Below are 127,654 nucleotides of genomic sequence, written 5' to 3'. Positions count from 1 at the left end.
ATTACAGGCGTGAGCCACGGCGCCCGGCCGCGACTCTTTACAAGGACTCCTCGGGAGGCTTCCAGAGCCCAAATGTTGTTTGATGTAAGAATTCCTCCCTTTTGGTCAGCCTCTCAATTTTGAGATATTGATCAAAACTTTGGGCATTGGTGTCACTCTTTGTTGTCGTTGTAAATTGAGTTATTAGGACTTATTTGCTTTCAGTGTGGCATTTTCAAGTTTTATTTGGTCTCAGTGCCCTCTGGGCAATAGCAGAACACTGTGTTGTGTAAGGCGGAAATAGAGCAATAGAAAATAACAACTGATTTGTTAATATCAGATTACTTCAAGTTACTTGTTTTGGTAAGAATTAAAGCAGAGGGGACTTCTTTATGCTGACTCAGGTAGACTGGAATCTCTTCAGGGAAAAAGGGAGCTCTTTTGGGATCTATCTACTTCCTTAGAGTTTCAGCTTCGTTGTGTGTCATTCAGCGTGAGTGTCTCCATTCTGATTTTGCCTGCTCAGTGTGGCCTAGTGCGGGAGTGGTGACCGAAACAATGACCTCCCGTAGTTTGTTCCACAGTTCTCCCCTTTTGGTTGGGTTCCTGCCTAGGTGAGGGTGTGACTAAAACCTTAGGGCATTAGCGGTATTCTCAGTAACTATCATTTTAGGTTTCCGGTCTTAGGGCATTAGCACTATTCTCAGTAACTATCATTTTAGGGTTCCGGTCTTAGGGCATTAGCACTATTCTCAGTGACTATCATTTTAGGGTTCCGGTCTTAGGACATTAGCGGTATTCTCAGTAACTATCATTTTAGGGTTCCGGTCTTAGGGCATTAGCGGTATTCTCAGTAACTATCATTTTAGGGTTCCGGTCTTAGGGCATTAGCGGTATTCTCAGTAACTATCATTTTAGGGTTCCGGTCTTAGGGCATTAGCACTATTCTCAGTAACTATCATTTTAGGGTTCCGGTCTTAGGGCATTAGCGGTATTCTCAGTAACTATCATTTTAGGGTTCCGGTCTTAGGGCATTAGCGGTATTCTCAGTAACTATCATTTTAGGGTTCCAGTCTTAGGGCATTAGCAGTATTCTCAGTGACTATCATTTTAGGGTTCCGGTCTTAGGGCATTAGCACTATTCTCAGTAACTATCATTTTAGGGTTCTGGTCTTAGGGCATTAGCAGTATTCTCAGTGACTATCATTTTAGGTTTCCGGTCTTACGGCATTAGCGGTATTCTCAGTAACTATCATTTTAGGGTTCCGGTGTTAGGGCATTAGCACTATTCTCAGTAACTATCATTTTAGGGTTCCGGTCTTAGGGCATTAGCAGTATTCTCAGTAACTACCATTTTAGGGTTCCGGTCTTAGGGCATTAGCACTATTCTCAGTAACTATCATTTTAGGGTTCCGGTCTTAGGGCATTAGCAGTATTCTCAGTAACTATCATTTTAGGTTTCCGGTCTCAACACATCATTTAAGAAGTCAGTAAAGCTTTCTTCTACTGTGACAGCATATTTAATACTGAGAAAGAAAAGAAAATTTTTATCTTGCGAATGTGAGCTTCCTCTAAATTATCAGGTCCAGAGAGGCGTGGGAATGAGGCAGCAGTCACGTCCCATTTCCCTCTTAGCTAAGTAATCATATCTTGAAGCTGCTTGCTATGTAGACTAGACTGACTGTCATCAGCTATAGATTAACCTAAGAGTGTCTTTGAATATTTTTTCCAGTGGCAAATATTTGCTTCTGTTGTATCGTAGCTGAAAGGAATGCTGGGAAACAAAATAAAGACAAGCATTCATTAGAATAAGTGATCCAGTCACAATGAATCAATTTGAACTTTTTTTTTTTTCACAAAGTCATACTTTGAAAACTTCCAGCCGTAAATTGAAATAGTCTCCAAAATGTGAATTTTTTTCCCTGGTTCTAAGATGACCAGCTTTCTTAGAGAGTGAACTACACCATAAGAAAAATGATATGACCATGTTTACACATATATGTTATCTTAACATAAAACATGTAAAAGGGGCATTTCTTTGAAAGTATATATTAGTCTGTATAATTTACTTTGCAGTATCATGAATGCTCTTATTTTTAAAAGTAGGAGTAGTTACTGTCAATTACTAATTTTTAGTACAAATAATTTAGCAGATATCTGAAAAAATTACAATTTTTAAATAGAGGTTTTATTTTAAATTAGTTTTAGATTCATACAGAAATTGGGAAGAAAATGCAGATTTCCCATGTAGACGCAACCTAGTTTCCCCTCTTTTTAACATATCAACATGTATCAGATAGGTTTAACATCTTTTTTTTTTTTTTTTTCCAGACCAGGTTTTTTTTTTTTTCAACCAGGCTGGAGTGCAGTGGCGTGATCTCGGCTCACTGCAACCTCCGCCTCCCAGGTTCAAGCGATTCTCCTGCCTCAGCCTCCTGAGTAGCTGGTATTACAGGCGCCTGCCATCATGCCCGGCTAATTTTTGTATTTTTAGTAGAGATGAGGTTTCACCACGTTGGCCAGGCTGGTCTCGAACTCCTGATCTCAGGTGATCTGCCCGCCTCAGCCTCCCAAAGTGCTGGGATTACAGGCATGAGCCACCACTCCTGACCAACATCTTACATCATTTCTTGTCATACTTAATGACTGGATATTACTATATTATTAAATAAGCTCACATCTTATTTGGTTTCCCTTAGTTCTGCCTTTTTCTCTCCCAGGATCCTATCTAGGATCCCATAGGACATTTAGTCATCATGTCAGGCTCTTCTTGGCTGTGACAGTCTCTCAGACTTTACTTCTGAGGACCTGGAACAGTGTTAGGAGGATTGGTCAGGTATTGTGTAGAATGTCCTCCATTGTGGTTTACTTGGGGTTTTTCTCATAATCAGCCTGGGTTTAGGGGTTTGGGGGAAGCAGAGCAGATGTGTAGTGTGTCCACAAAAAGAGTCAAAGACTGTAAAATATTTGAAGAGATGTATTCTGAGCCAAATATGAGTGACCATGGCCCTTGACACAGCCCTCAGGAGACCCTGAGAACATGTGCCCAAAGTCGTTGGGGTGCAGGTTGGTTCTATACATTTTAGGGAGATAGGAGACATCAATCAAGTGTATTTAAGATATATATTGGTTCGGTCCAGAAAGGTGGGACAACCCAATGGATTAGGGTTGGGGGGTGGGGCTTCCAGGTTATAGGTACATTTAAAATTTTTCTGATTGGCAGTTTGTTGAAAGACTTACTATCAATAGAAAGGAGTGTCTGGGTTATGATAAGGGGTTATGGAGGCCAAGGTTTTATCATGGAGATGAAGCTTCCAGGTAGCAGGCTTCAGAGAGAATAGATTGTAAATGTTTCTTATCAGATTTAAGGTTGTGTTGATGTTAAATGCTGATTGGCTTTTCCTGAATTCCAAAAGGGAGGAGGGCATAATGAGGCATGTCTGACCACCTCTTTCCCATCATAGCCTGAACCAGTCTTCCAGGTTAACTTTGGTGTCCCCTGGTGGAGAGGTGGTTGTGGGAAAGATCTTTGAATTTTATTTTTGGTTTGCAAGTGCTAGTCTAGTCACTTCATGCTCTCAAGATGTGTTATCACCATTAATGTTAACTTTTATCACTTGGTTGAGGCAGTGTTTTCAGGTTTTTCACTGTGAAGTTACTTTTTTCCCATGTCTATATTGTATGTATGCTTTTGGAGGAAGTCATCATGCAGAGCTCATACTTAAAGGAGTGGGGAGTTAGCCCCACCTCCTTGATGGCTGTCTATATCAGGTATTTGGAATTCTTCTGTGTAAGAGATTTCTATTCAGTCCATTTGCATATCTGTTTAATCATTTATTTATACCAGTATGGGTCCACAGATAGTTACTTTAATCTTTTGGTTGTTATCTAATTGTACAGTATTTTGTTGCTCTTTGTTCATACCTGTGGCCATTGGTAGCTCTTTCCACTGGCTCCTTTTACATAATTTCATGTTTTTTTTTTATAATTTATTTCTGTTACTTCAAAAGTACCCTGGCTCATATATTTTCTGTCCCAGTCCTAGTTTCAGCTATTTCTTCTAATAGCCCTGATTTCTTTTGTTAGAGAATGGTATGAAAAACTTACATCTGGCCACTAAATGTGGTCATTGCATCATGACACTTAGAGCTGACAGTGCAAAGAAATATATGTGTGTCTTCTAACTTATATGTACCCACTTAATTATAAAGGTTTCTATGTGGAACCATCTATGTATATGTTAAGCTAAATGTGAGTTTATACTTACGTTGTATATATATATTCTGACTCATTATGACAGAGATCATTCTAGGCTTCCCTATTTTTTATCTGTAACTTCTCGCTGTAATAGTGAGGAACCTGGCTCCTACTATCTGCCATTTATTTCATCCCCTGTACCATTGGGAACAAGGAATTCATTCTTGATCAAGATTCCAGGTTGGGACTTAATAAGAAATATATGTTTGGTCTGTGTCTGCAGTTCCTGGTACAGAGCTTCTAAAACTATTATAATTTCCTGAACAGTAGGGGTGCTAGGAGCATCTTGTGTTCTAATATTTGGTCTTTGGCCCTGGTTCCTGACGCAGAGTTCCTAAATCTCTTGGAATCTCCTGTATAATAGGAATGGCTTCTGTTCTAATAAGGACACTCTGTGGGTTCCTGGATGGTTTCAGGATGGGGATGGTCACCAGAAAGACCAAGCCATGATAAGAAGGTTCTGACTTTTAGCTTAACATGCAATCCTTTGAGGGTGTGAAGGGACTGGAAATTGAGTTAATAATCCGTCATGTCTACATGATGAAGCTTCCATAAAAATTCCTAAAATATGGAATTTGGTAAGTTCCAGATCAAGGCTGACAGATTTGATGTCTAGTGAGGGCTCATCTATCATAGATAGTGCCTTCTAGCATGTCGTGACATGGCAGAATGGGGAAACGGGCTCCTAGATGCTTTTATAAGGGCACTGGTTTCATTCATGAGGACAGCACTCTCATGATCCGATCACCTCTCGGTTACCTCTGAATACCATCCCTTTGGGGATTACATTTCAAAATAGGAATTTGGGGTGGGGGTGTACACACATTGAGACCATAATAACTAGTAAACATAAGTAAGTATTTCCTAGTTCCATAAGCCATCATAGCAAATTGTCAAACCTGAAGAGGGGGTGTAGGAATGCCTAGTTTCTAGCCAAGTCATATAGAAGTTTGGGTAAACTGGGGATTCACAACTTGTGATTGGCATCTGAGGTTGTGGACAGTCTGGTGTTACTAAGCCCTTAACCTGTAGGGTGTATACTAACTCCAGGTAATCAGTGTCACAGTTGAATTACAGGATACCCAATTGTTTTCCAGAGAGTTGGAATATTGGTTGGTATGGGAAACACCCCCCACCCCCCACAATTTGCTGTTAAAAGTGGAGTGTTGATAGTATAGAGGAAAATCATGGTTATTTTTCTTTTTACAGATATAGTAGTTTCAAAATTAACTATTATCCCTATGGGAAATAACTTTATAAAATAGAGTCCACTGTTCGTGTATATAGTACGTTTTGTTTTTAGTCTATGGATTCTACTCATTTCCAGCTCAGCACCTTTGGCCCACCACTTGCAACATACATTGGTAATACAGTTAGATTCTTGGTTGCACTCTGTATTTTGTCCTTATATACTTCCACATCCTAAATAATTTAATTTGTGTAGCTTGTGATTTGTTCTTTGTGCATTAAAATTCTGTGGGTTTTATCAAATGCATAGTGTCAGATATCCACTACTGAAGTAGCATACAGAATACTTCAAATCCCCACCCCAGACAGTCACTGATCTGACTATCATCTCTTTGGTTGTGCTTTTTCCAGAATGTTATATGAATGGAGTCATATAATGTATAGCATCTTCATACTGCCACCGTTTACTTAGCAACATAGATGCAAGATTCATTCATTTGTTTTCATGGATTGACAGTTCATTCCTTTCTGTTGGTGAATGGTATTCCATTGCATGGTTGTACTTCAAATTGATTATGCATTCAGCTATTGAAGAACGTTCTGATTACTTCAAGTTTTGGCCATGATGAGTAGAGTGGCTCGTATATAATTACATGCTAGTTTTTGTTTGAACATAATTTTTCAAAGCAGCTGTCTAAACATACACAATTTAGGGGTGCATTTGTTGGATTGTAAGGTAAGACTTGTTTATCTTTGGGAAAAACTGTCAAACTATTTCCCAAAGTGGCTGTACCCATTCATGCATTCTGCCATTAATGAATGGCCGTACCTATTGTTCTTCAACCTCCAATTGTTACTGTTGAGCTTTTTTAAGAGTCCCACAGTTGTACTAGGTGTGCAGTGATATCTCAGCATTATTTTAATTTGCAGTCTCCTAATGAGATATATTGAGCATCCTTTTGTGTGATTATGTGCTATCTGTATATTTTCTTTTTTTTCTTTTTTCTTTTTTTTTTATTGAGATAGAGTCTCATTCTGTCACTCAGGCTGGAGTGCAGTGGTGTGATCCTGGGTCACTGCAACCTCCACCTCCGATGTTCAAGCAATTCTCTTGCATCAGCCTCCCAAGTAGCTGGGATTACAGGCACTCACCACCATGCCTGGCTAATTTTTTTGTATTTTTAGTAGAGAGGGGGTATCACTATGTTGGCCAGGCTGATCTCAAATTCCTGACCTCAGGTGACTCACCCACCTCAGCCTCCCAAAGTGCTGGGGTTATAGGCATGAGCCACCACACCTGGCCTGCTATCTATATATTTTATTTGGCTGGATGTCTGTTCAGATATTTACCCAGTTTTATGTGGGTTTTTAGTTTTCTTAGTGTTCGTTTGAAGAGTTCTTTGTGTATTTTCAATACAGTTTTTAAAATCATGTTTGTATTTTGTAAATATCTTCTCACAGTGTGTCTTGTCTTTTTGTTCTCTGAATAGGGTTTTTCATAGTAGAAAATTTAGTTTTATAAAGTCTGTTCTCAGTATTTTCGCGAATTGGCACTTGATGCTGTGTGTTAAAACTCAACACCAGATCGAATGTCTCTTAGGTTTTCTTTTAGATTATTTATAGTTTTGCATTTGAAGTTGTAGTCTCTGGACTATTTTGAGTACGTTTTTGTGTTTTAATTTGTGTATAGAGTCATTTCATTCTATATGGCTTCCAAATAATTCTTCCATCACCATTTATGGGAAGGTTATGGATATACTGGCCTTTATTTCGGTTTGAATTTCCAAAATTATGACACTGAATAAACTGAATATTGAATTTTATAGGTATTTCAGGACAGCCAGGAGGGGGCGCACATCCGCCGAGAAACTGTGAGCAAGAGCGTCTGTGCTGAACCATGGCGCCACCAGAGGGCGCGCGATCCCGCCCCAACCAACTTCCCGCTGAAGTGCCAGAAGCAGCGAGGAGCTTCAACTTCCTCAGGGCAGCACGGGGGTCGTGTTAATTTGGTGTTCTTCATTGGTGAGTAAAAAGCTCCTGTCCACGGCCCTGAGTGCCAAGGAGTGAGTCTTTAGAGTAGTCAGCAGAGGAAGAAATTCATCTAGAAAAATAAAGCCCCCAAATCTCACTGTTTGGACTACACCCTAATATCATTGTCAACGTCCAAGACACAGTGGCTGCTAATATATATTCTTACAGTGGCCTCTAATATAATAATCACACTGTGCCCTACATTACTATGATATCCACACCGTGTCCTAACACCTATATAATATTCACACCATGCGCTAACACTGATGTAATCCACAACATCGCTTCCAATACTAATGTAATAAAATCCACACCATGCCCTATCACTGATCTACTCCACACCATCGCTTCTAATACTAATATAATAATATCCACACCATGCCCTAAGACTAATGTAATATCTGCACCATTCCCCAACACCAATACAATATCCACACCATTCCCTAACACTAATCTAAACATCCATACCATGCCCTAACACTAATATATTGACACAATGGCCTCTAATACTAATAAATATAATAATATCTACTACGTGGACTCTGTTGACATTGAGACTTTTTTAAGGGTTTTACAGCTTTGGCTGAACTATAGCCTCTGTAATGGATTTTGATGATGTGTCTGCTTTCCTGGCATGGTACTGACATGGTTGTTTTAAAAAGTAACTTATTTTCCAATAATGTCATATTTCTAGGCAACTTCCAGTAGTAGTACAAAGTACAACTTGTTTCTTCCCTTAGATTCCCCAACAGTTATTGCTGTACCAGATTTGCAGTGTCCCACAAAATACTCCGGTATATTGTACTGAAAGCATGGACACTCTCCCAGGTAACTACCACATAACCCCTAGATCAGGAAATCAGCATTGTTCCTACATGATAATTCGGTCCACAAACTCACTTCACTTTTACCTCATGCCACACTTGGGAGTATAATGTGTTTTTTTTTTTTTTCATTACGATCCAGTTTTCTTTTCCTGGAACTGTTCCCCAGACTTTCCTGCATATTTATGACCTGGACACATTTAAAGAGCATACAGGTTTTTGTTTGAACAGTTGTTTTCAGGTCTTTGGGGTATATACCTAGGAATGGAATCATTGACTCATATGGTAAATCTATTTGTAACTTCATGAGGAAACATCAAATTATTTTACACGTAGGCTGCACCATTTCATATTGTCACAAGCAGTGTTTAAGAGTTCAAGTTTCTGCACATCTTTGTCAACACTTGTTATTTTTTAGTATAACTATTCTTGTGTGAGTTAAGGGTTATCTCTTTATGGTTTTAATTATGGTAATGATGTTAAGCATCTTTTCATGTGCTTGTTGGTGAAGTGTGTATTAAAGTCTTTTGTCAATTTTTAGATTGGGTTGTCTTTGCTATGGAGTTGTAAAAGTTCTTTATACATTCTGGATAACAGACACTGATGAAGTATCTAATGTGCAGACATTTTCTTCCATTTTATAGGTTGTTGGAACGTAATAAGAGTTAATGTGTGGTCTCTGCTGCAGTGTCCTGAAACAGAGCGCTAAGCCTTGGGAATGTACGAAGTAATGTGTGTTTCGTATGCTAATGAAATGATTGATGGCTGGGGGCACCTGGACAGCCTCAGTGGGGCTGGCTGCCAAGGGAAGCAACCTTGTCATGAGAGAATTTGAAATTTCTTCCCCCGTCCCGTCTCTGTGAAGGGGAGAGGTGCTGATGGTTGAGTTGATCACCTATGGCCACAGACGTAACCAATCTGCCTGTGTAATAAAGGACAGGGTTGGGAGAGCATCTGTGTTGCTCTCCCAACACAGGAGATACTGGGAGGATCATATCTGGCGAGGGCATGGGAGGCCTGCATTCCTTCCATATACCTCACCTTGTGCATCTCTTCATCTGGCTTTTCATTTGTAGTGTTTAAAAGATCCTTGGTAATGAGTCAGGAATAGTAAGTACACTGCTTTCATGGGTTGTGTAATGTGATGTAGCAAATTGCTGAACCCAATAAGGGTGTTGTGGGAGCCTCCAATCTGTAGCAAAGTCAGACAGAAGGTAACCTGGGAACCTACTGTTTGTGGTTGGCATCTTAAGTGGTTACAGTCTTGTAACTGAGTACCCATATTTTCTTAAAGAAGAAATGAATTAGTTTTACCATTTTGCTGTTCCTGCATTTAGCTCTTTAGGAATGCAATTATAAGCTTTACTGTCTCTCCACCAGACACTTCCTATACTGCAAACTTTTCCAACTGTGTGATTACTTGTAAGTTCCAGGGACCAAACCTTGAAACAAACTGGCACTTCCATATCTCTCCCCCACCAGGAGATTGGCAGCAGACAACAGTCAATTTACAACCTGGCTCTGCCCGTGGTGGTGCTAGCAAGACCACCTAATGGAGAAAACATCAGAGCATGTCCCATAGACCCCGCACCTCCTCACCTCATCCCCTGCATGCCATTCTGGCAAGTCCGAAGGCCCCGCTTTCTGCCCAGAAAGTGGAAGCGCTTCCCTTAAGGCAAGAGCCTGTATGTTCCCTTCAGCTAAGCTCTGGCATAAAGTCACTTTCTTTTTACCATCCTTGTGTTTGTCATTTAAATTTGCAAGCGACAAGGGGCATGGCGTGTATTCCTAGGACTGAGCCCTTAGCCTGTGGGGTCTGATGCTTTCTCCATTTACTGTCACAATTGGATTGCACTGTAGGACACGCAGCTGGTACCCAAGATTTGGTCTGTGTGGGGAAAAAACCCATGTATCTGGTAACAGAAGTGTTCTGTGTTGAGTGTTGAGAGTATACTATAAGACAGTTGTTTTTCCTATTATAACATTTTGTCTTTCAACTTTTTTCTTCATGTCTTCTGAGACATAAAAGTTGTGAATTTTGAGGAAATAAATTGATTTATTTTTCCTTTTGTGGTCTGTGCTTTTGGTGTCAGATGTAGGAAACTATTGCTGCGTGTAAGGTCATGAATGCTTAACTGTACGTTTTCTTCCAGAGTTTTTAGTTTTCACCTGTTTTGGTCTTTGATCCATTGTAAGTTAATTTTTTATGTGGTATGAGGTAAGGATACAATTTCATTTCCCTTTATGTGGATAGCAAGTTGCCTTACATCACTTGTTGAGGACAGGATTCTTTCCCCAATTTACTGGTAATGGACCTTGTCTAAAATCAGTTGAGCATAGAGGTATTGTTTTCTGTCTGGACTCCCAATTCAATTCAGTTGATCTTTCTGTTTATTCCTGTGCAAGGATCCCACTGTTTTTATTACTGTTCCTTTGTAATAAAATTTGAAATTGGGATGTGATCAGGATCAGCTTATCCACTTCTGTCCCAAGGCCTTTGGGATTTTTGTAGGAATAACATCGAATCCACGGATTGCTTTGTGTACTTTGGGAAACTTAACAATGTGGTCTACAAATCCACAAATAAGATACATTTTTACATTTACTGGAAGTTTAATTTCCTTAAGTAATGTCTTATAATTTCCCTCATCTAAGTCTTGTCGTTTCATTCCATTTATTCCTAAGTATAATATTGCTATTGGTATTGTTTAAGGTAGAATTTTCATAATTTGGTGTAGAGATTATTCATTCCTAGCATATACATATAAAATGGAATGTTTGGCCAGGCACCCAGGCTCATACCTATAACCCAAGCAGGTTGAGAGGCTGAGGAAGGGTTAGGGTTAGGGTTAGGGTTGGGGTTGGGGTTGGGGTTAGGCTTAGGGCTTAGGGCTTAGGGCTAGGGCTAGGGCTAGAGTTAGGGTTGGGTTAGGGTTGGGTTAGGGTAGGGTTAGGGTTAGGGGTTAGGGGTTAGGGTTTGGGTTCGGGTTATGGTTAGGGTTCGGGTTCGGGTTCGGGTTTAGGGTTCAGGTTTATGGTTCGGGTTAGGGTTCAGGTTAGGGTTCTGGTTGGGTTTAGTGTTAGGGTTTAGGGTTTGGGTTTGGGTTAGGGCTTAGGGGTTAGGGTTAGGGGTGAGGGTGAGGGTGAGGATGAAGGTTAAGGGTTAGGGTTAGTGGTTAGGGTTAGGGTTAAGGGTTAAGGGTCAGGGTTAGGGGTTTGGGTCAAGGGTTAGGGTCAAGGGTTAGGGTTAGGGGTTAAGAGTTAGGGGTTAGGGATTATGGTTTGGGTGAGGGGTGAGGGGTGAGGGTGAGGGTTAGGGTTAGCGTTTTAGGGTTATGGTTCGGGTTAAGGGTTAGGGTTAGGGGTTAGGGGTTAAGGGTTAGGGTTAGGGTTAGGGTCAGGGTAAGGGTAAGGGTAAGGATTAGGGTTAGGATTAGGGTAAGGGTTAGGGTTAGGGTTTTAGGGTTAGGGTTTTAGGGTTAGGATTAGGGGTTAGGGTTAGGGTTAGGGTTAGGGTTAGCGTTAGCGTTAGGGTTAGGGTTAGTGTTAGGGGTTAGGGGTTAGGGTTAGGATTAGGGGCTAGGGTTAGGGTTGGGTTAGGGTTAGGGTTAGGGTTAGGGTTAGGGTTAGCGTTAGGGTTAGGGTTAGTGTTAGGGGTTAGGGGTTAGGGTTAGGATTAGGGGCTAGGGTTAGGGTTGGGTTAGGGTTAGGGTTGGGTTAGGGTTAGGGTTTGGGTTAGGATTAGGGGTTAGGGGTTAGGGTTAGGATTAGGGGCTAGGGTTAGGGTTAGGGTTAGGGTTAGGGTTAGGATTAGGGTTAGGGTTAGGGTTAGCGTTAGCGTTAGGGTTAGGGTTAGTGTTAGGGGTTAGGGTTAGGATTAGGGGCTAGGGTTAGGGTTGGGTTAGGGTTAGGGTTGGGTTAGGGTTAGGGTTTGGGTTAGGATTAGGGGTTAGGGGTTAGGGTTAGGAGTAGGGTTAGGGTTAGGGTTAGGGTAGGGTTAGGTTTAGGGTTAGGGTTAGGGTTGGGTTAGGGTTAGGGTTTGGGTTAGGATTAGGGGTTAGGGGTTAGGGTTAGGATTAGGGGTTAGGGTTAGGGTACTGTAAATAATTTCACATTATTACTAATAATAAATTAGTATTTGTATTACACTATTACATAATGTAAAGGCTATTAAGACATGTTTGTCTTCAAAGAATGGCCTTGGTTTCTGTGGGCAGTGCCTCCTCATGGAAGGGTAATGCATTCCTGCTAAATCATGGACTAAACCGGCTTCCAGGAGCTACAGGCTGCAGCAGCAGCTTCTCCTCTACGTCCTTCACTGCCTCAAACTGTTGTTGACTTTGAAAGCGTCTTTCAGTCTAGTTTTATCAACAGAGCTAGTATTTCATGAGGTTCTACTACATACCAGGTTCCAGAAAGCTAAATGCCTTTTGTTTGTTATTATTCTCTAAATACAAATCACAACTCCTCATTACTCACACAACAAAATTTAGCTGCGGGAGATTGAGTGACTTTCCCAGGGTCACATAGCTACTAAGAGCAGAGTCGTGTTTAGATTCATGTGGGAATATTGAACACAGAAATGAACCAGTGGAAACATCCTGTGTTCCAAAAGCCTACTCAAGCCATTTGTTCTTATTTTAAGGAAAATCTTTATGCTAATTTTAAACTCCAAATACTTACGAATGGCAGAGATCTACAGATTTGATTCTGATGTAAGAAATGATGGTCACCAGCTGGTTACTGCTACCACCCCACAACCCCGAGCATACTGGACGAATGTCTAAGCCTTGTGGTTAGTGGGGACAATGCTGGTGGAGTCTGAAGTTGTCATGCAGTGACTCATGCAAGCTTAGGCAGATTTGGTGATATATGACACAGAGATGCAAAGAAATGTTGTAGCTGACACACACAGGCTGGCTCTGGGAGATGCAGAAGGAGCACGTCACCCAAAATAGAGCCAGACAGACATCCTTAAGGAAGGAGCAAAGGGGCTGCATCTTAAAGAATGTAGAAAGGATTTGTCATGAGAGATGGGGCAGGAAGTTCTTGAGAGGCAGAGGGAGAGCATGAGAATGTTGGGAAGGGAGGAGAGATTCTTGCACATCTGGGAAGCTGACAATCCATCAGCATGGCCAGAAGGAAAATAAGGAGGAGGAGCAGAAATAGATGAGGCTGGATATAGAAGCAGGGCTGAAGCTGTGTCAATTGTGGTAAAGAGTTGTGATTCTATCCAGAACGCAATAGGTAGCATTCTAAACAGAGATCTTTTAAAACAAGAGTCAGCAAGTATTTTCTGCAAGGGGCTAAATGTTAAATATTTTAAGTTTTCCAAGCCATATGGTCTCTCTCTCAATGACTCAGCTCTTCCATTATACCATGAAAGTAGCCAGAGACATTATGTAACACATGTATTGGCTGTGTCCCATTACAACTTTACTTACAAACGCAGACTGTGTCAGACATGGTCCATGCATGGTAGTTTGCCACACTCTGTTTTAGAAAGCTCAGGTTTATGATGTGATGGAGAATGCCCACAAGAGCTCTTGTTTTAAACGGTAGAGTGAACATACACTGGAATTCTATCCTGCTTGACACAAGCTCTTGATAGCGAAAGGTAGAAAAGATAGATGGTAAATAGATAGATAGATGATAGATAAAGAAAATACATAGCTGTTCCAGAAAACAGAAATGGATAACTTCATGAACCAAAAGCAGAGTAATATACTTTAGAAAGGAAGCAGGCCGGAAAACCCACAGTTGCAAAACAAATAGAATTTCCAACTGCCTCTTGTAGCCCCTTCCTGGAAGTAGTCACAGCCCGGGGTGTTCAACTTCTTCCTCTGTTTTTTGTTTGTTTGTTGTTTGCTTTTCTGTGGGGTTTTTGTTGTTGTTGTTTGCTTTTAAAAAAAAAATTCCCTTTCCCTGCTTTTTTGTCACAGCAGCCTTTGTCACTTCAAACACCGCAAGTGTTCTTTAAAAAAAATTATATCAACCTTTCAATTAAAATGCAACATGTCTGAAAGTTGGTATCTGGAGAGGTGAGTTGGACAAAGGAGCCCTTGTTACTGCACGTTTTCATTCTTCAAATTTCACCTTGCACGCAGTAACAGACAGTGCACAAAGCCACTTCCTTATGGACGGAAATTCTGAAATCCTTTTATGCCTGGCCTTTCCATCCTTCAACTTCCCCTCTCCCACGCTGTGAATGATTGTATTGGACATTTTTGTTTTAATGTCAGTGACAGGGGAACACAGGTAGCTCTAATATAGCTGTGACCCAGATGCTTCTGTTTCTAGCATGTATTTATTTTGTAGCAAACATTTACATCCATGATGTTTCACTGTCTTTTGAAAATAATTAGGCAATATCTCATCTGAGGTAGGATGTTTCTAGGGGTTGTGTTCTGAGGGAGGAAAACTAATCTGTTCTCTTTCCACTGCATTCTAGGAACAGTAAGAGGACCTTGTGCATGAATAATTTGTTTCCACACTACAGAGTGGGTAATAAGCAGATTAGTAAAAACAATTCTGCTTCACTTCAATAACAGCCTCCTCCAACTCATTTTTTCTCAACAAACTTATTTTTCCAGCAGAAGAATCCCAGACTTCTTAGAGAACCCAGTGACTTTTTGCACCTTAAATCTGTGAAATCCTTATGTTTTCTTCTGCCGTATCCATAGTTCAAACAAAGATGAGGCAAAGCTAGACGCATTCCTGAAGGAACCCAAGAAATTCCTCTCTTTCTTTCTCTGGAATGAAATGAATTCTCTAGACCACCAGTTCTAACCTTCAAAAACCAAACCTGTTTGTGAGATCTCCTTCAAATACTACTGTAGACCCCAGTGTTTATTCATTAAATTTTTTAAATATTTGTTTTATTTGGAATCCATGTATTTGTAATTTTAGTGTTTGTATTAATATCAGGGAGAAATGTTTAAATCTGTCTTATGCCATATGTGCCTCTGGCTTATTGCCCAATTAATTGTAGTCTCAGGCTAAACTTTGGTTTCTGTCTTTAATTTTTGTCAGAAGAAATATAACTGATCTCAAAACATCTGCTTTTATTGTAGGGGCTTGTGCTGCCGTCTCCATTCTTCTCTCTTTTCTTGCAATCTGGGTGGAAGTTCTTTAATATGAACATTTCAACCACCTTCATTCTACCATGTCCACTATCAGCACATTCAAACTGATCCAGCCAAGGCTGTCATCTTAGGCCAGGGATTTTTTAGGAATCTATTTTGCTGTGATGCGGCTGGCACCCCTTTGACTCACTGTATCACCCCAGGGTTCTTTTCATTTCAGAAGCCCAAGAGGGCAGAAAAAGAAGTAGGTGAGCAATTAAACACTCTGAGTCAGGAGCGTCTCCCCTTGCGTTAAGCAATGTTGTAGAACATCGATGTTCTACATCGATGTTGGCGACCTTGGTACCATTTTGTCCACTTGATTGGAAAAGCCAGTCAATAATTTCAGGTCACTGTTGGCCTTAGAAGAAGAGCCCAAAGGCAACAAGCAAAGGCGCTGGTGTCCAGTCGCCTTCTAGAAGCATTTTCACTTTCCCTTAAGGTTTCCCTTGATGAACATAGAAGTACTGTATGTAGAATTGACCCAGTGCTGCCCTGGCAACTTTGTATATTAGGCCAAATTTACATTTCTTACCTTTATGAGAGGCACCCTGGTAGGCTAGTGGAGTTACACACAAAGTCTGATCTCAGCTGCACTGTCCAGAAATGCAACACGGTCCAATCAAATAACATTCTCTGAGCCTGTTTCTTTAGCTGTGAAAGAAGAATAACATACCCATCTAAAAAGGCAGCTTATTGTATTTGATTGGTCTTTTATTTTCTATGAAACTGTGTTTAACACAGTAATTATTTTCATTTGTGTACTACATTTGTGTTGTGTTTTTGGTTTTAGTTTTGTTTTTGAAATGGAGTCTTTTTTTTAGTGGTTTTTTGTTTTGTTTTGTTTTGTTTTGTTTTTGAGATGGAGTCTTTCTATTGTCACCCAGGCTAGAGTGCAGTGGCGTGATCTCCGCTCACTGCAACCTCCACCTCCCAGGTTCAAGTGGTTCTCCTGCCTCAGCCTCCTGAGAAGCTGGGATTACAGGTGCCCACCACCATGCCCAGCTAATTTTTAAAATATATTTTTAGTAGAGATGGGGTTACAACATGTTGCCCGGGCTGGTCTCAAACTACTGACGTCAAGTGATCCACCTGCCTTGGCTTCCCAAAGTGCTGGGATTATAGGCATGAGCCACCACGCCTGGCTTGTTTTAAAATAAGGGTTTCTTGGCTAGGCATGGTGGCTCACACCTGTAATCCCAGCACTTTGGGAGGCCAAGGTCAGTGGATCACCTGAGGTCAGGAGTTCGAGACCAGCCTGACCAATATGGAGAAACCCTGTCTCAACTGAAAATACAAAATTAGCCAGGCGTGGTGGTGCATGCCTGTAATCCCAGCTACTCAGGAGGCTGAGGAAGGAGAATTGCTTGAACCCAGGGGGCAGAGATTGCAGTGAGCTGAGATCGCACCATTGCACTCCAGCCTGGGCAACGAGCAAAACTCTGTCTCAAAATAAAAAAAAGATTTCTTAAAATGATATTTTCAGTATTTTATAGATGATGTGTAAGCAGCAAGCTTAATAGGATGTTACCCGACACTTTGCGAGACTGGCAGCTGATTTGATCCAGATGCCTCTAATTCTTTTTTCTTTTTCTTTTTCTGTTTTTTTTTTTTTTTTGACAGAGCCTTGCTCCGTCCCCCATGCTGGAGTGCAGTGGCACGATCTCGGCTCACTGCAACCTCCACCTCCCGGGTTCAAGCGATTCTCCTGCCTCAGGCTCCCGAGTAGCTGGGATTACAGGCGCGCGCCACCATGCCCAGCTAATTTTTTGTATTTTTGGTAGAGACGGCATTTCACCATGTTGGCCAGGCTGGTCTCGAACTCCTGACCTTAGGTGATCTGCCTGCCTCGGCTTCCCAAAGTGTTAGGATTACAGGCGTCAGCCACTGTGCCTGGCCCAGATGTCTCTAATTCTAACATGAGATGTATTGCAGGATCATAGCAGAGTGAGTTGCTGATGTATCCAGAAGGAAACGAGCATGGAACACTCACGACAGCTGTCCTGAGAAGTGTGTGTGTGCTGTGCTTGAATATCTCACTGCTCATTTATACACAGGCTTTCTGGTGACTGAGTTAACAGTATCTGTTTCATAAATAATGTAGCCCTCTTTCTTTCTTTCTCTCTCTCTCTCTCTTTTTTTTTTTTTTTTTTTTTTTTGAGACAGGGTCTTGCTCTGCTACCCAGGCTGGAGTGCAATGGTGCAGTCTCAGCTCACTGCAACTTCACCATGCCTGGCTAATTTTTTCTTTTTTTTTTTTTTGAGACGGAGTTTCGCTGTTTTTGCCCAGGCTGGAGTGCAATGGCACAATCTCGGCTCACCACAATCTTTGCCTTTTGGGTTCAAGGGATTCTCCTGCCTCAGCCTCCCGAGTAGCTGGGATTACAGGCATGTGCCACCACACCCGGCTAATGTTGTAGTTTTAGTAGAGACGGGGTTTCCCTATGTTGGTTAGGCTGGTCTCAAACTCCTGACCTCAGGTGATCTACCCGCCTCGGCCTCTCAAAGTGCTGGGATCACAGGCATGAGCCATCACTCCTGGCCTAATTTTTGTATTTTTAGTAGAGAGAGGGTTTCACTCTGTTGGCCAGGCTGGTCTCGAATTCCTGACCTCAAGTTATCTGCCTGCCTCGGCCTCCCAAACTGTTGGAGTTACAGGCGTGAACCACCATGCCTGGCCAGCTCTATTTCTTTAAGCCTACATGTTTTGCACTTGTTAAAAGTATTTGAACATACAATTACTCAGCTTCCCTTGTTTACGCGTGAATTTTGTAGAATCTTAAATATTTTTTCCAATCTAAGCTTTATTTTATCCCGTTTCTTCTATATTTGTATAACTTTAGGCGGCTATCTTCATTGAAAGTTTTTTCTCAAAAGCCTTAAGATAGAACATAGTTCTTGGCAGCAATTTGAAAGTTATTTGAGGAGAAGGGGAGACTTACAATGATGATTCAAATGAAGGAAACTAAAAAGTAATGAAGCAAGGCAGAGGAAAAAGCAGTACTCACTTGAGCACATCCCAAAAGAATAACATTTCAAATGTAACTAGAAAAAAGTATGCTGAAGTTCGCAATACAGAAATAATTATTAATAAGATAGCTTTAAAGCCCTGCTCAGCTTTTGAATGTTGGGAATTGACCCAGAGGTGGCTGTAACCTAAGATGGTTCCTTCAGTAATGACCATTTTTTCTTTTTCAAGATGATGATTATTCCCCACCTTCTAAGAGACAAAGACCAACGAGCCACCACAGCCACCAGTCCCAGAACCCGCCAATGCTGGGGAACGGAAAATGAGGGAGTTCAACTCTGGTAAGTTCTCAGCGAAATCCATGACCTTTTCCTTTATCTTCTGGACTCTCAGTGTGATTGATGAAAGTTACCACATGCTCTGCAGGGGGAAATGGTTTAGCATGTGTTACTACATCTTAATCACATCTTTGTAAAGCCAGGAGCATTTTACAAGTCACGTTACAGACATTGTTTAAACATAGTCTGTATTTACCAAAGTATAGGACATTGTATCATCTCATATTAATTAGTTAGTTGGCTCAAAATTAGTGCTAATGACTTAGTAATTCAGTGATTTCTGTTAGCTTTAAAACCTTTATTTCAGAACTATTTCACCTCTTGGTTTTCATTTTTGCGGTGTGTCACTGCCTGCCGGCTGCTAATTTATTAACTCCCAGTGAATCATGTCCTGTGAAGGGACTGAATATTAGTGGCAATTTATGTTGATGATTTGTATTTTGAATAGTTTGAATACATAGAACATTAAGCTTGTATACATTTTGAAAATAGTATTTTAATATTCTACTGTGTCATAGTTACAATGATTGGATATATGTTGAATTTATATGTACTTTGAGTTGTTCTATGTTTATGGTCTTTAGCATTCTAACGTGCAATTGTATATCTGTTAAGTCTTTTTTTTTTCGAGATTAGACTGATTTATTGAGGCGTCTGTTTGATGCCACATTAAGTGGCCCAGGCTTTGTGTAGGGTTGAGGTTAAAGCAGGAAGAAGGGTGGTGAGAGGCGGGGCACCAGGGTTAGGTTGGAATACCTGGGGGTGCTCTGAGGCTCCCCAAGTTTCCCTGGTCTTGGCCGGCTGTGCTGCTGGCCTGGGCATCTGATGGGCTTGCAAGGGTGGTCCAGGGGCTAGGGCAGGGACTTTGGAGTGACGCCGTTGGCTTTGAATCCAGACTCCTACACTTGGTAGCTGTGAACTCTCCATGCCTCAGGGACCTGCAGAACTGAGCTCTGTCTGAGCCAGGTTCCATCCAGGCACTGCGCATCCATCCAGAGGGGCACTGCCTCAGGCTGCTCGCTGTTCACTGCCTTCTCAAGCAGACCCTTGTCTCCTTCTAGGCCCTCACAATCCAGTGGAGGAGACGAAACTCATCTGCCTCTGTCCCTCTGGGCACGCCTCGTGCCAGGTGCATCTGTGGACAGGGGCCATGCTCCTGGGCTTCCAAAGTTGGAGAAAGCTGCCAGGCTCAGGTGGGTACATCACAGCAGCTGCTGCCCTCTGAACACAGTGACAAAAGAACACTCTGGGCCTGGAGCCCTGGTCTGGGGCATTGGGCAAGGCTGTTGCACTTCTCTGATCCCATTTCCCCATCTGGAAAGTGCGCTGATTGTATCTCCCTGTGGGCACTGAGGGCTCAGTGTTAGTTTGAGAGCCAGCATCTGGGGTTTGGGCTGTAATTCCCCATCAGCCCCATAGCTGCGGGGAACCAGGGACTTTGTTGGGATTACCCTAGGCATCAGTTTAGCTTCCTGCCCCTGGCTTGGGCTCAGCACCTGAAGTAGTCTAGGGGGTAGGTGGTGCTGGTGGGGGCTGGGGCTTTTACCCAGACTGAGGTCACACCCAGAGCCAGAAGTCTTGGTGCCTGCTCTGGGCAAAGGTGCCAGCCTGTGTGACAAGAGCGAAACTCCGTCTCCAAAACAAAAACAAAAAACCTTGCATCATTTCAAGGGGCTCACACCTCCCTAAGGGCCTGGTAATTGGCTGGCTCTGGCCTGCATCTGGCCCCGAGGGTGTAGGTAACACCCCACCTTACCTGGTTTCTTCCTGCCAGGGCCAATCTTCAGACCTCAGGACTTTACAGCCTATCCCACCTCCCCTCTGGCCAGCCTTGAGCCCTTGTGGGTCCAGCACTTTTTCCAGGCTGTCTCCTGGTTGTCCTTCTGCCTCGAGGCCTGGCTCATGCTGCTCCCCCTCCCACTCTCCAAGACCCACAAGGACCACTCCACACCCAGCTCAGCCCCATCCCCTCAGATAGTCCTTTCTCTTTCCTCAGGTGGCCAGGTGCATATCTTGGTGTGAGGACCTTTGCTGTATCTGGGAATGCCTACTGGTTACCTTGGTAACAGAGAACAAGGCATTTACCTGATATGAGTGTCTTGGTTCACTGTCTACATGGCTAGAGAGGGAATCAATAATAGGCTTTTCACTTGCTGCAAGGGCCGGTTCTCCTGGCCCTATGGCTCTAGGGATGGAGGACGCTGCAGGAGATGCAGCGCTCACTTCCTAGCTGAGGACTGTGGGTCATCTCAGGGCGATTTCACAGTCCCCACATGCCCCACCCCCTCAGCTCTGCAAATACCAAGCAGTGCAGCCTGCCTAGGGGATGATGGGCTCGAGAGTGCCCAGGTAGTGCCCAGAGTGCCCTTGGCAGGCCCCTCACCTGGCTGCTTCCACAGCTCTGTAGCAAGAGTTCTAACCTTTTTTCACCGTGAAGCCTGCTGAGAATAAGAGCTGTGGACTGTTTTCCCAGAAAGGCATGTACATGCTCTCCACACAAAACCTTTCATCGTGGCCAAGCACAGTGGCTGATGTGATCCCAGAACTTTGGGAGGCGGAGCCAGTCGGATCACCTGAGGTCAGGAGTTCAAGACCAGCCTGCCCAACATGGCGAAACCCTGTCTCTACTAAAAATACAAAAAATTAGCCAGGCGTGGTGGCAGCCACCTGTAATCCCAGCTACTCCAGAGGCTGAGGCAGGAGAATCACTTGAACCTGGGAGGCGCAGGTTGTAGTGTGGTGAGATCACGCCACTGCACTCCAGCCTGGGCGACAGGAGCGAAACTCTGTCTCAAAAAACAAAACAAAACAAAACCTTGCATCCTTTCAGGGGGCTCACACCTCCCTAAGGGCCCAGTAATTAAACCCTTTGGGCCTGAGGGTGAGAAACTTTGTCTCAGTTCTTCCCCAAGTGATCAGCCCAGGGGTAAGGAAGGAGAAGCCAGAAAGCAGGACCCATGAGAAGGGCCCCCTCCTGGAGTTTGAGGCCCACTCCCTCCTGCCCCTTCCTCTCCTCTGTCCAGGACTCCTCCCTGCTCTGCCCCACTCCTGGGGCCATAACCATGGGGAGCTGTGGTTTTCTACAGGCCCCTGGGCACAAAGTGGGCAGGCTCACCTGGAGGCGATCAGAGTAACATGGCAGGAAGTGAGGGGGAAAGCCGCCCTGGAACTGCGCCTCTCTGCCCCCTGACGTCACTGGCGTGCACTCCTCCCTCCCCTCAGGCAGTGGCATGAGTTCCATGTGAGCGCTGTCCTGCTCCCTCTGCTGCCTCTTTTTTTTCTTGGGGCTGCCATAACACTTTCCCTTCCCCAGCCCTGCCAACCTGGTGGGACATTGGGCTTCCCTCTCACAGGGTCCTGGGGACAGGCCCATCCTTTATCATACCCACAGAGAGACCGTTTTTTTCTTCAGAACCTGGGGAGCAGCCAGGTTCCATGAGTTAAATGCAGATCTGAACCAAGCTGGGATTGGGGTACACACTCTCCTCTACTGAAAAGTAGCTAGGGATTCCAACTAGGTGAGAAGGAGAGTGGGGCAGAGCCAGACCAGACAAGGACTGATCACCTGGAAAAAGCCTGCCATCAAAGGTCTTGGCAAATGCTGGGTGCAGTGGCTCACTCCTGTAATACCAGCACTTTGCGGGGCTGAGACAGGTGGACTACTTGAGGCAAGGAGTTCGAGTCCAGCCTGGGCAACATGGCAAAACCGCATCTCTACTAGAAATACAAAAATTAGCTAGGCATGCTACACTCCTGTCATCCCAGCTACTCAGGAGACTGAGGCAGGAGAATCACTTGAACTGGGGAGGCAGAGGTCGAAGTGAGCCGAGATTGTGCCCCTGCACTCCAGTCTGGGAGACAGAGTGAAACTGGCCTCAAAAAAAAAAAAAGAATATGGCCTTGGCAGAGAGGGGCCAGCCCAGTAGTGCCTTCCCTTGGGTTTCTCCTGGGTAGGCCTCTGCCATGAGGAGGTGCTTCCTTCTGCCTGTCCATGGCCCACAGCAATGGAATGTCTGTTTCTGGGGGTTGGGTGGGAGAGTGCTGGCAGAACTGGAAACCTTCAGGTGGGGTTTTTTTGTTTTGTTTTGTTTTCGAGATGGAGCGTCGCTCTGTCACCCAGGCTGGAGTGCAGTGGTGGAATCTCAGTTCACTGCAACCTCTGCCCCCCTGGGTTCAAACAATTCTCCTGTCTCAGCCTCCTGAGTAGCTGAGATTACAGGCATGTGCCACCATGCCCGGCTAGTTTTTGTATTTTTTGTATAGATGGCATTTCACCATGTTGGCTGGGCTGGTCTCGAACTCCTGACCTCAAGTGATCCACCCATCTCGGCCTCCCAAAGTGCTGGGATTACAGGCATGAGCCACTGAGCCCAGCCCCTTCAGGGGGGTTTTGAGGCTTCACTACAATACTAGTTTCCTGTGGCTGCTGCAACAAATTACCACACACTTAGTGACTTAAAACAACCAAAATGTATTCCCTTACAGGTCTGAAGGCCAGAATTCTACAGTAAGTCCTACTGAGTCAAGGTGGGAGCAGGGTCGGTAGCTTCCGAGGCTCTGCGGGAGAATCCGTTTCCTGGCCGTAGAGGTGGCCTGCACTCCTCAGCTTGTGCTGTCCGTCTCGAATGACTGGAGTTTCCTGCTTCTGTCACTACACCTCCCACCCTCTCCATCACCTGCTCTGCTCTTACAAGGATCCGAGTGAGTACATCAACCCCAAAAGCCAAAGACCCTTAACTTCATTATATCTGCAAAGCTCCTTTTGCCATATAAGGTCATGTTCACCAGTTCCCGGGATTAGGATATGGGCATCTTGGGGGCATCAGCCTGCTACAGCTAGGCTGCAAAACTGTTACACCCTCCTGGTGTTTCAATGATTGGGAGAAAAAGGGTTGGCATTTTTTGCTTAGGGGTCCCTCTTAAACTTGTATCTGTAAGGTCGGGGGTCCCTCTTAACCTTGTGTTTTTGTTTTTGTTTTTTTTGAGGTGGAGTCTTGCTCTGTCATCCAGGCTGGCAGTGGCGTGATCTTGGCTCACTGCAATGTCTGCCTCCTGGGTTCAGGTGATTCTCCTGCCTCAGCCTCCTGAGTAGCTGGGACTACAGGCGCCCGCCACCATGCCCTGCTGTTTTGTATTTTTGGTAGGGACGGGGTGGGGGTGGGGCTAGGGAGGGGGGTTTTGGCTATGTTGCCCTGAGCTCAAAGTGATCCGCCTGCCTCTGCTGCCAAAGTGCTGGGATTACAGGCCTGCACCACTGCACCCGGCTGCTGTAAAGTCTTATTTCACACAGCTGAGACATGTTTTAGGAAGTTTGCTAAAAGACCCCTGGAGACCGCCTCATTGTGACCTCCCTGTTATTGTGTTTAATTTGATTGAACTTTTCTGCCCTCCTGCTTTTCAGCTTCTCTAATAGTCTCCCATTAAACCAATTCTAAGAACCACCAAGAAGGGGAAATTTTTTCTTGAAAGCAGTAAAATGATATGGACTGTTAGAATGTAAAATATATGAAATCAGTCATTATACGTTAGTGCTGCTCTGACATAGGGATGTGTTATTGAGAAGCAACTTTTGCTTGGTTTTCAGAGAAATGGAATCATCGTATCGCTGATCTACGTAAACAAACTGAAGAATTGTCTGAAAGAAAATATGGTATGTCTAAACTGGAAAAGTCTTGTAATCTTATGTTCATGGGCGTTTACACAGTGGAGTTACTGTTCATCATGGGGGTACCGTGGACAAGCCCAGGGCTGCCGGCGAGTCATGCCATCCTTACATGTTTCTCCTTGTAAGGTGCTTTGTAGTGTCTACACACTTTGTTTCTAGATTGCTGCAAAGCTGAGGAAAAGTTGTATTTCTTTAGTTATTAGTTAGCATTTCTTTTAAACTTTCAGTATGGAGATTGGAAATTTATTTACATATTTATTGCAAAGCCCTGGATCTTAGGAATTTCATTGAATTATTTATTTATTTTTTTTGAGACGGAGCCTCACTCTGTCGCCCAGGCTGGAGTGCAGTGGCACGATCTCGGCTCACTGCAACCTCCGCCTCCCGGGTTCAAGCAGTTCTCTGCCTCAGCCTCCCGAGCAGCTAGGATTACAGGCACCAGCCACCATGCCTGGCTGATTTTTGTATTTTTAGTAGAGACGGGGTTTCATGATCTTGGCTAGGCTGGTCTTGAACTGCTGACCTCCTCATCCACTCACCTCAGCCTCCCAAAGTGCTGGGATTATAGGTGTGAGCCACCATGCCTGGCCAAATATTATTTTTTTAAATGAATTGTTTCTCTTAGTCTGCTTTGTTAAATTTGGAATTCATCTGGGCGCGGTGGCTCACACCTGTAATCCCAGCACTTTGGGAGGCCAAGGCAGGCAGATATCTAGGTCGGGAGTTCGAGACCAGCCTGACCAACATGGAGAAACCCCGTCTCTACTAAAAATACAAAATTAGACAGGTGTGGTGGCGCATGTCTGTAATCCCAGCTATTCGGGAGGCCAAGGCAGGAGAATCGCTTGAACCCAGGAGGCAGAGGTTGCAGTGAGGTGAGGTTGGCACCATTGCACTGTAGCCTGGGCAAAAAGAGCAAAACTCCATCTCAAAATAAATAAATAAATAAAATGTTCAGTACTCACCAAGGTGCCCCTGTTGTCTCTACTTTTATCTTGATGCATCACTGAATTGATGTTAGATTTCAAATTCATCATTGCCCTGATACTATTCTATCCTGAAGCCACCTTTATATAGTGATGAAAGAAATTAGCGATTTGTTATTATCCTCTCTCTGTTGGTATACATCAAATACTCACCTAAAAAAGAGCAACAACCAGTGGAAAACATGATGTTTTTATTTGGGTGACTATTTACTTGTAACCTACTAGCAAACTATAAAATTGTATGATATGCAGAATTTTAACTGAATTGCTTTAAGTGAACATTTAAACATGATAAACAATATTGATGGTATTTATGTTAATATACTTAAAATGAACATTTTTCTTCATCATGAGTAATATAACCTACTCCTCAATGAAAACCTAGCACTAAATTTGCTAATGAATTCAATAACATTTCCATAATATTTTTAGTTACATGCTTAAGGTTCTCTTAGTGTTTCTCCCACTTTTTAATAGCTTATGCCTTTTTCACCTTTGGTTTTTTTTTGGTTCATTTTAAAGCAAAAATCTCACAACATGTGATATCTGGAAACACTGTAACCTAGTGGTAAGACCATAGGCCCTGGGGACACAGGCTGGCCACGTCTCTTCTCCTGTCTGAGCTTTAATATCCTCTTTTGTGGTCATGAGAACTGAAGATCTGTCCCGAAGATTTGATAAGATAGTAAAGTGCTTCACATAATACCAGACATATAAATACACAGTAAATGCTTCCTCCTTATATTTTTATTGATTGATTGATGGAGACAGAATCTTGCTCTCTTGCCCAGGCTGGAATGCAGTGGCATGATAATGGTTTCTGCAACCTCCACCTCCTGGGTTCAGGCAATTCTCCTGCCTCAGCCTCCCGAGTAGCTGGGATTACAGGTGCCTGCCACCATGCCCAGCTAATTATTGTACTTTTAGTACAGACGGGGTTTTACCATGTTGGCCAGGCTGGTCTCGAACTCCTGACCTCATGATCTGCCTGCCTCGGCCTCCCAAACTGCTGGGATTACAGGTGTGAGCCACTGTGCCCAGCCTGTCTTTTCTCTTCACACCCGCAGTTCATGATGAAATATTAAATATGTACTAGTGGATATTACTTTGCTGAATATTGCCTAATGAATATTAAGTATTTATTCTCACCTTTCAGACATGAACTTATGAATTCAACAGGTGAAGATTTACAACTTGATAAATCAACTTTGTCAGGTACGTCTTCAGTCAAGTCAGATTAGAAGATTATGTGAGGTAATTAACACTTAACATTGATTTAATGGTAGCTTCCACATGAAATAGTATGCCTCTAAGTATTAATTATGTCCTAGGACAGGAGAATTCATGTTGTCAAAATTCTCATACTCTCTAGAACAATAAACTCATTTTCTTTTTATTAGTAAATATTGCATTTATGGGTAGACAAAACTGAAAGAACAATATTTGTTCTACTTTTGAGATGCAAGATTCATCTGGCATAATGCATTGAACAGGTTATTACTGAAGTCTACACCAGTCAACTGAATAAGCATTCATCAAATGTCCATGATATGCAGGACATAAGTTTTCTTTTAGAGTATGGAACCATGCATATTATCTTTTAATTAGATGATTTAGTTAGATATGTTTTTAAAGAACTAGAAATATAATTGATTTTCTTGTTTTGGCTCTGGAGTGGAGTGGGGACGAAACAGAATGGATTCACACTGTTTAGATTTACTAAAATGGAAAGATTGCAGCAAGATCATATCCCTAGTCTCCCTACTCCCTATAGCAAATGTCACCTGCTAGCTGTTTTTTTTTTTTTTTTTTTTTTTTGGAGGTTGAAGTTTTGTTCTGTCACCCACGCTGGAGTGCAGTGGTATGATCTCAGCTCATGGCAAGCTCACCTCCTGGGTTCAAGCAATTCTCCCTGCCTCAGCCTCCTAAGTAGCTGGGATTACAGGCGTCTGCCACCACGCCTGCCTAATTTTTGTATTTGTAGTAGAGTTGGGGTTTCATCATGTTGGCCAGGCTGGCCTTGAACTCCTGACTTCAGGAGATTCACCCGCCTCAGCCTCCCAAAGTGCTTGGGATTATGGGTGTGTCACTGCACTTGGATTTAATGGGATATTTCACTACAGACTTCGGTAAACAGAATATTAGCATTTTTGGTGTTCTTTTTATTTTACTCATACTGTTTTTCTTTGGACTCAATCACAATAACAGAATTAAAGATCAAAGTGTAAAAGTTAAAGACCAGTACAGATTCAATAATTATTCTTTTCTACATACCGTGTTTAAATGATATCCCTTTTTCTTTTTGTTCTTATAGCTCGAGCTGTAAAAGCCAAAGGTCCGGTGATGATCCCATACCCTTTTTTCCAGTCTCATGTTGAAGATTTTTATGTAGAAGGCCTTCCCAAAGGAATTTTTTTTTTTTTTTTTTTGAGATGGAGTTTTCACTCTTATCGCCCAGGCTGGGGTGCAATGGCGCAACCTTGCTGGTCACTGCAACCTCTGCCTCCTGGGTTCAAGAAATTCTCCTGCCTTAGCCTCCCAAGTCACTGGGATTACAGGTGCCCACCACCATACCAGGCTAATTTTTGTATTTTTAGTGGAGATGCGGTTTCACCATGTTGGCCGGGCCAGTCTCGAACTCCTGACGTCAAGTGATCTTCCCGCCTCGACTCCTGATATCAAGTGATCTTCCCGCCTCGGCCTCCCAGAGTGCTGAGATTACAGACGTGAACCCATGCCTGGCCAGGAATTTTGTTTTTTAGGAAGGCTTTCTACTAATGGAATTCCTGGCCTTGAGAGGATGTTACTTTAGAAGGAAAGGATTTTTTTGTTATTAAAAGGTAAGATTCCTGGATTCTTATTGGACTGTTGTCTCTGTTATGAGTAATCCATCTTTAGTCATTCACCACTAGGGTTGTATTTAAGTCTGAGTTATTTTATGGTGGTTTTGTTTTGTTTTTACCGAATTTTGTTCTCATTGCCGTGGCTTGAGGGCAATGACGTGATCTCAGGTCACCACATTCTCTGCCTTCCAGGTTCAAGCAATTCTCCTGCCTCAGCCTCCTTAGTAGCTGGATTTACAGGCATGCGCCACCATGCCTGGCTAATTTTTTGTATTTTTAGTAGAGATGGTGTTTCACCATGTTGACCAGGCTGGTCTAGAACTCCTGACCTTGGGTGATCCACCCGCCTCGGCCTCCCAAAGTGCTGGGATTACAGGCATGAGCCACTGCGCCCAGCCTGGGCCTGCTTCTTTCTCTTTTTCTTTTTTTTTCATTAGCAGCTTAAAATTGGTGCCTTATTCAGACACAAGCAAAAGGACATTAGCCCAGCTTTGGAAATAGGTGAGAGCCCATATATGATTTTCCTAGTTTCTCCTCCCCTTTTGCTTTTTGCTCTCTTGTTAGTATATTAATTGTTTTCACTCTCTGAATCTTTTTTCCCCATTTCTTTGGCAGACATTTTTACTTGTCTTGGAAGAGTAGGTGAAGAGCTGTTTTTAGGACTCTTTGAAAGGGTACAGTATGGGTGACAGTCTTGGCTAATGGTAACATCCAGGGAGCTGGGGTCAGCGTGAGCTGGAATCAGTTCAAATTAGCAAAGCACTGGCACTCAGTAGCAGGAATACAAGTGACTGCAAAGTGTTAAACACATCTGGAGAGGGATACTGACATCATCCTCAGAATCTGTGGGGAGTTCACATAGCCAGTTAAGACCCATTCTTCTTTGACCCTGTAAAGATTCTTTAAAGAATAAATACCCTTAGTGGTTTTCTAGCCAGCTTGCCTGCTCATTTATCTTTGAGGACGATATGCCTTGTGGAGCTCCACAGGCCCCAGAGGGGTATGGATTCTGCATTTAAAAGTGCTGAAGCTGAGAGACTGGGTCTTGGTGGACCCCGAGAGGTCTGTTTCTCCTCTACTCATTGTTCCTTTTTTTCCCAACAGCTGGCATTGCTGTTTAAATGGGTTGTTCTTTGCTGTTTTAAGTTGTTTCATAGTGGTGTGTCAGGATTTGGGTTTTCTTAATACTTTCCAAGCTGGTGACTTGAGTGGTGGTTAGGGAGGAAATGTTTTAGGGCTGTTCTGGAGCTATTGAGGTCGGGTGTCTAGATACTCCCAGCTTGTCTGTTGAGGAGAATGCTGTTCTCATTGTGCTGCCTTTGGTGGTGCTGTGTGTGGCTCTTTAGATGTGCGTGGAGGTGAGCTGGGGGAGTTAATGAGATCTTTTTTAGGTGCTTTTGATAAAGTAGCCTGCACTACAGGATTCACTGTGACTTTTTTCCTTAACCTATGCATTTCTCTCTGCTAGCTTTTGCTGTCTTTCTCATGCCTTTGATTTTCCCAGCTCCTCTTAGTTGAATTAACCTAAGTGCTCTGCTATGGTTTAAATGTGTCCCCCAAAGTTTATGTGCTGGAAACTCAATCCTCAATGCAACAGTTGGGATGTGGGGCCTAATAAAATAGCCTTCATGAATGAGTTAATGTTGTTATTGTGGTAATAGATTAGTAATCACAGAGTGGGCTTATTATAAAACAGAGTTCAGCCCCTTTTGCCCTCTTGCTTTCTTGCACTCTCTTTTCCTTCTGCCTTCTGTAGTGGGATGATGCAGCAAGAAGACCCTTACCAGATGCAGGCCCCTCAACCTTGGACTTCCTAACATCCAGAACTGTTAAGAAATAAAATTTATTCCTTTCCTTTCCTTTTCTTCCTCCTTTCCCTTCTCTTCCCTTTTCTTCCCTTCCCCTCCCTCCCTCTCTCTCTCCCTCCCTCCCTCCTTCCCTCCCTTCCTCCTTCCCTCTTTCTCTCTTTCCCTTCCTTCCTTTCCTTCCCTCCTTCCCTTTTTCCCTCCTTCCCTCCTCCCTTCCTTTTTTCTTTCCTTCCTTTTTTCCTTTTTATAAATTATGCAGTCTGTGGTATTCTTTTATAGAAGCATGAAATGGACAAAGACTCCATTTTCAAGAGCAAGCACTTTTGTAGTTTCTGAGCGAACTATGACTGCAAAGGAAGTTCTATAGGTAGCCTCAGATCCACTACCTAGGAAGCATGCTACCAAGCAGACCTAGGATCTAGGATTTGATCAAGTGCTGGGCAACATGATACCTCTGCAATTTAGCACTTCCCTATATACCTCCAGTTGGCTCAGCCCATTAGGGCTAAAACTACCCCTCATATCCTAGTGTCTCTTGTAGGCAGAAGCCTTGCCTAAACCCTAAGCTGCTTGGCTCACATTCTGTCTTGTGCTTTTTTTGTAGGGGGTTCAAATATACACAAAAGAAATATGTTGCACCTCCATGCACCCAACCCGCAGATTAAGCAGTTACCTCCATTTTTCCAGATTTGTTTCATCTGCTTCAATCTCCCTAAAAATTTATGTTTGTACAGGAAAGACTGAATAAATAGCTAATTCTCCACCCTACCTCTCATCTTAAGTCACTTTTCAGAGTAGTAAGTTAGTGACCTAGTAACCTTCCCTCTAATGACCAGTAGTTTTTTTTTCTGAATACCATTATGAACTCATAGATTATTGTTTGCATTTGATGTATTTCAGGCCATTGCAGTCTTTATTGTTTTGGATGCTTACATTGTCTCATCTAGGTTAATAATTATCTCTTCAAGTTGACTTTCATGTCTTTTTGACGTGATCCTGTTGGACTTTGATGGCTTCCTTGCTTTCTGGCAAAACAGATGTTCCAGGATCAATATACTGCACCATACATGGAGTCAGCCATTTCTCTAGGGAACCTTGATTCCTTTTAGTAGAGAACACAGTTTGAGGTCTTGGACTGAATGACTTTTGTGAACCTCCTCTCCTGAGACTACAGCCTGCATCCCTGCATATAGCCCGTTTGGAGCTCTTGCTGGGCACCAACAGATCTCCTAAAACTGCTATATAGTTCTGCCTCACTCTTACAAAGATTCATCTCTTGAGAGTTTTGTGCTCTACCCCCAGATGTGGTCTTTCTGGTTATGAAGCTTTTGCTTCAGTCACCCTGAATTTTGCCAGCCCTATGCATGCTATACCTTGGATTGCCAACTTGCCCTCACTGAAGCCAGTTTCTCTGGTTAGAATAGTTGCCCAAACCCATGCCTAATACTCTAGTAAACAAGGTTCTACCTGGGCTTAGGTTAACTTTTGCTCCTTTGGGCCCTGTGTTCTACCAGCATTCCATTTATCTGAAACTCTCCCTCACCTTAAGAACTTATCTGTTCTTTAATGATTTACTGCTGCTTCCTGGGCTCGAAAGAACCCAGTTCAGGAGTTTCTGTTTTAGTTTGAGATCTTATAGGCCTGTCTCATCAGGTTGGTGTCAGCCCAGCTAGGATTAGGCAGAATTGGGTGGGGGCTGTAGTGCATTTTTGGCACAGCATGTACCTGTCTGACTAATTCTCTGTCTTTTCTTTCCTGTTGCAATTCATGGGTCTTAGCATCTTCTGAATGGTGTTTAGTAGGTCATCCTGTTGATTTCCTGCTAGGGAGTAGCATACTCTGGCCCTGTACCATTGGCCAAGGGACTTAAGGATAGATGAAGGGCTGCAGTTTTGTTAAATGGAACAATATGAAGAGATGGCATTGCTAAAAAAAAAAAAAAAGGCTTGGCAGCAGGGCCCATTTGAATGGTTGGTCCTTGGCTCCTTTGTTGATATAGGCAGATCCTTGATGGGAATTTGGAATGATCCCAAATATTGTAGATCACTGGTACATCAAGTCATCCTCAAGGTTGTCTGTGTAACAGTCTTGAATGATATTTTGTCAGTCTTTGGAGATTCTCTGTATAGGGTTTAATCATTTAGTTATTTCAGTTGAGCCTGTTTAGTTTCTTTGCAAGGAGATAAGAAATGTGAAAGAGATGCAGACATTAGGGAAAAAAAGTCAGGAGCCTTGTTTCCCCATCCTCTACTTGGGTTCTGGAACTAGACTCATAGGTGAGTAGTGAGGAGCTGGGCCCAAGCACATTAATCCTAGATCTAGCTCTGCTTTGCCCTCGCTCCAGTTCTTGTATCAAATTCACTTCAAGCCACCCAGAGTAGTATGTAGAGGAGTCATTCAGGACCATGCTCATACTTCATTGTATCAAATGGGAGATCCAGTAATTTATAGCCTATTGTTTCTAGAGCCTGGAGATGGCTCTGCATAAGATTTGCCGAAGCAAATTTTATTACATTAGAAGAGAACCTAGCTGGCTGCATCCTACACTGGAAGCTTTTAGATGCTAATAAGGAGGTCATGTAAAGGTCACAGAATGACTCTGGAATCCATTCCCCGCCAAGAAAGAATAATGACATTCTATGTTGGCCTCTTTTCATTTCCCTTTGGTTTTGAGTAATAAATTCTCTCCTCACTTCCCAGTCGAACTGTTTGGGAGTCTCTATTCCCTAGAAAGACTCTGGTCACATACCCATCAGATTAAATTAGGTGAAAACTCTTTGGCCTTCATGAATGTTGAAGGATTTCAAAGGGCTAATGGAAATTCTTCTAGAAGTAACTGCAACCTCCGCCTTCCGGGTTCAAGCGATTTTCCTGCCTCAGCCTCCCAAGTAGCTGGGATTACAGGTGTCCACCACCATGCCCAACTAATTTTTGTATTTTTAGTAGAGACGGGGTTTCACCATGTTGGCCAGGCTGATCTAGAACTTTTGACCTCAGGTGATCCGCCCGCCTCAGCCTCCCAAAGTGCTGGGATTACAGGCGTGATCCACCGCGCCCAGTTAAACTTCAGTTTTTCATGTTCCATGCATTGGTCAGGGTCTTAGGGAGTGATTCATTCTAGCAGAACTCCCTGGATTTTAAGGCAGATGTTCCATTTATTAATTGACAAAGGAGGCATATTTCTCCCCTGGTAACCCAAAGATTTAGGTCATTTTCCCAGAGACTCCATTTCCACTGTGAGGGTTCTTGGAAAACTAAGCAGAGGATGAGGAAAAGTCTGTGAACAAGCTTGCTGGTCTCTCCCTGTCCTACAAAAGAGCATACCTCTTCTGTAACCAGAAGGCCCTTTTGATTAGTCAAGGCTGGACAGAGTGAGATTGGGTGTGTGTGTGTGTGTGTGTGTGTGTGTGTGTGTGTGTGTTTGTGTGTGTCTTGAGACAGGGTCTCACTCTGTCACCAAGGCTAGAGTGCAGTGGTGAGATCAGAGCTCACTGCAGCTTCCACTTCCTGGGCTCAAGCGATCCTCCTATTTCAGCCTCCAGAGTAGCTGGGACTATACGAATGTTTTACCGCACCCAGTTCATTTTCTAATTTTTTGTAGAGATGAGGTTTCACTGTGTTGCTCAGGCTGGTCTTGAACTCCTGGCCTCACGGAATCCTCCTGCCTTAGTCTCCCAGTGGGCTGGGATTATAGGTATGAGCCACCTCACCTGACCTGCGACGATTTTTCAATGATGTAATTTCTCTTTTACAGAGCCACCTAAGCTGAAGATTCCCTTGAGAACAAGTACTGTCCCTAGTTTCCCAGTGCTGGAATATAGAAAATGGATGGACAAGTAAATCCCACTCAGCACCCATAGTCCAGGCATGGGGACCTCAACACACCTGAGCCCCAGACATCACCTTTCATTGTGAGTAGCTCTGAGATGACATTTCTGCTGTTCCCAATTCCAGCATTAATTGGATTAGATAGTTATTTTATGAAGAATTTTCATATGCCACAATCCTGACCATATCTTCAAGTGAACAGAAAAATTCTATTAAAAAGTCAACCTTCTGTCTCACTCTGTTGCCCAGACTGGAGTGCAGTGGTGCAATTATGGCTCACTGCAGCCTCAACCTCCTGGGCTCAAGCAATCCTCCTGCCTCAGCCTCACAAGTAGCTGGGACTACAGGTGCTTGTCACCACATCTCACTAATTTTCCCATTTGTGTTATATGTGGATTCCACAGGACTGACTTCGAAAACTTGAGTATGCGTGGATTTTGGTATACACAGAAATGGGAGAGCTGGAACTAATCCCCCCATATACCAAGGGACAAATTGTATCTGTTTCTACAATTATACAGTAGGAGACATTATGTTCCATGACAATGGTAATTTTTAACGACAGTTTTTAATTGAGTGAAATTACCATAAAAATAATAATAGTAGCAGCTAATATTTACTGAGCTGTTACTAGGTGCCTATAAATAGCATAGATTTTTAAATTCTCCATAATTCTTCCTTATTTCACTTAACCACTCTATCTTAAATTGCTCATGCTTGCCTCAGTAGCACACATACTTAAGTTGGAACAATAGAGAGATTGGCACGGCCTCTGTGAAAGAATGACATGCAAATTTGTGAAGCATTCCATATTTTTTTAAAAAAAGAGAAAAAAATTACTCCCAGATTTTCACTGTGTTTGTGCATATGACCTTTTGTTTAGGTTGAATTATATCCAAAGGTGAAATTTCCAGAAGTGAGATTACTGTGAGTCACAGGGCATGAGCATTCTTATTACCCTCGATGTAAATTGCAAAGCTTTCAGGCATGGTGGCTGTCAGCCTGTAATTCCAGCACTTTGGGAGGCTGAGGTGGGAGGATTGCTTGAGGCCAGGAGTTGGAGGAGGCAGTATAATGAGTCACTGTCTGTATGATTTAAAAAAAATTTCCAAGCTTTATGCTGGAAGGCTTATATACATTTTAAACACCACTAATACTACAAGAAAATGGCCATTTCACTGCACCTTCGCCCACACAGGTATTATAATTTAACAAGTTATTTTCTGTGTGATAAATGAAAGACCTCCTATTATTACTTTGTCACCCATTCTTTTTTCTTTTTTGAGACACAGTCTCGCTCTGTCGACCAGGCTGGAGTGCAGTGGTGTGATCTCGGCTCACTGCAACCTGTGCCTCCCAGGTTCAAGCGATTCTCCTGCCTCAGCCTCCTGAGTAGCTGGGATTACAGGCATATGCCACCATGCCTGGTTAATTTTTGTATTTTTAGTAGAAACGTGGTTTCACCATGTTGATCAGGCTGGTCTCGAACTCCTGATCTCGTGATCTACCCGCCTTGGCCTCCCAAAGTGCTTGATTACAGCTGTGAGCCATGTGCCCAGCCTATTTGTCACATATTTTATCTTTCCTTATGTTAGCTTATTAGCTTTATTTCTTTATTGTCCTTTTTTTTTTTTTGAGATGAAGTCTCGCTCTGTCTCCTAGGCTTCAGTGTAGTGGCACAGTCTCAACTCACTGCAGCCTTGACCTCCTAGGCTCAGGTGATCCTTCCACCTCAGTAGTTGGGACTATAGGCACATGCCACTATGCCTGGCCAATTATTTTTATTTTTTTATTTTTACTAGAGAGGAGGTCTTGCTTTGTTTCTTAGGCTGGTCTGGAACTGCTGGCCTCAAGCAATCCCCCCACCACCCCCTCCCAAAGTACTGGTATTATAAGCATGAGCCACCATGCCTGGGGTATCTGTGTCTTTTCCATTTATTTATAGAGTTACTTTGTCTTTTACTAATTCAATGATCTGTTTAATCTTTTATTAAATTATAAAAATGATAAATACTTTTAAATAAGTGAAAAATGTCCTTCACTCTTTAGACCCATAATCTTATCTCAGGAAATAATTGCAGTTGAGAAAATGGGCCATATCCTTCAAGATACGTACATGGTGATTGAACATCACTTCATATTTTCATATTTCGTGGACATTTGTGCCAATACCTATTGATCTATCTTAATCCTTTTCATGGTTGCATAATATTTTATTATATGGATGTATCACAATTTACCAGTACCAGTCAACTGCTGGAGGCATTTAGGCTCCTTCTAATATTTGCTTTGAGCTCTTTATATAATTAAAAATTAACCCCCTCAGCCAGGTGTGGCAGCTCACACCTGTAATCCCAGCATTTTGGAAGGCTGAGGTGAGAGAACTGCCTGAGTGTAGGAGATCACCACCAACCTGGTCAACATAGTGACACTTTGTCTCTACTACAAATTAAAAAAAAAAAAAATGAGCTACACGTTGCAGTGCACACCTGTAGTCCGAGCTACTGGGGAGGCTAAGACTGGAGGATCACTTGAGTCTAGAAGGTTGAGGCTGCAGTAAGCTATGATCACACCATTGCACTTTAGCTTTGCTAAGAGCAAGACTGCATTTCTTAAACAAAATAAAAATTAGATGGGAATATTGCTCAAGCCCTGGAGGTTGAGGCTGCAGTTAACTGTGATTGCACCACTGCAGTCCAGCCTAGGTGATAGAGCAAGACCCTTTCTCTAAAAATAAAATAAAATAAAAATTAACCTTCTATCATATTTCCCAGTAACACCTTCCCTCCTACATTTCTCCTAGAAGCCCTTAAATTTTGTTTTTCACATATCGTTTAAAACTTTTAAGTGCTGATGTCTGTCTGTGTCATCCCTCTTTTTTTTTTTTTTTTTAAATGTCTTTTTGTCACTTCTAGCTGGACCTACCATGAAAGACTTCTGAATCCAGGAAGAGAAACTGACTGGGCAACATGTTATTCAGGTACAAAAAGACTTGGACTGTAACTCAAAAATGATCAAATAATAGTGCATGCATCAAGTGCAATCGGAAGCTCTTCTGGAGAGGGAGAGAAGCTTCCAGTTAAGGTGACATTGAAGCCAAGTCCTGTAAGATAAGGAAGAGTTGTATGAGAGTGGGGAGGGAAGGGGGAGGTGGAGGGATGGGGATTGGGCTGGGATGGGATGGAGTGAGCTGCCCAGGCAGGGAAACCAGCACTATACAGACCTGAACAATGAAGATGGCACATTTTGTTCAGGGAATGGTGAATTAAGTGTGGCAGAAATGCTTTGTAGAGACAGTAATTTGCTTGTATGGAATTTTGCCCAAGAGACCTCATTACAGTTTCTAATTTTTTGATGTTATCATGCATCACTGCCCTTGTCAGATAGTATCATGATCACAATAACATCAAGCATAATATTTCATTGATTCTCACAAAAACAGGTGGGTGCCACAGTTATCCCCATTATATGCACAAAATGATGAAGACTTGGGGTTAATGAGCGATTTGCCCAAGCTCTCCTGAATATTAGGACTGAGTCAAATGTTAGTCTGGTCTGACTTTAATGCTTGCCTTGTTCATGAGCACCATGCATTGCCTCTCCTATTAAGTTAAGCAGGTAGACAGGTGAGAGAAGAGCCAGTGTGATATCGGGGGAAATTCACCCCTGATATTTCATGTAGGTTCTTTTCTATTTTCCCTGAGTGTCAGCCAGTCTGAGAAATAAAGGGAAAGAGTACAAAAGAGAGAAATTTTAAAGCTGGATGTCCAGGGGAGACATCACACGTCGGCAGGTTCCGTGATGCCCCCCAAGCCGCAAAACCAACAAGTTTTTATTAGTGATTTTCAAAAGGTGAGGGAGTGTACGAATGGGGTGTGGGTCACAGAGATCACATGCTTCACAAGGTAATAAAATATCACAAGGCAAATGGAGGCAGGGCAAGATCACAGGACCACAGGACTGGGGCGAAATTAAAATTGCTAATGAAGTTTCGGGCGCGCATTGTCATTGATAACATCTTATCAGGAGAAAGGGTTTGAGAGCAGACAACCCATCTGACCAACATTTATTAGGCGGGAATTTCCTTGTCCTGATAAGCCTGGGAGCGCCACGCGAACCCAGGGCTTATTTCATCCCTTATCTATGACTGTAAAAGACAGCCGTCCCCAAAGCGGCCATTTCAGAGGCCTCCCCTTAGGGATGCATTCTCTTTCTCAGGGATGTTCTTTGCTGAGAAAAAGAATTCAGCAATACTTCTCCTATTTGCTTTTGAAAGAAGAGAAATATGGCTCTGTTCAACCCGGCCCACAGGCAGCCAGAGTTTAAGGTTATCTCCCTTGTTCCCTGAAATTGCTGTTATCCTGTTCTTTTTTCAAGGTGCCCAGGTTTCATATTGTTTAAACAACTTGTGCAGTTAACGCAATTATCACAGGGTCCTGCGGGGACATTCATCCTCAGCTTACGAAGATGACCGGATTAAGAGATTAAAGACAGGCATAGAAAATCACAAGGGTATTGATTGGGGAAGTGATAAGTGTCCATGAAATCTTCACAATTTATGTTCAGAGATTGCAGTAATGACAGGCCTAAGAAATTATAGAAGTATTAATTTGGGGAACTAATAAATGTCCATGAAATCTTCACAATTTATGTTCTTCTGCTGTGGCTTCAGCCAGTCCCTCCGTTTGGGGTCCCTGACTTCCTGCAACATGTTTCTCTCTACTCACAGACTTCTGACCAAATGTGTGTGCAGAGTTTCTACACCAGTTCTCCAACTCTCTGGATACCAACCGCGTATCCCACAATTCCATTCTGACACTACCTAGAGTTAGCACAGAACCCACAGGTTAGGGGCTCAGTCCCACAAGACCACCCTCACTTCAGATGCCAGTTGCAAGTCCTAGGTTGTCACCTGTATTTTGACCAACCAGTTAGAAATCAGGGTTTCCCATGACCCTCTTGTTGAGTTTAATTATTTACTAGAACAACTCACAGAACTTAGAAAAACAAGTTTTTTTTCTTTTCTTGTTAAGAGACAGGGCCTCGCTCTGTTGTCCAAGCTGGTGTGCAGTGGTGCAATCATAGCTTATTGAAGCCTCAACATCCAGGGCTCAAGTGATTCTCCTGCTTCAGCCTCTCAAGTAGCTGGAATTACAGGGTTCCCACCACCACATTTGGCTAATTTCTTTTATTTTTTGTATAGATGGGGTCTTCTTATGTTGCCGAGGTTGGTCTCAAATTCCTAGGCTCAAGTGATTCCGCCCACCTCTGCCTCCCAAAGTGCTGGGATTACGGGCATGAGCCAGTGCATCTGGCCACCTTATTTTCTATTACTGGCTCAATGTAATGGCTCCATCTCAGGAACAGCCAATGAAAGAGATGCACAGGACAAGGTAAGTGGGGAGGGGCACAGAGCTTCCATGCCCTCTGTTGGGCACACTACCCTCCCAGGACCTCCTTGTGTTTAGCAACACAGAAGCTCTCCAAACCCTGCTGTTTGGGTGTTTATGGAGGCATGATTGATAAAATCACTGGCCATTGGTAGTTAAGTCAATCTCCAGTTCCTTTTGCCTCCTGGAGTTCAGCAGGTGAGGCTGAAAGTTCCAAGCCTCAAAAAATGTGGTTGGGGCCAGGTGCGGTGGCTCACTCCTGTAATCCTAGCAGTTTGGAAGGCTGAGGCACATGGACCACTTGAGGTCAAGAGTTTGAGACCAGCCTGACCAACATGGTGAAACCCCGTTTCTACTAAAAATAACAACAGTTAGCTAGGCGTTGTGGCACATCCCTATAATTCCAGCTACTCGGGAGGCCGAGGCAGGAGAATTGCTTGAACCCGGGAGGTGGAGGTTGTAGTGAGCTGAGATTGTGCCATTGCACTCCAGCCTGGGCTACAAGAGCCAAACTCCATTTTAAAAAAAAAATGTGGTTGCTTTCTCTGGCAGCTAGCCCTCCTCCTGAAGCAGTCTCGGAGCTTGCAGCCACCCTGTTAGCTCAACAGCATCCCACATGCATTCTTACCATGCTGCAGATCTGAAAGACCTTAGAGGCCCTTGTGTCAGGAACCTGGGACTAAGACTAAATATCAAAACAGAAAATACTCCTATTACCTCTGTCACGAAGGGCTTTATAAGAGCTTTGGAAGCTCTATGCCAGGAACCAGGGGCAGAGACCAAATGTATATTTCTTTTCTTATATTGGAGACAGAGTCTCACTCTGCCACTGAGGCTGGAGTGCAGTGATGTGATCATAGCTCACTGCAGCCTTGACCTCCTAGGCTAAAGCAATCCTCCCACCTTAGCCTCTCCAGTAGCTGGAACTACAGGCATGCATCACCATGTCCAGCTGATTTTAATTTTGTAAAGGCAGGATCTTCCTATTTTCCCCAGGCTGATCTCTAACTCTTAGCCTCAAGCAATCCTTCCTCTTTGGCCTCCCAAAATGTTGGGATTACAGATGGGAGCCCCCATACCCACCAATCACAAGGATTTTTATAAGAGAATGAGGTAGGAGAGTCAGAATTAGAGAAAGTGATGTGGTAATGGAAGAAGAGGTCAGAGAGGGAGATTTGAAGATGCTGCACTTCTGGCCTTGAATATGGAGTCACGAGGTAAGTCCAGGAATGGAGGTGGCTTCTAGAAGCTGGAAAAGGCAAAGGAGCACATTCTGTCTAGAGCCTCCCCCAGAAGGAATGCAGCCTCTCTGACACCTTGACTTTAGCCTTAATAGACCTAGTTGGGCTTCTGGCCCCCAGAACTGTAAGATGGTAGATTTCTGGTGTTTGATGCCACTAAATGTAGGGTACTTTGTTGTAGCAACAACAAAAAATGAACATGAAGCTGGGACCTCATGTTACGGTTGCTCACGCCTGTAATCCCAGAACTTTAGGAGGCTGAGGTGGGAGGATCGCTTAAGCCCAGGAGCTTAAGACCAGCCTGGGCAACATAATGAGACCTCATGTCTAAAAAAAAAATTTTTTAAAGGCCAGGCGCAGTGGCTCACGCCTGTAATCCCAGCACTTTGGGAGGCCGAGGAGGGTGGATCACGAGGTCTGAAGTTCAAGACCAGCCTAGCCAAGATGGTGAAACCCCATCTCTACTAAAAATACAAACATTAGCCAGGTGTGGTGGTGGGTGCCTGTAATCCCAGCTACTTGGGAGGCAGAGAATCACTTGAACCCAAAAGGCAGACATTGCAGTGAGCCAAGATCGCACCCTTACACTTCAGCCTGGGCGACCGAGACTCCGTCTCAAAAAAAAAAAAAAAAAGCCATGTGTTGTGGCATGCAGCTGTAGTCTCAGTTCCTAGGGTGGCTGAGGCGGGAGGATTGTTTAAGCCTGGGAGGTTGAAGTTGCTGTGAGCTGTGATTGCACCAGTGTACTCCAGCCTGGGCAATAAAGCAAGACCTTGTTTCAAAAAGAAAGAAAGAAATGAGCATGGTGGGAATGGGGACAGATGGCAGTGTTAAGTAGAGTGGTCAGGGTTGGCCTCATAAGTGAATATTGAGCAAAAGTTTGAAGCAGGTGATGGAGCTGGCCAAGGTGCTGAGGGAAGAGCATTGTAGGCTGAGTCAACAGGATAAAGGCATTAGGAGGAAACTCTCTGGTGTGTCTGAGGCTCTGGAAGGAGGCCAGTGGAGCAAAGAGATAGAGGGAGCGAAGTCAGCGAGGAGGCCAGGGAGTTGCTGGGCTGGGATCGGTACAGATCGTGTAAGCCCTGGGACGCTATTGCTGGGGCTTTGGCTTTTACTCTGACTAAAATGGGAACCACCGAGGGCTTCTGAGCAGAGAGGCGACATGATCCGTCTCCTGATTTAAAAGCACGACCTGGCTGCCGAGTTGAGAAAGACTATGGGAAGATTTGGGTAGAAGCATGGGAGCCAAGCTGTGGCAACATCCCAGTGGGAGATGATAGTGATCCTGACGGGGTTCATGGTGGTGGTGAGAGATGGTTAGAGCCTGGATACATGTTGAAGTCAGTCAGTAGGATTTCCTGACAGACTGGATGTGAGCTGTGAGAGAAGGCAGTGGTCAAGGTTGAGTTTGATTCTGATTGAATTATTAAGTAATTTTAAAAAACACTACTGCTTTTCCCAATCCTACCAAGTAAAGGATGCTAGATAAAAGAAATCCCAAGTCAGGCCAGGTACAGTGGCTCACACCTATAGTTCCAACAGTTTGAGAGGCAGAGATGGGAGTATGTTTTAAGGCCATGAGTTTGAGAGCAGCCTGGGCAACACAGCAAGACCTCCTCTCTACAAAAATAAAAAAAAATAAATTTAATAAAATAAAATAAATATAGCCAGGCATGATGGTATGTACCTATGGCCCCAGTTACTCATGTGGCTGAGATGGGCAGATCTCTTGATTCTAGGAGTTTGAGGCCAGCTTGGGCAACATAGCAAGTCTTCTCTCTCTACAAAAATGAAAAAAATGCCTGACATGGTGGTACTTGCCTGTATTCCCAGGTATGGGGGCAGCTGAGGCAGGAGCATCTCTTGAGCCCAGTTGGTCAAGATTGCAGTGAGCTATGATTATACCACTGCACTCCATCCTGGGTGACAGAGTGGGACCCTGTCTCAAAATACAAATACAAATGAAATCTCAAGTCAGACCAGTCCCTTCTAGGCTATGTAGGCCTTGTAACCACATAGCTGCATGATCGGGTTTGTGTGGCTGTGGATGAGGAGACCCCTGTCCAATTGTTGGCTATGTAATCAGTTTATTTTTCAATATAGTAATCAAATATATTTCATCATACTTGATGGTCTCAGATATGTGTGGATTTTGGAATTCCCCTTGGAACAGGTTGTAACATCTTATTGGCTCCATAATTCCATAATTTTTTTAATCTGATCAGTTTTTAATAAGATCGCAATTTATATTAGACTACTTAATCGGTTTTGTTAATGAGAAAATGAAATTGTGTTGTTTGCATTTTATCCAAGATGGGTGTCATATTGGGTAAATCTCATCAATACTTGAACAAATGCAAAATTAGAGCTTCTTTATCATGAAACACGATGTAATTCTTGAAGAAGATGCCATTTCTTTTTTTTCTTTTTTTTTTTAAGATAAGAGTCTTTTTCTTGTCACCCAGGCTGGAGTGCAATGGTGCGATTTTGGCTCACTGCAACCTTCACCTTCTGGGTTCAAGCAATTCTCCTGCCTCAGCCTCCCGAGTAGCTGGGATTACAGGTGCCCGCCACCATACCCAGCTAATTTTTGTATTTTTAGTAGAGATGGGATTTCACCATGTTGGCCAGGCTCCTCTGGAGCTCCTGACCTCAGGCAATCTGCCTGCCTCAGCCTCCCAAAATTCAAGGAGTACAGATGTGAACAACCACGCCCGGCCTCCATTTCTTTTTTGTAGTCTTTAATAAACAGCTGCTATCATTGCAGACTTGCTGTTTAGGCACTTAGGAATTTTTCACTAGAAGGCATGTAAATAAAGACCATGGGCAATTGTAATGAATTTCGCCTTCATTCTTTGACTACATGACTGTCCCCAGAGCTGTAACTTTATTGAATTTTTTAGAAGCCATTTAGCTAGCAACTGAGCCTAACCAGCCACTCACCGTCATTATTCAGTGCTCTTTTATTATTGTCTATTTCTCCTCCAACTTGGCTACACTCACAAAGTGATAAAAACTTGCATTTGTTTTCTTTCCTTTTCAGAGACAGCGTCTTGCTCTGTTGCTTAGGCTACAGTACAGTGACATGATCATGGTTCACTGTAGCCTCAAACTCCTGGGCTCAAGTGGTTCTCTCACTTCAGTCTCCCAAGTAGCTGGGACTACAGACATGTGCCACCATGTCCAGCTAATTTTTTATCATAGAGACGGGATCTTGCCATGTTGCTCCGACTGGGCTCAAAACTCCTGACCTCAAGTGATCCTCCTGCCTCAGCCTCCCAAAGTGCTGGGATTACAGGCAGGCATGACCACCTGTGCCCAGCCCCCTATTATTATTATTTTAAATAATAGCTTTATTAAAATATTCACATACCATTCACTTTATTTATTGAAATCTGCAATTCAGTAGGTTTTAGAATATTCACAGAGCTGTGCATCGATCACCACAGTCACTTTTAGAACCTTTCATTACCCTATAGAGAAATCCATACCCCTTAGCTACTACCTCCTACTCTCCCCACCTACCTTTGCCCCCAGCCTTAGGCAACCATTGATTAATTTTTTGTCACTATAGATTTGCCTAATCTGGACAAATAGAATTGTACAATATGTGATCTTTTGTGGCTTTTCTTCCCTCTTAGCACAGTGTTTTCAAAGTTCCTTTATGTCATAGTGTGTATCAATATTTCATTCCTTCTATGGCAGTATTCCATGGTAGAGACACACTGCATTTTGTTTATCTGTTCATCAGTTGGTGGATATTTGGGTTGTTTCCATGTATTCCATGTATTGGTCATTATGAATAATGCTGCTATGAAGATTGTTGTACAAGTTTTTGTGTGGACATATATTTTTATTTTTCTGGGATATATGCCTAGGAGTGAAATTGTTGCATTATAGGATGACTGTACATTTAGCCTTTTGAGAAACTGCCAGACTGTTTTCTAACGTGGCTATACCAGTTGGGTGCAATGGCTCACACCTGTAATCCCAGCTACTCAGGAGGCTCAGCTAGGAGGATGGCTTGGGCCCGTGAATTCAAGACCAGCCTGGGCAAGACAGTGAAACCCCGTCTTGATTTTTTAAAAATCCAATTAAAATGACAAGAAAAGAAATACCCAAACAAAATGGTTACACAATTTTATGTTCCCACCAGTAATGTATGTGGGTTCCAATTCCTCCACATCTTCACTGACATTTTTTTTTTCTAGATAGGGGCTTGCTCTGTCTCTCAGGCCGCAGTGCAATGATGCCATCACAGTTCACTGCAGCCGTGACCTCCCAGGCACAAGTGATTCTCTCATCTCAGCCTCCTGGGTAGCTGAAAATTACAGGTGTACGCCACCATGCCTGGCTAATTTTTAGATTTTTCTGTAGTGGTGGGATTTTACCATGTTGCCCAGGCTGGTCTCATACTCCTGGCCTCAAGTGATCTGCCCACCTCAGCCTCCCTAAGTTCTGGAATTACAGGCTGCCACCATGCCCGGCCTTCACCAACATTTGCCATTATCTGTTTTTTTTTTCTTCCTTTATACCTTAAAGCAGTATAAGAACAAGTGTCTTCAATTATAGGAAACAGTATAATCCCAGGGCTTTGGGAGGCTAAGACAGGAAGATGTCTTGATGCCAGGAGTTTTTTTTTGTTGTTGTTGTTTTTGTTTTTGTTATTGTTCTTGTTGTTTTTGACAGTCTCGCTCTGTCACCCAGGGTGGAGTGCAGTGATGGGGTCCACTGCAACCTCCACCTCCCAGGTTCAAGTGATTCTCCTGCCTCAGCCTCCCGAGTAGGTGAGACTACAGGTACACGCCACTACTGCCCAGCTAATTTTTGTATTTTTGATAGAGTCAGAGTTTCACCGTGTTGGCCAGGCTGGTCTTGAACTCCAGACTTCAGGTGATTTGCCTGCCTTAGCTTCCCAAAGTGCTGCGATTACAAGCATGAGCCACCATGCCCAGCCTGATGCCAGGAGTTTTAGACTAGCCTGGGCAACCTAGCAAGACCTTGTCTCTACAGAATATTTAAAAATTAGCCAAATGTGGTGGTGCCTGTGTATAGTCTCTCTCCCTCTCTCTTTTTTTTTCTAACTTTTTGTGACATGGTCTGGCTCTGTCACCCAGGCTGAAGTGCAGTGGTGTGATCATGGCTCACTGCAGCCTGAAACTCCTGGGATCAAGTGATCAATCCTCCCACCTCATCCTACCAAGTAGTAGGGACCACAGGTGTATGCCACCCAGGTCTTGCTATGTTGTCCAGGCTGGTCTTGAGCTCCTGGCCTCAAGCAATCCTCTCACCTTGGCCCCCCACAGTGCAAGGATTACAGGTATGAGCCACCATGCCTGGCCCCTACCCTGCCTACTGAGAACCAAAGGAAGGATCCAAATTCTCCTTAGCTCAACTCGAGCCATTTCCTGATTGCTTCATCAGCGAGGAGCTGGTTATTGGGCTGTCCAGGCCTCCCAAGCAGCACAGAAATGAGGTGAAGGAGTTTTCCTGTTGCTCCACTCTGTAAGGAGTTGGAGGGTGATGTTTACTCGTTTGCAGAGAGAGATGCCTTGTAGGCACCTCAGGATGGAGAGGGCCCTGATTCCAATGTCCTTTTTTTCTTCAGAAACAGGACCTTGCCCTGTCACTCAGGATGGAGTTCAGTGGTCCTATCATGGCTCATTATAGCCTCAAACTCCCAGGCTCAAGCAATCCTACCATGTCAGCCTTCCCAGTAGCTGGGACTACAGGTAAGCATCGTGACACTCAGTGAATTTTGTTTTTATTTTGTTGTAGAGATGGGACCTCAGTATGTTGCCATGGCTGACCTTGAACTCCTGCACTCAAGGGATTTTCCTACCCTGGCCTCCCAAAGTATTGGTATTACAGGCATGAGCCATTGTGCCCACCGTCTCTGGTTCTTAACCTTCTGCCTCCCTCTTCCAGTTTTAAAGAATGCTTGTAATTACATGGGCTCTCCTAGATACTCCAGGATAATCTTGTTTAAGGTCAGCTGATGAGCAACATTAATTTTATCTGCACTCTTAATTCCCCCTTCCTATGTAATTGTGCTGTGTAACATAGGACATGAGCAATTGGTGGCGGTGGGGGTTATTACTTTGGCCACCACAGTAACTATTTTATGCCAGGTACTCAGCTAAGCACTGGTGAATTAAGCATGAATAACACACACTCCCTAATCTCCATCCATTCATGGGAGGAGCACTTCACCTGCCATGCTCCTGAGAATCTCGGGAGTCATAGAAGTCTTCTATGAGGAGGTGATGCCAAAGCGGACAAGTGACAGAGGAGTCAAAGCTAGCTAGGAAGAGAGTAGAGGTTTAAGGGGAAGCATATTATAAGCAGAGGATATTACCCACTTCAGAGACTCCCAGAGGAGAAAGAGTGTGCGTTCAAGGGGCAGATGAGGCTCAGTTGGACTCCATAGCAGATGAAATGGAGAGGGGCAAGCAGTGAGGCTGCCTTGCAAGGCAGGGCAGAGCAGGGGCTGTTAAGGAGTTTGGACTTAATCCCTGAGGCAAGGAGAAGTGATGTAAATGGGGGAGTAACATGATGAGATTCATAGATTAGAGACATGGCTCAGGCTGCTGTAGAGAAGGCACCAGGAAGAGCAGATGGCTCAATGTGTGTGCAGAAGACCTCTCCCTGAGTTTAGGGAGAGGTTTTTAAAACAGAAGAAGTTTGAGTAATTTAAATGATGATGGGAAGGAGCTAAAAGTGGGGGATAGGTTAAAGATACAGGAAAGTGGGAGGAAGAACTGACAAGTGAGGTTCCAGAGAGGGCAGGAGAAGAGGAGATTCCCATAGGGGGATTAACACTTTCTTTTCTTTTTTCTTTCTAAGACAGGGTCTCACTCTGTCGCCCAGGCTGGAGTGCAGTGGCACAATCTTGGCTCACTGTAGTGTAGACTTCCCAGGCTCAAGGGATTTCTCCCACCCCAGACTCCCAAGTAGCTGGAACTACGGGTGTGCACCACCACCACACCTGGCTAATGTCTCTTTTTTTTGGTAGACACAGAGTCTCACTATGTAGCACTGATTGGTCTCCAACTCCTGGCCTCAAGCGATCCTCCTGCCTAGGCTTCCCAAATTGCTGGGATTACAGGCATGAGCCACAATGCCTGGCCTCTGCTAGTTCCGTATTCTCTAGAGTTGTCTTTACTTTGTGCTAGTGTGTCCCTCATTGTGCTGATCCTCTGTAAAAATTAATACCTTTTTTTTTTTTTTTGAGATGGAGTTTCACTCTTGTTGCCCAGGCTGGAGTGCAATGGTGCTATCTCGGCTCAGCACAACCTCCACCTTCTGGGTTCAAGCAATTCTCCTGCCTCAGCCTCCCGAGTAGTTGGGATTACAGGCATGTGCCACCATGCCCAGCTAATTTTGTATTTTTAGTAGAGATGGGGTTTCTCTGTGCTGGTCAGGCTGGTCTCGAACTCCTGACCTCAGGTGATCTGTCTGCCTTGGCCTCCCAAAGTGCTGGGATTACAGGCATGAGCCATTTTGCCTGGCCAAAATTAATACTTTTTATATTAAATTTACATATATATAGATATACGTTTTTTCTTTTTGATACCGGGTCTCACACTGTCACCGAGGCTGGAGTACAGTGGCACAACCTCTGCTCACTGCAGCCTCCACCTGCCAGGCTCAAGCAATTCTCCTGCCTCAGCCTCCCGAGTAGCTGGGATTACAGGTAAGTGCCACCACACCCAGCTGATTTTTGTGTTTTTTGTAGAGACGAGGTTTCGCCATGTTTCCCAGACTGTTCTCAAACTCCTGAGCTCAAAGCAGTCCACCCACCTTGGCCTCCCAGAGTTCTGGGATTACAGGTGTGAGCCATCTTGCTCATTCTAGTTTAAACTTTTGAGTGGTTTGTGTCTCCTGATTGGACTCCTACAAATACAGAATTGATGCTAGGAAGGGTACCAGGAGATAGACGCACACAGATGGGATTTGGGAATAGGTTTGGTTATCCAAGGAGCAGTGCTGAGCTCCTTGCAATGGGATATGGGATGCTGGTGATTTCCAGGAAGTGAGCTCACAATGACTCAAGCTGCCACATACTGTTGATTGTGAAATGCCAGTTGAAGCATATGTCCTGCGAGCTTAGGGGTGCTACAAGTTGACCACTGCAGCAGTAAAGATGACTCTGAAGAATGGCGTGGGATGGTTCCTTTCAAATGCACTTGAGCAGCGGTCTCCAACCACAGGGCCACAGAGCTGGAGGTGAGCAGCAGGCGAGTGAAGGGAAACTTCATCTGTATTTCTAGCCCCTCCCATCGCTTGCATGACCACCTGAGCTCCATGTCCTGTCAGATCAGCAGCAGCATTAGATTGTCATAGGAGCACAAACTCTGTTGTGAAGTGTGCATGCGAGGGATCTAGGTTGTGTACTCCTTATGAGAATCTAATGCCTGATATTCTGTTACTGTCTCCCATCACCCCAGGTGGACAGTCTAGTTGCAGGAAAACAAGCTCAGAGATCCCACTGAGTCTACGTTATAGTGAGTTGTAGAATCATTTCATTATATATTACTATGTAGTAATAATAGAAATAAAGTGCACAATATATGTAATGCACTTTAATCATCCTGAAATTATTCCCTCATTCCCAGTCTGTGGAAAAATTGTCTTCCACACATTCACTCTGTTTTTTGGTAGAGGCAGGGTCTTAATATATTGCCCAGTCTGATCTCAAACTCCTGGCCTCAAGTAATATACCTCTGTCAGCCTCCCAAAGTGCTGAGATTACAGGCATAAGCCACCACCCTCAACCAAGACTTTCTTAAACCAAATAAAAATTAAGTGAGATTACTTGAGCCCAGGTGGTCAAGGCTGCAGTGAGCCTGATTGCACCACTGCACTCCAGCCTAGGTGACAGAATGAGACTGTCTCAAAAAATAAAATAAAATACAAATTAACCCTTCATGACATTCCCAGTAACTTCCTAAGTGCTCCCCACAAGTCTTTGAATTCTGTTTAATTTTCACATAACATTTAAGACATTTAAGAATTTATGTCTGTCTGTGTCATCCCTTTATGTCAAAAGATGTCTTTTTGTCACTTCCAGCTGGATCTACCATGAAAGACTTGTGAATCCAGGAAGAGAGACTGACTGGGCAACATGTTATTCAGGTACAAAAAGATTTGGACTGTAACTTAAAAATGATCAAATTATGTTTCCCATGCATCAGGTGCAATGGGAAGCTCTTCTGGAGAGTGAGAGAAGCTTCCAGTTAAGGTGACATTGAAGCCAAGTCCTGAAAGATGAGGAAGAGTTGTATGAGAGTTGGGAGGGAAGGGGGAGGTGGAGGGATGGGGAATGGGCCGGGATGGGATAGCGCAAACTGCCCGGGAAGGGAAACCAGCACTGTACAGACCTGAACAACGAAGATGGCATATTTTGTTCAGGGAATGGTGAATTAAGTGTGGCAGGAATGCTTTGTAGACACAGTAATTTGCTTGTATGGAATTTTGCCTGAGAGACCTCATTGCAGTTTCTGATTTTTTGATGTCTTCATCCATCACTGTCCTTGTCAAATAGTTTGGAACAGGTATAATGATCACAATAACCCCAAGCATAATATTTCGTTAATTCTCACAGAATCACATGTAGGTGCCACAGTTATCCCCATTTTATGAATGGAGTGATGAAAACCTTAGGAATAATGAATGATTTGCGCAGGCTCACCTGGATATTAAGACTGAGTCAAATGTTGGGTCTGGTCTGACTTTAATGTTTGCTTTGTTCATGAACACCACATATTGCCTCTCCTATGCAGTTAAGCAGGTAGGTGACAGAAAAGCCCATGTTTGTCTCTACTCACACACTTCCGACTGAATGTATGTATGGAGTTTCTACACCAGATTCTTCAGTGCTCTGGATATTAACTGGGTATCCCATGACTTTATTCTGACACTACCTGGAGTTAGCACAGACCCCACAAGTTAGGGGCTCAGTCCCACGAGGCCATCCTCACTTCAGATGACAATGGCAAGTCCTAAGTTGTCACCATACTTTTGACCAACCTGTTACCAATCGGGCGTTCCCGTAACTGTCTTCTTGGGTTTAATAATTTGCTAGAACAGTTTACGGAACTCAGAAAAACAGTTTATTTTCTTTTTTTCTGAGAGAGAGGGTCTTATTTTGTTGCCCAGGCTGGTGTGCAATGGTGCAGTCATAGCTCATTGCAGCCTTGATTGTCTGGGTTCCAGTGGTTCTCCCACCTCAGCCTCCCTAGTAGCTGAGACTACATGCCTGCACCACCACATCTGGCTAGTTTCTTTTATTTTTTGTATAGATGGGGTCTTGTTGTGTTGGCCAGGCTGGCCACAAATTCCTGGTCTCAAGTGATCCTCCCACCTCAGCCTCTGAAAGTGCTGGGATTACAGATGTGAGCCACCACATCTGGCCAGTTCATTTCCTATTACTGGTTCATTGTGAAGGATACATCTCAGAAACAGTCAATGAAAGAGACGTGCATGCTGGATGCAGTGGCTCATGCCTGTAATCTCAGCACTTTGGGAGGCCAAGGTGGGAGGATCGCTTAAACTCAGGAGTTTGAGACCAGCCTGGGCAACATGGTGAAAACCTGTCTCTATAAAAAATTAAAAAATAATAATAATAACTGGTGTGGTGTTGTGCACCTAGAGTTCCAACTACTAGGGAAGCTGAGATGAGAGGATACCTTGAGCTGGGGACTGGGGAGGCTTAGGTTACAGTAAGCTGAGATTGTGCCACTGCACTCCAGCTTGGACAAAAGAGCCTGATCCTGTCTCAAAAAAAAGAAAGATACCCAGGGCAAGTTAAGTTCGGAGGGGCACAGAGCTCCCATGCCCTCTGTTGAACATGCGACCCTCCCAGCATCTCCTGTGTCCAGCAACCCTGAAAGCTCTGCAAACCCCTTTCAGGGTGTTTATGGAGGCTTTATTATGCAAGCATGATTGATAAAACCTTTGGCTGTTGGTGATTAAGTCAGTCTCCAGCCCCTCTTCCCCCTGGAGTTCAGTGCATGAGGCTGAAAGTTCCAAGCCTCTTACCATGTGGTTGCATGGTAATCAGCCCTCCTCTTGAAGAAATTTAGGAGCTTGCAGTCACCCAGTCATCTCAACAACATCCCCAAATGCATTCTTACCATGCTGGAGATCCCAAAGTTCTTAGAGGCTCTTGTGTTAGAAACCTGGGACCAAGACCAAATATTAAAACAAAAGATGCTCCTGTCACATCTATCACTGAGGTCTTTGTAAGAGCTTTAGAAGCTCTGTGCCAGGAACCAGGGACAGAGATTAAATATATATTTCTTTTCTTTTTTTTGAGACAGAATCTCCCTGTGCCATCCAGGCTGGAGTGCAGTGATGTGATCATAGCTCACTATAGCTTTGGCCTTCTGAGATCAAGCAATCCTCCCATCTCAACCTCCCAAGTAGCTAGGACTACACATGCATGTCACCCATGCCCAGATCATTTTTGTAGAGTCAGAGTTTCACCGTGGTGGCCAGGTTGGCCATGTTGGCCAGATGGGGTCTTCTTTTGTTGCCCAGGCTGGCCACAAATTCCTGGGCTCAAGTTATCCTCCCACCTCGTCCTTGTAGAGATGAGATTTAGTTATGTCGTCCAGGCTGATCTCAAACTCCTGGGCTAAATCGATTGTCTCACCTCAGCCTCTCAAGTATGTTATGAAGGTTATATGTTAGGAAGGGTCCCAGGAGGTAGACCCACACAGATGGGATTTGGGCATAGGTTTGGTTTCCCAGGGGGCAGTGCTGAGCTCTTTGCCAGTGGGAAATGGGATGCTGGTGATTTCCAGTAGGTGACCTCACAGTGACTCAAGCTACCACTTACTGTTGATTGTGACGAAATGCCAGCTGAGGCACATGCCTTGGGAGCTAAGTGGTTGCTGCCCTTGACCACTGTGAAGACTGGTGTGGGAAGGGTCGTTTTGGATGCACTTGAGCAGGGGTCCCCAACCCCTGAGCCATGGAGCCGCAAGGAGCCACACAGCAGGAGGTGAGTGGTGTCGAGTGAGGGAGTGAGGGAAGCTTCGTCTGTATTTACAGCCACTCCCCTTTGCTCACATTCCCGCCTGAGCTCCACCTTCTCAGATGAGCAGCAGCATTAGATGCTCATAGGAGAACGCACCCTGTTGTGAACCGTGCATGTGAGGGATCTAGGTTGCGCTGTCCTTATGAGAGTCTAATACCTATTGATCTGTCACTTTCTCCCATCACGCTCAGGTGGGAACATCCAGTTGCAGGAAAACAAGCTTAACACGCCCACTGATTCTACATTATGGTGAGTTCTATAATTATTTTATTATATATCACAGTGTAATAATGGAAATAAAGTGCCTAATAAATGCAAATGTGCTTACATCTTTTGGCCCAGCTCCTACCTCCCGGCAGCCTCTCCAGGCCCAGAACTTTCTCCAGTCAGCCTCTACAGACCAAGCTCATGACTCACAATGGCCTATTTAGGCCCATACCCTACGTCACGGCAGCCTCCGCAGATGAGGCTACTGCCTCACAACAGCCTCCACAGGCACAGCTCCATCGTTACAATGGCCTCTTTAGACCCAGCTCCTGCCTCCCAGCCTTCTCTCCAGGCCCTGAACATTCTCAGTAAGTTCAGGTAGCTGGGACTGTAGGTATACATGATGATACTTGGCTAATTTTTAAATTGTTTTGTAGACACGGGGTCTCACTTTGTTGGCCAGGCTGGTGTCAAACTAATGGCCTCAAGTGACCCTTCCACCCCTGCCTCCCATCCTCGAGGCATGTGCCACCACAAGGAGCACTTGTTCAATTTTCTAAAAAAAAAATTTCTAAAGTAAGGCTGTGGGATGATGGCAGGAAGATAAAAGAAAAACAGAAGAATAAGTTAAAATGACTTATTCACACATATTCTTTTGACAGCAAGAAGAACTTTTAGTATGTACATTCCTTACAAACAAACAAAAGGCAGATAAACAATGTTGTATAGGAACTTCAACACACACTGTACAATATTCCCACTTTGCTGACATAAGTTATGGAAATTTCATGGTTTACTTGAGTGTCCCTACCAGTATTTTGCTTCTCTGATGATTTTTATCAACTTCCTCATCTGTTAACTTCTCTCCAAGGTATGTCATGTCACGACATACTGCCGCTGCACGAACATGGCCAGTGTCTTCCTATTCAACATGTAGAATGCTTTCCTAATTTCTCTTTTTACTCTCTGTCTTTGTGTTCTGCATTTTCCTTACTTTTATTGTCAGAAACTCCAGAAAGTCAATCGTACTAATTTATCACGATTTGCTTTATTAATTTATACTTTGCTTATATGGAATTTTGCCCAGCAGACCTCATCACAGTTTCTAACCTGTTTTATTTTTTATTTTTTATTTTTTTTTGTTCTGAGACAGGGTCTCCCTCTGTTGTCCAAGGCTGGAGTGTAGTAGTGCTATCGCAGCTGACTGCAGCCTCAACCTTCCAGGCTGAAGCGATCCTCCCACCTCAACCTCCCACGTGGCTGAGACTACAGGTGCTTGCCACTATGCCCAACTAATATTTGGAATTTTCGTATACGTGGATTCCAGAGGGGTGACAGCGAAACGTGAGTAAGCATGGATTTTGGTATATGCAGAGATGGGGGGCTGGAACTAATTCTGTATACTGAGGGACGACGACTGTATATGTTTTTACAATTACGCTGTAGGATACATACTGTTGCATAGCCTTGAAAATAATAATTTTTAATTGAGTGGAATAAGAATAATATTGATAAAAGTAGCAGCTGGCCAGGTGTGGTGGCTCACACTGGTAATCGCAACACTTTGGGAGGCTGAGGCAGGAGGATGGCTCGAGGCCAAGAGTTTGCGATAGGCCTTGGAAACAAAGGGGGAGTCACCATCCCTACAGAAAAATACATGAATTAGCCTAGTGTGGTGGCATGTTCCTGTAGTCCCAGCTACTTGGGAGGCTGAGGTGGGAGGATCACTTGAGCCCAGGGAGGCTGAGACTGCAGTGAGTCATGATCAGGCCTCTGCACTCCAGCCTGGGTGACAGAGTGAGACCCTGTCTCAAAACAACAAAAAAGTAGCAGCCAACATCAACTGACCTTTTGTACCAGGTGCCTATTGATACCATAGTTTAATTTCTTATAACTGTTTCTTATTTCACTTACCAACTCTGTCTTCAGTTACTCCCAGATTTTTACTGTGTGTGTACAGATGACCTTTTGTTTAGACTGAATTGTCTCCCCAGAAGTAAGATTACTGTGAGTCATGGTGAATGGACATTCTCCTTACCCTTGATGTAAATTGACAGGGTTTTGGGTGCCTCCCAGCTATAATCTTAGCACTTTGGGAGGCTAAGAGAGGAGGATTGCTTGAGGCCAAGAGTTGGAGGAGGCAGTATGGCAGTATGGTGAGACCCTGTCTCCATTATTTTAAAAAATTGACAGGCTTTACCCGGGAAGGCTTATACACAATTTAACCACCTCTCATAGTATAAGAAAGTGCCCATTTCACTGCACCTTTGCCAGCACAGGGTATTATAATTTAGTAAGTCATTTTTTGTTTGATTATTTTAAATAGACAAAAGACCTCATGTTACTTTACTTGTCACATTTCAACATCTTTCCTCAGCTTATTAGCTCTATTTCTTTTCTGTCTGTAAATGGTTGTTGTTGTTTTGTTCTTTGAGACAGGGTCTTGCTCTGTCACCAGGCTGGACTGTAGTGGCATAATCATGCCTCACTGCAGCCTTGACCTCCCAGGCTCAAACTTCCGCATTCCGAGTAGCTGGGACTGCAAGTGTGCACTACCACCACCAGCTAACTTTTTTCTTCTTTTGGATAGAGACAGGGTCTCACTCTGTTGTCCAGACCGGTCTCTAGCTCCTGGCCTTAAGCAATCCTCCTGCATTAGCTTCTCAAATTGCTGGAATTTCAGGCCTGAGCCACCATGCCTGGCCTGGGCTAGTCCTATATTCTCTAGAGTTCTCTTTACTTTGTGCTAGCCAATCTCTCATTATGCTGTTCACCTGTTATAATGAATAATTCTCTGTATTAAATTTTACCACTTTAAACTTTTGAGTGGTTTATGCTTCCTGATTGGACTCTGACTAATATGTTAGGAAGGGTCCCAGGAGATACACCCACACAGATGGGATTTGGGCATAGGTTTGGTTTCCCAGGGGGCAGCGCTGAGCTCTTTGCCAGTGGGAAATGGGATGCTGGTGATTTCCAGTAGGTGACCTCACAGTGACTCAAGCTACCACTTACTGTTGATTGTGACGAAATGCCAGCTGAGGCACATGCCTTGGGAGCTAAGTGGTTGCTGCCCTTGACCACTGTGAAGACTGGTGTGGGAAGGGTCGCTTTGGATGCACTTGAGCAGGGGTCCCCAACCCCTGAGCCATGGAGCCGCAAGGAGCCACACAGCAGGAGGTGAGCGGTGTCGAGTGAGGGAGTGAGGGAAGCTTCGTCTGTATTTACAGCCACTCCCCTTTGCTCACATTCCCGCCTGAGCTCCACCTTCTCAGATGAGCAGCAGCGTTAGATTCTCATAGGAGAACGCACCCTGTTGTGAACCGTGCATGTGAGGGATCAAGGTTGCGCCGTCCTTATGAGAATCTAATACCTATTGATCTGTTACTTTCTCCCATCACGCTCAGGTGGGACCATCCAGTTGCAGGAAAACAAGCTTAACACGCCCACTGATTCTACATTATGGTGAGTTCTATGATTATTTTATTATATATTACAGTGTAATAATGGAAATAAAGTGCCTAATAAATGCAAATGTGCTTACATCTTTTGGCCCAGCTCCTACCTCCCGGCAGCCTCTCCAGGCCCAGAACTTTCTCCAGTCAGCCTCTACAGACCAAGATCATGACTCACAATGGCCTATTTAGGCCCATACCCTACGTCACGGCAGCCTCCACAGATGAGGCTACTGCCTCACAACAGCCTCCACAGGCACAGCTCCATCGTTACAATGGCCTCTTTAGACCCAGCTCCTGCCTCCCAGCCTTCTCTCCAGGCCCTGAACTTTCTCAAGTCGACCTCACCAGGCCCAGGTCATGCTTCTTTGCAGCCTCTCCAGGCCCAGCTCCTGCATCTTGGTGGCCCCTCCAGGCCCAGCCTCTGCCTCCCGTCAGCCTCTACAGTCCCAACGTCTGCCTCACAGCAGATTCTTCACGCCCAGCATCTACCTCACTGTGGACCCCCCAAGCCAAGCTCCCAACCTTTCAGCAGCTTCTACACACCCAGCTCCTGCCACCCAGTGGCCTCTTTAGGCCAAGCTCATGCTTCACAAGGGCCTTTCCAGGCCCAACTTTTGTCTCATGGCAACCTTCCCTGGCCAGATTCCTGCCTGTCTCCCAGCAGCCTAGACAGGCCCAGGTCTTGCCTCACACTGGCCTCTCTACATCCAGCTTATGCCTCACGGTGGCCTCTCCACGCCCAACTCCTGTCCCAGGACGTCATCTCCGGGCCCAAAACTTACTCAAGTCAGACTCTCTAGTCCCAACTACTGCCTCCTGGTGGCCTATGAAGGCCCAAAATCTCCTCAAGTTGACCTGTCCAGGCCCAGCTCCTGCCTCCTGTCAGCGTCTACAGGCCCAACCTCTGCCTCATGGGGGCTTCTCCAGACCCACCTCTTCCTCTTGGCTGGGTCTACAGGCACAACTGCTGCCTCACAACAGCCTTTTTTGGCCCAGTTCCTGTCCAGCTCATGGCGGCCAATGTAGGCCCAAAACTTCCTCAAGTCAAACTCTCCAGGCCCACCTTCTGCTTCCCGGTGGCATCAACAGGCCCAGCTTTGACTTGAGAACAGCCTCTGCAGGCCCTGCTCTTGCCTCCCAGGGGCTTTTTCCAGGCCCAGCTCTTGCCTCATGGCAGCTGCCCCAGGCCAAATTTCTGCCTGCCTGCCAGCAGCCTCAACAGGCACAGCTCCTCCCTCACAGTGGCCCATTTAGGCCCAACTCATGACTGTGAGGCCATTTCCAGGCCTAGTGCCTGCCTCGTGGCTGACTCTTGAAGCCCAAAACTTCCTCAAATCAGGCTTTTGCCCAACTTCTGTCTACTGTCGGACTCTACAGGTCAGCCTCTGCCTCACAGTGGACCCTCCAGACCCAGATGGTGTCTCACTGTGGCATCCTCAGGCGAAGCTCCTGCCTTTTGGCAGCCTCTCCAGGCCCAGCTCCTCCTGCCTCCCAGTGGCCTCTTTCGGCCCAGCCCAGCTCATGCCTCCCGGCGGCCTTCCCAAGCCCCGCTTTTGACTTTCGGTGGCCTCTGCAGGCCTCGACAAGGCCCAGCCTCCTGCCTCCCGAAGGCCTGCACAGGCCCAGCCTCTGCCTCACAGCGGACTCTCCACGCCCAGCTAGCTGTTGCTTCACTGCGGCCTCCCGAGTCCAAAGCTCCTGCCTCTCGGCCGCTTCGGCAGGCCCAGCTCCCGCCTGCCAGTGGCCTCTTCAGGCCCATGGGGCTCATTCCTGACAACGGCCTTTCCAGGCCCAGTTTTTCCCTTCCGGCGGCCTCTCCGGGCCCAGAACCTCCTCAAGTCGGCCTCTCCAGACCCACTTGCACCCTCCGTGCATTCTCTCCGGGCCCAGCTCTTCTTCCTGGTTGGGTCTCCAGGCCCGATTCCTGCCTCTCAACAACCTCTTTGGACTCAGTGCCTACCCATCTCCTGGCGGCCTTGGTCGGCCCACAGCTTCCTCAAGCCAAGCTCCCCAGGCCCAGGTCAGGCCTCACGGTGGCCTCTCCAGGATGAGCTCCTGCCCTCCGATGGCATCTCCAGGCCCCAAATGGTCTCCGGTCGGTGGGCTCCTCCACGCCAAGGTTGGGCCTCCCGGCGACTGCCGCAGGCCCAAGTTGTCCTGAAGTCGGGCTCTCCCGGCCCTGCCTCCCAGCAAGTAAGCAAGCTCTTTTGGCTCAACTCCTGCCCAGCTCCCAACCGCCTTTGTAGGCCCCGAACTTTCTCCAGCCAAGCTCTGAGGGCCCACCTCCTGCCTCCTGGTGGCCTGTACAGTTCTAGCACTGGTTGGAGAACAGCCTCTGCAGGCCCCGCCCTTGCCTCCCAGGGGCCTCTCCAGGCCCAGCTCTTGCCCCCACGGCGGCCTCTCGGGGCCAAGTCCCTGCCTGCCTCCCAGCAGCCCGCGTGCGGCCCAGCTCCTCCCTCACGGTGGCCTGTTGATGCCCAACTCATGCCTCTGGCACCCTGCCCAGAGGCGTGAGCCCCTGCCTCACACTGGCTCCTCCCACGCTGAGAGAGGTCAGTGTGAGCCCTTGCCTCACCCCGGCCCCTCCCACGCGGACAGAGGTCAGCGTGAGCCCCTTGCCTCACACCGGCCCCTCCCACGCTGAGAGAGGTCAGTGTGAGCCCTTGCCTCACACCGGCCCCTCCCACGCGGACAGAGGTCAGCGTGAGCCCCTTGCCTCACACCGGCCCCTCCCACGCTGAGAGAGGTCAGCCCGAGCCCCTTGTCTCACACCGGCCCCTCCCATGCTGAGAGAGGTCAGTGTGAGCCCTTGCCTCACACCGGCCCCTCCCACGCTGAGAGAGGTCAGTGTGAGCCCCTTGTCTCACACCGGCCCCTCCCACGCGGACAGAGGTCAGCGTGAGCCCCTTGCCTCACACCGGCCCCTCCCACGCTGAGAGAGGTCAGCCTGAGCCCTTGCCTCACACCAGCCCCTCCCACGCGGAGAGAGGTCAGCGTGAGCCCCTTGCCTCACCCCGGCCCCTCCCACGCTGAGAGAGGTCAGCGTGACCCCCTGCCTCAACAGGCCACCGTGAGGGAGGAACAGGATCGCACTCGGGCTGCTGGGAGGTAGGCAGGGACTTGGGCCTGGGAGGTCGCGGTGGGGCGAGAGCTGGGCCTGGAGACTCCCCTGGGAGGCAACAGCGGGGTCTGCAGACGCCCTTCTCCAGCCGGAGCTGGGACTGTTCAGTCACTGGGAGAAGGGATGTGGGTCTGAAGAGCTTGGTTGCAGAAACTTTGGGGTCTACAAACGCAGGCGGGAGCTGAGCCAAAAGAGCTTGTTTGCTGGGAGGTGGGAGATGCAGCCAGGAGGAACAGCTGGGCAATGCGGGAGGCAGAGGCCAGGCCTCCTCAAGTTGGCCTCTCAGACCCACTTGCAGCCTCCCGGCGCCCCCTCCGGGCCCAGCTCTTCCTCCCGGCTGCATCTCCAGGCCGGACTCTGGCCCGACTCCAGGTCCCAACAACGTCTTTGGACTCAGCTCCTGCCCAGCTCCCAGCGGCCCTGGTAGGCCCACAACTTCCCTAAGCCAAGCTCCCCAGGCCCAGCTCAGGCCTCGCGGTGGCCTCTCCAGGCTCAGCTCCTGGCCCTCCGATGACATCTGCAGGCCCCAAATGGCCTCCGGTCGGTGGGCTCCTCTAGGCCCAGCTTGGGCCTCCCGGCGGCCTCCGCAGGCCCAAATCGTCCCGAAGTCAGTCTCTCCAGGCTTAGCTCCAGCCTCCCGGCGGCCTCTGCAGGCCCAAGTCGTCCTCAAGTCGGCCTGGAAGTGGGCCTGGAAGAGCAGCAAGTCGGCCTCCCTGGGCCCAGCTCCGTCCTCTCGACGGCCTCTCCAGGTGCAAAACTTCCTCGAGTCAGCCTCTCCAGGCCCAGCTCCTCCTGCCTCCCAGTGGCCTCTTTCGGCCCAGCCCAGCTCATGGCTCTCGGCGGCCTTCCCAGGCCCCGCTTTTGAGTTTTGGCAGCCTCTTCAGGCGCAGAACTTGATCTCCAGTCGGCCTTTGCAGGCCCGGCCTCCTGCCTCTCGAAGGCCTGCACGGGCCCGGCCTCGGCCTCGGCCTCACAGCGGACTCTCCACGCCCAGCTAGCTCTCGCCTCACTGCGGCCTCCCCAGTCCAAAGCTCCTGCCTTTCGGCCACTTCGGCAGGTCCAGCTCCTGCCTGCCAGTGGCCTCTTTAGGCCCAGCTCATTCCTCACGTCGGCCATTCCAGGCCCCGTTTTTCCCTTCCGGCAGCCTCTTGGCCTCTAATTTGTTTATCTTTTGTGTATAAATCCCAAAATATTGAATTTTGGAATATTTCCACCATTATGTAAATGTTTTGGTAGGTAATTTATTTGGAGTGAGTTTCTGCGCCAAGCCCGAATTTTTTATTTTATTTTCCTTATTATTTGGTGTTAAACAGGTTTAATGACGGTCATGGCAACTTTTTGGCACAATGAAAAATATCGCCCACGATCAACGTGTTCTGTTCTGGGGAAGGGGGCAAAGGCAGGGTGAATCACTTTCTTAAAAAGTATAGCTCAAGTTGGGAGTGCAGAGGGAATGGGGAGAAAACCCTCCCGCTGCCTGTGTCGAAGTGCAGGAGCCCCCACCCCCATACTCACCTGAGTCCAGCCCCTCTGGGGAAAGAAGGGGTGCATGAACTCCCCCTAGTCCACAGGCGCCTCCCTGTGGCCCAAGGCCCTCTTCACACTCCATCTTGTAGCCCCAGCAGGAGCTATTTTCCGAAAAGTGAAAAGCTCTGAAGGTCCCACAATTCATGGTATGTACAGGGGCTCGGAGGAGGGAAACTGCCCAGCTTTCCCCCGGCACAGCTGCAGGGGTAGGGGGTATAGATAAGAGGAGCAGGCCTTGGCCAGGCGTGGTGGCTCACGCCTGTAATCCCAGCACTTTGGGAGGGGGAGGCAGGCAGATCACGATGTCAGGAGATCGAAATCAGCCTGGCCAAGATGATGAAGCCCCGTCTGTACTAAAAATACAAAAATTAGCCGGACGTGGTAGCGTCCACCTGTAATCCTAGCTACCCGGAAGGCTGAGGCAGGAGAATGGCGTGAACCCGGCGGGAAGAGGTTGCAGTGAGCCAAGATCGCACCACTGCACTCCAGCCTGGGCAACAGAGCAAGACTCGGTCTCAAAAAAAAAAAAAAAAAAAAAAAAAAAAAAAAAAAAAGAGGAAGGCCTTACTCCGTTCCAAACTGAAAGGATTAAATGGCTTCACCTGGGAGAAGATAACCATCCTGCCCTCCATTGCTACCCCCACATACTGTCCATGTTCTCAGGGGGTACTGTGAGTCCTGGGATCTTTGGGGTTGCCCACCTGCCTGTGGTAGTTATGGAGACCCCCAGGTGTTGAGGCAGGGCTGGGGTGTCCCCTTCCAACCAGGCTGTCAAGGCCCCAACTCTGGGGCAGAGGCAGTGGCAGGGCAGCCAGGGTTGTGCCAGAGCCTGAGCAGGTTGAGGTGGGGTCAGGCAGGGCTGGGAGTCAGGGCAGGGGCAGCAGCAGTGGACCCGCTATGCACACATCTTCTTCTCCAAGGTTTGTGTGCAGAACATCCTGCCCATGCTGCCCCAGCAGCTTCAGTTGGCACCTGCCTCAGTCCAGCCTCTGGGAACCATGCAGCAGCTCCCAGCGGCCCTGCACCCACCACCAGCATCCGTTTCACCTGCAGTTGAAGATCCGTGAGGTGCCCAGAAGATCATGCAGTCATCAGTCCCACGGAGCAGCCTGCGAGGCTGAGGCTCCTCCCACTGGACCGCCCCCCAACTGGCACCACTGCTGCCCCTGCCCCTACTCTCAGCTTCACGTGACTCTCGGGCAGAAGCAGTGGTGGGGCAGCCAGGGCAGCGTCAAGAGTCTGAGCCAGGTGAGGTGCGGTCAGGACCCCCACAGGGCTGGGAGTCAGGGCAGGGGCAGAACAAACCTTGGAGGGGAGGATGTGTGCATAGTGGGCCTGGAGGGCGGCTGTGGCCTAGTGGACAGGAAGAAGCAGTGGGCCTGGAAGAGCTGCATGATCAGGGCCGGCACTGGTCCAGGGTACGTGCAGTGAAGAGGACAGCGCCTTCTCGGTCTCCGGTTCCCTGAGCCTGTCCTCGGCTTCTCCACCTGTATAGGCAAAGGGGAAGCTGTCCCCATCACACATGGCACACTTGGGGGTGTTGGGCTTTGGACTGCAGCTGGAGCATCTTCTCATCTTGCATTTGGGCGCGGTGGGGTCCTCCAGTGTGGGATCCATGTCCGTGGGGTTCCCTCTGCCCCGACCCCGAAAGCCCAGTCAGTTTCTCTTCAGGCTCTGCCCCCCGGGTGGCTCAGCCCAGCTCCTGCCTAGGAAAGCCTTAGTGTTGGGAGGGACCCTGATGACTGAGGAGCCTGGTAGCTCCAGGTCGCCCACACTTTCAGGTCTCTTGCACCAGAAGGTGGCAGGATCCATTGGGAGGAAACAGGCCACCTTGGAAGGCGTCCCTGGGCCCCCATCCCCAGGGGTTGGGGCCGTAGGGGGCCCGCTCTGCTGCGTTGACCAGACTCCTGGGCTTTGAAGGCTCCTGGGCCCAGTAAGAAGGAGGTGGGTGCCAAGGTTGAGGAGGAAGCATCCGAGTATGTGTAGGAGGAGGACAGGGTGTGACCATAGACTGCCAAAAGCTGCAGGTGGATCGGGGGACCCTGGGGGCTCAGGATCCAGCAAGGGGCGGCAGGAGTAAAGGAGGAAGGAATGACAGGTGCAAATACCTTCCCACCAAAGCCCTTGTTGCCCTCTGGCTCCTCCCCAGAGCTGTCCCCACTCTCAGTCGGTCACCCACTCCTTGAACTTGAGATCGGTGTCGGTGGTGCTAAAGCCATCATCAGCAATGACATCATCACCCCCTCCTCCTCATGGATGACCGTGTGCTCTTCGTCACTCGCTATGACCTCGCTGGCCATGTGCTGGGAATGAGCAGCTCACGTGGGCGGCAGCAGGGCTGCCCACGGGTCACCTCCCTCACCAGGGGCTGCAAAGTGGCCTGGAGCTCCATGCTGAGTAGAAGGCTTTGGGCCAGAGTATGATGCAGTGCCAGACACCACCTGTGTCAGTTCCCGTAGTGCCTGACGGTCTATTTCCCTGCCGTCCAGGCTGTGTACCCCGCTGTGGGAGAAGGCTTGGGCCAGGCTGAGCCAGGTTCCCTGACTGTGTGCAGCCGTTCTGCCCCACAGAAGCTGCTCCTTGGCATCCGAGCTCTGGAGTGTTTGGGCTGCAACTGACAGGAGTTCAGAGGACGCCCCAGGGGCAGTGGCAGTGCCCGTCTCTGATATGCTCCGCTCCCACGAGCCCTTGTTACACTCCTGCTAGCCCCTGGCTTGTGGGCTTGGCCTCTGAGCTGGACTTCTTTCGGTCCTTGTTGCAAGTGGGCCACCTTCACCTGGAAGGCCAGGTTGTATTTCTGCATCTCATTGGGCCCCAGGGTGTACCACCGCTCGCTCAGCATCTGGCTGACGGTCCGGTTATCCTGGTTGGGGTGACCCTGGTGCGCCCCGCCAGGGCCTGGTGCCGCCTGCTGAAGATCATGAGCGCCACTCATGGGCCACCGGATGTGGTACTTGTCTGATTTGTTGGGGCTGCGTCCATCCTTCTCAGAAGATGAGTCCTGTTCCTTGCGCAGGGCACTGAGGGACTGGGCCTGACATCATCTGAGTGGTAGAGGCAACTGGGTGTCAGGAGACATGATGGAGAGGAAAGCATCATCATGGTCATTCTCTGTCTCACTGTCCAGCAGGGACTCCCCTGAGGGGCCCAGGGCTCCTCCTCCATGGTGGGAGGTGAGGTTTTACCAGGTTCCACCACCCCCAAAGTGTGTGGGGTTGCGGGCCCTGGGCTTTCAGGGCAGGTGGCTCCAGGGGGCCGCCCAGGGTCAACACTCCCTGTCCCACCTGGTGGACGCTCATGAGCAACAGCTGCCAACTTGGCAGGTTGTTTTCTCTGGTTGGAGGCCACTGAGTGACTGGCAGGTTGCTGGGCCTCGTGTGGCTGCAGGGAGGGGTCAGGAAGGCGATGGAGTACCAGGAGAACACGGCCGCAGAGTGACCTTCCACATTCCTCCACACGAACATGCTGACGCCACGGGAGGCCTCACTGAACGCAGGCCTGGGGGCCGAGCACTTGGTCCGGGCGGGGGGTTCCTGGCAGGGGCTCACACCTCCTCACCCCCTCCTCAGCCAAGGTGGCTTGGGCCCAGAGAAGGGGAGGTTGGAGAGGAGCAGAAGGCCAGGCCTCAAGTTTTGTTTTTTTTGTTTGTTTTGTTTTTTGTTTTTGAAATGTAGTTTGACTCTTGTCACCCAGGCTGGAGTGCAGTGGCACGATATCAGTGGCCTTCATACCTGGCTAATTTTTTGTATTTTTACTGGAGGTGGGGTTTTGCCATGTTGGCCAGGCTGGTCTTGACCTCCCGACCTCAGGTGATCCACCCACCTCAGCCTCCCAAAATGGGATTACAGGCATGAGCCACCGCTCCCAACTTCATTCATTTTTACTTGAAAAACTCCGTTAAGCATTTTTTTAAGGTAGACCTAGTGGTCCTGAATGCCCTCAGCTTTGTTTGTCGAGGAAACATGTTATTTCTTTTTCCTTTCTGAAGGACAGCTTTGTCAGACATAGTATTAGTTGCTGGCAGTTTTTTTCTTTCAGCACTTTGAATGTATTATTCGATTCTGTCCTGACCTGCAAAGTTTCTTTAACTTCTGATTATTTGATTATATTGTGACTTGGTGAGTATCTATTTGGTTTGAACCTCTTTAGGAATCTTTAAGCTTCATGGATTTAGATGTCTAAATCTTTCCCATGATTTAGGCAGTTGTCAGCCATTCTTTAAATAAGCTTTATTCTCCTTTCTCTACTTTCCTTCTCAAACTCCCATAACCTGACAATGGTTTGCTTAATGGTGTCTTGTTGGCTTTCTTTTCTCTGTCTCTTTTTTTTTTCTTTTTGAGACAGAGTCATGCTCTGTCACCCAGGCTGGAGTGTAATGTGTGGTCTCGGCTCACATTGCACTCCAACCTCCGCCTCCTGGGTTCAAGCGATTCTCCTGCCTCAGCCTCCCAAGTAGCTGGGACTACAGGTGTGTGCCACCACACCCGGCTAATTTTTGTATTTTTAGTAGAGATGGGGCTTTGTCATGTTGGACAGGCTGGTCTTGAACTCCTGACCTCTTAATCTGCCTGCCTCGGCCTCCCAAAGTGTTGGGATTACAGGCTTGAGCCACCACACCCAGCCTTCTTTTCTCTCTTTTATTCTTTTTTTCTCTGTCCTCTGACTGGATAATTTCGGAAGATCTATATTCAAGTTTACAGATTCTCTCTCCTGTTGAAGTTGACTATTGTGTTATATCACCCAGTCTGGTCTTGAACTCCTGGGCTCAAGCGATCCTCCCACCTTGGCCTCCCAAAGTGCTGAGTTTACAAGCATGAGCCACTGCATCCAGTCAGTCCCAGCACTTTGGGAAGCTGAGGTGGGAGGATCACTTGAGCTCAGGAGTTTGAGACCAGCCTGGGCAATGTACTGAGAACTTGTCTCTATATTAAAAAAAAAAAAAAAAGTCTTTGGGAGGCCAAAGCGGGAGGATCACCTGAGGTCAGGAGTTCGAGACCGGCCTGGCCATCATGGCAAAACCCCATCTCTACTAAAAATACAAAAATTAGCCAGGTGTGGTGGCACACGCCTGTAGTGGTGGTGCATGCCTATAGTCCCAGCTACTCAAGAGGCTGAGGCAGGAGAATCACTTGAACTGGGAGATGGAGGTTGCAGTGAGCTGAGATCGCACCAGTGCACTCCAGCCTGGGCAACAGAGTGAGACTCCATCTTATAAAAGGAAAAAAGAAAGAAAAGAAAAATTCCATATCTGAGTGTTTACTCCTGAGTTTTTGAGATTGTTATTAAGATCGTGCTCTACTGTGATGATTTGGGTTTGTTTGATAATCAGAAAAATAGCGTATTCTTTTAGGTGTTCAGCCACACTGCTTTGGTGTCACAACTGCACATTGGTTTCACAGCTGCAGGACAAGTTCGAGCATCTTAAAATGATTCAACAGGAGGAGATAAGGAAGCTCGAGGAAGAGAAAAAACAACTGGAAGGAGAAATCATAGATTTTTATAAAATGAAAGCTGCCTCTGAAGCACTGCAGACTCAGCTGAGCACCGATACAAAGAAAGACAAACATCGTAAGAAGCAATAGTTTCTCTTACTATTCTGAGAGCCTTATCATTCTACATCCCATCTTCCTGTGAGTTTGTCTTTGTAGCATTTAACTCTAATTGCAGTTCTCATTTTAAAAACTGGCTTGCTTATTGTATATTTTCCCCAACTAAAGCGTGAACTCCTAGCAGGGCGTGGTGGCTCATGCCTGTAATCTCAGCACTGTGGGAGGCCGAGGTGGGTCGACTACCTGAGGTTAGGAGTTCGAGACCAGCCTGACCAACATGATGAAACGCTGTCTCTACTAAAAATACAAAAATTAGCTAGGCGTGGTGGCTGGGACCTGTAATCCCAGCTACTTGGGAGGCTGAGGCAGGAGAATCACTTGAACCCTGGAGGTGGAGGTTGCAGTGAGCAGAGATCTCACCATTACACTCCAGCCTGGGTGACAAGAGCAAAACTGCATCTCAAAAAAAAAAAAAAAGGGGGTGAACTTGAAGGCAGGTCCTGTGTCCATCTTTTCAGATTCTGTATCCCAGCACTTAGGACATAGACAAACACGAAGATGACAATCAATATTTGCCAAAATGAAAAAACAAAAGAAACATGTAACATCATGTAAAAGAAGCTGGTTAGGTGGAGAAATTTATTTACCATAGTCTTGCTTGTGGATCCAGTAGTGACTTTTACAGTTTATATCTAAATAGAAGCTGGAGGCTTTGTTGGGGACTCATAGGCATAAAATATTATTTATTATAGAGTTAAATGCTACAAAGACAAATCTAATTAATAGGCCTATTTTCCTTTTTAAATTCTACTCATAATTTCTTCATAGTTTTTATGATAAAAGGTTGGATTTTGATTAGAACTCCCATGATTTTGTGTCAGAATTAAAACTGGTATTAGAATAAATAATTCAAAAGCTAGAGAAAGAGTACAAAGAGAAGCCATGAGTTGCATTTGAATTATAATATTATGTCTTACAGATTTGGGGTATATGCTAAAGTTACCAAAGTTGTAGAAAATAAGGCCGGGCATTGTGGCTCACATCTGTAATTCCAGCACTTTGGGAGGCCGAGGTGGGCGGATCATTTGAGGTCAGGAGTTCGAGACCAGCCTGGCCAACATGGTGAAACTCCGTCTGTACTAATAGTACAAAAATTAGCCAGGCGTGATGGTGTGCACCTGTAGTCCTTGCTACTCAGAAAGCTGAGGCAGGAGAATCGCTTGTACCCAGGAGGCAGAGGTTGCAGTGAGCAGAGATTGTGCCACTGCACTCCAGCCTGGGTGACAGAGTGCTATGAGTCACCACACCTGGTATGAGCCACCGTGCCTGGCCCACAATGACTTTTACACATGTTGTTAAACCATCTTACAGATTTTATAATTTGGGGGAAGAACAGTTTTACTAAATTGTCTTTTAATGGAAACTCTACAAGAACCAGAATCTTTGCTTTGTTCACTTATGTATCCATTCCTAGGCCTAGAAAAATGTCTGACACATAGCGGCAATTATTCATTGAATAAATGGACCCAGCGATAGTACATTAGCTATGCTATATGCATACATTAAAGATGTAGATTATCGACTTTCAAAAGATAATTAATGTAACTTCTTACTGCTTCTGAACATGTTTGTGAGTTATATTGCTGAGGGACCTTTATCTTCTCATTCTTTCATCTTAACCCAGTGTTATAAAATTGAAATCACCAATATTATTCCATATCTAAAATTAATATCTACCTTGTAAAAAATATCACTCTGCTGCATTTGAGAATAGACTTTTTAGGTAATAATGATGCAATCCATAGGGTTTTTTGGGGGCACAGAGGGATTCATGCTAACAGAACATTTTATTTTCTATTTTCCCAGAGCTGTAAAACATGAAATTACGGTAGTATAAGGCATATTTTTACTCTTTTTATAATTTTTTCTAAAAAAAATTAGTGTTTGTTCCCTATATAACTTTTAACTTTATAGGTAAATATTTGTTTCTTTCAGCTCCAGTTTTATGTGAAATAGAGTTTTCAGATTTATGTAGCATGGAAAGTTTTAATACGTCAGAGTTACTGATTTTTACCAATCATTTTCTCAATTATTTCTTTTTTATCTTTAGTTGATTTTTTTGTAGTGACACATTTTGTTTCTAGTCTCATTTCCTTTTGTTTATATTCTATATATATTTCATTTTTGGTTACTATGAGAATTACATATAACATCCTAGAGTTATAACATTTTAATTTGAATTTATTTCAACTTAAGTTCAATCACATACCAAAATTCTACTGCTATATATATAGCTCTACTCTTTTTATGTTATTGATGTGACAAATTATATCTTTATTCATTGTATACCAGCTAACAGATTTACAATTACATTTTATGCATTTGCCTTTTAAATTATGTAGAAAATAAAAAGCAGAGTTACAAACCAAAATTACAATAGGACTGTTTTTATGTTTGTTTATGTATTTACCTTTACCAGAGAGCTTTGTATATTCATACAGCTTGCTTATTTACTTACATAGTTATTGCCTAGAGTTCATTTATTTCAACCTGAAGGACTTAACACTTCCTGAATGTCAAATTCAGGGATAAATGGATTTTTTTCAGTTTTAAAAAAAAATCCGGAAATGTCTTAATTTCTCCTTCATTTTTGAAGGATAAGTTTTCCAGCTATATATTTCTCAATTGACAGGTTTCTTCATTATTTTAAATATATAATCCACTGCCTACTGGCCTTCAAGGTTTCTGCCGAGAAATCAGCTGCTAATGTTATCTGGATCCCTATCTGTGAGAGTTGCTCTTCTCTCTGAGTTTTCAACATTCTCCCATTATCTTTTTTTTGTTTGTTTTTGAGACAAATAATTGTACATATTCATGGGATACAGAGTGATATTTTGATACATGTATACAATGCCCAATGATCAAATAAGGATAATTAGCATATCCATCACCTCAAATATTTGTCATTTATTTGTATTGTGAACAGTCAACATTCTTTCTTCTAGTTTTTTAAATTTATAAACATTTAAATTTTATTACAGAAATTTAAATTTTTTGATTCTGAAAAAGTCATATATGTATGCAACATTTTTTATCATTTATTTATATATTTATGCATCTTTCCTTTTAGTTTTGACAGAGATTTTCTATTTTATCATTATTTCAAAAGAACTCTTACCTGTATTTATTTATCAAGTATATTTCCCTTGTTTTTTCCTAGTATATTAATTTATTTACTTATCTTCTAAAAATCCTCCATATAATCTGTTTATTTTGTTTCCTTTCTATAATTTCTTCAATAATTAGTTCTGTTCTATTTTCCATTAAAATATTTAAATCTTGTATGAATTTTTGTCAGATTAGAAATTTAGGGCGTTTCTTAATTTCTCTATACTCTAGCTTTTGACTTTTTTTTTCTGACCTAAGAGGTATTTAGAGCACATTTTAGATTTTTTATTTTGACTAATCATTTAAAATGTATACTAATCTTCAATTTAAATAAAAAACTGGTCTATAGTGACAAAAATTACAAATGAGCCTAACTAATAAATTATCAGCTGTGTTTATATGTATAAGCATGCACAGATTTTGTTAAATATGTACATAGTATATTGGTGAGCTTATTTTTATCATTCTTAACTCATTGTGTAGTCTAAACGTTGGGGAAAAAATAAAATACAATAATCAGATGGTGTGAATAAGAAAATTGTTCTAATGTTTGTAAACCAAGCAACTGTTTTAACTGCTCCCCTCTTCCTGATTGACTTCTAAAAGGGATTGATCCATATTGGGTCCTATCATATACGTCACGGTATAACATCTCCAGCTATAAAATGGAAATTTGAGAATAACTTTGCTGCTACTCAGATACATTTTATTTCAAAAACATACACTAAGGTGTTGCTGTTGGATCTTTCCAAAAACATATTCACACAGAACTTTCAATCACACTGAGCCATATTTGAACAATCTTTCAAGGTCAGCTCTGGCATAAGCTAACATTATACCATTTAACTCAGAAATTTCTTTAGTATTTGATTAATGGGTTTATGTTTGATATGTAATGTAATTTTCTAATGCTAAATCAAGTGGTAATTTTGTTAGTCAAGTTGATTTAGTGGCTTGGGAAGAAAGCTTTTAATGTTCCCCTAATTTTTCTTACCTTTGACATGATCCTTCACAGGTCTTATTTTGCTTAGTGATTTTTCTTTTTTTTTTTTTTTTTGAGACAGGGTCTTACTCTACCACCCAGGCTTGAGTGCAGTGGTGCAATCACAGCTCATTGCAGCCTTGACCTCCCAGACTCAAGCTATTCTTCCACCTCAGCCTCCCAAGTAGCTGGTACTACAGGCACATGCCACCAAACTTGGCTAATTTTTGTATTTTTTGTAGAGACAGAGTTTTGCCAAATTCTCAGGCTGGTCTGGAATTTCTGGGCTCAAGTAATCCTGCCTTGGCCTCCCAACATGCTGATATTATAGACATAAGCCACAGTACCTGGCCAGTTTTCTTTTTAAAAAAATCTATTGGTTATTAATTTGAAGCCTTCCTTTTCATAGCTGTGCTCCTTAATTGGGAGCAAACATGAATGGACCACAACTTAGCCAATTTTCTATATACGATCTTTGCCATCCTAATTTAAAGGAATATTAATTCTTTCTTTTCCTCTTTCATTCCACAAACCTGTATTGACTACATCTAAGTTCTAAATGGTGCACTGGATGTTGAAAAAGTTGATGATGAGCAAGAACAAAATTCCTGCTTTCAGGAGACTTACAGTTCAATATGGGAAATATAATTTGTTAAAATATAAAAGTGCAATTGTGTTACATGCTGTACGAAGTACATGTTGACATGTGAGCATATAATAAATGGGCTGGAGGCCAGAGGATTGCCAAAGAGAATGGGCCTCCTGCTGAGATGAAAAGTTGAGCAGGGATTAGTTGGCGAAAGTGGAGGGACGATCCTTTCTAGGCAGGAGGAAGAACATGTACAGAATCTCTGAGGTGTGATGCGACAAAGTCTATATAAAAAACTGAAGAAAGGTCTAATGTGGCTTAAATACAGAAGCTAGTAGGAGAGGAGTCGAAAACAGGCTGGAGAAGTAGAAAGTGTCTGCATTCTGCAGGAACTTATATTGTATAAAATATATTGTATATTGTATAAAAAGAATTTCTCTTTATTCTAAGTGCAATGTGAAGCCAATGAAGTGCTTTAAACAGGTGATGTGATTTGATTGAATTTATTACTTCACTTAACAAATATTCATTACATGCCCACTGTTTGTCAGATATTGCTGTAGCCCCTGGTGATACAGTAGGGAATAAAACAGGCAAAAATCCCTGTCCTCTTGCAGCTTATAATGGACTGCAATGTTTAATATGTCAGAGGAGGTCCACGGAGGAGTGACTTCTAAGCAAGAATCTGAAAAAAATAAGGATATCTAAGGAGGGAACAAATGGTTCAAAAGCCCTATAATTGCAAGCAGGCATGATGAAGCAATTGCAGTTGTCCTGACTCTCAACACCGTGGAACTCAAAGGAGATGGAAAGATTCCTTCTCTCCCTCATATATTTTCTCTCTTTCTGTCTATATATATAGAATATGAGACATTTCCCTAATCATTATGTGTAATTACAATTACATATGTAATTGTAATTACACATAATGATTAGGGAAATGTCTCATATTCTTCTACTCAGAAATAAGCAATATAGCAATTACTGTTTTTTACATTTTACAGTTACAGTTTCAGAGAAAGTTTGATATTTATCTAAAATTTTTCAATGTATGAACTTTTTCATTTGACAAACCATAATTGTACATATTCTTGGGATACAGAGTGATATTTTCTTTACATGTATAGAATGTGTAGTGATCAAATCAGGGTAATTTCCACTAATTTAAAATGCCACCTTTATGTTATTGTAATTTATATATATACTATATATATACACACACATATATATATACATGTCCACATACAGTGTGTGTGTGCACATGTACACACATGCATATGTGTATATAATGCCCAGTATAAGCAATGTGCACAAATAAAATTAGCTAACAGAGATAGTATAGAGTGAGAGGAGAGGCAGATTAATCTTTGAGGAAAAGCACAATTTTATAGCTGAATGGAGAAAGCTGAGGTGGTTTCTAAGATGGAGAATAAGACGAAAAATGTAAGTACGTTGTTTGACTGAATTCAAGAAAGAAGGGTAAAAGAGAAGAAAGTAGTGGTCTTATCATTAAATGCCACAGAGAGGTAAAGATAAAGACAACATATTGTTTTGGGTTTAGTAATTTAAGGGTTACCAAATTCCGTTTTGGAGGAGGAACAGATTCCATGTCCACTAGAATGGAATGAACAAGAAATGGAGGAGGAAAATAGGTAGTTTTTCAAAAGTTTTCAAAAATATGAAAAGAAGAAATGAAGTGGTACTTGGAAGAGATTGTTGAAATGGGAGAGACTATGGTGGCTTGTTTAGAAGCAGTTGAGATCCAATTGAGATAGAGATATTGACTATATAAACAAAAGAATGACAAATTAATAGTGTAATGGATAACTTGACTTTGGCAAATATTGTGAATTTTTGTGAAAGTACAACTAAAAGGCAATGTCACTCCAATAATCACCAGAGTAATCAATTTGCTTATTGCTGTCCCTTTAAATATAGTTCTCTGGTATCAACTAACATGTTTTTAACTAATGATGCTTCTTAAAGAAAAGGGAAAAGACCTTTTTCTTTCTTTCAGTCTTCAATGATTCACTGCTTCATCTCGCTCCACCAAAGATAAATGAAATCTACATCTCTTATACATTAACAATGCATGACAATTTACAAATAGCTAAATTTTTGGAGCTAACTTTAAGTACCTGAATGGAATTTAATCAACCCACTAATCTCCTTCTCACTTCTCAGTTATTTATCAAGTTTATGTCAAGGGACAAGGAAAAATTATCCAAACATTGTTTAAAACAATCATCATTAATTAGTAACACTTATCCAGGGGGGTTTTTAACCTTTCCCCCACTCAAGGATTATTCTAATGTCAGAGTAGAATAAAAAATAAGTGCAGCGATGCTGACTCTTCCAAGCTTAACATTTCTCACAAGTCAATTAGCTTTGTACTGGGAGGAGGGCGTGAAGGGCTGCTTGCGGTAGTTGTGTAGCAGCAGCACAATGGCCGCAGACAAGGAAAACAGTTTCTAGGAATTCCTCGTATATAATTTTATATTTTTGACAAGATTAATGACCCATGCTCCCTTCCTCTCCATTTCTTTTTTTGGAATTCTGTTGGTATGTAGTTACTATATTTTATTAAAGGAAATTAGCCTTATCTCTTATTATATTTTATTAAAGAAAATTATTATATTATTCCTTTATATTTTTATTAAAGGATTTTATTATTATTAAAGGAAATTAGCCTTATCTCTTATTATATTTTTTATGACCTTCAAAGTAGTGTCTCTGCTTAAAAGTGTACCCTGGCCGGGCGTGGTGGCTCACACCTGTAATTCCAGCACTTTGGGAGGCCGAGGCGGGTGGATCACGAGGTCAGGAGATCGAGACCATCCTGGCTAACACGGTGAAACCCCGTCTGTACTAAAAATACAAAAAATTAGCAGGGCATAGTGGCGGGCGCCTGTAGTCCCAGCTACTCAGGAGGCTCAGGCAGGAGAATGGCATGAACCCGGGAGACGGAGCTTGCGGTGAGCTGAGATCGCACCGCTGCACTCCAGCCTGGGCGACAGAGCAAGACTCCGTCTCAAAAAAAAAAAAAAGTATACCCTGAGGCACACATCAAGCGACATGTAGAGTTCATAAATTCTGGCCAAATGGTCATACCTCAAACCTCATCAGCAGTAAGGCTCTTTACTTGCACTGACAAATATGAACGCTGGGGAATTTGGAAATGATATATAATATATAATATTATATATATAATAGATATATAATATATAATATATATAATACATATATAATATTATATATGTAATAGATATACAATATATAATATATAATAGATATATAATATTATATATAATAGATATATAATATATAACTTTCCATGTGATTTTCCTCTTAATTTTTTTCTAGCTGATCCATATGAATTCCTCTTATTAAGAAAAATAAAGCATCCAGGATTCAATGAAGAACTGACTATCACCTTGTTAATCATTCAGAAACATGTTGCAGGCTTAAGCCATTTTTGATATAGATACTGAAACAATTACTTGCTAAGAGCAAACTTGAAGGTATGGATAAGGCCCTGAGTCATCTTCCTGAGCTGAATGATAGTTAAGCTGAATGTACGTATAAAATATGATTTTCTAACCACTTGCTCGCCAACAAGGAAAACTTTTAAGTAGAGCAGAACCTGAATAGACAAGACATTTCTTTCTTTTGGTAGAAAATGATTTACCATCACTGTGTAGTTAATTGTAGACTAGGTAATTTTAACTTTGTGATTTATTGCCGGAGACATTTTCTTCTGTACTGTAAAGTGTGTGTCAAAAAAAAAAAATAGCGATTTTGGAGGATTAGGGGACTTTGATAAATTGCCTGCAATTCTGGCAGTATGAACTGCATATTAATTTCTCTCTTTCAAGAACATTTTTATTTATTAATTCCTTACAAAAACTCCCTAAACTTTGGAACAGCTCTCAATTGCCTGTATTCTTTTTTTTCTTATTATGGTACTCTTCTAGAGATTTGGCTTGCATCTGTGAATAAGCCAGGACATCTTCAGAAATTGTCTGATTAAAAACACCACCAATGGAGTTTCATTAAATTTGTATTGCTCTGACTAGTGAAACATACACATCTATGTTGCTGAGGATATTTTACTGCAGTTCAAGTTGTAATAATAGCTCTGTTTAAGATCCGTCAGTCACTTGAATCTTCTCTAAGGCTTTGTATGTTAGAAGTTAATTTGCTTTCTTACAAGGCCACATTCTATCTTGTAACTAAACAACTGAATTTTATGTCTTAGCGTAGATGGTTTATTACTTTCTGGTTTTTCTTTAGTAAGAATCCTATAAAAACACTAGTATTTTTCTCTGAGTTTAAAATTCAATACATGCCTACTGATATGGTTAGGCTTTGTATCCCCACCTGAATCTCATCTTGAATTGTAATCCCCATAGTCCCCATAATCCCCACAGGTCAAGGGAGAGACCAGGTGGAGGTAATTGAATCATGGGGGCAGTTTCCCCTGTGCTGTTCTTGTGATAGTGAGTTCTCACGAGATTTGATGGTTTTATAAGGGATTCTTTCCCCTTTGCTCGGCACTTCTTCATGCTGCCTTGCGAAGAAGCTGGCTTGCTTCCTCTTTGTCTTCCGCCATGATTGTAGATTTCCTGAGGCCTCCCAAGCTGTGCTGAACTGTGAGCCAATTAAACTTCTTTCCTTTATAAATTACCCAGTCTTGGGCAGTTCTTTATAGCAGTATGAAAACAGAAAAATACACCTACTATGTAAAACTTAAAATACAAAAAAACAAAACATTATCTCACTAACATAGGAGCTAATATTTTGGTGTACTTTGTTTAGTATTTTATATTAAAAATATGTACATATATATTTATATATAATTAAGAACATGTATGTACAATCGTGCATACATCATGTACATACATCTACTTAAGAAAATAGCTATGTAATATACCATTACTCAACTAGATTATAATTTTTTCTCCATTTCTTTATTGTAATTTATCATTTTCTACTTTTTTGTTTTCTCATTTTTATTGCATAATATTTAATTATGCAAAAAATACATTAAATACATTGAAAATATATAGTGTAGCTATAAGAATAAAGAACGATGGTAAAACAAATGCTAATACCCACTACCTGACTTAAAGAATATGATATTATTTTTTTCCAATTGAAATTCCCTCAACTACTCAGAATTACTGCTATCCCTCTTATCCTTTCATTAATTTTCTTCTAGTTTTCTCACATGTGAATCTATTTCTAAATACATTTCTTTATTTTGCAAGTTTTTGGACTTCATATAAATGTAACCATATTGTATATATTCTTCTTCAGCTTCTTAGTTTTTCACTAAACAATATGTTTTGCTGATACTTACATTCATATGTACAGTAATAGTTGATTTATTTTAATGGCTATATATTATTCCATTGTTAGAATACACCAGGATTTATTTTTACTTATTTTTTTTGCTGGAAAATTGGGTGTCTTTTTTATTTTTTGATATAACAAACAATGTTGTAATCATTTTGTATTTACTTCCTAGGCCACTCCTGTAAGTTTCTCTTGAGTACATACTAGCAATGAATATGCTGAGTCACTGCATATACATACTCACAACTTTATTCTATAATGTAATATTCTGTAAAGTAGCTGTATCAGTTTATACTTTAACCAGTAATGGACAAGATTTTCTGTTACTTCCCATCTTTGTTAATTATTACTTTTAGACTCTAACTTTTATCAGGCTCATGGATGTAAAAAGCATCTCAGGGTGGTTTTAATTTGCATTTATCTGCTCATCTATGAAGATGAGCTTCTTTTCATATAATTATGAGTCATTATTTTTGTTTTGCCTTCTTTTGTTTATGCATTTTGCTTGTTCTATGTCTTATTTTTCCTGTTGATTTTTGGGAGTTCATATATATTCTAAATGTATATTTATTCACTTATATATATGTTGTAAATATTACAGTTTATGATTTGTCACCTTATGATATCATCCAAATAGAGAAGCTTTATATTTTGATGTAGTCATATGTTCATTTTTCCTCCTTAATGTTTGTTTTTCTTGGTTCTATGACCTACAAAAAGTAACAAAAATTCTCATTTATTTTTAATCTAAATGTTTTAAGTATTTTCCTGGAATTCACCTTGAATTGATTTCTATTGGAGATAGGTATCCAATCTAATTTGCCTCATATGGATAACCACTTGTTCTATTACTGCTGTAACAAATTTCTACAAACTAAGTGACCTAAAATAACACAAACTTGTCATCTTACAGTGTACACAAGTCAGAAATCAGGCATGAATTTTAGTGAACTAAAATCAAGTTGTCGACAGTCATGTTTCTTTATGGCGGCTAGGGTAGAATCCATATCCTGGCCTTTTCTATCTTCTAGAGAACATCAGCATTCCTTTTCTCATTGCCTCTCCTCTCTCTTTTTAAAGCTGGCAATGTCACATTTCTCTGACCATTCTTTCATTGTCACATCTCTCTCTGGACTCAGCTAAGAAAGGTTCTCCATTTTTAAGAACTCATGTGATTAGACTGGGCCCATCTGGGTAACCCAGGAAGATCTCTCCATCTCAGTTTGCATCCTTAATCACATCTGATAAGCCTTTATTGCATTCAGTGTAACATATTCACAGGTTCCAGGGTTAGGCATGGGCATCTTTGAGGGCCATTATTCTCCCTACCACATTATTTGCCTAGCATCTTTCATTACATTGTCCATCTATTTACTTACTGATTTCTAATGACATCCAAATCAGTTACAACATTTTATGTAAGCATTGTTTTTATTTTTATGTTATTCCACTAGTCTATTTTTCTACTCATCAATTATGGTACATGAGTTTATTTTTGCAACTTTAAGCTCAATAACATGTTTTAAGATTTCCTCAACTTTCTTTTTGCGCTTCTTCAGAAGTTGACTCTTTTGGCCCTTTGGTCTTCTATACACATTTTAGAAATGCTTTGTTGAGGACTAAGAGGAATGCTAAGATTTTGATAGGAATTTCATTGAATTTTGAGTATATTGGCATGCTACAATGGTTAGTGCTTTATACATGAAAATAATATATCCCTTCCTCTTTTCCTAGTATCATGAGATGTTTGTTAGGCAGACATGAATATTGAGTTGTATCAAATGTGGTTTTCTGCATTATTGTGGTGGTGATGTGATTTAGCTCCTTTAATTAGTTAATGTAATGAATTACATTTGTAGATTGCTCTAACTATTGAAACAAGCTTGAATTTCTGGAATAAGCCCAATGTGATATTTATTCAACAAATATTCATTGAGTATACCTAGTATGTAACATGCTTTAAGAATACACCAGTGAACCAAACAGAAATATCTGACATTACAGAACTTAACATTCCAGTATTTGGAGACAGACGATAAAAAAGTGAACATGTATATTTACAGTTTGTCAAGGAATGATAAAGGAAGACTCTTAAAGTAGATGGGGAATTGGGAGTGAAGTCTGTAATTTAAATAGGGTGGGCAGGAAAGCTTCACAGAGAATGGGACATTTAAGAATAGACTTGAAGGACAGGCAAGAGCAATCTCTATGTTTATATGGGAGAAAAGGTTCCAGGCAGATGCAGTAACAATGGCAAATATCCTGAAGTAGGATCATGCTGGAGTTTTTGTGGAGCAGCAAGGAGGCTAGTGTGACTGCCACAGAATCACCCAAGGGAAGATGAGAAGATCAGACCAGACCAGCACTTGGGCATCTAATGGGAAAAGTTTCTCAAGCCATCATAAAAATTTCACTTTTACTATAAATACTACGAGAAACCATGGGATGTTTTACAGTAAGAAAGGTGGCATAATATGTTACATGTTTTAAACAAACTCTATAGCTTCTGAGTTGAAATAGATTGTAGGGGCTCATGGCAGAAGCAGAGGGAACATTTAGGAGACTACTGTAAAGAATATCATGAAAAGAACAAACAACGCTATGTAACATGCTTAAATGGACTGAAGAAGATGTATAAAATCAAAATGATGTTACCTTCACACCTTGAATCAGTACGATAAACCCCCCTCCCCAATCACAAAAGAAAAACTAAACACAAAAACCAGGCTTTGGTTGCTCAGACAATTTTACAGGTGAGTTCTAGCAAACATGCAAAGAACGTTTAATTGCACTGTTACAGAAATTCTTCTGGAGACAAGAAAATAAGACACATCACCCAACCAATTTCATAATAACAATGTCAATGTATAATAACAGAAAAAGTGGATCTCCAAAGAAATAAATTTATTTGGAAATAAACAAGGATTATAATCTGAGATATTTGTGCTATGATCAATCATAGGTGCATCCCAAGAGGTTGAGGTAAGGAAAATATGTAAAGACAAAAAGAAGTCCATGCAAGCTGTTTTGAAACAAACATCATTGGTCACAGGATCTGATGCAGGAGCTGGTGTTAACTTACTGGCAGAAACAGCCATTGCTAGGCAAGTGTTCTTGTGAGGGTGGCTTATCTGAAATGCTGCAGTCTTGAGGAATTTTTTATGATAGGTCCTATTATAGAGACACCTACAGTATGAGCTGGACAAACAGAGTGTGCTGGGTGGGCAGAAATTTCTTGTGAGTTTATAGAAAGTCCTTGTGATAGTGCTTATCGTGGACAGACACACAAGATCCCCTTTTTCATGACCCGGCTCCACTTTGCTTTGGGTCTGATGTAAGTGACTTTGCCTTGTCATTGGCAACTTTCACTGTAGTATAATCTGCACATCAAAGTTACCTAACAATAGTACAAAGAAAGAAAATTAAAGGTATATCTCTTTCAAAAATATAAACCCCAAAATTGTTAGGAAATTGTAGTGAGTATAAAAGATAATTCATTATAATAAACATCTCAAGCTTCACAGAATTCTGACCTTTGCTACACTCTCATCCACAATCTTTTCTCCTAGTAAATGGCAGCTCCTTCTGTTAAGTTGCTGAGGCTTCTTATTGCTTTTTTCTTCAAATAACAGTCAGAACTGAACAACTGTAATCATCCTAGTCCATACAATTGTTATATTTTCATTTAAAGAAGATCAATGTGTGATTCTTTTTTTATATATTTCTGGACAATTCTTTATATTTTAATAGTAGTCAGAATTTGATCAGGAAAACAGAAGACATCCTATGTATTATAATGATAAAAGTTTAATATTAATTAGGGCCTTATGCTATTATTGGAAGAGCTTGGTGAATAGATATTAGAAAAGCAGCTAGACAAAATCAGAAGAGGTCTGTTTTATATCAGAGATCTTAGCCTGACAGTCTAGAGTGTGGGCACAGAACCCAAGCTTATAGGAATTTCTGAAAGGTCTGTAAATCTTATCCAGATGGACAGTGGGAGCTCATAAAGGATTCTGCAAGCCATCACATCTGTCAAACCTGCTATGTCTAATCCTTAAGCCTGCTTTATTTGAAGACCTCCTCTTCACTCCTCATTTCCAGCTCTCATGAGTTTCTTTCATAGGCAAACCCAGACCTGGAACAATGTGCCTGAAGACTTCGGGTGACACAGTACCCAGACTTAAATAGGAGGGGAGCCATGGTGGAAGTGGCCATCCAGCACAATTTTCTTGGTCTTTACTCATAGTTTTGATTCCTTAAAAAAATTAACCACATTAAAATATGTGTTTCATAATCTACATCTAATAATACAAATATTTAAAGTCTTTTCAAGTTTGAATATGCTACCCATGTTGCTGCTACCCCCATTTTGTGTGTGTGATTTTTGTGTGTGTGTTAGAATCTCATGACCTTTGAAACCTGCTCTTATGAGCTTGCTTTGATGATTTATTTGTCCAGAGAGGATTTTTTTTCCTACCTAGCATTTTGGACTGCTATCAACCTGAGACCACTTTGAATTAAATTCTCAGCTTGCAAATTTGGAAGCCACACAGATTGTGTGAGTTCAGGCTGAAACCTGTTTGAGAGCTGGATTCTGGCTATAAACTCCACAGGGAACATTTTCTCTCTCCACTCAGAGCTGAGACCATAGGGAAATTTATTTGCTAGCTCACTTTGAAGGTTTATTTTATTTATTTTTTAAATTTCTAGTACACGTGCTCACTGAAGGTGTAATACTTATGTGAGAATCTCAAAATCAGTTGTGTTCTTTGTATGACCCTGGTTTTGTTTCCTCCTGCTCTCTTACTTTCAGTGTGTCTCAGTATGTCTGCTCAATATGTCATCTTAAATTTCAACTGAGGGTGGATCTTCTTCCCAGCTCACTCACATGGTTCTTAGCTAGATTCAGTTTCTCTCCATTTGTAGGACTGAGGACCTCAGTTCTTCACTTAGGGTTGGCTACAGGTAATCATCAATTTCTTGTAACAGGACTTACACTGGGCCACTGACAGCATGCCAGTTGGCTTCATTCAAATGAGAGGGCAAGAGAAAGAGAGAGAGGGAGAGGGCACAAGATGAAATTCACAGTATCTTATAATCTAATCTCAGAAGTGGCATCTCATTTCTTTTGTTCTATTCTATTCAATAGAAACAAGTACCTGGGACCAGCTTACACTATAGGAAAGAGATTATATAAGGGTATAAATACCAAGAGGTAGAGATCATCAAGAGCCATTCTGGTAGCAGCCACAATATCTTATCCAGAATATTTCTTATTCAGGCCTTCAAATGTGCTGTCTTTTCTGGTCTAATGGAAATGAACCTTCCTTCCATACAATTTCTTCTCCTAAATTGTACTCTGGCTCTCTTATCATATACAAACGTCTATGTTAGGTATTTGTGTCTGTCTTGATTCTTGGTAGGCTTTTAAACTCTGTGAATGTTGGACTGTGATGTAGACATCATTTCACCGCACACTCTGTAACCACCAAACCTTAGCAGCTTATTCAGTAAGCACATACTTGGCTCTTAATGAGTATTGCTTAAATTGATGAATTGAATTAGTATTTTACCTTCTCTGTTGCTTAGCTAAGCAGAAGAATTTGTCATTTTTTTAATTTAGTGACTGGTTCTATTAAAAGTTACCTTTGTCTATATCATTTTGTTATACTAAAGCACAAATGTATAAGGTCAAAAAACATTCTCAAGATTTTGTTTAAACCACAGCCCTCAGTTGTGTATATTTATCTCTTGTTTTCATATGCAAGATTTCTCCTGAAATGGGCAACAATTACAAGAGTTTTTTTCCTCTTCTGAACTAAGAAAATAAATATTTAATTCACAAGTTTAGAAAAGTGAACCTGAAAAATCACAGGGCTAGGTGGGTTATGAGGCCCACTGGTACATGATAGTGTTGAATGTGGATTAGAATGAACTCCGTGGATTAGAATCTCAGACCATAGGCAAACATTTACTTGTTTTAGAATAAGCACATTTGAGTCTGCAATAAGTATTACTATTTTTAAGTTGAAAATGTAATTGGTTTCTAATAATAACCATATTGGCTAGCATTATTTCAATCGTGTTTAATGTTTTCCAATGTCATTTCATGTCAGATATCTCTCTTGATTCTTAGTAACAATTTGGACAAGACAGCAAATGCTATTGTCCAAGTTTTCTAAAGAAGAATCTGAAGTGAAATGACATCAAGAGACCTATCAAGACCTGTATCCAGGAAAAGGTAAATCTGAGCTGAAATTGTAGCCCTTGTAAATTACCTACGTGACATACCAGATAGTGTTCATGATCCATTCAGTACTCTGTTCTAAAAATGAGACAATATCCATTTATTCACTTGTTCATTTATTTAGTGATTGTTCAGCCCTTACTGCATATTCCAGGCACTATTCTGACTGTGGCAGGAGTGAACAAACAGGCATGGTTCTTACTTGCATGTAATTACAGTCTTATAGTGAAAACAAGTGTTAAACAACAAAATCTCCCAATTATTTTAAAATTATAAACTTGATTCGATACTATGTGGCCATATAATTGTTCCTAATTTGGTTGGAGAAGGGAGGCAGTTAGGGAAGCCTTCCCTGAGTTAGTGCCATTTAACCTGAATTATGATAGATGATAAGTAATTTGTCAGGGGAAAAATACTCCAGGAATAAAGAACAGGTACAAAGGTCAGGTTCTGGGAAGAGCTTGTCTTGGTCCAGGAGCTAAAAAATGTTAGAGTGGCTGGATCTGGGAAAGAGACAAAGAGTTATTAAATGAGGCAGCAGGCTTCAGCAGGTGCCACATTGCTCAGGGCCTTGTAGGCCATGCTAAGGATTTGGGATGTTAATGTCAGTACAAACAATTGAGTCGTAAGCAGAAAGTAAAAGCATGATTCCATCAAATGTTATTCTCTAAACAGTAATTTTATAAATACAGGTTAAATGTGTGTGGTCCCAGCTACTCAGGAGGTCCCAGCTACTCAGTATTCCTTTTCAACAAATATTAGGTGCCTACTATTAGCCAGGTACAGCCCTTAGCTACTTTGAATGAAGCATATATTACAAACTGGCAGAATTTCTTAAACAAAGAATCTAAAGTTGTTTATACACCATAATCTCGGTATTTTATAAATTTCTTGAAATTATTTTTATGTACACTGCTTTGCAGAATTTTAACTGGCTTTGAAATAAACAATGACAATAGTCCTCCATGTTACTAGTTTCAAATTTTCCCAATACCTACTAAGACATTACTTAATCCACAGATTTACTGTCAATAGTTTGTATCAAATTGTGATAACATATTTGAAGTTAATATTTCAAATTAAAGCAAAATCACAAATTTATACTTTATATTATGAATGAGATTCACAAAAGGAGCATGATAATATATTCTGTTGTCATCGCATACAAAATAATAACATATAGAGTATGAATCAATAATTTTTCAAATACAAAGCTATTACAATTAGGAATACAAAGAAATCATAATTAGGAATACTTCTACAATATTAACACACAATAGTGGTAACACTTGCAAAATGATGGTGGTGGTTTTTTTTTTTTTTTTTCCCCGACAGAGTCTTGCTCTTGTTGCCCAGGCTGGAGTGCAATGGCATGATTTTGGCTCACTATAAACTCCACCTCCTGGGTTCAAGCGATTCTCCTGCCTCAGCCTCCCCAGTAGCTGGTATTACAGGTGCCTGCCACCACACCCAGCTAATTTTTGTATTTTTAGTAGAGATGGGGGTTTCACCATGTTGGCCAGCCTGGTCCCGAACTCCTGACCTTAGGTGATCCACCAGCATCGGCCTCCCAAAGTGCTGGGATTACAGGTGTGAGCCACTGCGTCCAGCCAGTGGTGGGTCTCATATCTCAATGTGGACTTTTACTAACTCCCAATGCCTCAGTTTCCTCATCAATTGAAAGGAATGAATGAAAGATTTGTGTTTTTCATATTACCAGGTAGATGATAAGGAGATTTTAATTTTCTTTTTTTTTAACTTTTATTTTAAGTTTAGGGGCATTTGTTACATAGGTAGACTGGTGTCACAGGGGGTTATTGTACAGATTATTTCATCATCCAGGTATTAAACCTAGTACCCAATAGTTATCTTTTCTGCTTCTCTTCCTTTTCTCACCCTCCACCCTCAAGTAGACCCCAGTGTCTGTTTTATTCTTTGTGTTCATTAGTTCTCATCATTTAGCTCCCACTTATAACTGAGAGTATGCTGTATTTGGTTTTCTGTTCCTGCATTAGTTTGCTAAGGATAATAGAAGGTCCATCCATATTCCAGCAAAAGACATGATATCATTTTTTAATGGCGGCATAGTATTCCATGGTGTATATGTACAGCCTGCATATAAACTGTGGGCTAAAGACCTTCACCAGAGCAGTCTGACAGAACCTCTCTGAAAGACTTCTCCTAGGCTGTAATCCTCAGTCTCTTGTTCTCAGACCCCTAAATAAATCTAACTTTAATTTCTTAAAAGCTTAATTTTTTTCTTTAGTTGACACCAAAAATCTCCCCAGCCAGATCCACAAACTTTTTCGGTATTTTTCCTATTTTTTATATCATTCCAGGCAAGCGTTTTCTAACTCTCCCATCAGAATATGACTTTGGTGCCTTTTCCTCAGCCTCCACTGATGATTTTTTCTCATTATCCTTAAAGCCCTTTCCAGTAGACTTCTTAAGCTCTTTCAAGTTTTCAGTCTCCTTAAGGACCATTCAGTGTTTACTGTCAGTTCCCAGAATGCTTTTACAGGTTTTGCTATCATTTTCCTTGAAGTCTGTTCACTTTTCACTAACAGTCTTTGTGAAATCCTTCTGGCTTCTATCCATTGTCTGATTCCAAAGCCAATGCCACATAGTTTAAGTTTATATTATATTAGAGTGACATCTTATTCCACGTACCACAAACCACCTCAAAACTTAGCAGCTTAAAACAACAAACTTAAAAAAAATTGTGGACTTGTATTAGTGCAAGCAGGGCTTAGCTACATGATTCTGCTCCGTGTGGTATTAACTGTAGCCATCTGTGGTATTCAGCTGGCAGCTGGGTAGTCTGGAGAGTTGAAGGTGGCTTCAGTGATGTGCCTGTTTTATTAGTGGATTGGATGAAATGTTGTGGTAAGGTGGGCCTCTCTTGCTCTCCGTGTAGTTTGAGAGCCTGTCTACATGATCTATTCAGCAGCAATATGGTTTGGCTGTGTCCCCACCCAAATCTCATCTTGAATTGTAGCTCCCATAATTTCCGTGTCTTGTGGGAGGGATCCAACGGGAGATAACTGAATCACAGGAGTATTTCCCCCATACTGTTCTCGTGGTCTTGAATAAGTCTCACAAGAGCTGATGATTTTATAAGGGGGTTCCCCTTTCACTCAGCTCTCATTCTGTCTTGTCTGCCATCATGTAGAGATGTGCCTTTTGCCTTCCACCATGATTGTGAGGCCTCCCCATCCACCTGGAAATGTGAGTCCATTAAGTGTCTTTTTCTTCATAAATCACTCAGTCTCAGGTATGTCTTTATCAGCAGCATGAAAACAGACTAATACAGTACATTGGTACTGGTAGAGTGGGGTGCTGTTGTAAAGATAACCCAAAAATGTGGAAGCGACTTTGGAACTGGGTAACAGGCACGGGTTGAAACAGTTTGGAGGGCTCAGAAAACGACAGGAAAATGTGGGAAAGTTTGGAACTTCCTAGAGACTTGTTGAATGGCTTTGACTAAAATGTCAAATAATGATATAGACAATGAAATCCAGGCTGAGATGGTCTCAGATGGAGATGAGGAACTCACTGGGAACTGCAGTAAAGGTGTCTCTTGCTATCGAGAGAGACTGGCAGCATTTTGTCCCTGCCCTAGAGATTTGTGGAACTTTGAACTTGAGGGAGATGAGTTAGGGTATCTGGCAGAAGAAATTTCTAAGCAGCAAAGCATTCAAGAGTGACTTGGGTGTGTTAAAAGCACTCAGTTTTAACAGGAAAACAGAGCATAAACGTTCAGAAAATTTGTAGCATGACACTGTGATAGAAAAGAAAAATCCATTTTCTGAGGAGAAATTCAAGCTGGCTGCAGAAATTTGCATAAGTAACAAGGAGCCAAATGTTAATCGCTAAGTCTTCAGGCCATGTCAGAGATCTTTGTGGCAGCCCCTTCCATCACACACCCAGAGGCCTAGGAGGAAAAAATGGTTTCATAGGCTGGGCCCAGGGCCCCTCTGCTGTTTGCCTGTGTACAGCCTAGGGACTTGGTGCTCTGTGTCCCAGCTGCTCCAGCCACAGCTAAAAGGGGTCAAGGTACAGCTCAGGCCATGGCTTCAGAGGGTGCAAGCCTCAAGCTTTGGCAGCTTCCATGTGGTGTTGAGCCTGTGGATTCACGGAAGTCCAGAATCGAGGTATGGGAACCTCCACCTAGATTTCAGAGAATGTATGGAAATGCCTGGATCTCCAGACAGAAGTTTGCTGCAGGGGTGAGGTCTTCATGGAGAACCTCTGCTAAGGCAGTGGGGAATGGAAATGTGGGGTTGAAGCCCCCAACACAGAGTCCCCACTAGGGTACTGCCTAGTGGAGCTATGAGAAGAGGGCTGCTGTCCTCCAGACCCCGGAATGGTAGATCCACTGACAGCTTGCACTGTGTGCCTGGAAAAGCTGCATACAATGCCAGCCTGTGAAAGCAACCGGGAGGAAGGCTCTCCCCTGCAAAACCACAGGGGTGGAGCTGCCTGAGACCATGGGAACCCACCACTTGCATGAGTATGACCTGGATGTGAGACATAGAGTCAAAGGAGATCATTTTGGAGCTTTAAGATTTGACTGTCCCACTGGATTTCGGACTTGCTTGGAGCCTTTAGTCCCTTTGTTTTGGGTAAATTTTACCATTTGGAACGGCTGCATTTACCCAATGCCTGTACTCCTATCTTATCTAGAAAATAACTAAATTGCTTTTGATTTTACAGGTTTATATGTGGAAGAGACTTGCCCTGTCTCAGGTGAGACTTTGGACTGCCAACTTTTGAGTTAATGCTGAAGTGAGTTAAGACTTTTGGGGACTATTGGGAAGGCATGATTGGTTTTGAAATGTGAGGACATGAGATTTGGGAGGTGCCAGAGGCAGAATGAGGTGGTTTGGCTGTGTCCTTTCCCAAATCTCATCTTGAATTGTAGCTCCCATAATTCCCATGTGTTGTGGAGGGACCTGGTGAGAGATAATTGAATGATGGGGTGGCTCCCCCATACTGTTCTTATGGTCGTGAATAAGTCTCATGAGAGCTGATGACTTTACAAGGGGCTTCCCCTTTCACTCAGCTCTCATTGTCTCTTGTCTGCTCCCATGTAATGCATACTTTTCACCTTCTGCCATGATTGTGAGGCCTCCCCATCCACATGGAACTGTGATTCCATGAAACTCTTTTTATTCATAAATTACCCGGTCTTGGATATGTCTTTATCAGCAGCATGAAAATGGACTAATGCAAGCAGAATAAGCAGAATTCTTCGATACCGACTCAGCACCCCACACACGTTGGTTCCAAGATGTAGAAATGGAAGCTTCAAGGCTTTTAACATCTGGACATCAAAACTGGAAGTTTTACTTTCACTGTATTTTATTGGTCAAAGCAGTCAAAGAGCCCACCCAGGTTCAAGGAGAAAGAATATGTCCCCACGTTTTCAACAGGATGGTGCCACAAAATTTCTAGTCATCTTAATTCACCACAGATAGAAATATGAAGAGCTCATTTGTTATGTTATTTGTGAATGCAGACTAAAGATATTTGTTGGTTTATATAGTAGTGGGAAAATGAGAACTTTTAAAATATTCAACTTTTAGCCCTTGACATGCAAAATGAGTTCATTACATGGTAAGGATGAGGGAGAAAGAAAAGATCTGAAAAAGTAGAAGAGTGATGGATTCAGAAAGCATAGGATGATTGTCAGTGTGATTGTTTTATCTAGCCACATATAGCTGTGTGGTATCAAGATGTAGAAGGCAGAGAGTAGGATTTATCAGGATTGTTGTTTGGAAGAGTGAGTACAATCATTACGAGGGAGCAAGGTATTGATCATGGAATATAAAGTGGGAAAAGAGGTAAGGTAAGAAGGATATCAGTAAAGTGAATGACAGCATAAATATGGTAGAACCATTGGATTGGTGGCTCTGGAGGAATTGAATAATTATTAGACTTGAAGCATTAGATGGTGCACTAGTGAGGGCATCTCCAACTAAGTCTACCATCAAGTCATGGTGATTTATTATCTCAAATATATGACAAATTTATCTACTTATTTCCAAAACTCCCATATCTAGTTTAAGTAATCAAATTTCTTGCCTTGGCAAGCATGTTGCTTTGTAATTGACTCACCTGTATCCAATTTGAATTCCTTAAAATCCATTCTATACATTGTAACCATAGTGATATTTACAAATGTGAAATCTGGTCAAATCATTCTTCTGCTTAGTAGTCTTGGATTTCTCATTCTCTTAGGAAGCATCTTCCACTACTTATTTCAGCATTATCTGCACAATGCTTCCCCTCACTTCCTCACAATGTGGTTTCAGGCACAACTCCCAAGGCCCCACTCTGGCCTCGGGGAGCAGATTGTTCCCCCTGCAGGAAAACCTTTGTTCTCCACTCAGTTAACTGCTGTTTACCCTTTAGATCTCAGCTTCAGTGTTGCTTTCTTAGGGGAAACTTCTCTGACTCACATCAAATCCCTCTCTTATAGTAATTTTCATTGTATTTCAGAGTAATTTTTATGGTTGCAATTTTACATTTGTGTGATTGTTTGATTAATCTCTGTCTCCTCCACGAAAACTCCAAGATGCAGGAACTATATCTTACTGGCATTCAGCACAATACCTGGCACATAGGTGTTCAAAAAATACTAATAGGGTAAATAAATGAATTAATTTTATGCTTTTATTTTAATATTTTCATGGTATTAATATCTCTCTATGTGATATTTTGTATGTACCTATTTTCTTTTAATTTGAAGATTTATAGTTTAGTTATGTGCTGTATAAATTATATTTAGTTCTTTAATTTTTGTGTTATTTCCAAGGGTGCTCTCCATTGACTCTTTTAATATAGTTCCACTTTACCCCTTAAACCCACTTTCCTCTCCCACCTTCGTCATTCAACTTTATTTGATTTTGTTATTTTTAATTTTTCTAATAATGACCTTTATCTTTTAAAATAATATTTAATCACCCATAACATAATTTGTTGATTCTCTCCCACTGTGAAAGTTGAATGGACCAGAATATATTTCTACTATCTTTCTCTTCTTATTTTTGTTATGAATATAATTAGTCTTTATACAGTTATGGTTTGTAACATTTGCATTCTGTTCTTTAACCGCAAACCCCAGAACATTTTGATATTAGGCTTCAGAATGCTCACTTGTATCATGTTATCTCTATTCATTTTTAGTGGATAGTTTTCTTTTTTAAGTTTTTCTGATAGAGATGGGGTCTTGCTATGTTGCCCAGGCTGGTCTTATCTTGAACTCCTGGGCTCAAGTGATTCTCCTGCCTTGGCCTTTCAAAGTGTTGGGACTGTAGGTGTTAGCCCCTGCGCCTGGCCTCTAATAGTTGTCTTCATTAAAGCCTCATGGGGACTCTATTTTTTTTTTTTTTTTTTGTGGGTTGTTTATTTTGTGTTTGTGAAGTCCGGTAAATTCAGTTGCATCTGCCTTGATGTGGTCATACTATAACACATTTTTTCTGGATAAAGATAAGCCCTTTAACCATTAGATTCAATGTTTTCTTCATTTCAGAAAAGTTTTCTTTTATCTTTGAATTTTTTAACCAGATATTGTGAGCTCTTTCACACTAATTTCTCATTTGTTGGACCTGACTTTAATGTTACATTTCACCTTCTTGTGTTTTCTATTTCGTTTTGCTCAGGATATATTTAAGCCTGTCATTTATATTCTTATCTGTGTTTTTAGCAGCATTATTCTCTCCACTTCCCACTTTTTTTCCTGCTTTTATTGATCTTCATTTCTTTCATGGTTGTCTTTACTCATTACATCCTGAATTTTGCCAGATTATTTTTTATCACTTTATTTTGTATTTATTTTCAATTATGTCTTCTAAATATCATTTCAGAGAGAAAACATTTTAGAGAAGGCATATTTTTAAAAAACATAGAAAATTTGATCCTGTTTTTTACTGCTTCATGGTATAATTTGTATGTTCTGTACCTTATGTAATTTTCCCTTTTTCTTCTAGTATTTTTATAAAGGTCATCAAGTTTTATTTTTGTAATACAATTATTATAAATAATTATATAATATTATTAGTCTTTGAATATTCTAGATACTTGTGAAAGGATATTGTGGAGGAGGAGCTGGGGGTAGTAAGTATGATGGAAGGCAGACGAGTTTTGGAATCTTGTCTCCAAAACACTCTCATCTGTTAGAATGACTCCTAGGCTATAGGATTGACTATGGCTTAGAGTGGATTCATAGTTGTTAATTTCGTCATGTGACTTGTGACTTATCCTTTTCTTTTCATAATAGAATGAAAATTGCCATCTGTCTGGCTTCTTCCCCATCTTTTTGCCTTCTTTCATTACACCACACACGTGTCCTAATTATTCCAAAGGTGATACATTTGCATGTTTCCCTTTAAACTCCTTTCCCTCTGTCACTCTGTGGAGGGTTCACATGCTGCAATATTTCTGTTCCAAGTAAAGATCACAGGTTTTGATCCTCAGTCCTCAGTATACACACCTCTTTTAGGGATTTCTGGGCTTCTTGACTAGCTCAAGCTCTTCAGAGGCATGCACTTTATCTTGGTGTTCAGTCTTGACTGGTTTAAACTTTTGATGTCCAGAAGGTTTTCTTCATGTGTTGTTGTGTGGAATTGTAAATATTTTCTAGCTTTTGTAAGGTTGTGGCTCATATTTATATTTCTCCTGGTTTGAAAGAAGAGAGAGAAAGAAGTATGTCAAATTGAGACTCTTAGATTGGAAATCTGAATTTATTTACACGATTGAGATTGATCTAGAGTTTTATTTTTTCTGCTGTAACTGAAATTTGGATTCAAGATTATATGTGTTTTGTGAATATGTTTGGTAACATTGTGACTTTTCTATAATTTAGGGAAGTTTGATGTAGGAGAAAGAGAAAAAATTTTTGAGAGAATCCTAAATTCATATATGGCCTAACCTTTTAATATCTATGTAATTTTAGATAATAAATAATTTGTTTGAGATTATGTGGCTCTAACAACACCTGCTTCACAGTGTAATTATGAGGATTTCATAGAATTTGTATAGTGAGCGTTAGTTTTGATGTTACTTTAAACCTCTTTGCCTTATACATTCTATTTTTTCCATGGAACATTATATGATTTCATGTCCACATATTAATCTCATACTTTCAATTACATTTTATGTTTAAATTGAATATTATGGTAATCGTTATGCAAATGATTAAAAATTTAAAGGGACAACATTTAATGTTGCTCTGGAATTCACCTTTAGTCATAAAATAAAGATTTAAAGTATCATCTGTAGACAATGGCAAAAGCCCTTTTTTGTCATAAGAAAATCAAATATGCTTTATTTCACCCAATTAACATGGCTATCCCGGGAAAACCAAAATGACCATAGGCGGTAATTCCCCAGGCCGTGTGATCTCAGTCTGGCATTCTCGGATCTCCAAGGCATCACTTTGGCCACTACCCTCTGGGGCTGTGATTAGCAGCTCTCTTCCTGTTTTATGCAGCTCTGTGTGTATGTCTGCAGTGATGCCGTACTGGATCTGGTTCATCTTGTGAGAACTATACCTATCTGAATTTTTGATGATGCTCTTTTCTTAGTTCCCTTGGCAAAACAGGTAGGTGAGGGATAGAAATAAAATCTATACTTAGTAAATCGGTGAGCCAAGGTCTGTGACTGGCAATGAGTGAATTACATTCTCCTCAGTTGGGTGCAATGTCTGCCTTCTGTGTGGCCATTTGCTGTTGCCACTAGAGAAGGAGGATGCAGCAGGGATCAGGCACCGTGGAGAAAAGTCGCCGTGTGTAGGCAGCTAAGAATGTAGGAAAATGAACATCTCGGCTCCCAAAGGACGAGAATAAAGCTGTAGAAGAATGTCAGGGAGGAATCTGAGTTGATCGTATGACTATTCATCCTTCTTCCCACATTTTCCCGACTGTTTAGCCCTACTTTTCTTCGCGTTGGGTCTCATTTTCCTTCCTGTGTGGCCTGTGCCTTATGGTCAGCGCGGACGTCCATCAGTCTATCAAATGCCTAGAAACCTTTCGCCCTTTGTCACCTTCTGTGTCACCCAGCATTCCCCTTCTCAGCCCTTTTCATTCTCATGGTGGAATCCTTTTGGTTTGATTTCAAGGGTCCAGCACTGTTGATGTCACAACAGAGTGGCATGGAAAGTTTCTGAAAATTTTGTCATCTAACCTCTCGTGGGGACTTTTAATTAATTCAGCTTTTGACAACTCCATCACATTCATTATATTATCCATTCATTCATTCATTAATACATTTGACATTTATAATGTGTGCCAACAATGTGCCAGGTCAAAACTGCCCACTTACAATGTAGAACATTTCTGTAAATTTTATTTCAATTTTCTTGTATTTCTTCTCCTTTATTCTACCATCCCACTTGATCTTCTGCCACAGAAGTTCTCTTCTCTCTCTCTTTGTTCTCTCTTCTCCTCCTTTATTCTTGATACCTGCTTCTGTGTTGGCTCCTTGAGGCCAGCACTTGTCCTCCTACCTCTGTGATGTTCTGTCTAGTTTATTGATTCCTTTTCCTACTTTACATAATCAATGTGGATAGTTTCTATAGTTGGGTCTTTGCTTTTTAATCTTTTTTTCCTGTGTATTATTTCCTTCAGGGACCTTATGCACTCTTACACATCCGTCTATTATTTTTATATGGATTACTATACAATTACATGTTGAATTTGTACTTTTCCCCCATATATCCTGTCATATGTTTTCACCTGAGCATCTCAATATCTAATACTCTTATTTGCTTAAAATACACGTGATTATTTTCTCCACCCTGACATATTTTATGTTCAACTTTCTAATTTCTAAAAATGGACCTACCATTGTCCTATTTATTCTTGCTTAAATCTTGATATTTTCTTTGAGTTCATGCTCCTTCGTATTCACTCCAGCTGTGATAAGTCACCAATCCTTTGGGTTTTTACTTACCAGTATTTCTATTTCTGTTTCTATAGCCTTAAAGCTGGAACTGTGGGCCGGGCGCGGTGGCTCACGCCTGTAATCCCAGCACTTTGGGAGGCCGAGGCAGGTGGATCATGAGGTCAGGAGATCGAGACCATCCTGGCTAACAAGGTGAAACCCCGTCTCTACTAAAAATACAAAAAATTAGCCGGGCGCAGTGGCGGGCGCCTGTAGTCCCAGCTACTCGGGAGGCTGAGGCAGGAGAATGGCGTGAACCCGGGAGGCAGAGCTTGCAGTGAGCTGAGATTGCGCCACTGCACTCCAGCCTGGGCGACAGAGCGAGACTCCGTCTCAAAAAAAAAAAAAAAAAAAAAAAAAAAAGCTGGAACTGTGTAGTCCCAGTTCCTCTGTGTAGCCCCCCAAGTCTGCTCTATTTCAATCTTCTCTTAAGGGAACTCCTTCCCTCCGTTTTTCTTTTCCTCCATTTGATACATCACACTTATAGATAGGGCATCTTCCCTAATTACTGGCTTCATCCTCAATTCCCGGGACCCATACCTTCACTGGCTTCCTAAATTTATTTAATAATTCTCATATACCTTTGAGAAGTTTCTAATGATAGGCAACAAATGAATATTGACTACCTTTCTTATTTTCCTTTATTCACCAAAATGATTTTTAGGATGTAGACAATCTGTATGCTTCAACATACACCAAACTTACCATTTTTGAAATATTTTACAATCTACTTGAAAAGACTTCTTTAGACCCTATATTCATGTATTGTAATATTTATCCTCTTTTATGGCTATACTCAAATGCCACATCACTATAGTGCCTTCCCTCATCACTGTAGCTATCTCTTTTCACTCTACTTATATTGTAGAGGATTTGTTACACTTCTTGAACTGCTGATCTCAAGCGATTTGCTTGCTTTGGCCTCCCAAAGTGCTGGGCTGACAGGCGTGAGCCACTGCACCTGGCCTGATTTGTTCCACTTCTACTATATGCATCACACATGCCTGATGCATATTTTAATGCACGTTGGATAAGGATCGGCTTTGTACGACTTCAGTCTTTCTTGATGTGTGACACCCACTTCTATTTTGGCTCCACTTTAACAAAATGAATAAGTGAGAAGGTAATACTGGAAACAGAACATAACTGTGACTAGGAATTTGGTCTTGACTCGCCATTTAATTTTCTGATGTGCATGACTGTTTTCTTCACATGTGAAATTTAACATGAGGTTGAAACTGGAGAATTTTATATTTTTCATGAAAAAGGCAATTTGGGAGAAAAGTCCATTTTCCTGAGGATAAGGTATTGTATGGTTTGACTGCTTTGCCTTGGCTGGTCAACACATTTGTACACCTGGATAGGCACAGTTTTCAGAAATCCTTTCAAGCATCTACCAATTCTCCTGTCTACAAGTTTACCTTCCTCCCATTTCTCATTCCTAATGACAAGGGAAATATCCAGTGTTATCTGAAGTGGTCATAAAAGACATTTTTTTTCTTTTTATGTGAGGAATTGAAACTTATGGCTTTAGATTATGGGGCTTACCATCAAGGAAAGGGTGTAGCGTGGTCAGAGGACAAAACTTCTTCCTGCATTTCTCAGGAAGTCTTTGATTAGTGTGTCCACCTAGGAGCAATTTTTTTTGGGGGGGGCACTGGGAAATATACTTAAGTGATTAAATCCAAGTGTAGACATGAGAGCTTTACCTAAAGCCAGGTCTAATTACCATACCTGAGAATCAGGGAGTATTTAAAATTTGAGAAATAATTTTCTATACTTGAAAGTCACTTATGTAGGTAGGCCTCAGATTATAATAAATAACGTTTATTGTGCTATACTGTGTGGTAGGTATGAGGTTAAGTATTTTTACCTATATTATATCACTTATTTCTTACAAATGGAGCAAGGGAGCAAGCAAGCAAGGGAGGTATTATTATCCCTATTTTATGTATTTATGTATTTATTTTTGATTTCTATTCTTTTGGTTTTTTTGTTGTTTTTTATTGATGTATCATAGTTGTACATGTTTTGGGGTACATGTGATATTTTTGATACATGTATACAATGTGTAATGATCAAATCAGAGTAATTTGGATATTCATCACCTCGAATATTTATCTTTTCTTTGTGTTGGGAACATTATAATTTTTCTCTGCTAGCTATTTTAGAATATATAATAAATTATTGTTCCCTATGATTTCTCCATTGTATAATTGAATACTAAAATTTATTATGTCTATCTACATATCCCCAGTTCAATAACTATAATTTCTCTGCTGTGCAATCAAATACTAGAACTTCTTCCTTTGAACGCTATATCCCTAATTCAATAACAAGTAAACTGAAGCTCAGCATGGTCTAGGAACTTTGTTACGTTAACACAGCAAGTGAGTGTTGCAGCCTGGATCCAAAAATCAGGCCTGGTCGACCTCAAAGTCCAGATTATTGACCTTTCTACCATAATGTATGGAGGTAAGTTTGTGAATTTATTCAAAAATCAGGCCTGGTCAAACTCAAAGTCCAAATTATTAACCTTTCTACCATAATGTATGGAGCTAAGTTTGTGAATTTTCATAGTTTTAGGATTTGAAGATAAAAGAGGTGAAAATTTGGAAACGGTTTCTGGACTTTTGAATTTTGGCAAACAGCTATGTGATAAGTCCACCCTGCAGACCCACAACTTTTGGAAATAACTCTACTGTGATCTTCAGTAGCAGAAGCTGCTCCTGGGGTGGTAGAACACAAGGAAAACACACACTAGTAAAAATTTCATGTGGCTTCTTTGTTCTGTACATGTGTTTCTCTTGATTAGTATATGGTAGTATCCTCAAATCATAGTAACAAGTATACTTTTTCCAGTGAATTGCATGTGTATATTATTGTATAGTATAAAAGGCAATATTTCCATTTATTATCATCTGTGCTTTTCAAAGAAACTCTGTGAGTCCAACAGGGCGATAATAGAAGCAACTGCCCTTTCTCTCCCCCTTTAAATGCAACCCAATGTCAAAGTCCGTAGCATCCCCAAATGAGTGTATTAAAGGTGAGAAATTCCCAAAGTCAAACTCAGTAGCATCCTTGAATGAGTGTATTAAAGGTGATAAATTTATTTTATTTATGTTCTTTTTAACCTGTGTTCTCAGAAACAGAGACTACTGTATTTCATCCTACCTTAGTCTTGCTTAGCAGTTTCTCTTCTCCTTTGAGGCTCTTTTATTTTTAAATCATTGTTCATATCTTCTAATCTCCCCTTTCTCCCATTCTTCCCATATTTTTAATCTTTTTTTAACTTTATCTCTGTTCTACTTTTTCTGTATTTCAAATTGATCCATAGACTTTAGAAAAATGAGTTGAATGCTGGCTGTAGGCTGTCTTATCCCCAGCAAGAAACATGTTGTAAAGTCTTAGTACCTTCCCACTGGAAGATCATTAGTCATGGCTACTATGTTTTTAAATGAGAATTGTTTTAATTATGCATTTTAAAATTATTGGAAAACATGAGGGAGAGGAATGAACCATAAGTAATAAAGATTATTGACTTGAAGTTAAGACCTTACTATGATCTGGGATTATTAGTCTTACTTGTCAATCAAGAACTATCCACTTTCTATTCGTTTGTGGGTATCTAATATGGTTATATACACAGAAGTAATGATAATTGATATGAAAAGGTCTCCTCCTGTTATATCAATTTAGGTATTTTTCACACATTGTATACCTCATTCTTCTCCTATTCAATTTTCACTAATTCCTAAAGGGTCAGGTCAATGTCCTTGGCATAACCTCCTCCACCTGTTCTTAATGGCAATCGTCTCTTCTGCCCTCCAATATCTATAACACTTTTTTCTTTAAAACTCTTTGAATGTTTATCTTAATACTCATTTGATATATATTGTATACCACATATGATTGTTTGTTATATGTACAATACATGTTTTTTCAACTTTTTTTGGTTCTTTCTATTTACAGGAATTAGAGAAAGAACAAATCAGTGTGAAGGAGAATTGTCAGTAAAATTACAAGAAAAGATTGAGATCATAATTGACCTTTGAGGATAATAAAATTTAAAGACCAAAAGGATGGACTTCACAGAAACATGACCTTAGGTTGTTTTTGCAGTTGTAGTAACTGGTTATATGACCAACAAAATATGAAGAATGGGTACAAATTCTGATAGTAATGATCAGTCACTTTGCAAATATAAAGTTACTATTTACTACTGTATTGTACAGGTTCAATAATCTTTGTGTACACATTTTATGTATTTATTGTCAGGCTGCTATATAATTCAGTATTTATAATAGATACTATGTATAGCAATCTATGGTTAGTTTTGGTCTTAACCAGGAAAAATCACTCTTTTGAGTTTTGCTGTTTTTACTAGATTATTTTTACTGGATGATTGCTCATATTATTTGATTATTATTGCAATTTGTCTTTCTGGAATAGGAAGCAAGAGGCCTGAATTCTGGTTCCTATTCTATCAATTGTGTGAATTCTGGAAACTCAGTTTACTTTTCTGGGCCTCATGGTTTTCATCTGAATGATGACCAACTTGGATAAAATGGTCTTTATATAATTTCGTAGGCATTTCCCTTCCCAAGGGCTTGAGTCTTTTTCAACAATTATAGAGTTTTCCGGTCCCTCTTCCCAGTGCCTCAGCACCTTGCTATTCATGTTCATCTGATCAGTTGTTTGCATGCTGACTTACATTACCCTGATGGGCAGTACCTGTGGCTGTTTCTGCTCCCTCACCCAGTCCATAGGCTTCTGGTTGTAAAAAGTGTGCATCTTGAGACTGTGGACAGTTAGCTCCAGAGGTGACAGTATAATCACTTCACGTAGAAGAGGATAGAGAGAGACTCATGCCAGTGGTGGTGAGCAAGTATTAGAGATATGATGTGTGCCTCTGTGAGTTTTGGGGTCTAAGATAAATTATGGCACTAGGAAGATGGTCCTTTGTGTCAGAAGAACTGGAGTTGTTGGTGCAAAAAAGTATGATGTCAGCATAGCAGTTTTATTTGTACCTCAGCAACTTCTAAAATAATCTCTATTAAGTGTTTTCAGGAACTACTTTCTACTATAGGAAAATCATTGAGGTGAGTATCCATCTGGACACAGAGAAATATAACACTGTTTTCTGCTCACCCTCCACTTCACATATAAATACAACATGTGTTAAAGGACTAAATTTCTAGTGTCACAGTTTGTACTTTATAGTTTGAAGTCAATAAGAAAGCTCATATACCTTCCTAAAAGTCACTTGTTAATGTTTGATATTAATCTAATTTTATCATAAATTAAAAGTATAAAACTACAAATTTCTTAAAGATAAAATATCCAAATGGATTCAGTCAAATTAAGCATGATAATATCAAATATCAGAATAGGTTACCATGCAGGAGGTACTGAGTACTTAAAAGGATGGGGAATGCAATGAACATAAAAGCTGGTACCAAGGGGAGGAGGAGACAGTGATGAATTAAAACATTATCTTAACTAATCCAAGTGCTGGTCTTCAATACTTTCATGTGTATAGACAAAGAGAAACTGCAGAGATTTCTCACAACCTCTGTGGCCATTTTATGCATCTTAGCAAAAACTCTGGTGAAATCCCTCCAAAACATATTTATTAGGCATGGAAAAAGCCTTACATGACAGGTGGCATAGGCTCCTTATGAAATCACTGCAGGATGGGAAGCCATTTAGGGCTTCGTAATTGTGAAAGATTGTATAGAAACTGAGGCACTTAAATAGCAGTGAGCATGAGAAAATGTGGTAGATAATGGTGGTGATTCTATTTCTTGTGAAAGTCCACTTACTCTGTTCTGCTACAGTTGTGGGCTTTCCGATTTCACATACCCCAGTCTCTATATTCTGTCTCAATCCACAGCCTACCTCAACTAAGTCCGTCCCAGGCACCTCTTACTGCAGGTGATAATCCATCTGTTAATCATGTTTTCCTCTTATGTCTACTTTCTGTCAGAGAATTGTGGCTGCAAACTGGGAAGGGAAGGAAATTATAAGAATATGTATAAGTACAAATGGAATATGTTGGAAATGAGGAATAGTTAATATCGCAGGTCATTTAAACACCTGATGAATTTCATGGATAGTCAGGAATCTTGTTCTTACCTAATCTGTTAATTTTAGATCAGACATTACACTGAAAGTATTGATGATGGGTTTAAATCAGGTTGCAGCTCACATGTTGTGATAATATTATGTTGATTTTTTGTTTTTAATATGTGAGGAACAGAATAACTGTATACTATTTATTCATAGTGACATTGCAATATTGATTTTAGTACATATTATTATCTTCATAATCACAATTTCCTCCCCATTTTCTTAGTTCTCATAATTTTAGCCACAGCCCAGTTGGCTGGACCAATGGATGGAGAGAATCACTCAGTGGTATCTGAGTTTTTGTTTCTGGGACTCACTCATTCATGGGAGATCCAGCTCCTCCTCCTAGTGTTTTCCTCTGTGCTCTATGTGGCAAGCATTACTGGAAACATCCTCATTGTGTTTTCTGTGACCACTGACCCTCACTTACACTCCCCCATGTACTTTCTACTGGCCAGTCTCTCCTTCATTGACTTAGGAGCCTGCTCTGTCACTTCTCCCAAGATGATTTATGACCTGTTCAGAAAGTGCAAAGTCATCTCCTTTGGAGGCTGCATCGCTCAAATCTTCTTCATCCACGTCATTGGTGGTGTGGAGATGGTGCTGCTCATAGCCATGGCCTTTGACAGTTATGTGGCCCTATTAAGCCCCGCCACTATCTGACCATTATGAGCCCAAGAATGTGCCTTTCATTTCTGGCTGTTGCCTGGACCCTTGGTGTCAGTCACTCCCTGTTCCAACTGGCATTTCTTGTTAATTTACCCTTCTGTGGCCCTAATGTGTTGGACAGCTTCTACTGTGACCTTCCTCGGCTTCTCAGACTAGCCTGTACCGACACCTACAGATTGCAGTTCATGGTCACTGTTAACAGTGGGTTTATCTGTGTGGGTACTTTCTTCATACTTCTAATCTCCTACATCTTCATCCTGTTTACTGTTTGGAAACATTCCTCAGGTGGTTCATCCAAGGCCCTTTCCACTCTTTCAGCTCACAGCACAGCGGTCCTTTTGTTCTTTGGTCCACCCATGTTTGTGTATACATGGCCACACCCTAATTCACAGATGGACAAGTTTCTGGCTATTTTTGATGCAGTTCTCACTCCTTTTCTGAATCCAGTTGTCTATACATTCAGGAATAAGGAGATGAAGGCAGCAATAAAGAGAGTATGCAAACAGCTAGTGATTTACAAGAAGATCTCATAAATGATACAATAAGCCCTTCTCGTTAAACATGATATGGCTTTATGTTTCTTTCTTTGATATTTTAGATTCAGGAACTATGAGACATTATGTATTGATTTGAATGTTATTAGACCTGTAACATAATTCTTATCTGATGAATATATGATGAATATATTCCTTGTTCAAAATGAGTCATAAATTCAACACATCTCTACATCTATATTATGCCCATTTAATTTCTTTCAGCAATGTTTTGTAGTTTTTGGTGAACAGGTACTTTATGCATATGTACTTTATATTTATCTCTAAGTTTTATATTTCTGATGCCCTTTTAAGTGACATTTTTATTTCAATTTACAATTGTTTATTCTTAGCTTATGGGCACATAATAGATCTTTGTTTGACATTATATCCTGTAAACTTGCAAAACTTATTAGTTCCATCAGTTTTTTATAGGTTATGTAGGATTTTCTTTATAGATGATTATGTTGTCAGTGAATAAAGACATTTGCTTTTAAAATTCTAGTATGAATTCACTATATTCATTTTGTTGAATGCTGAGTAGAATTAGTTAGAGCAGACATCTTTGACTTGTTCCTGTTATGAAATATATTAAATATTTCATCATTAAGTATAATGTTAGCTATAATTTTTTTCATAGGTACTCTTTAACAGGCTGAGAAAGTTTTCTGTATTCACAGTTTGCTGAAAATTTCTTTTATCTTTAGTCAGGAATGGATCTTGGATTTTGTAAAGCTTTTTCATTTCAGAATCAGGGTAATGCTGGCCCTTTAGAATGAGTTGGGAAGCATCTGCTCTTCTTAAATTTTCTGCCATAATTTTGTAGAATTCATATAATTTTTTTCTTTAAAAAGGGAAGTACTTAAGTATTTTTTCCCATAAGTTACCCATAAGTAAATCTAAAGGAAAGTGGGAAACTTTGATACGCATTGGTTGCCCCCTGGTGGAGATTTCTGGGTTCTTGATTATTTTAACACTGGAGATAGAATCTGGTGGAATGATGTCAATGCTACCGTGATTAAGAGGTGTGTAGGAAATGCTTCATGTAAGAGAGAAAATAGTCTTTATGAGAATCTGCCTGGTGGAAAGGAGTTGGTGCAACAATAACAATATAAATTAGTGAAAAATTTTAAATTGACAAATAATAATTGTATCTATGGGGTACAATGTAATGTTTTGATACATGTTTAAATTGTGGAAAGATTAGGTCTATCTTATTGACATACATATCTTTTTTGTGGTGAAAACATTTAAAATCTACTCTGTTAGTCATTTTGAAACATACAATACCTTGTTATTTATTACAGTCACCATTCTGTGCAATAGTTCACTGAAACTTTGTCTAACTGAAACTTTGAACCCTTTTATCAACATCTACCTTTTCCATGTCTACCCCCAACTCCTAGCCTCTGATAATCACCATTCCATTCTCTACTTCTATGAATTCAACTTTTTCAGATTCCACATATCAGTGAGATCATGTGATATTTGTCTTTTCGTGCCTGGCTTATTTCACTTAGCGTGATATCTTCTGGGTTAATTCATGTTGTCACATATATCAGGTTTTCCTTCCTATTAAGGCTGAGTAGTATTCCATTGTATATATACACTACATTTTCTTCATCCATTTGTCAGTTGATAGACACCTGTGTTGATTTCATATTTGGGTATTGTGAATAATGCTGCAATGAACATGAGCCTGGAGATATCTCTTCAGCATATTGACTTAAATTCCTTTGGATATATACAAGGAAGTGGGATTGCTGGATCATATAGTAATTCTAGTTTTAGTTTTTTGAGTAACTTTTATCTATTTTTCATAATAGTATTAATTTACATTTCCACCAACAGTGTACGAGGGTTCCCTTTTCTCTGTATCCTCTTCAACACTTGTTATCTTTTATCATTTTGATAGTAGCCATTCTAACAGGTATGAAGTGGCATCTCACTGTCATTTTAATTTGCATTTCCCTGATAATTAGGATGACAAACTTTTTTTATGTTAGTCATTTGTATTTTTTTTGAGAAATGTCTATTTAGGACCTTGCCCATTTTTTGACTTGGTTATTTGTTTTCTTGATATTGAGTTGAGTCCCTTATATATTTGGAGATTAGCCTTTCATCAGATGTATGCTCTGCAAATATTTTCTCACAACTTGTAGGTTGTCTCTTCACCATATTGTTTCCTTTGCTGTGCAGAAGCTTTTTAGTTTGATGCAATCCCATATATTTTTGCTTTTGTTGCCTGTGCTTTGGGGGTTATATCCAAGAAATCTTTGACCAAACCAACATTGTGGAACTTTTCCCCTATGTTTTCATCTAGTAGTTTTACAGTTTTATGTTTAAACCTTTAATCCATTTTGAATTGATTTTTGTGTATGGTGTGAGATAAGGATACACACCATACACATTCGTGTTCTTCTGCATGTGGATATCTAGTTTTCTTAACACCATTTATTGAAACAAATGTCTATTCTTCATTACGTTTTCTGGGCACCTTTGTCAAAAATTTATTGGTCATAAATGCATGAGTTTATTTCTGGGCTCCTTATTCTGTTCCCCTGGTCAATGTGTCTGTTTTTGTGCAAGTGTCATGTTGTTTTGATTACTATGGTTTTGTGATACGTATTTGTTTTGGGGGGGGATCGATTTTTATTTGGGTTTCTCACAGTGGTTAGAGAACAACCACAGCACAGGAAATGCATCGCCAAGATTGCCCAGAAAACTGACCAGCTGCATCTTATTGCTTAAAAATACACATATTCACAATAACTGACAAATGTTGATGTGCCTCACACAGGAATGTGTTCACATTTGCAATGCTGTGTACAGACTTCACTTCGTTCAACATAGATTTTGGTTTAATGGAATTCAAATGCGGATGCTTGTTCACAGCCTTGGATTTGTCTGTTTTTGGAGAGATACAACCTCCATGAGTATATCTGCATGAAAACCACAGACAATGAAGGTATTTCTTCATTGATTTATTTATTCTTTTGACTGTAGCAACAAACCCTGGATGACACCCTTCCTTTTAATTCACCTGGAAACCAGACTCAATCAAATCTCCCTGGTCCCCTCACTATTCCTTCAAATTCCCTATTTCTATCTCTTCCTGAGGAGGGTAACCTCCTGTAGCAGGGGTCAGACTGTGACTTGGGAATCAAGCCTAGGTCTGCAGGTTGCCTTTTCATCTTCTTGTAAAATATTGTAGGACACTGCAGTGAATCCAACAGTTAACACTCAGAGCAGTTCCCTGCTCTAACTCAGGAAAGAGACTTCAGAGGGTCAGGATTCATCCATTTGATCAGTTAACTGAGAAGGATTCATTTTGGTAAAACTTGTTCAGCTTTGAGACACTTCAGTGAGTTGTTTGAGATTTTTTTTTAAATTATATTTTAAGTTCTGGGGTACATGTGCAGAACATGCAGGATTGTTACATAGGTATACACGTGCCATGGTGGTTTGCTGCACCCATCAACCCATCATCTACATTAGGTATTTAACCCAATGCTAACCTTCCCCTAGCCCCTACCCCCAGACAGGCCCCGGTGTGTTGTGTTCCCCTCCCTCTGTCCATGTGTTCTCATTGTTCAACTCCCATTTATGAGTGAGAACATCGGGTGTTTGGTTTTCTGTTCTTGGATTAGTTTGCTGAGAATGATGGTTTCCAGCTTCATCCATGTCCCTGAAAAGGATATGAACTCATCCTTCTTTATGGCTGCATAGTATTCCATGGTGTATATGTGCCACATTTTCTTTATGCAGTCTATCATTGAATGGGCATTTTGGTTGGTTCCAAGTCTTTGCTATTGTGAACAGTGCCACAATAAACATATGTATGCATGTGTCTTTATGGTAGAATGATTTATAATCCTTTGGATATATACCCAGTAATGCGATTGCTGGGTCAAATCATATTTCTAGTTCTAGAACCTTGAGGAATCACCACACTGTCTTCCACAATGGTTGAACTAATTTACACTCCCACCAACAGTGTAAAAGCATTCTTATTTCTCCACATCCTTTCCAGCATCTGTTGTTTCCTGACTTTTTAATGATCGCCATTCTATCTGGCGTGAGATGGTATCTCATTGTGGTATTGATATGCATTTCTCTGATGACCAGTGATGATGAGCTTTTTTTCATATGTTTGTTGGCTGCATAAATGTCTTCTTTAGAGAAATGTCAGTTCATATCCTTCACCCACTGATGGGTTTGTTTGTTATTTTCTTGTAAATTGTTTAAGTTCTTTGTAGATTCTGGATATTAGCCCTTTGTCAGATGGATAGATTGCAAAAATTTTCACCCATTCTGTAGGTTGCCTGTTCACTCTGATGACAGTTTCTTTTGCTGTGCAGAAGCTCTTTAGTTTAATTAGATCCCATTTGTCTATTTTGGTTTTTGTTGCAATTGCTTTTGGTGTTTTAGTCATGAAGTTTTTGTCCATGCCTATGTACTGAATGGTATTGCCTAGGTTTTCTTCTAGGGTTTTTTATGGTTTTAGATCTTATGTTTAAGTCTTTAATACATCGTGAGCTAATTTTTGTGTAAGGTGTAAGGAAGGGATCCAGTTTCAGTTTTCTGCATATGGCTAGCCAGTTTTCCCAACACCATTTATTAAAAAGGGAATCGTTTCCCCATTGCTTGTTTTTGTCAGGTTTGTCAAAGATCAGATAGTTGTAGATGTGTGGCGTTATTTCTGAGGCCTCTGTTCTGTTCCATTGGTCTACATATCTGTTTTGGTACCAGTACCATGCTGTTTTGGTTACTGAAGGCTTGTAGTATAGTTTGAAGTCAGACAGCGTGATGCCTCCAGATTTGTTCTACTTGCTTAGGACTGTCCTAGCTCTGCGGGCTCATTTTTGGTTCCATATGAAATTTAAAGTAGTTTTTTCCAATTCTGTGAACAAAGTCAGTGGTAGCTTGATGGGGATAGCATTGAGTCTATAAAAACTTTGGGCAGTATGTCCATTTTCATGATATTGATTCTTCCTATCCATGAGCATGGAATGTTTTTCCATTTGTTTGTGTCCTCTCTTATTTCCTTGAGCAGTGGTTTGTAGTTCTCCTTGAAGAGGTCCTTCACATCCCTTGTAAGTTGGATTCCTAGGTATTTTATTCTCATAGTAGCAATTGTGAATGGGAGAGTTCACTCATGATTTGGCTCTCTGTTTGTCTGTTTTTTGCATATAGGAATGCTTGATTTTTGCACATTGATTTTGTATCCTGAGACTTTTCTGAAGTTGCTTATTAGCTTAAGAAGATTTTGGGCTGAGACCATGGGGTTTTCTAAATACACAATCATGTCATCTGCAAACAGAGACAATTTCTTTCTCTTGCCTGATTGCCCTGGCCAGAACTTCCAATACTACGTTGAATAGGAGTGGTGAGATAGGGCATCCTTGTCTTGTGCTGGTTTTCAAAGGGAATGCTTCCAGTTTTTCACCATTCAGTATTGGCTGTGGGTTTTTCATAAATAGGTATTATTATTTTGAGATATGTTCCATCAGTACCTAGTTTATTGAGAGTTTTTAGCATGAAGGGCTGCTGAATTTTGTCGAAGGCCTTTTCTGCATCTATTGAGAGAAGCATGTGGTTTTTGCCATTGGTTCTATTTATATGATGAATTATGTTTATTGATTTGCGTATGTTGAACTAGCCTTGTATCCCAGGGATGAAGCCGACTTGATTGTGGTGGACAAGCTTTTGATGTGCTGCTGGATTTGGTTTGCCAGTATTTTATTGAGGATTTTTGCATCGATGTTCATCAGGGATATTGGCTTGAAATTTTCTTTTTTTTGTGTGTGTCTCTGCCAAATTTTGGTACCAGAATTATTCTGGCCTCATAAAATGAGTTAGGGAGGATTCTCTCTTTTTCTGTTGTTTGGAATAGTTTCAGAAGGAATGGTACCAACTCCTCTTTGTACCTCTGGTAGAATTCGGCTGTGAATCCATCTGGTCCTGGACTGTTTTTTGGTTGGTAGGCTATTAATTACTGCCACAATTTCAGACCTTGTTATTGGTCTATTCAGGGATTCAACTTCTTCCTGGTTTAGTCTTGGGAGGGCGTATGTGTCCAGGAATTTGTCCATTTCTTCTAGATTTTCTAGTTTGTGTAGAGGTGTTTATAGTATTCTCTGATAGTAGTTTGTATTTCTGTGGGATCAGTGGTGGTATCTCCTTTATCATTTTTTATTGCATCTGTTTGATTCTTCTCTGTTTTCTTCTTTATGAGTCTGGCTAGTGGTCTATCTATTTTATTGATATTTTCAAAAAACCAGCTCCTGGATTCATTGATTTTTTTTTGAAGGTTTTTTTGTGTCTCTATCTCCTTCAGTTCTGCTCTGATCTTAGTTATTTATTGTCCTCTGCTAGCTTTTTGTATGCTCCTGCCTCTTGAGTTCTTTTAATTGAGATGTTAGGGTGTCAATTTTAGATCTTTCCTGCTTTCTCTTGTGGGCATTTAGTGCTATAAATTTCCCTCTACACACTGCTATAATTGTGTACCAGAGATTCTGGTATGTTATGTCTTTGTTCTCATTGGTTTCAAATAACTTATTTATTTCTGCCTTAATATCTTTATTTACCCAGTAGTTGTTCAGGAGCAGGTTGTTCAGTTTACATGTAGTTGTGTGGGTTTGAGTCAGTTTCTTAATCCTGAGTTCTAATTTAATTGCACTGCGATCTGAGAGACTGTTATGATTCCCATTTTTTTTTGCATTTGCTGAGGAGTGTTTTACTTCCAAATATGTGGTCAATTTTAGAATAAGTGCAATGTGGTGCTGAGAAGAATGTATATTCCGTTGATTTGGGGTGGAGAGTTCTGTAGCTGCCTATTGGATCCACTTGGTCCAGAGCTGAGTTCAAGTCCTGGATATCCTTGTTAACTTTCTGTTTCGTTGATCTGTCTAGTATTGACAGTGGGGTGTTAAAGTCTCCCACTATTATTGTGTGAGGGTCTAAGTCTCTTTTTAAGTCTCTAAGAGCTTACTTTATGCATCTGGGTGCTCCTGTGTTGGGTGCATATATATTTAGGATAATTAGCTCTTCTTGTTGCATTGATCCTTTTACCATTATGCAATGCCCTTATTTGTCTCTTTTGATCTTTGTTGGTTTAAAGTCTGTTTTATCAGAGACTAGGATTGCAACCCCTGCTTTTTTTTGCCTTCCATTTGCTTGGTAAGTATTCCTCCATCCCTTTATTTTGAGCCTATTTGTGTCTTTGCACGTGAGATGGGTCTCCTGAATACAGAACACTGATGGGTCTTGACTCTTTAGCCAATTTGCCAGTCTGTGTTTTTTAATTGGAGCATTTAGCCCATTTACATTTAAGGTTGATATTGTTATGTGTGAATTTGATCCTGTCATTACGATGCTAGCTGGTTATTTTGCTGTTAGTTAATGCAGTTTCTTCATAGTGTCAACGGTCTTTACAATTTGGTATGTTTTTGCAGTGGCTGATACCAGTTGTTCCTTTCCATGTTTAGTGCTTCCTTCAGGAGCTCCTTTAAGGCAGGCCTGGTGGTGACAAAATCTCTCAGCATTTGCTTGTCTGTAAAGGATTTTATTTCTCCTTCACTTATGAAGCTTAGTTTGGCTGGATATGAAATCCTGGGTGGAAAATTCTTTTCTTTAAGAATGTTGAATATTGGCCCCCATTCTCTTCTGGCTTGTAGAGTTTCTGCTGATAGATCTGCTGTTAGTCTGATGGGCTTCCCTTTGTGGGTAACCTGACCTTTCTCTCTGGCTGCCCTTAACATTTTTTCCTTCATTTCAACCTTGCTCAATCTGATGACTATGTGTCTTGGGGTTGCTTTTCTTGAGGAGTGTCTTTGTGATGTTCTCCATATTTCTGAATTTGAATATTGGCCTGCCTTGCTAGGTTAGGGAAGTTCTCCTGGATAATATCCCGAAGAGTGTTTTCTAACTTGGTTCCATTCTCCCCATCACTTTCAGGTACAGCAATCAAACGTAGATTTGGTCGTTTCACATAGTCCCATATTTCTTGGAGGCTTTGTTCATTTCTTTTCATTCTTTTTTCTCTAATCTTGTCTTCTTGATTTATTTCATTAAGTTGATATTCAGTCTCTGATATCTTTCTTCCGCTTGACCGAATCAGTGCTTGATCCTTGTGCATGCTGCATGAAGTTCTCATGGCGTGTTTTTCAGCTCCATCAGGTCATTTATGTTCTTCTCTAAACTGGTTATTCTAGTTAGCAAGTGGTCTAGCCTTTTTTCCAGGTCCTTAGCTTCCTTACATTGGGTTAGGACATGCTCCTTTAGCTTGGAGGAGTTTGTTATTACCTACCTTCTGAAACCTACTTCTCTCAATTCGTCAAACTCATTCTCTGTCCAGTTTTCTTTTGTTCCCTTGCTGGTGAGGAGTTGTGATCCTTTGGAGGAGAAGAGGCGTTCTGGTTTTTGGAATTTTCAGCCTTTTTGCTCTGGTTTCTCTCCATCTTCATGGATTTATCTACCTGTGGTTTCTGATGTTGGTGACCTTCTGATGGGGTCACTGAGTGGCTGTCCTTTTTGTTGATGTTGATGCTATTCCTTTTTGTTTGTTAGTTTTCCTTCTAACAGTCAGGCCCCTCTGCTGCAGGTCTGTTGGGGTTTGCCCTAGGTCTACTCTAGACCCTGTTTGCCTGGGTATCACCAGCAGAGGCTGGAGAACAGCCAAGATTGCTGCCTGTTTCTTCCTCTGGAAGTTTTGTCCCAGAGGGGCACCCACCAGATGCCAGCCAGAGCTCTCCTGTATGAGGTGCCTGTTGGCACCTACTGGGAGGTGTCTCCCAGTCAGGATACACGGGGGTCAGGGACCCACTTGAGGAGGCAGTCTGACCCTTATCAGAGCTCGAATACTGTGCAGGGAGATCTGCTGCTCTCTTCAGAGCCATCAGGCTTTTCAAAGATGCTTTAAGTCTGCTGAAGCTGTGCCCACAGCCGCCCTTTCCCCTAGGTGCTCTGTTCCAGGGAGATGGGGGTTTTATCTATAGGTCTCTGACTGGGGCTGCTGCCCTTTTTTCAGAGATGCCTTGCCCAGAGAGGAGAAATCTAGAGAGGCAGTCTGGCTGCTGTGGCCTTGCTGAGTTGTGGTGGGCTCCACCCAGTTCAAACTTTCTGGTGGCTTTGTTTACACAGTGGGGGTAAAACTGCCTACTCAAGCCTTGGCAATGTGGAAGCCCCTCCCCCCACCAAGCTCTAGTGTCCTAGGTCAACCTCAGACTGCTGTGCAAGAATTTCAAGCCAGTGGATCTTAGCTTGCTGGGCTCTGTAGGGGTGGGACCCGCCGAGCCAGACCACTTGGCTCCCTGGCTTCAGCCCCCTTTCCAGGAGAGAGAATGGTTCTGTCTTGTTGGCATTCCAGTTGCCACTGTGGCATGAAAAAAAAAAAACCTCCTGCAGCTAGCTCGGTGTCTGCCCAAACAGCTGCCTAGTTTTGTGCTTGAAACCTAGGGCCTTGGTGGCAGAGGCACTGGAGGGAATCTCCTGGTCTGTGGATTGTGAAGACCATGAGAAAAGCATAGTTTCTGGGTGGAGTGCACCGTTCCTCATGGTACAGTCCCTCGGGGCTTCCCTTGGCTAGGGGAGGGAATTCCCCCAACCCCTTGCACTTCCTGGGTGAGGCAACACCCCATTCTGCTTTGGCTCACCCTCCGTGGGCTGCACCCACTGTCCAACCAGTCCCAGTGAGATGAACCAGGTACCTCAGTTGGAAATGCAGAAATCACCTGCATTCTGCATTGATCTCACTGGGAGCTGCAGACTGGAGCTGTTCCTATTTGGCCATGTTGCCAGCAAATTCTGAGATTTTTTTCAAAAGTGCAAAGAAAGACATCTGAGGGGTGCTGACATATTCGGGTCACCTCAAGCCACATGCCAGCTTGCTTGCCCCTGTTGGATTCAGCAGAGGGAGATAGGCCTTGCCATACCTGTGGTGTCTGCCAAAGCTTCCTCCTGGCAATTCTTGGGAGTGCTGATACCTGGGCCACAGTTAGTCCAAGTTTATCACTGAAGATCCTATCAAAGTTTTGTCTGAAATTCCACTTTTGCCTTTTGTCCTAAGTGGTTGTGGACATCTCCAGGGGCTGATACCAAGGACTAGGAACAGCTGAGGGAGGCAGAAAGGTTCAGAGTACATCTCTATTTACAGGGAACAGAACACCGGCCTCCGAGAGTCCATGGAGCAATGGGAAAATTGCAGTGATTACTCATCACTGTGAAACTTCTACTTTGAATACAGTATCTTCTGGCAAGCATAGGGGACTGCAGTCGACAATGCTGCTGAATATACCTGAGTACATAGTAAGACATTTGTTTGGTAAACAGTCAATGCATACAATAAATTACCTTGAGAGGGCCATCTGTGCTCCAGATGTGAGAGTTCATGTGAATAGAATGGCTGCAATTCAAAGAATCTTCACAGGAAAACAGGGCTCAGAGCTCATCCACAATGGACAGACAGGGAGGGAAACAGGTGGAGGTTAGTTCACCACTTCCTCATAAGAAGGTAATAAATAGTTTGGTGAAATAAAATGGTAGCACTGAGTAATTGCGGGCTTCTGGATAGGCAGTCAGGTTGATTTCATGTTGCTACTGCTGGACTTGAGGGCTGGCTTGGCTGTGGTGGCAGACACAGCAGCAGCTCAGGATGATGGTGATGGTCCACGCCAGCCAGAACCACCAATGTTCATAGTAGTAGTTACAACACTGAGACTGCCCATAGCAGTGTCCTGTTGTGTCACAGATGTAGCTTTGATTGTTGGTACACACACAGGCTTCCTTATCCTGTGGGGGTTCAGCCCTGGCTGACACAGGGCTGGGCAGTGCCTAGAGGTGCAAGAGCTCCATGCCACCCAGGAGTCTTCCCTCCATACTCCTCCTGCTCCTCCGACCCAGCGTGGGCACCTCCCTCCACCCTTGCTGCACTTCTCCTCTACCCTCTTCTTCCTTCTTTTGTTCTTTTCCTGTAATATGTTTTGAAGTCAGATTGTGAGGCCTTCAGCTTTGTTCTTATTGCTCAAGAGTCCTTTAGTTATTCAGGATCCTTTGTGGTTCCATATAAATTTTCAAATTGTTTTTTCTATTTCTGTGAAGAATGACATTGAAATTTTGATAAATATTGCATTAAACCTATAAATCGCTTTGGGCAGTAAGGACATTTTAAGAATATTAATTCTTCCTACCCATGAACATAAAATATCTTTCCATGTATTTGTGTCATCTACAATTTTTCATCAATGTTTTATAGTGTTCAGAATACAGATCTTTCACCTCCTTGGTTAAATGTACTCCTAAGTACAATCCTAAATGTGCTCCTAAACAAAAAAAATACGTTTTTTTTGATGCTACTGTGAATGAGATTGATTTCTTTATTTTTGTCATATAGTTTGTTGTGAGTGTAAAGAAACTACTGAGTTTTGTACATTGATTTTGAATTCTGAAATTTTATTGAATTCATTTATCATTTCTAATAGCTTTTTGGTGGAGTTTTTAGGGTTTCCTATATATAATATGTCATCAAACAGAGACAATTTTACTTCTTCCTTTTCAATTTGAATCTTTTATTTCTTTATTTGGCTTAATTGCTCTGGCTAGGACTTCCAGAAATAAGTTGAATAGAAGTAGTGAGAATAAATATCCTTGTCTTGTTTTTGATCTTAGCAGAAAAGATTTCACTTTTTCATTGTTGGGTATGATGTGAGCTGTGAGCTTGTTATATATGTCCTGTTTTGTGTTAAGGTACATGCCTTCTATGCCCAATTTGTTGAGAGGTTTAGTCATGAGAGGATTTTGAATTTAGTCAAATGCTTTTTCTGCATATATAGAGATAGCTATTTTTTTATCCTTCATTCTGTTAATGTGGTTTATCACATTTGATTTGTGTTTGCTGAAACATCTGGAGGATAAATCCACTTTATCATGGTAAATGTTCTCCTAATATGTTGTTAAATTCTGCTTGCTAGTACTTTTTTTTGAGGACTTTTGTATCTGTGTTCATCAGGGATATTGGTTGGCCCATACTTTTCTTATAGTGTCCTTGTTTGCCTTTTTATTTTTATTTTTATTTATTTATTTTTTAAATTATACTTTAAGTTTTAGGATACATGTGCACAACGTACAGGTTAGTTACATATGTATACATGTGCCATACTGGTGTGCTGCACCCATTAACTCATCATTTAACATTAGGTATATCTCCTAATGCTATCCCTCCCCCCTCCCCCCACCCCACAACAGGCCCCAGTGCTAATATCCGGAATCTACAATGAACCCAAACAAATTTACAAGAAAAAAACAAACAACCCCATCAAAAAGTGGGCAAAGGATATGAACAGACACTTCTCAAAAGAAGACATTTATGCAGCCAAAAAACACATGAAAAAATGCTCACTATCACTGGCCATCAGAGAAATGCAAATCAAAACCACAATGAGATACCATCTTACACCAGTTAGAATGGCCATCATTAAAAAGTCAGGAAACAACAGGTGCTGGAGAGGATGTGGAGAAATAGGAACATTTTTACACTGTTGGTGGGACTGTAAACTAGTTCAACCATTGTGGAAGACAGTGTGGCGATTCCGCAGGGATCTAGAACTAGAAATACCATTTGACCCAGCCATCCCATTACTGGGTATATACCCAAAGGACTATAAATCATGCTGCTATAAAGACACATGCACACGTATGTTTACTGTGGCACTATTCACAATAGCAAAGACTTGGAACCAATCCAAATGTCCAACAATGATAGACTGGATTAAGAAAATGTGGCACATATACACCATGGAATACTATGCAGCCATAAAAAATGATGAGTTCATGTCCTTTGTAGGGACATGGGTGAAGCTGGAAACCATCATTCTCAGCAAACAATCACAAGGACAAAAAACCAAACACCGCATGTTCTCACTCATAGGTGGGAATTGGACAATGAGAACACATGGACACAGGAAGGGGAACATCACTTTAAAAAAAAACAATAATGCTGATCTTTTAAAATGAGTTTGGAAATACTCTTTCTCCTTCAAGTTTTTGGAAGAATTTCAGAAGGATTGTATTATTATTTTTTAAAATGTTAGAATTCAGCAATGAAGTTTTCTGGTCCTGGGATGTTCTTTGATGGGAGATGTTTTATTATTGATATACTCTCCATACTCAGTATTGTTCTGTTCAGATTTTATCTTTCTTCTTGACTTTCTCTAGGTAAGTTGCATTTTTCTAGAAATTTATCTGCTTTTTCTAGGTTATCCAATTTGTTGGCTTGTAATTGTTTATAGTGGCCTCTTATGATCCTCTGTATTTCTGTGGTATTAGTTGCAATATTTCCTCTTTCATTTCTGATTTTATTGCTTTGAGTATTCTCTCATTTTTCTAGTCTAGCTAATGGTTTGTCAGTTTTATCTTTTCAAAGAACAAATTCTTAGTCTCATTGATCTGTTCTATTTTCTTTCACAGTCTTTTTTGTATTTGAAGGACTTGTATTTGTTAACTGGCTCAAGCCTGGACATTTGTTGAGGTGCTATGAGTCTCTATTGCTCTCATTTCTCTTCACTAGACATAGAAATTTTCTGATTACACGAATCAAATAAGACTAATAAGCTTCCCAGGGATGAATCCCACTTAAGCATGGTGAATTTTTTTGCTGTTTTTTTTTTAAAATAATATTTGCTAATATTTGGCTGAAGGTTTTTCCATCCAAGTTCATCAGGAGTATTGGTCTGCAATTTATTTTTATTATAGTGTCCTTCTCTGGTTTTGGTATCAGGGTAATGCTGGTTTTGAAAAATGAATTTGAAAGTATTCCTCTTCTTCATTTTTTTTGGAAGAGTTTGGGAAGGATTGGTGTTAGTCATCTAAGTGTTTGTTGGAATTCAGCCACCAAGCCATTCAATCCTTGGTCTTTCTTTTATGAGAGACCTTTCATTGGTGATTTAATTTCCTTATTCATGATTTCTTCTAAATTTTGAATTCTTCATGATTCAGTTTTGGTACGAGTTTATCAATTTCTTCTAGGTTATCTAATTTGCTGGTGAATAATTGTTTATAGTAGTATGTTATGATTTTTTAACTTCTGTGGTATCAGTTGTAATGTCTCTTCTTTCACTTCTGAGTTTGTTTTCTTTTTTCTTAGTCTATGTAAGAATTTGTTAATTTTGTTTATCTTTTCAAAAAACAATTCTTATTTTTATTGAAATTTTCAGTTTCTATTATATTATTTCTGCTCTGATCTTTGTTATTTGTTTCCTTCTGCTATCTTTGGGCTTGTATTGTTCTCTAATTTTCTCGCTCCTTTAGGCATAATATTAGGTTGCTTATTTGAGATCTTTTTTTTCTTTTTTGATGTAGGCATTTATTGCTATAAATGTCCCTCTTATAACTGCTTTTGTTGCATCCCATATGTTTTAGTATGTTATGTTTCCATTTTCATGCTACCTGATTTTAGAATATATTTCAAAGCATGGTGTATAGTGCTTTTAAAAAGAGGCTATATATAGGTATATATAAAAACAATACACACATTATATATAAACTATGACATGCTTGTAAAGAAAAGAGAACATAAAGTTTCTGAGGAAATAATTAGAAGAACAAGAGGATGCAAAGGGGTCTGTCAAAGATTCAGTGAAATGAGGGTTTTTGGATATTCACAGCTAATAGATTAATGCATTAGGAATGAGCAAAAAAATTGATGGTAGTCAAACAGAGGGAGGGAGGTAGATTTTGAATGATTCAAAGCAGGAGTGTTTTGAAGATAAACAGAATAACTAAAAAGAAAGACTCAGATGAAAAGCCTAGATTTAAAGCATTTGAATCAAGAGGTGGTAATCTAGGAATTAGGTTGATTTCTTTTTTTTTAAATTTGTGTAGCTTTTTATTTTATTTTTTATTATACTTTAAGTTTTAGGGTACATGTGCACAAAGTGCAGGTTTGTTACATATGTATACATGTGCCATGTTGGTGTGCTGCACCCAGAAGACTGGTTAATTTCAATAACCTAAAAATCCACAAGGTGGGAGTGTTTCACTGAAGCCAGTTGTTAGAGAAACGTTAGAACCAACTTCCTTTTTTTCTCTGTCCCTTCTTCTCTGCTTTCTTCTTTTCTCCTCCTCCGCCTCCTCCCTTTACTCTCCTTCTTCTCTCTCTGTTTTTCTAATCATGAAAACAAATGAAAAAAACTATGAGCAAGAGCACAGAAAAAAGACTAGCAAAGACTGCAGTTATTGAAAGTATCAGATACAGAAAATAAAATAAAATAACTATATTTAGTATGTTTAAAGTAAAACAAAAAATTAAAAATATCATAATGGAACAGGAAACTCTAGAGAATGGCCAAGAAGATTAAAAGAAAACAAATAGAATGTCCATAGAGAATAACATAATTGAAATTTAAACCCAAATGAATGGTTTTAACAGAATATTAGTATGTTAGAAGCAGTTGAAGAGTGAACTAGTAAACTGTAATATAGGTCAGAAGGGGCTATCCAAAATGAACACAGGAATAAAGACATGGAAAATAAGAAACATGTAGTTAGGAGACATGGAAGACAGAGGGGGAAATGCTAAAAAGTTTTAAAGAGTGTTTCAGAAGGAGAGAAAGGAGATCATGAATCAGTGTATATATTTTTTAAATTTTATTTTATGTTCTGGGATACACGTGCAGAAAGTATAGGTTTGATACATAGGTAAATGTGTGCCATGGTGGTTTGCTGCACCCATCAACCCATCACCTAGGTATGAGGCCCTGCATGCATTAGCTATTTGTCCTGATGGTCTTCTACCCCCCGTCCCCCTGAGAGGCCCTGGTGTGTGTTGTTCCCCTCCATGTATCCACGTGTTTGTCTTGATGGTCTCCTACCCCCTGTCCCCCTGAGAGGCCCTGGTGTGTGTTATTCCCCTCCATGTATCCACGTGTTTGTCCTGATGGTCTCCTACCCCCTGTCCCCCTGAGAGGCCCTGGTGTGTGTTGTTCCCCTCCATGTATCCACGTGTTTGTCTTGATGGTCTCCTACCCCCTGTCCCCCTGAGAGGCCCTGGTGTGTGTTGTTCCCCTCCATGTATCCACGTGTTTGTCCTGATGGTCTCCTACCCCTGTCCCGCTGAGAGGCCCTGGTGTGTGTTGTTCCCCTCCATGTATCCATGTGTTTGCTCTCATTGTTCAACTCCCTCTTACGACTGAGAACATGTGGTGTTTGGTTTTCTTTTCCTGTGTTAGTTTGCTGAGGGTGATGGCTTCCAGCTTCATCCATGTCCCTGCAAAGAACATGATCTCATTTATTTTAACGGCTGCATAGTATTCCATGGTGAATATATATCACATTTTCTTTATCCAATATATCATTGATGGGCATTTGGGAGGATTCCATGTATTTTCTATCGTAAATAGTGCTGCAATAAACATATGTGTGCATGTATATGTATGTGTGTGTGTATATATATGTAGTTATAATATGTATATATATGTGTATATATATACACATATATATACATTTACATATATAATATCTGTATATATGTATATATATGTGTATATATATGTATGTATATGTATATATATATATTTTTTTAAGATGGAGTTTTGCTCTTGTTGCCCAGGCTGGAGTGCAATGGTATGATCTTGGCTCACTTTGACCTCTGCCTCCTGGGTTCCAGCGATTCTCCTGCCTCAGCCTCCAAAGTAGCTGGTATTACAGGTGTGCACCACTATACCTGGCTAATTTTTGTATTTTTAGTAGAGATGGAGTTTCCCCATGTTGGCTAGGCTGGTCTCAAACTCCTGTCCTCAGGTGATCCACCCGCCTTGGCCTCCCAAAGTGCTGGGATTACAGGTGTGAGCCACTGCACCCAGCCCTGTGCATGTATCTTTATAATAGAATGATTTATATTCCTTTGGGCATATATCCAGTAAAGGGATTGCTGGGGCAAATGGCATTTCTGGTTCTAGATCTTTGAGGAATTTTCACACTGCCTTCCACAGTGAATGAACTAATTTACATTCCCACAAACAGTGTAAAAACATTCCTATTTCTCCACAGCCTTACCAGCAACTGTTGTTTCTGGAGTTTTTGATAATCACCATTAAGACTGGTTTGAGATAGTATCTCATTGTGGTTTTGAGTTGCATTTCTCTAATGATCAGTGATTTGAGCTTTTTTTCATATGTTTGTTGGCCACATCCATGTCTTCTTTTGAGAATTGTCTGTTCATGTCCTTTGGCCAATTTTTGATGGTTTTTTTTTTTTCTTGTAAATTTAAGTTCTCCATAGGAGCAGGTGCTCTAATTGCTTGGAGGTCTGCCTATGTGTGGAGATGAGAGGGCCTCACTGCACTATAATCTCAGCACAGGAAGGTTGGGGAAGCTCAGGCTGCTGATCCAGTCAAGTGGGTACTCCACATACCTGGAAATCTGCCTGGCCATAGACTGGAGAGGGCCCCACTGCACCACAACCTATGTTTATAAACGGTGGGGTAGCTCAGGATGCTGGTCCAGGTAGACAGGTGCTCCAATGCCTGAATTTCTGCCTGGGGGTGAAGCAGAGAAAGCCCTGCTGTATCACATTCTCAGGGGAACAGGCTGGGGCACCCAGCAATGACACCTGCAGACTGGTTGTAGGTCTCCAAGCTGGCCCTGGCTGCAAGTTTCATCACCTGGGAGAAATTACAGCTGTAGCAGCTTTTCTGTTGCCCCGAGGCTGCGATGGGGGAAAGCACAATTCCAGCACATACTGCTGAGGTGTTTTCCACAATATGGCTGTGAAGGTCCCTACCAAGCCCCAAAGCAGTTGTTCCAATCTTTGGCCTGAGACTAAAATGCCTGTGCAGGCATTCTGCTGGGTCACAAAAAGAAAAAAAAAAGCTGACTTTGCATGCATCCAGATTGAAAATGGCATCTTGCTCTTACTTCCTGGTCTGGGAAAATGTCTGCAGCTGTTCCCAGTGTCTTTGCTTCACAGCATCTCCAAGCCTCTCCCCATGTTGACTCCAGGCCTTGGGAGAAACAAAATGCAACAACTTGGCTGGGGTTGCTCAGATTCACAGTGAAAATGTCAGTTACAGAGGGAGGCTCTCTGCCTCTCTCACATACTAGGACTTCGCTCACTTTTATAAGCTGGTTGCTGTCATGTTGACTGTTTGCTCACATTCTCCTTCTTGGGATCTATGATGTCCTTCATGATTCTGGTGGATTCCCATTTTCCTTCTTGACTTAGAGCTCACAGAGTTGACCTTTGTGCACTCTCTTGCTATTTCTAAGTGGCCGAGGCACACTAAAAGCCTCTAATTTATCATCTTGGGAAAAAAACAAAACAGGGAAGTTTGCTTTTGCAAATTGTTGTTTGTGGGGGTCTGTCCTGCAGACCCCAGCTGCACGAGGGATGAATAATGTACTCAGACACCAATTATTCAGTGAAAGAGCCGCTAGGGGGCTGGGCCATGCACAGAAAGAGTTCTGGCAGCCACGAGCCCTGACTAGCTAGCCCTGCCAGCATTTATTGAAAAAACATTAAATGACAGGGGCTTTTAGTCAACACAAATAGAGGGTAATTAACCTGGTCACCCTCCCCCGAGAGAGAGCCATCCTGCCTGTGAATGATCAAAGGTTGGCTTCAGGACCACATGAGTAAACAAGTTATTTAGATAAACTCCCTTACATTCCTTTGCACCTACTTTAAGCTATTTACTCAAGGAAGGATTAGGCCGCCTTCATTCAGATCTATTACTGAAGCTATACAACACCCCCAGCCTTCCATGAAGGTTTGTGTCGATTTCTTATAACTATCTTTAAAATTTTTCCCACCAGCCTGACTGAACTCCCACAGTTGTTGCTACTTTTTGAAATTGAAATACTTCTAGGAAGACTGATTAAGAACAATATAGAGAAAAGACATATTTTTCAAACTCCTGATGAAGAAGAAACATCCGTATTAATATATAGCTAATAAAAAGATAAGAGATGTTGTGGAAAACTTCATACAAGGGTGCCCACTCTCAGAACTTCTATTCAACATAGTACTGGATGTCCTAGCCAGAGCAATTAGGCAAAAGAAAGAAATAAAAGGCATGAAAATTGGAAAGGAAGAAGTTAAATTGTTTCTGTTTGCAGTTGACATGATCTTATATATAGAAAACACCAATAACTCTGCCAAAAAATTTAGAATTCATAAATGAATTTAGTAAAGTTGCAGGATACAATGTGAACATACAAAATTCGGTAGCATTTCTACACATCAACAACAAACTATACAAAAAAAGAAATCAAGAAAACAATCCTATTTATAATAGCAACAAAAAATACTTAGATGTAAATTTAAACAAAGAGGTGAATGATCTTTACACTGAAAACTACAAAACATTGATGAAAACAATTGAAGAAGCCACAAATAAATGGAAAGATATCTCATGTTCATGGATTGGAAAAAGTAATATGTTTGAAATGTCCATACTATCCAAAGTGATGTACATATTGAATGCAATCTCTATCAAAATTCCTATGACATTTTCCCACAGAAATAGAAAAACAACTCTCAAATCTGTATGGAATCACAAAAAACTCTGAAAAGCCAAAATAATCTTGATCGAAAAAAGCAAGGCAGGAGATATCACATTACCTGACTTCAAATTATACTACATAGCTATAGCAATCGAAACACCATGGTACTGGCATAAACGCAGACACATAGACCAATTACACAGAATAAAGAGCCCATAAATAAATCTACATATTATAGTCAACTGACTTTCAACAAAGGTGCCAGGAACACACATGGGGAAAGAACAGTCTCTTCAAAAAATGGTGTTGAGAAAACTGAATGTCCACAAGATTGATCTTAGGCCCTTATTTCATACCATATAAAAATATAAATTCAAAATAAGTTAGACTTAAATGTAAGACCTAGCACTATAGAACTCCTAGAAGAAAACAGGGGAATAACTCCAAGACATTGGTCTGGGCAATAATATTTTATGATATGACTCTAAAGCACAGGCAAGAAAAGCAACAAAACACAAATGGAATAGCATCAACCTAAAAAGCTTCTGCACAGCAAAAGAAAGTCAACAGAGTGAAGTGATAACCTACAAAATGGGAGAAATTATCTGCAAACTATACATTTGATAAGAGGCTAATGTCCAAAATATCTTAGGAACTCAAACAACACAATAATAAGAAAACAAGGATCCCTAATGAAAAATTGACAAAGGATCTAAATAGACATTTCTCAAAAGAAGACATACAAATGGCCAACAGATATATAAAAATGCTAATTATCACTGATCATCAGAGAAATGCATATTAAAACTACAATAAAATGCCATTTCACATCCGTTAGAATGGCTGTTACAGAAAAGGCAGAAGATACCAAGTGTTGGAGAGGATGTGGAGAAAAGGAAAACCTTGTAATTGTTGAGAATGTAAACTATTTCAGCCATTGTAAAAGACAGTATAAATGATTCTGTAAAAATAGAATTACCATATGATTCAGTAATGCTATTTCTGGGCATATATTAAAAAGATATCAAATCAGTGTGTCAATGAGTTATCTGTACTCCCATATTTATTGTAGCATTATTCACAACAGCCAAGATGTGGAATTAACTTAAGTATCCATCGACACATGAGTGGATGAAGAAAATGTGGCACACATACACAATAGAATAGTATACAACCTTAAAAAATAAAAAAAGTATCATTTGTGACAACATGAATGAACCGGGAGGACATTATACTGAGTAAAATAATCCAGGCACAGAAAGCCAGATACTGCATAATCTCACTTGTATGTGGAGGTCTAAGAAGGCTGAACACATAGAAGTACAGAGTAGAATGATGGTTACCAGGAGGATTGGGTAGATGTTGGTCAAAGGGTACAAAATTGCATTGTACAGGAGGAATGAATTCAACAGATCTATTGTGCAATATGGTGACTATAGTGGATAACAATGTATTGTTTTTAAATTTAATTTTTGTGGGTACATAGCAGGTGTACACATTTATGGGGTACATGAAATATTTTGGTACAGGCATGCAATGTACAATAAGTACATAATGGAAAATTGGATATTCATCCCCTCAAGCATTTATTATTTGTGTTATAAACAATCCAATTATACTCTTTCAGTTATTTTTAAATGTATAATTGAATTTTAGACTGCAATCCCCCTGTTGTGCTATCAAATACTAGGTCTTATTAAATCTTTCTTTTTTTGTACCCATTAACCATCCCCCACCTCTCCCAACCCCCACTACCCTTCACAGCCTCTGGTATACTTCCTTCTACTCTCTATCTCCATGAGTTCAGTTGTTTGCTTTTTGGATTCCACATATAAGTGATAACACATAGTATTTGTCTTTTTGTGCCTGGCTTATTTCACTTAACATAATGACCTCCAGTTTCATCTATGTTGTTGCAAATGACAGGGTCTCATTCCTTTTTATGGCTGAATAATACTTCATTGTATATAAGTACCACATTTTCTTTATTCATTCATCTGTTGATGGACACTTAGGTTGACTCCATAACTTCGCTATTGAAAATAGTGCTGCAACAAATACGGGAGTGCAGATATCTCTTCGATATACTGATTTCTTTTTTGGGGGGTATATATGCAGCAGTGGGATTGCTGGACCACATGGTAGCTCTATTTTTACTTTTTTGAGGAGCCTTCAAACTGTTCTCCATAGGGGATGTACTTGTATTCTTCAAAATTGCTAAGAGTAGATTTTTAAGTGTTCTCATAAAAAAAGATAAGCATGTAAGGTAATGCATATGTTAGCTTAACATGGCTATTTTACAATGAATATATATTTCAAAACATATAATTTTATTTATCTGATAAAATAAATATAAAATATGAAACTTTATATTAATAAATTTGACAATCATAAGGAATGGTCAAGTTCCTATGAAAAATACCTACTTTTATGAAATGATCAGAAAAAAACTAGAAAAACTGAGTAGTTTTTTTTTCATTGTAGAAATTTTATTTAGAAAATTTTTTTTTCCTGTAGAAAGAACTCCAGGGCTAGGTGGATGCAATATTTAATAAAGAAATATTACCAAATATTTAATAAAGAAATAATGCCAATGTTACATGAATATTTTTAGAGAATTGGGAAGACATAACACTTTCCAACTTGTTTTATATGGTGGTACCTCCATGATAGTAAAACCATACAAGGATATTAAAAGAAATGAAATTACAGACTAATATACTACATAATAATTCTAAACAAAAATGTTTGCAAATATAATCCAACAATATACTCCAAAGAAAAATACATCGTGACTAAGTGCAGTAATTTCAAGAATGTATGGTTTAAAATTAGAAAACCAAACAATGAAATTAACCACATTAACTGAATAAAAGAAAAAAATATGGTTATTTCAATAGCTGTGGGAAAAGCACTTGTTCACATTTGAAACTATTTGTAATAATAACAAACTAGGAATAGAAGAGAACTGATGTAAATATCTTAATATATACACAAAAACTACTCTCAACATTATAAATAATCATGACATATTAAACAGTTTCATTCTAACACGAGGAACAAGGTACACATGTCCAGCTCAACACTTTATTCATCATTAAAATAATACTGTGCAGTAAAATTAACAAGGAAAATTTTAAAAAGAACACAAAAGAAAACTACAAATCCTTATCCCTGATCAACACAGATGTAAAAATACTCAACAAAATTCTAGCAAACTGAAGCTAACAACACATCAAAAAGATAATTCATCATGATCAAGTGGGCTTTATTCCAGGGGTGCTTGAATGGTTCAAAATAGACAAATCAATAAACATGATTCACCACATAAATGGAACTGAGAACAAAAACCCTATGATCATCTCATTAGATGCAGAATAAGCATTTGATAAAATCCAACATCTGTTTATGATAAAAACCCTCAACAATATAGGTATAGATGGAGTATACCTCAAAAAATGAGTCATCTATGACAAAGCCACAGCCAACATCATCCTGGATGGGCAAAAGTTAGAAGTGTTGCTTCTAGAAACTGGAAAAAAGCAAGGATGTTCACCTTCTTCATTCCTATTCAATACAGTACTGGAAGTGCTAGCCAGAACTATCAGAAAGGAGAAAGAAATAAAAGGTATACAAATTAGAAAAGAAGTCAAATGATCTCTGCTCACTGATGACATGACTGTAGGCCTAGAAAACCCTAAAGTCTTCAGAAGACTCCTAGACTTGATACACGACTTCAGTAAAGTCTTGGGATAAACAAGCCACAAAAATCAGTTGTATTTCTATACACCAAATACATTCAAGCTGTTTGAATGTTTGTTGAGATTAATTTGTTGAGAACCAAATTAAGAACTCAACTGAATTTACAATAGCCATGAAAAATACCTAGGAATGCATAACTATATAAATGAAAGATCTCTACAAAGAGAACTACAAAATACTAATGAAAGAAATTATAGATGACATAAACAAATGGAAAAACATCCCATGCTCATGGATTAGAAAAATCAATAGCTAAAGTGACCATATCACCCATACAATCTATAGAGTTAATGCAATTCCCATCAAATTACCAACGTTATTTCTCACAAAATTAAAAAAAAATCCTAAAGTTCACATGGAGCCAAAAAAAGATCCCTAATAGCCAAAGCACTTCTAAGCAAAAAACAAAGCAAAACAAAACAAAGCCCCCAGAGCAAAAGACAAATATGGTTCCTACAAATGAAGACCAACGGTAATGCTTATCTGTTCGTGGTAGAAGTGTAAATTGGTAGGATTGTTAAAAAAAATAGTGTAGCATCTCATGGTAATGTTGAATAACTCAATAATTTTACTTTTAAATATATACCCCAGAGGATATCTTGCACATATGAACCAGGTGATTTACAAAAGAATGTTCATAGCAGCATTGTTTGTAATGGTTAAAAACTGGAAAAATTTCAAGTGTTCATCAACAATAGATCTGAGGAATGAAGTCCGACATATTCATGTAGTGGAATATCATATAGCAATACGAATGGATGAATTACACCAACATTCAACAAGGTTGTAATATGCAAACTTATTATTGAATCAAGGTGAAAGTACCTTCTGATAAAGGTGAAAGAACTTCTACAAAATAATTTCATTTATATAAGTTTCAAAGAACCAAACTAAATAATGCATCACTTGAGAACCATTAAAGTCTATTAAAAAACACATACAATGCAATGGAAGGACAGTGGTCATATCCAGCAGGAAATAAAGGAGAACACAATTGGCAAGGAGCACCCAATGGGCGTCTAAGGCACTAGTAAAGTTCTATTTTGTTTCCAATCCTCCAAGACATCTAGTTTTTTTTATTTTTCTGAGACATGGTGGCCCAGGCTGGAGTACGATAGTGTGATCTTGGCTCACTGCAACCTGTGTCCTGGGCTTAAGTGATCCTCCCACCTCGGCCTCCCAAAGTACTGGGATTACAGGTGTGAGCCACCATGGCCGGCAAATGTTCTATTTCATATCCTGTATGGTGGACACATAGATGTTCTCTTTTTTATTATTCCTTGAACACTAAGTATATGTTTATTTATATTCTCTGTGGAATACCTCCTTATTTCTCAGTCAATTCAGGATACCTCCTTACCCCCATCCCCTTTTTACTTTTCGTCATGTCATATAGTTTCTGAAATATAGAAAAGCTTACATATTATCCTGTCATCAAAGCGGCATGGAGGCATTTGGTAGAATAAATATTATTTGTTGATTATTCATCCTTTCCTTTCACTTTACAGAGTCAATCAAACACCAGGTCATGTTAATTTTACTGTCACGCACATATCTTGAATTTGCCTCCTTATCTCTATTTCCACTATTCAGTTCAGACCTTGATAATCACTCATCTGCATTGTAGTTGCATTTTTCTAATTATTCTGTTTCTAGTCTTGTTTTAAAATCTTTTTTTCCTCCCACAATGCAGCTAGAGTGGTCAATTTAAAGCATCATCTATCTCAAGAACAAAAAACCAAACACCGCATGTTTTCACTCATAGGTGGGACTTGAACAATGAGAACACTTGGACACAGGAAGGGGAATATCACACACCGCGGCCTGTTGTGGGGTTGGGGGAGGGGGGAGGGATAGCATTAGGAGACATACCTAATGTAAATGATGAGTTAATGGGTGCAGCACACCAACACGGCACATGTATACATATGTAACCTGCACGTTGTGCACATGTACCCTAGAACTTAAAGTATAATAAAAATAAATATTAAAAAAGAAGCATCATCTTTATTAAAACATTTAATGGTCCTACTATTCCTTATGCTATAAATTTCTTATAATTTAATAAATATTTTTCCATAATTGTGACTCTCTTCTATAGCTCTTGTTACTCCCGATATTCTTCTAATTATCAGGCAGTAGCACAAAGCTGCTTACACCTCTTTACACATCTCTTTATTTTAGGCCTCCTTGCATTTGCTCATGCTGTTCCTTTTTGTTTGAAAAACTTACACATTTCTTCATTTGGTTAATCCTTGCACACTTTCAAGATTCATTTGAGGCCTCATTGACTTTGGAAACCTTCCCTGTAATCTTGTATTATTAATTTATCTTAGTTTTCACTTATTAGCTCTTATTAGATTACTGTCCTTACGTGTGTAACTCTCCCACTAGACAGTAAGCTTTTGGACGGCAGAGATGATGTCTCATTCATCTTTGCATCTTTAGCGCCCAGCCTGGTTTCTGGTTTCCTATAGTCACTCAGTGTTGAGCTAAACCATATTTTTGGAGCAATGACTTGACAATGCAGTATCATGATGGAACTATCACAGATGGACAGAATGAGTCTCTTGATTCCTACATTTATTTTTCTATTGATATAGCTGATTTAAAAAGAAACCTGTTAATTATATAATCATGTAATTACCCTGACATAACATCAAACTCCATAAATTACTTTCCATCTCTGCCTCTCTCTCTTTCTATATATATAACATATACATGTTACAAAAATGCACAGGGAATAAATATGAGCAAAATGGTAAGAAGTGCAGGTCCTAGGTCAGATTTCTTGCATTTAGTTGCAGGCTACACCAACTTTAGAGAAAAGATTTAGTGAAAAATAAAAATGAATCATTAATACACCACTTGGCACAGATAAGTTATTCAGTAAACATTAACATATTTGCATTTATGTTTAACCATGGGCTTAAGTGATTATCCAGAAATCTCCCTCTCTTTGACTATGTTTGAATATTAGATACTTCTTAATTTATCTTTGCTCTGAATTTGTTTTTTTTCACTCGTTGTATACTCATGGACCATTTTATGTGTTTCAGGAATTGATATTTTATTTAAAAACTGTTACTATAGAAAATTAACTTTTGGATAGTCCTGTTCAGACTAAAACTATCATTTGTAAGATCTGTATTACTGCAATCATTGGTGTTAATACTTTGCATTAATTAAAATTTTTTATGGACATATAATAAGTATTTCTCCCACCTTGATTTTTGTGGCTATCATTTTATTCATTCCATTGCTTTTTTCTCCCAGTTTGCTATGAGGAAGTTGATAAGTACGTAGGCAAAACGATAGATTGTTTTGGCAGCTTCAGTGTATTTAAGTGCCTGTGATGAGGCTATGGTTTATTTTTCTAATGTAGAATTC

The 127,654-nt window shown here is 41.5% G+C and overlaps 2 long non-coding RNA genes, 1 other non-coding gene and 5 pseudogenes across 8 annotated transcripts, besides 2 other annotated features; 6 read left to right on the top strand and 2 right to left on the bottom strand.

Annotated features, from left to right (window-relative positions):
• The first annotated feature begins 12,647 nt into the window (after positions 1-12,647).
• On the top strand, positions 12,648-15,169 carry LOC101930129 (uncharacterized). Of its 2 annotated transcripts, none has more exons than XR_001748086.3 (2): positions 12,648-14,779; positions 14,876-15,169. It is a non-coding gene; the product is annotated as an uncharacterized LOC101930129 (long non-coding RNA). The 2 variants fall into 2 exon arrangements; XR_001748087.3 differs by having other exon boundaries at positions 14,873-15,169.
• A 2,052-nt stretch (positions 15,170-17,221) lies between these two features.
• On the top strand, positions 17,222-38,912 carry LOC112268070 (uncharacterized). 4 transcript variants are annotated; one of them, XR_007062533.1, is made up of 9 exons: positions 17,222-18,712; positions 19,771-19,902; positions 23,195-23,410; positions 24,294-24,359; positions 26,517-26,575; positions 27,675-28,200; positions 33,766-33,922; positions 36,755-36,819; positions 38,873-38,912. It is a non-coding gene; the product is annotated as an uncharacterized LOC112268070 (transcript). The 4 variants fall into 4 exon arrangements; XR_007062532.1 differs by lacking the exon at positions 38,873-38,912 and adding an exon at positions 38,569-38,859; XR_007062534.1 differs by lacking the exon at positions 38,873-38,912 and adding an exon at positions 38,217-38,252.
• Positions 34,553-34,656, top strand: RNU6-447P (RNA, U6 small nuclear 447, pseudogene; annotated as a pseudogene).
• Positions 38,913-48,537: 9,625 nt separating the features above from the next.
• LINC01001 (long intergenic non-protein coding RNA 1001) lies at positions 48,538-60,521 on the top strand. 2 transcript variants are annotated; one of them, NR_146389.1, is made up of 7 exons: positions 48,538-48,699; positions 49,544-49,608; positions 52,708-52,765; positions 52,859-53,091; positions 53,877-54,067; positions 56,131-56,188; positions 56,282-60,521. It is a non-coding gene; the product is annotated as a long intergenic non-protein coding RNA 1001 (long non-coding RNA). The 2 variants fall into 2 exon arrangements; NR_028326.2 differs by lacking the exons at positions 48,538-48,699; positions 49,544-49,608; positions 52,708-52,765; positions 52,859-53,091; positions 53,877-54,067 and adding an exon at positions 55,802-55,903.
• Positions 60,264-60,767: an enhancer, noted in NCBI's record as "H3K27ac-H3K4me1 hESC enhancer chr11:126888-127391 (GRCh37/hg19 assembly coordinates)". NCBI's record gives its function as "activates a minimal SCP1, AML or CMV promoter by ChIP-STARR-seq in primed H9 embryonic stem cells {active_cell/tissue: H9 hESC(primed)}" and the evidence as "EXISTENCE:reporter gene assay evidence [ECO:0000049][PMID:30033119]".
• On the bottom strand, positions 60,605-64,383 carry CICP23 (capicua transcriptional repressor pseudogene 23; annotated as a pseudogene).
• Positions 66,227-68,809, top strand: SEPTIN14P11 (septin 14 pseudogene 11; annotated as a pseudogene).
• Positions 76,619-76,819: a silencer, noted in NCBI's record as "peak1141 fragment used in MPRA reporter construct". NCBI's record gives its function as "represses an SCP1 promoter by STARR-seq MPRAs in K562 erythroleukemia cells {active_cell/tissue: K562}" and the evidence as "EXISTENCE:reporter gene assay evidence [ECO:0000049][PMID:32103011]".
• Positions 100,069-101,006, top strand: OR4F2P (olfactory receptor family 4 subfamily F member 2 pseudogene; annotated as a pseudogene).
• WBP1LP10 (WBP1L pseudogene 10) lies at positions 111,474-111,980 on the bottom strand (annotated as a pseudogene).

This window comes from Homo sapiens, chromosome 11 (genome assembly GCF_000001405.40).
Source record: "Homo sapiens chromosome 11, GRCh38.p14 Primary Assembly".
Classification (NCBI taxonomy): Eukaryota; Metazoa; Chordata; class Mammalia; order Primates; family Hominidae; genus Homo; species Homo sapiens.
Note: the sequence above shows the minus strand (reverse complement) of the source record. Positions and strands in the feature narration are given on the sequence as shown.